The sequence below is a fragment of the Carcharhinus amblyrhynchos genome, chromosome 19 (genome assembly GCF_965287045.1).
Source record: "Carcharhinus amblyrhynchos chromosome 19, sCarAmb.v2.hapA, whole genome shotgun sequence".
Lineage (NCBI taxonomy): Eukaryota > Metazoa > Chordata > Chondrichthyes > Carcharhiniformes > Carcharhinidae > Carcharhinus > Carcharhinus amblyrhynchos.
In genome coordinates this window covers 9267848-9410903 of record NC_137342.1, presented here as the reverse complement: position 1 = coordinate 9410903, position 143056 = coordinate 9267848, and the positions used below count along the sequence as shown (strand labels likewise).

Genomic DNA, 143056 nt, shown 5'->3' with positions numbered 1-143056 from the left:
TTACATTTTGTTCACAGTTCGACTTGTTCTACCAGTGCTGCTCTCCGTTAAACACACCCGAAGCACTCCAATCATCTGGCCTTAATTTGAAACAGTTCAATTAACAAGAGAGAAGCAAATACTGCCCAACTTACAGATGCAGTAGCATGGCTGATGTTTGTATTTAACCGTTGATTTTCTGTCTTTGTTCTCCCTTAAGGATGCCTTGACAACTGAGAGAATGTTTCGGAAAGTTGAGTGGCACTGCAGAAATTATGATGGGGGATCTTGGGCCAGAGATGTTAAAGAAATATTTTCTATCTGTCTTCACATGAAAAAATACTAAGAACATACAGGAAATAGTGGAGAAACAATGATTTACTAAGATTGACAAATTCAAAATAATTAATATTGGGAAAGAAAAAAACTAGTGGAGAAGTTAATGGCATCAAAATCTAACAAAGATGGCCTACATCTTAAAGGTTTTAAAAGAGGTGGCTGCTGAGATGGCAGCTGCATTGGGTTTGATCTACTGGAGTATCCCTGGATTTTAGAATAGTTTCCCCATTACAAGGTGATCAGGCAAAGCCACGAGTGTTTTAGAAAAGGGAAATTTGAGTTTGGCAAATCTATTAAATTGTTTTTGAGGGTGTAACTGGCAGAGTAAATAAGAACTGAACAAGGGGATTGAGCATATTTGTATTTTTCAGAAGGCATCCTAAAAATGTCGGGGGGAATAGATTAGCATAGACTGAGAATTGGGTCGGCCAGTTAACTCAGGCAAATGCAACAAGGAACTATTGTCCACCATACTTTTCTTTATTCAAAAAGGGTGCAATGTCTGGACATATACTTTGTGCCTGCAGAGGACAGGTTCCTGTATTTGGACTTGCCAATCAGCACCCTTTATCTATTGCTGCATAAATTTGGCATTCTTGCTCTGTCCTGCTGAGTGCAACTTGAAAAGCTTTGACACATTGTCTCTTTTCAGAAATACTTAAGTTTTGTACAATCACACAACTATAGGTATAAAATTCTTAAAAGGTTTGATAGGGTAGATGCTGAAAGTCTGGTTTCTTGTAGCTGAAGAGTGTAGAACTGTGATCATATTGTAAGTGTAAGAGATCACATTTGTAGTGGAAGGGTGAGTAATGATGAATGAGTTTTTGCTCTTTTTATTGCTTCTCTTTGAATGGGTGCAGTTGTGTACCAATAGCATGTTAATAATGCCATCAGAAGATCGTGTTTCTCTGGAACTGGGAATCGTCCAATGTATTGAGTCATGTATCAATAGCATATATGCAGCGGCGATTCCATATGAGACATAAGTTACACAATGTATCAAGCCAATATTGCCCATAATTGTACCACAACGGTCTGTTCCTCATCAAGGTTCAACTTATTAAGAGTGCTATAGTAATACAATCTGTGTAGCACGAGATCAGTAAGATGCGGATCATTTATGAATTAAAAGCCCACTGGCATGCACGTTCCTGCGGTTGGCCAAAAGTCAAATCTGGCCAACAGTAGCAAGACTGGCCTTAATAGGGGCCATCGATGGTGTCCACAACTCTTCAGTTCAGTACAAGCGAAGCTTGAGGTATACGTGAACGCATTTTGAGATCCCACCATCTATTTTGTGCCGGAAACAGACACACATTGAATTTCTTTCCCTTACTGTCCAAGTCAGTTCAACATCTTTCCATTTTTAATGTCAAATTTCACTGATTCAAGAGGAGTTGCAATAGGAAGTACTTTAAAACTCAAAACACATTTTTAAAAATTAATTCATGGGACATGGGGGCGTCGCTGGCTGGCCAACATTTATTGCCCATTTCTTGGAGGGCGCTTGAGAGTCAACCACATTACTGTGGCTCTAGAGTCACATTTCGGCCACGTTTAGGCGAGGTAAGGATGGCATATTTCCTTCCCTAAAGGACATGAGTGAAACAGTTGGGTTTTTCCAACAATCAACAATGGTTTCGTGGTCATCGGTTGATTCTTAATTCCATTTTTTTTGTTGAATTCAAATTCCAGCATCTGCCGTGGCAGGACTCGAACACTGGTCCCCAGAATATTAGCTGAGTTTCTGGATTAATAGTCTAACGATAATACCACGATGCCATTGCCTCCCCATTATGTGTGTGTGTGAAGTAGTTTGCCGTACCAACAAGCTGTGGTTATAATGTAAATTAAACTTCAAGTCAAAGTATAGGCCCCAACATGGGGAGAAATTTTTATTTGCTTTGTTTTAGACACAGTTCAAGCTTGACATCTGATTCATACCATTTAGAATAAGTTGTAAAGCCAGAATTGATTTTCACTGATGCTAAGGTTGTGTAAACAGACCATGTCTATGTTGTCTCCTTCTGTAGTGCCATATCTTTAATTATCTGCAGTAGGAAGCTTAATGCTTTTCAAAACTTCCCGTAGAAATCAGAAACATTTCACCTTCAGAATGTCATGAGTAATTTAAGACCTTAACTGCAGGCACCAACAGATGCTCCATGATTTTATGCTTTGGGGCCTTAATTAATTAAAATTTAGTTACACAGCAGTTTGATCGTTCCACTATGATTGCAGTGAAAGGTCACTGACCTGCAATGTTAACTCTGTTTCTGGCTCTACAGATGCCACCTGAACTGTTGAGTATTTGCAGCATTTTCTGCTTTTATTTCACGGTGACTAATCTTAATATGATTACCCAGAATATTCCAAACGTATCTTTTACAGTTTGAGTCATTTCTTTATCACGTACCGGCAGCATTACTTTCCATGAGATTTGTCAATTAATTGTTAAACAGTTTTTAAAGAAGTATTCCAAGTATTCTTTAGAAATTGTTTATTTCTATCAAAATAAGAAACACTGTCAAAAAACTGAATTCACTGAAAATCTGATAACATCATCGAAATTAACCAATCACTTTCTGAATTAAGCAACGGATTATTGTAACATATCTTGTGCGACAGTAAGGGCAAACACAGATATGCAACAAGCAAGTCTGCTCATGAGCAGAATACCCTTAAGGTATTGTCATCAAAGGGATTCTGAGGGGTTCATCCAAGTGGATCTGAAACGGATGCATCAAGTGAAGGGCAATCACTAAACATGCTAACTAATTGGGATTTATTCATTACTCTATCATACTGCATTTGCTTCAGTTGAAAGCTAATCATACATTTACTGATTATATCAATTTTATTTATTAATGTAACATCCATTGCACATACGCATACATACATTTAGAATTCATCAGAGAAGTTCTGAGTGATCTGAATCATAATTTACACAGATATACAGATACCCAAGTGATTGTTTCAGAAAAACAGTATTTGCTTTTAAGATGTACTGCTATACAGTGGCATCCTGATCATTGGATCTTTCTGACAATATTGCTGCATTTTTTTTAAATGAATTTCTCCTGCATTTTTCTGGGGGCAAAGCAAGGCTCAAAGGGGACTGAGATTAAGAATTTTTTTCTCTTCATGTCACGAGAAAGATTTGTCATTTCAGAAAGAACACTGTTTGTGGTTTAAGTCACTGCAGGAGCTCCTCAGCGGGGATCTTATAGAGACGTATAAGATAATGAAAGGGATGGATAGGGTAGAGGTAGAGAGATTTTTCCCGCTTAGGATAGCAGGACTAGAGGGCACAGCCTCAAGATAAGGGGGGAGCAGTTTAGATAGGAGTTGAGGAGGAACTTTTTCACTCAAAGGGTGGTGAATCTCTGGAATTCTCTGCCCACTGAAGCGGTGGAGGCTACCTCACTGAATATATTTAAGCCACAGGTAGTTAGGTTTTTGACAGACAAGGGAATTAAGGGTTATGGGGAGAAAGCGGGAAAGTGGAACTGATCCACTGCAGATCAGCTGTGATCTTATTGAATGGCGGGGCAGGCTCAAAGGGCTAGATGGCCTACTCCTGCTCCTATTTCTTATGTTCTTATGTACTTCGTGTCCTAAGTCCAACCATCTTCAACTGCTTCATGAACAACCTCTCTTCCATCATAAGTGGGGATGTTCGTGAATAACTGCACAATGTTCACCATTCATGACTCCTCAGGTACTAAAGCAGTCCATGTCCAAATGCAGCAAGGCTTGGGCTTACAAGTAATATTTGTGCCTCACAAGTGCCAGGCAGTGACCATCTCAACCAAGACAGAATCCAACCATCACCCATGACGTTGCCATTGCAAAATCCCTCACTGTCAACATTCTTGGTAGGGGGGGTAACTTTCTACCAGAAACTGAACTGGCCTAGCCAGTGGTTACCAGAGCAGAATTTTGGTGTGAGAAATTCAATTCTGGCTTTTCCAAAACCATGTCCACCCCACACAAGGCACAAGTGTGGAGTATGATGGAATAGTCTCCATTATTTGCCTGGATGCAGCTCCAACAGCACTAAAGAAGCTCAACACCATACATGACAAAGCAGCTTGCATGTTTGGTACCCCTTCCATAAGTGTTCAATCCCTCCACCACTGACGAACAATAACAGCAGTGTGTATCATCCACAAGATACACTGCAAGACCTCATCAAGGCTCTTTAGGCAGAACCTTCCAAACTCTCAAACACTACTATCTAGAAGGACAAAAGAAACCCAGGAACACCACCACCTGTAAGTTCCCCTCCAAGCCACTCACCATCCTGCACTGAAAATATATCGCAATTCCTTCAATGTTGCTCGGTCAAAATCCTTGAACTTCCTCCCTAACAGTACTGTGGGTGTACCTACACCAAATGGACTGCAGCAGTTGAGGAAGGCAGCTCACTACCACATTCTGAAGGGCAACTTGGGATGGGCAATAAATGCTGGCCTAGCCAAAGATGCCCACATCCCATAAATGTATTTTTAAAAATGTGAGTTCTGAATGTACTGGCTTTGGCCTGCTTCTTTCTCCTCTCCTAACTCTCCTTCAGCATGAAGTAGCGAACAATGTTTACAGTGGGCATGTCCTTTACATCATTTGTATAGGCTTATATTTTTTCTTGTTTATTCGCAAGATCAAGTTAAGCAAAAAGAATTTTTTTTTTGTTAACAGTAGCACAGGCTTGACCAACAGTGAAGTAGTATTGGTTTAGATTCCAGATTCAATAGACATTGCCTACCAATTCCAATAGATGGAGCACTGAACTTGTGAACAATGTGCCAATTTACAAATTGAGACTGAGTTGTAAAGTTGAATTGGTTTGAGCGAGAGAAATAACTTTCCCATGAGCAGAGTTGTGGAAGATTAATAACAGATCTTGAAACATCTGCCCTGAGAGAAGTAACCGTGGAGGTAAAACGGAGCATGTTACATCGCAGGATTATGTTGTGTTATTATCAGATAGGATACTTTACGTTTCATTGCAAAGAAAATACAAAATCTAACTTCATATGTTGTGCAAAGTTGATTGACAGTGGATATGCTATAATTGGTGACAGATTGAGTTGGAAGATAAAGTAATTCAATGAAGATATTAAGAAAATTACACAAACAGAAACTACATTGCAATGTGCAGAAAGCTCCTGCAACCAAGAATGGGAAAAATCCAAATCACCACAGTCCAGGTAACACAAGCATTTACTGTGGAACTTACTAGAGAACAAATCTAATTAGAAACTGAATGGGGAGCTGCTCTTATGAACTCTGACAACATCTCCGTTGTGTGTGTGTGTGAATAGACGCACGTACGTGTAGGGGACAATTTCCTCCCAAAAGAACTAAGTGTCCAATAGGCAGGAAAATGGGATTTTCCCACCATTTCTTGCGTGCACTTAGTTGAATTTCCGGCATGCTGCGTTTCACAGGGTTGGTGAGGTGGGGGAGGGAGAAGCCGGTATCAGCACACTGCAGATTACTGGGCATGTGTCGATCCCCAATAGGGAGATTGGAGCACACACACTGCCCCCAACTCAACCTCCCAATCGCCGGCATCCCAAAAAAATCTCCCACCACACCCCGATCAGCCACTCTGCAGTTTTTTTCCCCTCTTCTCATGAGGTTGCTTTTCTCTATTATTGGTTCGCTCCCAGTTTGTTGCCTCCCTCTCTTCAGCACCACATCTCCTCTGCTATCTCCCTACCTTAAGTTAACAAGCCCCAACCAGACTCCAGTCAGGGTAGCTGGCATAACAATTACTGACCAGGTTCACATGAGAAGAATATGAGTTGTTAGAGTAGGTGATAACCACTCTGATTCAGTGGCTCCAATTTTCCTGCCTTGAGAATGAAAATAAGTTGCTGTAGCCTACCTCTGCCTTTATGTCTTTTGCCCAGAGTCTAACACGCTTGCCACATGCAAATTAAAATCCAGATACAGGATCTAAATCCTTACCCAGGGTAGTGGAGTGTGAGGATAGGAGGGGAGGGGGGAAGGGGAGGGATGGATGGTCAAGGAATTTGGGACCTGAATGTATAGGAAATAGGGAGACTAAGGAATGACTGATCAGGGAGAGAGGGAGACTGGAGGCAGGAGATTGGGGCTTGTGTGTGTTGGAGAGATGGAGAATAGGGGATGTGATGGGGGGTTCTTGAGTTAAGGGTGAGCTGAGTGAGAGGTACTTCACCATAAAGCATCTGCTGAAAGAAATATTTGAAGAGAAGGAATATAAAATGATCTGGTGAGAAAAGGGCCTACAGGAAAAAAGAAGCACGTGGGTCTGATAATCTTCCTGTGTTGTAATTCCAATTATTTAATAATAACTACAATTTATTGAGCTGGAGCTCCATTAAAGGTTGTGAAACATTGCTGAGCAAAGTTTAGGATGGTATTCCCAATGATGGTGTCCCACATAGTAAGCCAGTTGTCCTTATGCGATCTCTTGCTTTTATTCAGTTTCATCTGGGTTCAATGGTGTGAAATCCAACCACAGGTTGCCTCTAACCAAGCACCCCTTCCCCTCCGCCACCCCCCCCAACACCCCACACTGCTATGCAGAAACATGACCTTCACACACAACCTAAGTGTAACCAGAGTCCAAGGAAGTGGGGAGAGATATTGAGCCAATTAAAAGGAGCATTACCTTTGGAAGCTGACTGCACCTGGTGGAATGCGGGGACTCTGATGGGTAGGATATCAAGTGTTATACTAATTACTTTCAGTAAGTTATTATAGAGTCACAGTTCAGCATGATGTTTACTGCCATACTGAATGATGCCTTCCAGGACAGTGTTTGCTGGAATCAGCCTCAAGTACAGACTGGATGGGAAGCTCTTCAACCCGACGAGACTTCAAGCTAGTACCAAAATGAAGGAGACTGTTCTGAGAGACTTCCTTTTTGCCGATGACTGCGCCCTGTATACTAGCTTACAGCCAGAGATGCAAGTCTATATGGACAAATTTTCCACGGCTTGTGACAACTTTGGACTCACCATCAACATTAAAAAGACCGAAGTCATGCACTAGCCTGCTCCTCGTGCACCGTACACACAACCCATAATCACAATCAAAGGGCAGAAACTACAGGCATTGGACCAGTTTACTTATCTTGGCAGCACCCTCTCCCAAGCAGTGACTATTGATGCTGAAGTTAACTGCAGAATAGCAAAGGCAAGTTGTGCTTTCGGTAGACTGTGCTCCACTGTATGGGAACGTCGAGGAATCAGCCCAGCAATAAAACTGAAGGTCTACAGCACCGCGGTACTCACTACCCTCCTGTTTGCCTGTGAAATGGTGACTGTGTATTGAAGGCATGCAAGACAGCTCAATCATTTCCATATGACTCATCTTTACAGAGTATTTCACATCAGATGGCAAGACAAAGTACCAGACACTGAAGTTCTCTCCAGAGCAAATCTACCATCAGTCCACACACTGCTGATGAGAGCACAGACCCAGTGGGCAGGTCATGTCATCCATATGCCAAACGAGCACAGAGCCAAGCAGCTCCTTTTTGGGGAGCTCTCTGCTGGAAGACGCTCACATGGAGAGCAGAAGAAACGTTTCAAAGACACACAAGGCCTTCCTGAAGTTGCTTGACATTGACACGACCACCTGGGAAACGCTGGCACAAAACCGCCCTACCTGGCGCTGCCTTACCCAGAAAGGCTGCCAAGCTTACAAAACAAGATGTATTGCCGAAGCACAACTTAAGCGCGAGCTGCGGAAGTCCAGAACCACCAGCGCAACAATTGCAGTGCCTACACAAGTCTGTCCAATATGTGCCAAGACATTCCGTGCCTGAAGATGACTAATCAGTCATCTTCGGACACACCACAACCAGCCTCAAAATGACTAATGGTGTCGAGGTTCTCATTGATGACGATGGACGAACAATAATAGAGTCATAAAATCCTCCAGTCCAGCAGGAGGCCATTCATCCCATCGTGTCTACTTCGAACACAATCCCACCCAGGTCCTATCCCCCATAACCACATGCATTTACCCTAGCTAGTCTCTGATACTAAGGGGCAATTTAGCATGGTCAATCCACCTAACCCGCACATCTTTGGACTGTGGGACGAAACCAGAGCAGACACGGGGAGAATGTGCAAACTCAGCATAGACAGTGACCCAAACCAGGGATTGAATCCGGGTCCCTAGTGCTGTGAGGCAACAGTGTTAATCACTGTGCCACTGTGCACCCTTAACATTATTGCATTACTCCTGAGTGGATTCTGAGTGTTACCACGTTTACCAGTAGTCATTTGTGGAAATTCAGCCACTCAGTCATTGGTGGAATCAAGGTCCCTCCCCTGAGCCTCTGTACCAGCAAATTGCTCCCCAAGGTTCAGTTTCCCCCTCTTTTTTGACCTTGGTTTTCTAACTTGGCTTGCTCACATCTGACTTTGTGGTTCTTAGAACTTGCTCTGTAACGACTGGTGTGAAACTCTGAGCAAAGATGCTCAACTACTGAAGACCCAATCTTTATAATGTAAATGTGCTCTCGCCAGCAGATGTCATGTTGATCAGAATATTCATGACCAAGCCCCCAGAAAGACCAAATAGAGTTACTACTGTGGAAAAGTACAATGTGAAAGCCAAGTGCTTCCCTATTTAAAAAGAGAAAGGTTAAAAGGGAAATGATCTTGAGATGCTACCTCATATTTCCAAACAACTGGAATCTTTGCTTCATATCTGTGATCAGCTGGAGCGGCACTTCTGCAATTTTCTCCTTATTTGTCTCCCTACACTCCCAATCCATAAACTAGAGCAATCGATTGAACATTGTGACCTTTATCCTCATATTATGGCCTTCAAACTCTATCTTTGCTATCCCCATCAGTCCCTTCAGGCATTCAGAATTACAAACATAAAAATTAGGAGCAGGAGTAGGCCATTCGGCTTCTTGGGCCTGTACTGCCATTTGATAAGGTGAGAGGGGAGAGATACAAAAAGGTCCAGAGGGGCAATATTTCACACAGAGGGTGGTGAGGTCTGGAACAAGCTGCCCGGAGGTCATGATGTGATTGTGATCTCAAATCTACTTTCTTGTCTATCCTTTGATGCCTTGCCAATTAAGAATCTATCTACTGGAGTATTAAAATGCTTGATGACCCTGCCTCAAGTGAAGTGTGGGGAAGAGAATTCCACATTTTACTGGCCCTCTAAGAGAAAAAATTCTCTTCATCTTAAATGGGAGAGCCCCTTATTTTTAAATGGTACCCCCCTGTCTCTCCCAAAATAGACACAGGTTTACAGCATGGAAACAAACCCTTCAGCCCAACTTGTTCATGCTGTCCCTTTTTTAACCACCAAGTTAGTCCCAGTTGCCTGTGTTTGGCCCATATCTCTCTATATGCATCTCCCATGTAACTGTCTGAATACTTTTTAAAAGACAAAATTGTACATGACTACTACTACTTCTGGGCAGCTTGTTCCAGACCTCACCACCCTCTGTGTGAAATATTGCCCCTCTGGACCTTTTTCTATCTCTCCCCTCTCACCTTAAACCTATGCCCTCTAGTTTTAAACTCCCCCGCCTTTGGGAAAAGATATTGACTATCTAGATGATTTATACCTCTCTATTTTATAGACCTCTATAAGATCACCCCGAAGCCTCCAATGCTCCAGTGAAAAAAGTCCAGTCTATCCAGCCTCTCTTAGTAAATCTTTTCTGCACTCTTTCTAGTTTATTAATATCCTTTCAATAAAAGGGTGACCAGAACTGTATGTAGCATTCCAAGTGTGGCCTTATCAAGTTCTTGGACAGCTTCAACAAGACGTCCCAAATCCTGTATTCAATGTTCTGACCAATGAAACCAAGCATGCTGAATGCCTTCTTCACCACTCTGTCCACCTGCGACTCCACTTTCAATGAGCTATGAACTTGTACCCCAGATCTCTTTGTTTTATAACTCTCCCCAACACCCTACCATTAACTACGTAAGTTGTGCCCTGGTTCGATCTACCAAAATGCAGCACCTTGCATTTATCTAAATTAAATCCATCTGCCATTTGTCAGCCTACTGGCCCAATTGATCAATTCCTGTTGCAATCCTAGATAACCTTCTTCCACTGTCCACTATGCCACCAATCCTGGTATCATCTGCAAACTTACTAACCATGCTTCCTAAATTCTCATCCGAATCATGAATGTAAGTGACAAATAACAGCGTGCTCAGCACCAATCCCTGAGGCACACCGCTGGTCACAGGCCTCCAGTTTGAAAAACAACCCTCTGCAATCACTCTCTATATCAAACCAATTTTGTATCTTTTTGGCTACCTCACCCTGGATGCCATGAGATTTAACCTTATGCAACAACCTACCACATGACACGTTATCAAATGAATTGCTGAAGTCTATTAGACAACATCAACTGCACTGCCCTCATCTATCTTCTTTGTTACGCCTTCAAAGAAAAATCAGATTTGTGAGACATAATTTTCCATTCACAAAGCCACGCTGACTGTCCCTAATCAGTCCTTGTGTCTCTAAATGCCTGTAGATCCAATCTCTCAGAATACCTCCAAACAACTTACCCACAACAGATGTGGAGCTCACCAGCCTGTAGTTCTCAGGCTGTTCCCTGCAGCCCTTTTTAAACAAAAGCACAACATTTGCCACCTTCCAATCTTCAGGCACCTCAGCTGTGACTTTCGATGATTCAAATACCTCTGCTAGGGGACCTGCAATTTCCTCCCTAGCCTCCCACAATGTCCTGGGATACACTTCATCAGGTCCTAGGGATGCACTTTGTCTTCCAGCACCACCACCTCTGTTATATGTACACTCCTCAAGACATCACTATTTATTTCCCCAAGTTCCCTAACATCCATGCTTTTCTCAACAATAAATACTGATGAGAAATATTCACTTAGGATCTCACCCTCCTTTTAGTCTGCACATAAATGAATTTGTTGATCTTTAAGAGGCCCTAATCTCTCCCTAGTTACTCTTTTGCCCTTTATGTATTGGTAGAAGCTCTTTGGATTCTCCTTTGCCTTATCTGCCAAAACAATCTCATATCCCCTTTTTGCCTTCCTGATTTCTCTCTCAACTCAACTCCTACACCCTCTATACTCTTCAAGAGATCCACTCGATCCCAGCTGCCTATGCATGTCATGTGCTGTCTTTTTCTTCTTGACCAGGGCCTCAATATCCCTAGTTATCCAGGGTTCCCTACTTCTACCAGCTTTGCCCATCACTCTAAGAGGAATGTGCTTACCCTGAACCCTGGTTAACACACTTTTGAAAGTCTCCCACTTACCAGACGTCCCTTTGCCTGCCAACAAACTTCCCCAATTAATTTTTGAAAGTTCCTGCCTGATCATCAAAATTGGCCTTGCCCCAATTTAGAATTTTAACTTTTGAGCCAGACTTATCATTCTCCATAGCTATCTTAAAACTAATGGAATTATGGAATTCCCGCTGACTATTTGGGGGCCTTTGGAACAATCCTATCAAAGTGATTTCCTCCTTATTTTCAGATCTACGCATATAGACTCAGTGGCCGAACCCTCGGATATATCCTCCCTCCATACTGCCCTGAGGTTTTCCCTAATCAAAAGTGCAACTTCCCCTTCTCTCTTACTACTTGTTCTATCTTTCATATAGCATCTGTACCCTGGAACATTGAGCTGTCAATCCTGTCCCTCCCTTAGCCATGTTTCAATAATTGCTATAATATCCCAGTCCCACGTACCCATCCATGCCCTGAGTTCATCTCTTGCCCATCAGGCCTCTTGCATTGAAATAAATGCAGTTTAATCTGGACTTCCCTTGTTATCTATCTTGCTTTTGCCTGATCTGTCTGGTACTAGGATTACTGACACTGCCTTTACTATTTAATGTGCTCTCTTTAACTTCAGTGTTGTCCTCAACCTTCTTTTCTATCTCCCTACTGCTTTGGGTCCCACTGCCCTGCCAAACTAATTTGAACCCTCCCAAGTGGCTCTCGCAAATCTCCTTGTCAGGATGTTAGTCCCCCTCCAGTTCTGATGTAACCCATCCCATCCAGCTAATGTTACGCCGTTGTTTAAGAAGGGTGGCAGGCAAAAGGCAGGGAGTTATAGGCTGGTTAGTTTAACGTCTGTTATAGGTAAAATGTTAGAATCCGTCATCAAGGAGGAAATAGCGAGGCATCTTGAGAGGAATTGCTTGATAGAGCAGACGCAGCACGGTTTCGTTCAAGGGAAGTCGTGTCTGACAAATTTACTGGAGTTCTATGAGGATGTGTCTAGGGCGGTGGGTAGAGGAGAGCCAGTGGATGTGGTCTTTCTTGATTTTCAGAAGGCGTTTGACAAGGTACCTCACAGGAGGTTATTGCAGAAGGTCAGGGGACATGGAGTTGGGGGTAGGGTGTTAGCGTGGATAGAGGATTGGTTGTCAAATAGGAGGCAGAGAGTGGGGGTCAATGGGTGCTATTCGGATTGGTGGATGGTGACTAGTGGAGTGCCCCAGGGGTCAGTGCTGGGGCCTCAGCTATTTACCATTTATATAGATGATCTGGAGGAGGGAACTGAGTGTAGGGTGTCGAAATTTGCTGATGACACCAAGATTGGTGGAACGGCAAATTATGCGGAGGGTGTGGAGAGTCTACAGAAGGATCTAGATAGGCTGGGCGAATGGGCCAGGAAATGGCAAATGGAATTTAATGTTGGCAAGTGCGAGGTGGTCCACTTTGGTAGGAATAATGGTAGGAAGGATTATTACTTATGTGGAGAAAAACTGCAGCAGGCGACGGTGCAGAGGGACCTTGGGGTCCTTGTGCATGAGTCGCAAAAACCCAGCTTGCAGGTGCAGCAGGTGGTCAGGAAGGCGAATGGGATGCTGGCCTTCATAGCGAGGGGGATTGAATATAAAAGTAGGGAGGTCTTGCTGTGGCTGTATAGGGCATTGGTGAGGCCGCAGCTGGAGCACTGTGTGCAGTTTTGGGTGCCGTACTTACACAAGGATATTTTGGCCTTGGAGGGAGTGCAGAGGAGGTTTACTAGGCTGATGCCGGAGTTGAGGGGGTTGAGCTATGAGGAGAGGCTGAATAAACTAGGCTTGTACTCGTTAGAGTTTAGAAGAATGAGGGGAGATCTCATTGAGACGTATAAGATGATGAATGGGATGGATAGGATAGAGGTGGAGAGACTCTTCCTGCTCAGAAAGGATAGTAGGACTAGGGGGCACAGCCTCAAGATAAAGGGGGGGTGGTTTAGAACGGAGTTGAGGAGGAACTTCTTCACTCAAAGGGTGGTGAATCTCTGGAATTCTCTGCCTGTTGAAGTGGTGGAGGCTACCTCGCTAAATATTTTTAAGACGCGGGTTGATGGGTTTTTGATAAGAGAGGGGATTACGGGTTATGGGGAGAGGGCGGGAATGTGGAACTGAGCCATGACAGATCAGCCATGATCTTATTGAATGGCGGGGCAGGCTCGAAGGGCTAGATGGCCTACTCCTGCTCCTATTTCTTATGTTCTTATGTTCTTGGACAGATCAGCCTTTCCCCAGAAGAGATCCCAATGAACCACAAATCTTACCTGCCCCTTGCACCAGCTCTCAAGCCACGCATTCATCTGCCTAATCTTCCTATTTCTACTCTCATTAGCATGTGGCACCGGCAGTAGTCCAGAAGTTATTACCTTTGAGGTCCTGCCTAACACTCTATAGTCACACTTCAGGACCTCATCCCTTTTCCTACTTATGTCATTGGTACCAATATATACAATGACCTCTGGCTGCTTACTCTCCCTCTTAAGAATGTCCTGCAACTGCTCAGGACGTCCTTGACCCTGGTTCCAGGGAGACAACACACCATTCTGGAGTCTTGATCACGGCCACAGAAACGCTTGTCTGTGTCTCTAACTAGTGAGTCCCTATTACTACTGCTCACTTGCTCTTTGCCTGACCCTGCTCTACAGCAGAACCAGGTGTAGTGTCACAGGCCTGGCTCCTGCTGGTATCTTCCCCTGACAGGCTACCCCCCTCAACAGTATCCAAAATGGTATGCCTGTTTGAAAGGGGAATAGCCACAGTAATTTTGCACTACCTGCCTGACTGAACCTGTGGTACGACAACCTCCCTGTAACTAGTGTCTTTCACACTCTCTATCCCCCGTACGCTCCGCAGTGTGTCCATCTGCTTGCTCCAACTGAACAATAAGGTCTGTGAGGAGCTGCAGTTGGGCATACTTCATGCAGACAAAATTGTCAGGGAGGCTAGATTGCTCCCTAATTTCCCACATCTGGCAGGAGGAGCATGCCACTGCCCTAACTGCCATACTGCTGTTATAGATGTAAAAGAATAAAAGAATCTCAACTCACCATTCTCTTGTTTGTGGTTGCCCCTTTTCTTTTGGTTGGAGGAGATAGGGAAGGAAATACTGAAATAAGGGGAAACGTACTTTCAGCATCCACCCTGTCAAGTCCCCTCAGTATCTCATATTTCAACAGGATCACCTCTCATTCTTCTAAACTTTAACAGATACACACCCAACCTGTCTAAATGTTCATCTTAAGACAATAAGTAGTCTCACAACACCAGGTTAAAGTCCAACAGGTTTATACTACTTACTGTGTTTACCCCAGTCCAATGTCGGCTTCTCCATATCATCTGAAGACAACCCATTCATCCGAGGAATGAGTTAAGTGTACCTTCTCTGAACGATGTCTAATGAAATTATATTTTTTACTTATTAAAGAAACCAAAACTGTACAAAAGTTCTCCAGATTTGGTCTCACCAACACCCTATGCATTGTAGTAAAACTTCCCTACATTTATTGCAAGGGGACTCGACTATGTACAACACTGTATTTTAGGGAAGGAAATCTTTCATATTTACCTGGTCTGGCCTACATGCGAATCCAGACAGAGTAATCTGGTTGTCTCTTAACTGTCCTCTGAAATGGTCGAGCAAGCTATTTGGTTTCAAAGCAATTAAGGAAAGGCGATAAATGCCAGTGTTTCCAGTGACTCCCATATCTCATAAAAAACATATAATCTCGAGGACAAATGCCCACTTTAGTTACTCTTTTCCTTTTTAAGTACCTGTAGAAATTGTTACAATCTGATTTTATATTTTTAGCTAGCTTTCTCTCATAATCTAGTTTCTCCCTTTTCATTTTTTGTCACTCTGTTAGTTTTTATATTCTGTCTAATATTCTGACCTATCACTAATATTCACAGAATTGTGTGCTTTTTATTTCAAGTTAATACTATCTTTAACTTGGTTAGTTAGCCGTGCATGAAGCATCTTTCCTTCTGGAATGTATCTTTGCTGAACATTAAGAAACACCTCCTTAAAAATCTGCAACCTGCATCTTTACTCACATACCCTTAACTTAAATTTCCAGTTCGCTTTAGCCTATCCTAAAACCTTTGCAATTGTGTTTTTATTAATTTAAACAACACTCGGCTTAGACCAACTCTTCTCTCCTTCAAACTGAATGCAAAATTCAATCATGATATAGTTGCTTCTACCTCGGGTCTCATTTACTATGAGGTCATTAATTAACTAGTTCATCACACATTACCCATTCTAGAATAGCCTGCTCTCTGTTTGGCTCTGCCATGTGCCACTAGAACAAATTGTCCTCAAAATAGTTTGAATTAATCTTTTAGGCTACCTTTGATTCATCTAATCAAAACACAGATTAAAATAACCCTGATTATTGCTATCCCTTGCTCACAAATCCCCATTATTTCTTCCTGGATACTCTATCCTAGTGTAGTTACTGTGTGGGTATTTATTAGCTACTCCCTCAAGTTGACTTGTTACTTTGCTATTTTTCATCTCTACTGTCACAAGGATGTGACATTAATCTTTGATTTCACATGATGATCAAATATATATTGAACTGCTTTAAAAGGATTTGTAAAATGCAAGCAAAGACACTGACATAAGATGGTTGCCACTAGTCCACTGATGTCTGACATTAAAAGTTGACCAGTTTTTGAAACGTTCCAGTGTGAATTACAATTAAAACAACCTCCTGTGGAATTTCACACTTGCTGATTTAAAGAACCACTTCAAAGGATGAACTAAAACTATAGGTTTCTTGGAATTTTCGTATCTATAAAGCTACTGTTCAAGCAGAACATCTACCAGTACTATAGCTATATGGTAGGTGTTCTTATTGTGCCAAGATGGAGGATACATCATTCAGGGGTGAAAGGCTGGAATTGCCTGATGTCATACACCCTGCTACTAATACCTGTACGAATGGAGAACTTGGCACTCAGTCAAACCTCCATTCCCAACAGCAGGACCAAAGAATCTCAGCTATGGATGAGGTTGAAGAATCCTGGCTGATGGCTGGGGCATTGCACAATTTCACCACTTGGGAAATGAAACAACATCTGCAATCTGTCCAGAATTAAGCTAAACACAAAGGGCCTGATTCTCCCAAAAAAACTTGAAATGCTGAATTGGGGAGAAAAATGATGTAATTCATGATTGTTTTTTCAGACTCGAATCTCCCCACTCTGTGCAATGTAGAGGTCACAATCATGAATATCATTAAAAGATTGGGGGGTGGGGTCTATTCATCCTAAAGCCTGACAATTCTGGAATTCTGCGCAGTTGGCTAGCCAGCGGTGGGACCTTCGTACTGCTGCATCTACACCCCCCTCCACTGCCTGATCGCAGCCCTCACGACATTCCCAAGCCAGCCCCAAATCCCTCCCCCCACCCCCCCTACCCACAGCATGGAGTACTGCAATCTTCAGCCTCCCCCCCACAAATCCCTGCCGCCTGGAGGCCAACCTCCCTCACCCTGCCAGCAGACCACCCCGATTGCTGGTCTCCTCCAGCCCCAACCGATCTTATCTGCAGAGTGGCAGCAGGGCCCCCCCCACCCCTATCGATCACCCCAGGCCCTGCCCACAATAGGCCCCATCCCCTTGACACTGCTCGATGCCTGGTGGGCATGGCCAACATGCCTCCTGTCCCTTGGGCAGTGCTAAGGGGTACAGATTAGCAGTGCCAGGCTGCCCATGCAAAGGTGGCACCACCCCCAGCCACCCAACCCCCTCTGGGATGCCCCAGTTTCCCCCCTTCACTCCAGCAGGGTCCCCTGCTAGTTCCCCACATGGGGAGCTACTCTAATCCCTGCTGGACTGAAATACTCCTGGCGGGGTGGGAGAGCTATCGGGCCTGGAGAATTCAGTCCCGGGCTGGATAAGGACATTTAAATAAGATTAAAATCAAATATACATCACTGAGCTGTCTTCCCACCAGTTTCCAGCACAGTCCTAACTGTGTCTGTGTGGGAGACACATATGGATCGGGAACACATGTGTGAATCCCATAAAATGGCCATATGCATCTCCCAAACTGACGTGCCAAAAAATGTACTCGTTAGGATGGGAGAATCGGGCCCTAAATCTCTATGTGGCGAGAGGCCATGTGACTAGAACAACAATGTTTGAGATGTCTTTCTTTAAAACATTCAAAAGTGGAAATCTGCCAATGGAGCAGTAACCATTTCTCTCTTCCTTATCTCTCCCAACTTCAAGACCCTATCTCTATTATAGTGTGAAATCCTGCAGAGATAGAGAATTTTCAAACAGAAAAGAAAGTGCAAAGGTCAATGACTTTTGAAAAAGACAGATTAAAAAGACTACTGCCAGAAATTGCAATGTACATAGGCTTCAACACCACTGAAATTTCAAGACCATCGTGGAAACATTCATTTGAGCTTTGGATGTCAGCAAAGGACTCGTGAATTTTTTAAAATACCTTTTATCGATAAATTTTAATGTGGCCACATAGTAACTTCCAACAGTATAACTTGTAGTTTTGCATGCTTGTGTGTATATGTGTATGTGTGTTGTGAAGGTAATGACATGGGTTTAACTTGATGGGTTTTTAGCTCAATAAAAACTAACACCTGTGTGTTTTAAACTCAGGATTGCCTGTTAGACTGGTTTCATTGCATTCTGTATGTGAATGGTGAAGCACAGACTTGGAGTTAAAACCTTCATCCTTATAGGGTTACAAGAAAAACCTACTGCAGTCAGACCTGGAGTGGTCTCCCACCATGCAGTCAGAGCACTACCAAAACTGATTCTACATCTTAATTTTTTGATAGGTCATCTCTCACTATTGTACTAATGTCATCCTTAATTAACAGTTAGTCCACTGCCTTTTCCAATATCCTAGCCTTCTGAAATGTCTTGTACCCTTGAATACTCAGGTCTCAGCCTTTGTCATTTTGCAGCCATGTCTCTGTCAGGGCTTTCAGGTCACACATATTTATTTCTATTTGAGCTGGCAATTCATCAGTTTTGTTAGGAATGCTATGTACATTCAGATGCAGAATCTTTAGTTCTGTTGTTTTATTATTTTATTACATATTGGCATTCCAAAAGCATCGTGAATGAAGCCAAGTCCACCACGCAAACAAGCCACCCATCCATTAACTCCATCTCCACTTCCTGCTGCCTCAGAAAAGCAGCCAGCGCATTCAACAACCACGCACACACCCCTGACAACCTCTTTTCCATCTTTTTCCGTTGGGAACAAGATATAAAAAGTCTGAGGGGACATACCGACCGACTCAAGAACAGCTTCTTCTCTGCTTCCCTGGCTTTTGAATAGACCTACCTTGTATTATGTTGATCTTTCTCTGCACCCTAGCTATCGCTAACACTACATTCTGCACCCTCGCCTTTCCTTTTCTACGTACGGTGTGCTTTGTCTGTATAGTGCACAAGAAACAATACTTCTCACTGTATGCTAATACATGTGATAAAATAAATCAAACCCAATCAAATTATCTGTTGGTATACTCTTCAGTGTACGTTCTGTCCTCTCCTACCATGCTCTGATTATCATTACCATTGCAACCTTGCTATCTTGACTTGTCCTTTCCTTTTCAATTGTCACATCTTCCCTCATGTGGTCCCGAGTCCCCACTATTTAGTTTAAAGCCCTCTCTACCACTCTAGTTACACAACTCGTTAGAATACTGGCACCAATACTGGGAAAAGTGGGAGCTGCACGGTTGGGACAGTTTTCAGCTGAACCTTACTAAGACCAGTGTTCTGGTGAGTCACGCAATTAGAATGATAGTTATGGAGTGGCCTGTTATGAATATATACTACTTAATTGTAGAGGAAATGTCCCTGCATTTGATTGTGAAGCTTCTAGCAATCAAATAGCATATATGTTTTTATTTGTTCAAGAAGATGTGATTTCTGGACAAAGCTTAAAAGTAAAGTTTTTTTATTAGTCACATGTAAGGCTTACATTAACACTGCAATAAAGTTACTATGAAATTTCTCTTGCTGGTATACTTACCATGACAACATCTCGACTAATCAACCAATATGCCAAACATCAGCAACCCCTTTCTCGTGCACTATAAATAGTTGTGCTTTGAAATCTGGCATTCCTGTATCTGTCCTAATGAGTGTAAGATGAAAAGCTTCATTACCATGTCTCCCTTTTCAATAAAATATTAATTAGTCCATAGAATAGATCCAACTTACTTCACCTTTCTTCAGACCAGATACATAGGATATCTGGTGAAATGTCACAGAACTGAAATTTTAACTCTTGTTTTTTTCCTGCATAGATGCTGCTTGATCTGCTGAGAACATTACAGAGCTGAAATATTGGGTAGAGATTTCTAAATATTGCAGAGTACTGGAACAGTCGACTCGTTGGTTTCGCAGCTTCCTTTTCTAGCCTGTGCAATTTCAAAGTACTGGCATGGATTACACACAGTAAGAAGTCTGACAACACCAGTTTAAGTCCAACCAATTTATAAATTGTTTGGACTCAAACCTGGTGTTGTCAAACTTCTTACTGTGTTTACCCCAGTCCAACGCCGGCATCTCCACATCAAGGATTACACAGCCAGCTGGGGTGGGGAGATGGGGGCCCCTAAACTCACCAGCGGAGCAGGGATTTGGAGAGCAGGGACCATTTTTAAAGAGCGCTCAGAATGCAAAGTCAAGTTAAAACTCCCGGGACAAGAATGTCTCCCGTTGCACTTGGAGTACACACCCAACCTTCATGTTTACGTAGCCCCACCCCAACACTTAAAAATCAGGCATCTCCCTCACACATGAGGCAATCTCCTCACCCCCTCCCTCCAATGGGGAAACACAGAAAGCCTGTCCCTAGCAGCACCAACTGGGTTGCAACTGCATGTCACTCACCACCCTGGGGGCTATACTTACCTCCGCATCTCTGGTGTGGTCATCAAGACCGAATCATGTGATTCCCACCAGAGTGCTGTTACACCGATGGGGAGGCAGGGTAGTCATTCATCAACGCTGTTGGAAGGAATGGTGTGAGGCCATTTAATGATATTTAGAGGCAGTCAGTTCCATGGAAATCAGGTTCATGTCACTTCTGGGCATAATGCTGGTAGGGGGAAGATCTCATACTGAGATCTCGTTGCTATAAATCCCTCTGTGGCCCTCTCGTGAGAGTTAGATTTTGATTTTGCAATCTCAGCTAAGTCTTTGAATGTAGCATAGTGCTTCTATTTTTAACTAGGTAAACTATTACATTGTGCTGTCCACAGTAAGTACAGAATTTATGTGATCAAAGTTTTGTATGCACAAGTTGAAATACTGCCTCATATGTGCGCAACACTGTTCACTCTTAGCTGAAAAAACATGCAAAATAAATTGCTAAATATAAAGGAAATCCTGTAAAAGAAAACTAAATTGGAGAACACTTGCCAACATCTTTCTCCTTAGACAGTTCTTCTAGTTAAGGGATTACTTGCTTGTACTTGGCTCTATGGGTTGGAGAGGTATTTTACCTCTTCAGGGATGTTTTGAGGACATCTCTGAAGTATTTCAGTGGAAGTGGCTTTCAGTGATTTAGGACTTTGTTGCTGGACATGCTGGCCTGGGGCAAGAACTAGTTGTTGCACCATAGGGGATAGCTCAGCACTCTAGGAATATCAATTGCAAGTCAGACCACAAGGCTGTGCTCCTGCTCCCAGCTTGCAAGTAAAAGCTGAAGCGGGAGAATCTATCAAAACAATGTTGTTCTGAGGAATCGGATGATCTCCTCCGCGACTGCTTAGAGTCAGTGCACTGGTCAGTATTTTAAAAATCTGCAACCAGCCTGAACGAGTACGCCACTACAGAACTGGCTTCATCAGTAAGTGTGTAGAAGACTGGGTGCCAAAGAAGCAAATCCGCTTGTTTCACAACCGGAAACATGGATGAATAGGGACATCCACTGCTTGCTCAAATCTAGGTCTCAGGCATTCGAGATACGTGACCCTGACCTATACAAGAAAGCCAGATATGATCTAAGGAGATCCATCAAAGATGCCAAAACACAATAGCAGACCAAGCTAGAGTCCCAGGCTAGCCACACAGACCCCCGCTGACTATGGCAAGGTCTGCAATTCATAACAGGTTACAAGATGAAGGCAAGTAAAATCGCCAGAACCAATGCACCCTTCCCCAATGAGCTCAATGCATTCAATGCACGTTTTGAGCAAGAGGTCAGCAAGAGCACATCCTCTACCCCGGAAGCCTTGGGTGAACCTGTATCTGAAGTCACCACTGCAGATGTCAGAGCAGCCTTTTCAAAGGCCAACCCATGGAAAGCAATTGGCCTGGATGAGGTACCAGATGAGCACTCAGTTCCTGTGTGAACAAGCTGGTGAGGGTATTCGCAGACATCTTCAATCTCTTTTTACAACAATCTGAGGTCCCTATCTGCTTCAAGAAGACAACCTTTAGCCTGGTACCAAAGAAAACCTAAGCAGTGTGCCTTAATAACTATTGTCTGGTGGCTCTGACATCCATCATTATGAAGTACTTTGAAAGGTTAGGTATGGCACGAATCAATTCCAGCCTCCTGACTGCCTGCTGCTCCAACAGTTCCACAGCAGACACCATCTCCCTGGCCCTGCATGCAACCCTGGAACACCTGGATATCGACACCGATGTCAGACTCCTATTTATTGACTATTGCTCAGCCTTCAACACCATTGTTCCTACAAAACAAATCTCCAAACTCCGTAACTTGGGCTTGAGCTTGGCTCCTCTGCAACTGCATCCACAGACCACAATCAGTAAGCATAGACAATAACACCTCTTCCACGATCAGTTTCAACGCTGGTGTCCCACAAGGCTGTGGCCTCAGCCCCTTACTATATTCCTATCATCTATGACTGTGTGGCCAAATTCCCTTCTAACTCAATTTTCAAGTTTGCTGGTAACTCCACCATAGTGGGGTGGATCTCAAACTATGACGAGACAGAATACAGTAATGAGATAGATAATCTGGCGAATTGGTGCGACAACAACAATCTCTCCCTCAATGTCAATAAAACAAAGGAGATGGTCATCGACTTCAGGAAACGTAGTGGAGAACATGCCTCTGTACATCATTGAGGGCAAAGTAGAAATGGTCAAGAGCTTCAAGTTTTTAGGTGTCCAAATCACCAACAATCTGTCCTGGTTCCCCGCACTAACCCCCCCCAACCCATGCCAGCATATTGTTAAAAAAAAGCCCACAACCAATGCCTCTACTTTCTCAGAAGACTAAGGAAATTTGGCATGCCTGCTATGACTCTCACCAACTTTTGCAGATGCACCATAGAAAGCATCCTTTCCAGATGTATCACAGCTTGGTAGCTCCTGCTCTGACCAAGACTGCAAGAAACAACAAAGAGTTGTGAATGAAGCCCAGCCCATCATGCAAACTAGCCTCCCATCCATTGACTGTCTATACTTCCCCCTGTTCAGAAAAGCAGCTAGAATAATCAAGGAACCCACACACACTGGACATGCACTCTTCCACCTTCTTCTATTGGGAAAATGATACAAGAGTCTGAGAACACTGACTCAAGAACAGCTTCTTCCCTGCTGCCATCAGACTTTTGACGACCTTCTTTTCAGTTGATCTTTCTCTTCACCCTATCTGTAACTGCAACACTATATTCTGCACCCTCTCCTTTTCTTCTTCCCTACTTACTCTATCACTGGTATGCTTTGGCTATAGAAATAGCATGCAAGAAACAATGTATTCCACTGTATCCCAAAACATGTGACAATAATAAATCAAATCAAAATCATACCCCTCTCCCTGACTGAACTCTTTCTTTTTCCCTGACTGAACTCTCTCTCCCTCCCTAACTGAACACTCTCCTTGACTGAACTCGCTCCCTCTCTGAACTCTCGGTCTCTCCCTGACTGAACTCTCCCTCCTCTGTCTCTCTCTCTCCCTCCCTCCATTTGTGTGTGACTCACTCTGTCCCACTCCTTTTGTCTCTCTCTTTCATGTTATCATTCACTTTCTGTCTCTCTCACACTCTCTCCTTCTGTCACTATTACTCTCTATCTCTGAGTGTCTCACTCTCACTGTCACCCTCTCACTATCTCTCCCTCTCACAATCTCATTATGTATGGACACAGAGCGGGAGGGAGAGATGGACGCAGAGAGCAGGAGGGAGAGGGGGACACTGTGTCCATCTCTCTCTCCCGCTGTGTCCATCTCTCTCTCCCGCTGTGTCCATCTCTCTCTCCTGCTCTCTATGTCCCTCTCTCTGTGTCCATCTCTCCGTCCTGCTCTCAGTGTCCATCTCTCTCTCCCGCTCTCAGTGTCCATCTCTCTCTCCTGCTCTCTGAGAGCGGAGAGAGAGATGGACACAGAGATGGACACAGAGAGATGGACACTAAGAGAGAGGGAGAGATGGACACAGAAAGAGGGACATAGAGAGCGGGAGAGAGAGATGGACACAGAGAGATGGACACAGCGGGAGAGAGAGATGGACAGAGAGCGGGAGAAAGAGATGGACACTAAGAAAGAGGGAGAGATGGACACAGAGGGGGACACAGCAGGAGAGAGAGATGGACACAGATGGACACAGAGAGCGGGAGAGAGAGATGGACACAGAGATGGACACTAAGAAAGAGGGAGAGATGGACACAGAGAGAGGGACTCAGAGCGGGACAGAGAGATGGACACAGCGAGATGGACACAGAGAGCGGGAGAAAGAGATGGACACAGAGCGGGAGGGAGAGACGGACACAGAGAGAGGGACACAGCGGGAGAGAGAGATGGACACAACGCGGGAGGGAAAGATGGACACAGATAGCAGGAAAAAGAGATGGACACAGAGAGCGGGAGGGAGAGATGGACACAGAGAGCAGGAAAAAGAGATGGACACAGAGCGGGAGAGAGAGATGGACACAGATGGACACAGAGCAGGAGGGAGAGATGGACACAAAGAGAGAGGGACACAAAGAGAGAGGGAGAGATGGACACAGAGAGCGGGAGAGAGAGATGGACACAGAGATAGGGACACAGAGCAGGAGAGAGATGGATACAGACAGAGGGACAACATAGAGAGGGAGAGATGGACACAGAGAGGGAGAGATGGACATTGAGAGAGAGACACTGAGAGTGACACTGAGAGAGAGCCATACACGCGCACATATACAGAGAGGCATAGAGAGAGTGAGGGGATGCATGAGAAGGGCAAAGACAGAGAGAGTGATAGATAGTGAGAGAAATAATGGTAATTTGTGAGACAGATAGATAGAGGGACAAACAGTGAGAGATTGATGGAGGGACAAACAGAGAGAGAAAGGAATAGTGACGGAGTGACAGTGTCAGAGAGAGAGATACACACACACACACAGATTGAGAGGGGCAGTGTGATAGTGAGATAGAGGGATGGAGAGAAAGGGGGGAGAGAGATACACATACTTACAGAGTAAGGGATAGGAGATAGGTAGTGAGGGACAGAGTCAGAGAGATTGAGAGGGAGGTGTGAGAGATCAAGAGGGAGGGCAGGGGGATCACGAGTGAGGGCAGATAGAACTGGTGAGATAGAAAGATGGGGAGATAGAGGAAAAAAGAGATACACAGATTTAGAAAGAGAAAGTGAGGGACAGAGTCACACAGATAGACGGAGTGAGGGAAAGAGGAAGTCAGATACAGAGAGATAATGAGGGAGACTGGGAGATGAGTGAGAGAGACAAGGAAAGATAGATAGGTGGATAGACAGGCAGGCACAGTGTCCATCTCTCTCTCCCTCTCTGTGTCCATCTCTCTCTCCCTCTCTGTGTCCATCTCTCTCTCTCCCACTCAGTGTCCATCTCTCTCTCTCCCACTCAGTGTCCATCTCTCTCTCTCCCTCTCAGTGTCCATCTCTCTCTCCCTCTCAGTGTCCACCTCTCTCTCTCCCACTCAGTGTCCACCTCTCTCTCTCCCACTCAGTGTCCACCTCTCTCTCTCCCACTCAGTGTCCACCTCTCTCTCTCCCTCTCTGTGTCCATCTCACTCTCTCCCTCTGTGTCCATCTCTCTCTCTCCCTCTCTGTGTCCATCTCTCTCTCTCCCTCTCTGTGTCCATCTCACTCTCTCCCTCTCTGTGTCCATCTCACTCTCTGCCTCTCTGTGTCCATCTCTCTCTCAGTGTCCATCTCACTCTCTCCATCTCAGTGTCCATCTCTCTCTCAGTGTCCATCTCACTCTCTCCATCTCAGTGTCCACCTCTCTCTCTCCCACTCAGTGTCCACCTCTCTCTCTCCCACTCAGTGTCCACCTCTCTCTCTCCCACTCAGTGTCCACCTCTCTCTCTCCCACTCAGTGTCCACCTCTCTCTCTCCCACTCAGTGTCCACCTCTCTCTCTCCCACTCAGTGTCCACCTCTCTCTCTCCCACTCAGTGTCCACCTCTCTCTCTCCCACTCAGTGTCCACCTCTCTCTCTCCCACTCAGTGTCCACCTCTCTCTCTCCCACTCAGTGTCCACCTCTCTCTCTCCCACTCAGTGTCCACCTCTCTCTCTCCCTCTCAGTGTCCACCTCTCTCTCTCCCTCTCAGTGTCCATCTCTCTCTCTCCCTCTCTGTGTCCATCTCACTCTCTCCCTCTCTGTGTCCACCTCTCTCTCTCCCACTCAATGTCCATCTCTCTCTCTCCCTCTCAGTGTCCATCTCTCTCTCCCTCTCAGTGTCCATCTCTCTCTCTCCCTCTCAGTGTCCATCTCTCTCTCCCTCTCAGTGTCCATCTCTCTCCCACTCAGTGTCCATCTCTCTCTCTCAGTGTCCATCTCTCTCTCTCCCTCTCTGTGTCCATCTCACTCTCTCCCTCTCTGTGTCCATCTCTCTCTCTCCCACTCAATGTCCATCTCTCTCTCTCCCTCTCAGTGTCCATCTCTCTCTCCCTCTCAGTGTCCATCTCTCTCTCTCCCTCTCAGTGTCCATCTCTCTCCCACTCAGTGTCCATCTCTCTCTCTCCCTCTCAGTGTCCATCTCTCTCTCCCTCTCAGTGTCCATCTCTCTCTCCCTCTCAGTGTCCATCTCTCTCCCACTCAGTGTCCATCTCTCTCTCCCTCTCAGTGTCCATCTCTCTCTCTCCCTCTCAGTGTCCATCTCTCTCTCCCTCTCAGTGTCCATCTCTCTCCCACTCAGTGTCCATCTCTCTCTCCCTCTCAGTGTCCATCTCTCTCCCACTCAGTGTCCATCTCTCTCTCTCTCTCCGTGTGACGGTTGAGCGGTCTCGCGCGGCCGGCCGGTGGGCGTGTTGGCGCAGGCGCGCTCTGGAGTCGGGCACGTGACGGGCCGGGTGAAGCCGCGCGGGGGAAATGGCCGCAGCCGCCGCTCCCTCGCTCAGCGCCGTGGCCAACGACAGCCCGAGCCCGCCGGCCGCCAAGAGTTGCCGCTCGGAAGCCAAGTGCGGCGGGGGTCGTTCGCAGACCGGCAGGCAGCAACAGCAGCAGCTCCGGCGGCGGGAGGAGGAGGAGAGCGAGCCCGTGGCCGGCAGCGGCCCGCAAGCCTCAGCCGTCCTCCCGAGCGGCGGCGGCGGCCGGGCCCCGGCCGCACAGGGCTCTGGAGGGGCCCGCGGCCTCCAGCAGCAACAGGCGGCCAGGAGCGGCCTAAGGGGCAGCCAGCAGCAGCGCGACCGGGAGGAGGTGGCGGCTCCGGCCGCTGGCAACAGGAGGCAGAGTTTGGAGAACTCGTCAGACGGGGAACCGCTGAGCCGCATGGACTCAGAAGACAGGTGAGGGGGAGGGGGTGGAGCGAGGGGCCGAGTGATGTGGCGGTAGGGAGTGAGAGTTAGGAGTGGATAGGGGCTGAGGGAGGGAGGGAGGGAAAGGGGCGTGTGGGGCTGAGGAGGGGAGGGAAGGTGGGGGCGTGTGGGGCTGGTTGAGGGGGGGAGAGGGAAGGGGGGGCGTGTGGGGCTGGTTGTGGGGGGAGAGGGAAGGGGGGGCGTGTGGGGCTGGTTGTGGGGGGAGAAGGAAGGGGGGGGCGTGTGGGGCTGGTTGTGGGGGGAGAGGGAAGGGGGGGCGTGTGGGGCTGGTTGTGGGGGGAGAAGGAAGGGGGGGGCGTGTGGGGCTGGTTGTGGGGGGAGAGGGAAGGGGGGGCGTGTGGGGCTGGTTGTGGGGGGAGAGGGAAGGGGGGGCGTGTGGGGCTGGTTGTGGGGGGAGAGGGAAGGGGGGGCGTGTGGGGCTGGTTGTGGGGGGAGAGGGAAGGGGGGGCGTGTGGGGCTGGTTGTGGGGGGAGAAGGAAGGGGGGGGCGTGTGGGGCTGGTTGGGGGGGAGAAGGAAGGGGGGGGGCGTGTGGGGCTGGTTGGGGGGGAGAAGGAAGGGGGGGGCGTGTGGGGCTGGTTGGGGGGGAGAAGGAGGGGGGGGGGCGTGTGGGGCTGGTTGGGGGGGAGAAGGAGGGGGGGGGGCGTGTGGGGCTGGTTGGGGGGGAGAAGGAAGGGGGGGGCGTGTGGGGCTGGTTGGGGGGGAGAAGGAAGGGGGGGCGTGTGGGGCTGGTTTTTGGTGGGGGAGAAGGAAGGGGGGGCGTGTGGGGCTGGTTTTTGGGGGGGGAGAGGGAAGGGGGGCGTGTGGGGCTACTGAGGGGGGAGGGAAGGGGGGGCATGTGGGGCTACTGGGGGGGGAGGGAAGGGGGGCGTGTGGGGCTACTGGGGGGGGAGGGAAGGGGGGCGTGTGGGGCTACTGGGGGGGAGGGAAGGGGGGCGTGTGGGGCTGCTGAGGGGGTGCGTGTGGGGCAAGAGTGGCAGAGTGTGGGGCAGCTGAGGGGGGGGCGTGTGGGGCAAGAGTGGCAGAGTGTGGGGCAACTGAGGGGGGGGCGTGTGGGGCAAGAGTGGCAGAGTGGGGCTGCTGAGGGGGGGGCAAGAGTGGCAGAGTGGGGCTGCTGAGGGGGGGGCAAGAGTGGCAGAGTGGGGCTGCTGAGGGGGGGGCAAGAGTGGCAGAGTGGGGCTGCTGAGGGGGGGCAAGAGTGGCAGAGTGGGGCTGCTGAGGGGGGGCAAGAGTGGCAGAGTGGGGCTGCTGAGGGGGGGCAAGAGTGGCAGAGTGGGGCTGCTGAGGGGGGGCAAGAGTGGCAGAGTGGGGCTGCTGAGGGGGGCAAGAGTGGCAGAGTGGGGCTGCTGAGGGGGGCAAGAGTGGCAGAGTGGGGCTGCTGAGGGGGGCAAGAGTGGCAGAGTGTGGGGCTGCTGGGGGGGCGTGTGGGGCAAGAGTGGCAGAGTGTGGGGCTGCTGGGGGGGCGTGTGGGGCAAGAGTGGCAGAGTGTGGGGCTGCTGAGGGGGGGGCGTGTGGGGCAAGAGTGGCAGAGTGTGGGGCTGCTGAGGGGGGGCGTGTGGGGAAAGTGGCAGAGTGTGGGGCTGCTGAGGGGGGGGCGTGTGGGGCAAGAGTGGCAGAGTGTGGGGCTGCTGAGGGGGGGCGTGTGGGGCGATTGTGGGGCTGCTGAGGGGGGGCGTGTGGGGCAAGAGTGGCAGAGTGTGGGGCTGCTGAGGGGGGGCGTGTGGGGCAAGAGTGGCAGAGTGTGGGGCTGCTGAGGGTAACTAATGAGAGGTTTGGTGTAACAGACTGAGGGCATTCAATGGGGATGGATGTGAGGGGGCGTGATAGAAGTGGTGTGTATGGATAAGGAGTGGGGGGTGAAAGTATGTGGAACTAAGGGACAGAGGCCTGGTGTTTTGGGGGATGGATGGGAGTTTGGGCACTCTCCCTGTTTGATACAGGGTGGTTTTTGTGCTAGTTCTGAGTCTTCAATTCTCTGCCTTGCTTAACTGTTGTTTCTGTGTTCAGATGAAGCTGAATTGTGTATACTTTATTTTAAAACCCCAACTCCATCCTCACAGTGAGAGAGGGAGCTAATTCTCCCCGTGCTTCTATATTGTTTCTGTGACCTCTTCCCGTCTGTGGGGTGAAAAAAATCAAAACTTCCCCCGTGGTTCTCTAGTCTTCTGTGATAAATGGCAAATCTTTAGATCTGGTAGTTTTAGGTTTTGTAACAAATGCACAGATTGCTCAGTCCTGTTTTTGGATAGTGTACTGTGAAAGTTACATGCACTTCGAAGTTTTGAGATGTTCTCATGTTTGTTATGAGATGGCAGTTTCAGGGTATTTGATGGAAAAATCACCTGGAAAAGTCCAAATTTGTGTAATCGTACCCTCAGTTGTATTGGTCATAGCAGTGACTTTTTGGTGTCAGAAATCCAGTAAGCAAAAGATTACTCATGGCCATGTATAGATCATACCCTCATTCGTTTTGTTTAGAATGGGCATGTGGGTGTGTTTTTTTTGTGCCAGCTTTTGAACTCAACGTAACATTGTATTGCAATCCAAGTATTGCAAAACAATGGTCATTGGTTTGTTTGTCCTTTTAAATGAGCAAATCTATACTTTAAAATAGTGTTTAATACAGTGTACCCAGTTTGGATCTCAGTGACTGATTCTGTTTTGCATTTTGAATGTGAAAGGCCAGGTATGTGTCAGCTTGGCTCAGTTGGTAGGACTTGCATCTGACTCAAAGTCGTGGGCTGAAACCCCACACCAATGCGTAAGCATATAACCTGAAATGACATCAGTGCAGTGTAGAGGCAATGCTGCATTGTCAAAATTGCTGTCTTTCGGATGAGATATTGAATCAAGACATAAAATATCTTGGCTCTATTTGAAGAGGAATAGGGGCTTCATCAAGCTATGAGCTCAGATTCCTCCTTTAGCTGAAACCACACAATCAGATTAACTTCATGCAGTAAACCAAGTTTGTTCCTCTATATATGTGGACATGTTTCAAAATTAATGTGTTGGATGTGAAGTGGCTGGGGATACCCTGACGTGGTGCGTACTGTCCAGCGGAAGGTTCAAAGTAGCTAGATAAGATCTAATTTTGGAGGAAAGTTACAGATTATATCAACACAATGTAAATAATGCATAATTGTAGATTGCCTTATTAATGCTGTGGGTAAAATTAGGAAGTTGAGGTGTATGTTTTAACCATCTCATGATTAATAATGGACTATTTTGAAAGGAAGCCGAATGATTAATGGTAAATAGATTCAGGCTGGCAATGATTGACTTGTAGCTTGCATTTTGAAATGTATATTTAACCAAATTATTAATTTTTGTATAATGAATATTGTTTCTATAATTTCCAGATGTCAGAAATAATGAAAATAATTATTTGGTTTGCATCTTAAAGGCTGATTTCAAGAACAAAATTAAGCTATTGAAAATTTCCAGTAGTGTGATTATTTCAACAGCGCAGCTTGATTTTTGATTGCTACCATTTGTTTTAACAGTTCATGTTAGTAAAAAAAGTTAATACATTAAAACTTGTATTTATGTTTAAGCATAAGAATGTTGCAAAAATGGGCGTGAGAAAACATTGTGATATTGCATGTGTTTAGCAGCATTGTTCACTCTAGGCAAACTGTATAATGAAAGGCACTTAATTAAATTATACTTCATGTTACTCATGTTGAATGTGTTTGTATGTTATCTACTGCTTCAACAACTGTTTGAATTAGCCATTTGCAACCATTTTTTAATACCAATGCCGAAAGGTGTTGGTGCTATTTTATCTGGTTGTAAAAAGTATCGTCTTGTGCATTCTCATTCAGATGGTGTTTGGGTGTTGCATGTGATAGTGGCAGCTTGTTAGTAAATGTTATATTTCCAAAGCCAGTTTCTATCTCAGTATATTGGCAACAGGTCAAAATACTAGTTATAAGTTTTAATATCTTGACATAATCTAGACATTTGACGTTTACTTTGAAAAATATGATCGGAAACTTGCTGAAGTTGGGCATTTTTTAAAAAAATTCTGTTTAATGTTCAAGGATATTCTTGAAATTGGTATTATACTACAAGACTTCCAGTTGCAGATGTCTGCAGAATTGAAGAATACTCCTTGTATGTAAACTTATCATTGAATTCAGTTTAGTTATGTCCTTGTTTATACTGTTGACATGGTTCCTCCCTTTATCAGTCAGTGCTTTGTGGCTGGAACTTGTCACCAAGCTTTCATTAGGTGAAGGTGAGATAATGTTGATTAGTTACAGCAACATGATTAATAGTGGCCAATCACATTTCCGTTGAGCACAATTGATGGAAAATTTCCAAATGGTAACATTTGTGAAATGAAATTTCTGATTTCTGGAACTGTATTACCATGGTAAGCCTAGAGTCTCCAGTCTTTCCTGTTCCTTGCTCATTCTTTGAGGAAAAGCTGAAATGTTCATCGTCTGTGGTGTTTATTAGGATCCTGCTGGGTATGGAGGTGACTGCTAAGGCCAGTCTGAACCCAGAAGGTACTATTGTAAATTGGACAGGTTACTGCAGACAGTTGAGTTTTGGACAAATTGCTGGCTTGGGGTTTCGACTGTGTCTCGTACGTAAAACTTTAGAAAATGTAATTCTGAAGATTCATGGTGTTTTGAGCACTTGTTCATTTTTGATTGCTATGAGTCCTGAGAGCAGTACAGAGATGAGGCATAAGCGAACATCAGAAAACAGTGGGAAAAAACTGAATATACTTGACCTATTCAGCTAAAAAGGAAGCAGGAAAGGTTTACTAAGGGAGATCTGCAAGAAAGCAAATGTAAACTTTGCAACATTGACATCAACTTTTTACTGTGACTAAATTATACTAGGGTGTTTGCTTTTCAAATAATTAAAAACAAATTTCGGATGACTGAGCAAATTTCATCCAATGCTGAACAAGCCAAGTAGACTTTAAAGAGTGGGGGAAGCAAAAATTCTGATGGAAAGGCAATAGTTTTTCACAGTGAGTCAAATAAACCTTTCACATCTATCTTGAGTCTGATGCTTGTCTTTTTAATAACTGTTCCATTCATCCTGCAAAGTCTTCAAGTTGAATTTGTCCACCAGGAAAAAATTAGTATGGGTAATTGATTCTATATGTTGGTGTTATCATTTTAAGGTAATGATGTATACACTCTGCACACGCAACCCATTTTGATTTTATGTGCATCTGTTTCTGAATGGTCATGTTTTATTGCAGCAAGTTTACGTCATCTGACAATATAGTCAACTGTTTGAAAACTGCTTGTTTGAAAATGCAAGGTAATTTGAGTTTGAGTGGATAAAAATGATTGTGATTTCAAGGCTGTACTTTCTACCAGATTGGAATGAGTGATCCAATTGGCTACCTATAGTTAGTGGTAATCACTGTAAGACTGGATTTACGAGAGGGCTGTACATCGCTAAATCTTGTGAAGACATTGCATACTAGAATTTATACAGCTAATTTTTTAGGGTTTTTTTTCTCTGAAATCAGTGTGTTTGTTTCTTGGGAAATATGTTTTAGACATTATGAAAGTTTTTTTTCTTCTGAGAATTGGCTACTTGCAATAACACTTTATTACATTGCAAACTGTAAATGTGACCTGAATTACCTAGAACTTGAAGTAAGCATATTTCTCTCTTTTCCCCAGCAGCGTCTTACCCAGCACTTTGAGCGCTAGCTGCTACTAGTCCTTAATAGCTAATATGAAAAATATGAAAGTTGGCAAGTTGTCTCATCAGTCATGCAGTTACGTGACGTTAAAAATTATGTACGGGTTTACACTTGTGCTTTGGAATGTTTTAGTCAGGGAATAATCCCCAGTGTGGGGTGTTCTCCCTGACCAGTGTTTATTCCTCAAATCAGTATCACGTAAAACAGATTATCTGGCTGCTGTTACGTAGCTGTTTATGGGAGTTTGTGCACATATTGGCTGTCGTGTTTCCTACGTTACAACAGTGACTACAACTCACATATTTAATTGGCTGTAAAATGGTTTGATATCCAGTGATCATGGCAAGTACTATGTCATTCAAATCTTTTTGTTCATAAAGGTGCCAAGTATACAGTGTAATCTGGTTCCATAAAATATTTGTTTCATTTCACAAATGTCTTCACTTGGGAATTTGTTACAAAGAATGCTTGTCTGAATGCATTTCAAATAGAACTTGTACAAGTTAAAAACATTGTTGCTTAAAGATCTGCTTTCTAATAAGTTGAGGCTTTTTATATCTACTTCAATGAAACAAAATTAAGTTTGTTAAACCTTGCAAAGAAAGGATTGATATAGTTCCCCCTCATCAAAAGTAACTATCAGCATTTCATTTAACTTGGTTCAAGATCAAGGACTAATTCACCTTTTTGGATTTGAGAAGGAATGTGAACTGTAGCCTGATAGTTCTGGTATGTGTTAGATGCACAAGGACAGGATCAATGTATTGCTATAAATTCTATGTTTTAGAAATAAAGCTCCTTAGACACCACCTTTCAAACCCACAACCATTATCATCTTGTAGAACAAGGGCAGCACCACCTGGCAGTTCTGCCCCCTAGTCACTCATCCTGACTTGGAAATATACTGCTGTTCCTTCACTGTCTTTAAGTCAAAATACTGGAACTCCCTGCAAGGTGGCACAGTGGTTAACACTGCTGCCTCACAGTGCCAGGGAACCGGTTCGATTCTCAGCTTGGGTCACTGTGTGGAGTTTGCACGTTCTCCCCGTTTCTGGGTTACCACTGGGTGGTTTGGTTTCCTCCCACAATCTGAAAGATGTACTGGTTGGGTGCATTGGCCATGCTAAATTTTTCCTCAGTGTACCTGAACAGATGCTGGAGTGTGGCACCTAGGGGAATTTCACAGTAATATTGCAGTGTTAATGTAAGCCTTACTTGTGACTAATAAACTGGGTGTGCCTACATCATGTAGACTGCAGTAGTTCAAGAAGACAGCTCACCCCCACCTTTTTGAGGGCAATTAGGAATGGGCTTGTGCCCAGTGAAGCCTGTATATCTTGAAGAATATTTTAAAAAATAATTAAGGGAGGGGGTGATAAGGAATCCTGTGTGCATATGTTACATTTGAATCTTTGGCTAGTTTGAAACTATGCAGGATTATAGAGTGAAAGGATTGTGAAGAATTTACCATGTTTTTTGAGTGTAAGAAGACTAAGATTTTCTTGAGAATAGCCAATCTTTGACTAAATCTTGAAACTGAAGATTGAATCATCAGTATTAAACTTTAAATTTTGGCTTTTCGGGGAAGTGGTGAGATCACAAATAGTGACTGACTTCCTACAACCCTAATCCTAACTTCAGAATATATAGTTGTGCTCTGGATACCTGTTAGTGTAGAACACCCATAATTTGCTACTAGGTCAACAATATAGAGAAGCTTTGTACAGCAGGAACCTAGTTTGAAAGCCTGTAGTTTAAATGTATACTGAGAGAGGCATTATGCAGATTCCACAAGTAGTTTTTGGAATTTGCATTGTAGGACTCTGTGTGCATCTTGTTTCATTTAGACAGTTGGAATTTACTAATGCTTTCGAAGCTTTAATATGTTAGCATCCAAATATAGGAACTGATGGTTAACCTCACTCCTATTGTGTTCTGTTTTTAAAATAATTGAATTTCAGGGAAAGTTCAGCCTTCGTAGGAAATAGTGGTGGGAATCAGCTCAATTTTCACCTGCATCATTTCCTCTTGCTGGTTGTTTGCAATTGGAACTGGTATAGCTGACAAAACCTAGTGTTGACCCGGTGTTGAGATTTCTAGCTGACAAAACACAGCCGGTATAAAACCACTGTATTGCCTAGCTTTCCTAAACAAATGATAACTAGTTAATCAATATCAAAGATTAAAGCAAAGTATTTAAATTTGGTTTAAGCAGTTGTTCGATGGTTTTGTTTGCTTTCTTTGTTTTAATCTATGATCACCTGTCAGTTAGTTTCAAGCAGTTGCATTTTACCTTTTGTAACAGCCTGTCTTCTGATGCTTTGATTTGAAGCCAAACATGATGAATAGATTATATCGGGTCAGGAGGTCACAGTTAACATTGCATATGACATTGCCAGCAGAAATATTGGAACAAAGCAAATACATTCACTTTGCAAATTATCCCATGTATTTCCAGGGCAGTCATTGATCTGTGGCACGTTATATCGTGTGCTCTACGTTTTTTGTGGACATTTTTGTTACTTTTTACTCTTCATGCTTAATATTCCAGGATATTTGGCTTAATATTCCATGATACTTGCCAACCAGCACTTGAATACTTAATTTTTTATAATTGTAGTGGAGTGTGTATAATCCTTTAAGACTAGAATTTACTATTTACGTTAAAAATTGTGAAGTTGAAAGAGCCTATTTAAAATGTTTACTGAAGATTATTAGAGGTGTGCATTGGAGCTTAATACGCTGGATTCCTAAGTCAGTTAGCAACCTACGTGCAAAAGATTGAACATGTTTGAAACTATCATCAGAATGGATATTCATTGTGCTGACACTTGCTTATGCTGAAGCTAGTTTGAATGAAACGTGAGTTAATTTGCATTGCCAGAGACTGCGGTAACTATGACGTGAAATTGAGTAGTCACTTTCCCAATCAATTAGTTTTCCCAGCCTATTTGAATTCATTTTTAGATTTCTTCTTGTCAGGCTTTATTTCTCATTTTTAATTGTCTTTCCTGTTGCATCTTAGTTGTTTTAATGCAAAGGATTTCCTACACTGAGAGTATAAATCACTTTAATGACAATTGTGAATAGAATGACTTCGCTCACTGGGCTGTACACTTCCATTGTTGAACTTTCACCTATCCCGGTCAGCAGAGAATTACATGAATGACAGGGCAAGAAGGGATAGAAATTCAGGTCGTTTACAAATATGATTGGACATGGTAGAGACCACCTTTTCTTTGTACAACCAAATCTCCAGACGGAGTTTGGGTGACGTTCGTTCGGCCCAGCTAGAAGAAAGCACCTTAACAGGGCATGTTGTTAAATCATTGCAGATTTTTGTTTCCATCTCTGCGCTCTTTCAGGAAGTGACTTGTTGCTCATTTCATTTTGGACCTGAGAACCCTACAAGAGGAGGAAAGCACAAACTTAGATATTTACCAATATTTGTCATTTATATTTTGCATGTTGAGGGTTAGTCGTGATTGGCTTGCAGAGTCTGGGAGATGTGCTGTCAGGCAGTGTTAAGTTGAGGAGCGGGATCAGTAATGGTGGCAATGGAAACTTCAGGCATTTAGTTGAATTTGGAATAATGTAACAACAGTCGTGTTATAGATTGTGGCAGACTGAGATTGGTGACAATCAGAAATATATATTCATCCTTATATAGAAAAATTACAAGGGAAAAATAGGCATTAGTGTGATCCTTGTGCTTCTAGAAGAAATCATTAGACAATGAAAGCAAAAGTTCCAAATTTTGGTCATAGGTTGCTGGGACATTGAATACAAGTTGTTGCTTTCCCTGCACTGGAAAAAGATGCAGTGTCTAATTTTGTTGTAGTGTATTGGACAGGCCTAGCATGTGAACAGTGCTGTAAATATTAATTTCAAGAAGGGACTGGTACTTGTAGGAATTTTTTTCAGCTGTTTTAATGGTCCAGCTTGGATAAATTTCCAGTGGTTTAGTGCTCCTATTTCATGCCAACCTGAGTAGAGGATTAGCAACAACAAATCCAACTAGTATGAAAAGAAAGTTAATGAGAATCAAATTGTAAAAGGTGAAAAAACATAAAGTACGCTTTTCATTTTTGGACGGGGAAAGGACTTTATAATGGCTCTTTCCCACCCAGCTCTGCCTCTCAGAATAAGCCCTGGCATCCACAGCACGAAGGCATAAGTGATAAATATCCGCATCTTAACTTTCCTTTATTACAATCAGATCAGTTTTGTTTTGTGAACAATAAATTTTGCTACTTCCACCTCCAGTAATTATTCAAAGTCATCATCTCCACCATCCACAGTTAACTTCCTTCGTGTCCTTTAAATCAATTATTTTGCTTTTATTCTCAGTTGCTTTTCTTTTTATAATTCTTCTTTGGTTTGCCATTGTAAATTTTCTATTTTGTTTGGCTTGAAGTGGAATGTGATAGAGGATTGAATCCACTTTACTTTCAGCTGTTAAATGAAAAAAATTGGCGGTGGTTCCAGTTTTGATTGTGCCTGCCAATTATGTCATTAATAGAGATTAAAGTTGATTCTAAATGATATTTAACAGCATTGTATATATAATTCTTCAGTAGAATATAGTTGTGGCAGTAATAATAACATTTTCAGTTTATTTCTGTTTCTTCGTTGTTTAAGCATGGTGTTAATTTTCACGTACCCTGATGGCACCTGCTCTATCACCACTTTGTTTGACTCTTCCAGCACTGAATGAGCAGGAATTGCCCTGAATGAAATTTTGGGAAGATCAAACTTGTTTTTGGTCCTTCTCCGAATTCTGTTCTCTAGCTACTGACTCCTTTCCTTGCCCTGGCAAAAGCTTGAGATGAAAGAAACCTATTTTGCAGCCTTGATGTTTTATCTAACCCGGAGATAAACTTCTGTGCACGTAAAACTGCTTATTCCAACTCTGTAACACACCTGACGTAACTCCTGCCTCTGCTCACCTGCTAAAATTCTTCATTGGTGCCATAGTTACTTTTGGACTTGACAATTCTTATGCTCTCTTTACTGTCTCCCACATTCTATGCTCCATAAATTTGTGATCATTCAGAACTCTGCCTATTTTCTTGCTTATACCAAATAGGCACTCACTGACCTACAGTTGGTTTCCAGTCAAGCAACGTCTTGGAATCAGAAAATGTGTACGACATACAAGTAGACCATTTGGCCTGTTATGCCCTTGCCAAGTCACAAGCAAGAGCAACTCATTTAGCGCTGCTCCCCTTTTAACATATCCCTGTATTTCTGTCGTTATATAATTATGAAAGTCACGATTGTGCTTCCACTACATTCAGGTGGTACATTCCAGATTTGAATCACTCAACTGTGTAAAAACATTTTTCTCCTGTTACTTTTGTTGCTCTGCCATGTACCTTAAATTGACATCCTTTGATTCCTGGACCCTTCTGTCAATTTTTAAAAATCTTCTAATCTGACGTGTGGGGCTCCAGCTAGGCCAAATCTTTAAAAAATGGTGGAGTGTTCTTGCTTTGAACCATTTCATATGGTGTTTTGTTCTAAAAGGGGCAATCACACCCACCCCTAGTGCTGTTGGGGTAGGAGTTCCAGGCTTTTGATGCAGTGACGGTGAAGGAATAGCGATATAGTTCCAGGTCAGAATGGTGAGTGACTTGGAGATGAATTTGTAAGTGCTGGTGTTCCCATGTTTCAGCTGTCCTTGTACTTCTAGTTTGTAGAGGTCACAGATCATCAAGTGAGAACAGTTTCTTGCTCAATTTATTTTGTCTAGACCTCTGATTTTGACCACTTACTGAACCTGCTCTCAACATTCTCAAAGGAAGCCAACCATATCTTCTCCAGTCTATCCAAGTAACTGAAATTTCTCATTCATGGAACCATTCTGATAATTTCTGCACTCTCTCATTCCAAAAGTGTGGTGCCTGCAATTGGACACACTACTCCAGTTGAGCCTAAACCAGTGAAATCTAAAGGTTCGCCGTAGCTTTCTTGCCTTTGTACTCTCCGTTCTCTACTTTGTCCAACATTCTGTATGCCTTATTAACCACTTTTCAGTATGCCCTGCCAGCTTCGGGTCTCTCTGCTCTTGTACCCCCTTTATGTTCAATTTAAAAAGAATATTATAAAGTAAGAATGTTATGCTGCCATTCGACATGGCATTGGTGAGACCATTGATTACTACGTGCAGTTTTGGTTGTCTCACTTAAGGAAAGATGTGGATGTATTGGCAGTGTTTAGAGGAGAGTTGCTAGAGTGAGACCTGGAATGAGTAGGTTTCGTTATGAGAAAAGGTTGGAGAGGCTGGGCTTTGTTCCGCTGATGTTTAGAAGAGTGAGGGGTGACTTGATATTTTTAATGTGGATGTGGGTGAATTCAAAACTAAAGTGTAGTGTTTTAAAATTAGGGATCACCCTTTTACGAGCAAGATGAGAAGAAGATGGAGGCACAGTTATTGAATATTTTTCAGGTGGAGTAGATAAATTCTTGTTAGATAAGGGAATCGTAGATGGGAATGTGGAATTCGAAACTCAAACTGATCAGTCATGATCTTATTGAATGGCAGAGCAGGCTGAAGAGGCTGAGGGCCTACTTCTATTTTGCATTTGTATGTTTAAATTAACTCCTTGTTCTTCCTACCAAAATATATCTTTCACACTTCTCTGCATCAGATTTCATCTGCCAATTCCACCAGCCTATGCCCCCCGCCCCCATAGTTTTGATTCATCAGATTTTTGAAATTGTGCCCTGTGTACCTAAGCCTAGATCATGAATGTAAATCCAGAAAAGCAATGGTACTGAACTGACCCCTGGAGAACCCCACCTTCCTCCAGTATGAAAAACAGCTATTTATTACTTAGCCTGTTTTCTGTCACTCAACTAAATTTGAATCTCATGCTTAAACTGTTCTTTTTATTCCACAGTTTTCAACTTTGCTGATAAGCCTGTTATTTGGCTCTTTATCAAATGCCATTTGGAAACCCTTGTAAATCACATCAACTGCATTGCCCTCAACAATCCTCTGTTACCCCTCTCTGAAGTTATTGAAACTGAATTTTTTCTTAACTCCATCGTGGCCTTCTTTAATTATTCCATAGTTAACCAAATGATTGCCAATTTTGCCACAAGTTATTGTTTCTAAATCTTTTTCCACCATCAAGGTTAAAATGGCTGACCTGATATTGCCTGGGCTTATCCTTGCATCCTTTATTTGAACAAGGCGTAACATTTTCAATTTTCCAGTTCTATGGCAGAATTCATGTATCTAAAAAGGGTTGTGAGGTTATGGCCAGTGCCTTCACCGTTTCCACCCTTCTCACCCTGGTACATCTCTTCTGGACCAGTTGACTTACTGATTTTATTTTCAGTCAGCCTTTCCAATAGCACCACTTCTGTTAATTTTTAACTCACCGTGTTTCAAAAACTTCCTGTTTCTTTATGACTCCTGAGTGAAAATATACAAAGTACACATTTAGTACCTGAGCCTTGACCTCTGCCGTAATCTGTATACCCTGTTTCTTGTCCTTTAATCAACCTCACTCCTGTATTATCCATCTATTTATATGCATGTAAAAGACTTGGATTCCCTTTACATTGGCTGCCAGTTTCTTTTCATACTTGCTTTGTTTCTCTAATTTCCTCATTTACCCCCCCCCCTCCCCACTTGTATTATCAACCTGACGCTGTCCCATGCATCCTTTTTTTTGCTTCATCTTACTCTTTCATCTTGGTTTTAGAATTCTAGTAGTTGTTTGAAATATATCTATGTGGCCTGCCCTATTTCGGTAAGCACCTGGAGCCCCACAACCCTCAAATATCTAAACTAATCTAATTCTGGTCTCTTAAACTTTCCCGATTTCAATCCCTTCACATTGCTTGCTGCGGCAAAATTCTGGAATTTCCTCCCTGCACCTCACCGCCTCTACACCTCTCTGAAGTCACTTCTTAAAATCTACGCTTTGACCAAGATTTTGCTTGTCTGATTTAATCTTTTTTGGGTTGGTATTATGTTTTATTATGCTCCTGTGAAGCACCTTGGCTGGTTCCATTATGTTAAATGCTCTGTATAAACATAAGTTGTCTTATTTTGCACAGAATTGCTGATCAGGAGGATGCAGTGGTGAATTTCCCCCAATTTTTTTTCAGGGCTAATGTTCCACCGACCAAAGTACTGTTTTGCGTTAGTGTATGAAATGTCTTGGGAAAATAATTGGTGTAACTCAATCTCACCTTTCGGGTCAGCAATACAATATCAGTATTTGGCCTCACATGTGCCTTAAGCTGACACCAAAATGTTCTTTGATCTATGTTTCTTTAGACAACGCAGAATGATAAGATCATTTTAACACATTGGTGCCTGCATGGGTCCATTTATGTTTCGGCCATAGTTTCTGGTTAGTTAATTATATAGAGAAATGGATTGCAGCCTTTAGTGTTTTCTAATGTGCAAGTGCCATGAGCTGAGTTGTCTGCCCACTAGACCATGTTTGTTGTTTCTACAAAAACCTTGTGAATTGTATGCTTGCTTCAGACTACATAATGGTTTGTTTTACATTGCACGTCTGCAAGAGCACTTAATGGTGCACGAACTGAATTGAACGCCACCATTGTTCTTTAAGATGTGAGAACAATAATAAAGCCTAAAGCTTGCAATGTCGTGGTCTTGTTAAGTCACATACATGCTCTCTACCATTCTAAGCTTGGCTTGTGCAAAGCAAATAGAATGTTTTATTACTCTAATTCATTTGACTGTTGTAGTCATAAAATCCTGATTTTAGAGCTGTAATTCTCTTGACATGAACAGTGCATGGTGTGCCTGTACCTTTACAGTTGGCAACTTTTATACAGTTAAATCCATCTCTTTTTTTATCTCATTGGAAATATTTATATGTGATATCAAATGTTAAGTAGTTGAAAAATTGTTACTTCACATTGACAGAAATAAATAGTACGACAGAATAGTTTGAATGTGCTGTCAAGGTGAAAAACCCTTGGCTGGACACCATTCAAAAAATGACAGCTGGTCAGGAAATAGAACAAATCTAATTGCATGAAGAGTAACCTCTGAATTCAGAGCATTGGCACTGCAGAAAAAAGCACATTCTAAAGCTTCCTTGGTTTTACTGTCTTTGTTTTCTGTGGCAATATAATATCCTCCCTGTGCGCACATCCTTCTTGCAGAGTTTTAAAAAAAAGATAGAGTACTCTTCACTAGCTTAAACTTACTTCTAATAGTGATCATTAGTGCTAATAAGGTAGTCCATCACCCCATTAAGAACAGCTGGTAACAAAGTAGGAGAAGCCAACTGTTGATTAAAAGTTTACAAAAGCTCAAGCTGACTGAGAGGAAATATAATATTGGCACTGTGATATAAAATCTCCCACAATTATTAATAGCCAATGTGCAGTTTTTGAAAGCTCATATTTGAAATGCATATATCAGATAAATTCAAATCTGTAGGGGAAAAAGAACTTCAGTGAGTTTATAGGTTTTATTTGTTAATTTGACTCATTTGGCAGAGTGTTATAGATTTAAGCTTTAATCCAACACTAAGCTGATACTTGAGCGTCATATGTACGGAGGGAGTGCTGCATTTTCAGAGGTTCTGTCATTCAGATGAAGTCCCATTTGCTTGCTTGGGTAGTTCTGTAAAAGACCCCTTGGTACTTTTGAAGAGTGAGGCATTTTGCCAACATCCTGACAAACCTTGGGTTTTTCCTCAGGCAATACTGAAAGCAAGTTTATTCACAGCTGTGTTCTGATGGGATCTTGTTGCATAAAACCAGTGACTGCACTTTTCTTGCCCAAGTGCAATTCGAAAAATAATTTGGATATTAGGCTCTTTTGGATTATCGATTAATGAGATGCTGTGTGGAAATTCCTTTTGGTTGAGTGGGAAAGCATTCGGATTAAATACTAGTAGTTTTAATGGTATCACTTGTACAAGCAGTTTGGTGTCTAAATTCGGTAAAATGTCAGTCATGTTAGTGCATCGCAAGCTATTGATTTCAATTTCGTTCTCTTGCACCTTAACGTAAGTATGTGACTAAAGCTGACTGGAAAACAAATGAACCTTCAGAGCCAGCTTGAATGATCAGTTTGAATCGTCCCCTTGATTCTTGAATGGTAGGTCATGTCTAACTAAAATTCTTAAAGTCACCAGCACATTGGATAACTACATCTTAGGATATTGTCCATAGACTTGCAGAAAGTATTTAATAAGGATCTGGACAAGAGATTATTAACAAAGTGGTATAGAACCTTGGTGAGAGCCTAATCTGGGGATATTCAGTTTTGGGTGTGGTGGCTCAAAGATGTATTTGCATTGGTCAGGATACAGCAGAGATTGTTTAGAATTATTATGCTTCAGTTTAAAGGGGCAGATTGCTTTGCATGGCTGGTTTACTTGACTCTAGAAGATTAAGGGCAATCCTCTCATGGTATTTAAATGATTAAGGGGGATAATTTAAAGTTAGAGCTAAGCTGTTTAGGAATGAAATTGGGAAGCACTTTTTCCACATAGGAATGGAAATATGGAATTTATTCCCTAAAAGTTCTGTGAATGTTAGATCTGTTACCTTTCAAGGCTGAGTGGTAAATTTTTTGGGTTTACGGAATTGAGGCACAAACTTGCCGTGAGCTAATTAGATGGCAGACAAAAGAGTAGGTGACTATCCTGTCCTGTTGCTGAGATTTGTTAAAGTCACTGTACCAGTGCTTGAATTTTGACATCAGTGGAGAACAAACAAGGGTCAGTAATTGATTATATTAACATTTACTCAGACATTCTTTGGAATTTTGCACCAGAAGCTGATTAGGGAGGTCAAACAGTGCAGCATTTCCTACAAGAGATCTTGGAGAATGTGAGAACGGTCAAGCAACTGTGTGTTTCATAAACCAATCAGATTGAAGAACCCGCACCAAGGTACATAGTCTGAATTCAAGTGTAGGTGCACAATCTGAACCCTGAACTAACCAATCTAACTCATGTATCAAGTAATACAAAGCAAAATAGAAGAGGTAATGACAAGGTTAAAAAATAGAAATGGAGAATACATTTTTAAAATATTTAAATTTTATTTTGGTAAATCTCCGACATTAATCTGTCACTACGTTTTGGCACTGAAAATCAACTGCACGAGAGATTATTTGGTAGTAACTGATATTTACAACCCTGTTAATTTTTTTATACTTGAACAGATCGGTCTAACTTCTGATAAATTTAGTTAGCACCACGTAAGTGCAAAAACTTCATGCTCTTTCAACATGTTTCACTGCTGGGACTTGCATATTGCTATTACAAAACCCTTAGAGGAGCAAGGCAACTGAGAGCAACTTAACTGCTTTCTATATTTAACATATATATGCTGTTCTCACACAACATGTTAAATATTTCTGCATGTCATTTTGAATTTGAATAATGAGCGAGATGAATAGAAAGATGTCTGAAAAGTAGGTGGAGCAAGTCCCATTTCTAGTGTTTTTTGATGTAGAAGATTATCATGATTACTGGAGGAGACAAGATATTTCTCAAACCTGTAATATTAAAGTTTGACCAAAGTAGTGATTATACTTTTATAATTAATGACTTTCAGCTAATTAATTTGGCTGAAATTTGGATTTAAATTAAAAAGTGCAAACCAAATCCAGTGGCCTTTAATAGTGTCACTTATGAAAGTACTACACTAAGAAGAATAAGGAAATAGAAAATGGTTTGATTTGTTAACTTCTACCTCAGTTAAGCAGTGTTGTGACTTTGACGTTTTATATTTAATATAAATGTACAATTCATACAGAACAATTTGAGAAATGAAATAGTTTAGCCATCTGTAGATTCTATATCCTCGGCCAAGGGCCGAATCTGCACGTCAAGTTTTAGATACCTTTCAGCTGGCATCATAAAATTCCAGTAGTTCACTTTACACCATTGATCAAATTTGCTTCTTGATTTGTGATGCATAACTATTTTGCTTACAGATTCAAGTATCAATGAATGGGGAGAACCAAATCACATTTGTTCTGCTTCAGTGCTTTTATTAGTTGGTGACTGTATACTTGGTGGAAAACATCTTAAGACAGAGGTACTGAAAGTTTGAATAATTTTGAGTCAGTTTTATTATAGAACCTCATCATTGCTTTAAGTGCAACAAATGAACCATTAAGTTTGTTGGGAACCAGACTAAAGTTTAAAATAAATTTTCCAGTCCACAAGGCTCTGAATGTCTGCGCTGTCTTGCACTATTTGCTTTTATTTACTGTGTATGCATGTAGATGTTAATGACATTTTCAAAGGAGTCAGAGGTTAAGTTACTGACGTGCAAGGGCTTCCTAACCCTGCTGAGTGGATTCATTTCGTGGCCATAAAACAGTGGCCCCAATAACCGGCTTCCAAAATTTTTTTTCACCAGTCAAAAATGCCAGGCAGGCATTCTTGCCATGACATTTTAATACAGTCAGAAACTGAAAAAAGATGCTGCAAGCCATATGTTAAAAAGAGCCAGAATTTGCAACAACAGGAGCCCACAACACACAAGAATTTGCTTTCTTGCCAGCCTGTTAAGTCCTGCTTTGTTTGACTTGCAGCAAGAATGATGCTGAAGCAACCAGGCAGTGTTAGTTTTTTTTCTCTAGAGGATGTAAAAATGCCCTGCTTTGTCATCACCCTGCAGAAACAGTCAAGTGGGCAAGTTTTAACTTTTAAAAATTGTTTTGATTATTTTTAATGCTACGAGGTGAAGAAGTAGACTATCCAATCAAGCTTACCTTGCTGTCTGACTGATCTATACACCAATTCAGCAATTTCATTTGTACTGATTTTCACTTTTTTTCAACGTGTATTATTGAACAGATATAGTTCAGAAACAACTACTGTTTGAGTTAGTGATGCGCAATTTTGTTAATTTTGCTCAGTTGGCAAAATATTTATCCCACATCTGCAAGATTGTCAGAAGCCTTTCCAATTGAAGAAATCAAGACCATTTATCACTTTTCCAGTGCCAAACACATTTTTCAAATTTCATGAGTTCTTCTTGCCCACATTAAAGTGGTTTGAAACTGTTTAAAATGTTGGATGTTTCAACTGTAGCATCCTCTTTATTATTGAATTGATTGTGGCAGCTGTTGAGATAAGTTGCTTGTAAAACCACTTCACTTGTGATATTTAATTTGAGACATCAATTGAAACTCCTCTGTCATTCTGTTTTTGGTCCAATAGGCTACATAGTTGTGAGCTGTCCATCTGGTATCCTGTTATGTTTTTTATCACCAACAAAAAAGCACAGTAAAGCAATTATGGAGAGCTGTTCATTAGTCTTTGCCCACTGTCGTGGTTATGTGGTCACCACCAACTTTGTTCTCGAACACAAAACTATGAGCTGCCATTGTTCCCTGTCAAGCACACCAGACATGACTCTTGGCATGACTTACTTTTACATGCTGTGCTGGATCCCAAACACTTAATTTGTTCCCATTTCTGTTTTTGTAGCTTGCTGACTTGAGTTCCAGAGCTGAGAGATGCTTTTAAGCTCTTGCACAGTCTTTCTGAGAGTACAGATCATTTGTGTTTCCAACTGTTGACTGTACTGCCTAAATAAAGCTGAAAAGCAGAATCATTGGCATTCCCTGATCTACCAGACTCCAAATTATCTAAGCCGCCCTGTATTTCATAAAGCTTCCTTGCCTCATTTATCAATACTAACTCTGCAATCAATACAGTGGGAAGTTATGTGAGATTAAGTAGAAACTCTAGCTACTAGCCCATGGCGGAGTATTGAGATTAATGACTTTTTGTGCCGTTATGCTTTTATGAAGTAGCCATTAATACTGATGGATAACAGAGCACTTGCTTGTTGCTGCTTTTGTTGGTGGTGTTTTGATTCAAACAAAGATCTTCTAAGTGGTGTGGTTTGTTAGTGTTCTTACGTACTTGTATCTGTTTTACCGCAAGGTATTTGGAGAAAAGTCTCAATGAATGTGCTGAATATATGTGTCGAGACTATTTATAGCTCTATTCTGCTCTTTACAATAGTTTTAACAGTGTATGTGAAGCATTTGAATAGAATTTTAAAATTGAAGAACACAGCTGCTATATCGCAGGTGCATTGAGAATTGTAGAGCTGTGTTACATTCAATATTATGAAGGTCTTGTTACAACTTTTTTGATTAGCATTCAGCGCAGAGTAGACTTAAAGAATCCAATTGAAAGCAGATGGACAGGAGTCAAATTCTGCAGTCCAAAGATTTATTTGGCAGCTTATGATTAAATGTAGAGGTAAGTGTGTAGTCCTGAAAAAACTGAATAGTTTTGAATCGACCAAGCTATTTGGATTGGATAAATAGTCTGCCCAGGTCTTACGATATAATAGTTCTTATTGAAAATGGACTTAGAATATCATGATTTATATTTTACCTTCTAGAGATCAGAATATTTCTCGTCTTCAGGTGAGGAGGAAAAAATGGACGTTACTTCAATACACGTTGTTCTTTTGTACTTACCTAGAAAGTAGTGTTTATAACTTTGGGACAAATGCCTCTGAACTATGCTATCAACTCCAGTAATGGAGGGAAAGTTCATTTGGGAGAAACTGTAAGTGGGAGGAGGCTTAATAGATTCTTGAAGAAATTCCAAGTGATCCCTTTATTTTTTCTGGTTTTTGGCTCCTATTGTTTGCACTTTGAAATTGTCCAGGGACCTTGTTTTACATCAGAACTGTATATGATGTGTAGTTGGGAACTTTATTTCATGGCTGGAGCATTGTTGAAATACAAATTAAAAAATAGGAATGTCAAATGAAAAAAGTGCTTCTCCACTGTCGAGTGGAAAATCTAAACAAGACATGTTGTATTAAGTAGCAGATCATGTTAAATAAATTCAGAATTGTGTTCTTTATTTCAATAGCTCAGACAAGCTTGGATCTAGGCCAGAGTAAAAACAGTAAAGAAAATAATTTCTGGATCAGAATGATCAGTTAATCATGGTAGTCCGAAGAAAAGGCACTAAAAGTCATGATCAAATGATTTCCTGAGAGTGTAACTTTTAATAAGGAACCAATGCTGGTTTAACTCTTTCTCTCAAATAACATTGGGGCTACAGTCTCTACTCTCGTCCATTTCTCAAATTAAGATTGCAAAACTGAAATTTGTCATTTGATTATGGACCCAGTATTAAACCCACTTTGCTGAGTAGATTAATTATTCACTGCATCCATACTATCTCTTGACTTGCATTTATTCCACCTCGAATACGTGACGTTTAACAATGCATGGTGCAGAAGTCCATGAAATGTAGGATCAGTGGCAGTGTGATATGTGAAACTACTTAACACTTCAACTTCAATTTTGAGAAACTGTTGTGCAATGTGGAGCAAAGGAAGCAGTAAGTAAACTTCACATCAATGGTTAATCTTTTGGAGGATCCTCTGCAAATAATCTGAGGACTGCAACCCCCTACCATCCCTAATTTCTCAACAATTATCAAATGCCCAGTGAAAGGCTTTTGGTACTACGTGCCGCATTAATTAACGACACCACTGTAGTTAGTGGTCAGCATGTACGATATCCCGGATCTAAAGAATATATAGAGTTTATCACTTTATTGCAAAATGTTTTTATAAAAGTCCTTTGAACAATCCCTTTAGAAAATAAATGTAATGATGCATTTATAAATTTGTTTCCGGTATGAAACCAGTAACTGCTGCGTAGTGTTCAATTAGGCCCTGATTTAAAGTGATTTTGATGTTTAAAATGCTGGTGAGACTTTCAAGATTGTTGCTATAAATATTTACATAATGTTTTGAAAGATGCTAGCCAGTCCAAATGATGCCCGGATATATTTTTTATGATGCCACACAGTAATTCAAGGCTGGAGTTGAACCTGGGTGCCTGTAGTTGTGAAGCAGCAGTGTTAACCACTGTGCCATCATGCCACCCATCCCTAATTAATAGCATTTTCCATATGCAACCTTGATCACCTTAACTACTTGTCCTGATACCTGAAGGGACCTGCAGACATGCAGTTAAATATCCCTTTACACTCTAGAATTCATCCATTGCCTCAAACTTCTGGATTGAATTCAATTTGTTACTTTTCTACTCACCTGACCAGGTCCTTGATATCTTTTTGCACCCTACAGCTTTCTTCCTCCTAACAGCCAAATGACAAATTTTGCTATTTGCAAACTGTCAGTATACCCCTTTTTTAAAAAAAATTGATAAGGTGCCATATAAAAGATGAGTTCAGCATTTTGAGATTGTTATGTTAGCATAAAGGATTGGCTAGCTAATAAGAAACAGGAAGTTGGGATGAATTTTCAGATCAGCAAACTAACTATGGAATGCCACAGGGATCAATGCAGGACCTCAATTATTTGCAATCTTTATTAATGACTTGGATGAAGGGACCAACTGTATTGTAACCACATTTGCTGCTGATACAAAGATAGGAAAGCAAGTTGTGAGAAGTTGATGAGAGTCGTAGTGAACATGCTGAATTCCCTTCATCTTCTGAGAAGGTAGAGGGATTGATGGTTTTTCTTAATAGCGTTGGCATGGGGGTACAGAACAAGTTGTTGATCTGGACACCTAAAAATTTGAAGCTCTCAACTATTTCTACTTCGTCCTCATTGATATATACAGACATCTCCTCCGCTACGCTTCCTCAAGTCGATGATTATCTCCTTTGTTTAATTGACATTGAGGGAGAGATTATTTTCGCACCAGTTCACCAGATTCTCATACTTCTTTCTGGTACTCTGTCTGATCATTGTTTGAGATCCAACCCACTAAGGTGGTGTCATCAGCAAACTTGAGAATTGAATTGGTGGGGAATTTGGCCACACAGTCATAGGTGTATAATGAGTGTAGTAAGTGGCTGAGGGCACAGCCTTGTGGAGCGCTGGTATTGAGGCTGATCATGGAGGTGCCTTACTGCTTGCTGTCTGTGGGTAAGGAAGTTCAGGATCCAGTTGCAGAGAGAGGAGCTGTGCCCAGGCCCCGGAGTTTGGAGATGTTTTTTCAGAATGGTATTGAAGGCTGAGTTGTAGTTGATAAATTGGAGTCTGATGTAAGTGTCTTTGTTATCTAGGTGTTCCAGGGTTGAGTGCATGGTCAGTGAGATGGGGTTTGCTGTGGACCTGTTGCAGTGGTAGACAAACTGTAGAGGATCCAGCCAAGCTGGGAGGCCAGAATTGATTTGCGCCATAACTAGCCTTTTGAAACACTTCATAATGATTGATGTCAGAGCCATGAAGTCATGCTGCTTGGCTTCTCTTTGTTATGGGACGATGGAACCTACCTCTGCCAGCTTGCCCGTGCACAGTGCTCGTCCAGATACCCCATCTGGGCCAGATGCTTTCCAAGGGTTGACCCTTGAGAAGGCTGCTCTGACATCTGCAGTAGTGACCTCGGATACAGGTTCATTCCAGAGTGGAGGGCGTGCTCTTTCTTACGTCATGTTCAAAATGGGAATAGATTGCATGAGCTCACCAGGGAGGGGTGCATTGCTGCCGGTGATTTTTAAGTATTTTCATCTTGTAGCTTATGTCCTGCAGACCTTGTCATAGTCAGTGGGTCCTGTGTTGCTGATCTAGGACTCTGTGGTCCAGTACTGTCTTTTGGCATCTTTGACCTTCTCAGATCATATCTGGTTTTCTCAAATAGATCAGGCTCACCTGACTTAATTGCCTCACTCCCAGACTTCAGCAAGCAGTGGGTGTCCCTTTTCAACATGAGGCGCTTGAGTGTTACAAGTTAACCAGGAAGGACCTAAAGAGAGAGCTAAGAAGAGCCAGGAGGGGACATGAGAAGTCTTTGGCAGGTAGGATCAAGGAAAACCCTAAAGCTTTCTATAGGTATGTCAGGAATAAAAGAACGACTAGGGCCAGTAGTGGAAAGTTGTGTGTGGAGTTCGAAGATTAGGAGAGGCACTAAATGAATATTTTCGTCAGTATTCACACAGGAAAAAGACAGTGTTGTCGAAGAGAATACTGAGATACAGGCTTAGACTAGACGGAATTGAGGTTCATGAGGAGGTGTTAGCAATTCCGGAACCTGTGAAAAGAGGTAAGTCCCCTGGACCGGATGGGATTTATCCGAGGACTCTTTGGGAAGCTAGGGAGGAGATTGCACAACCTTTGGCTTTGATCTTTGTCGTCATTGTTTACAGGAATAGTGCCAGAAGACTGGAGGACAGCAAATGTTTTCCCCTTGTTCAAGAAGGGGAGTAGAGACAACCCTAATAATTATAGACCAGTGAGCCTGCCTTCTGCTGTGGGCAAAGTTTTGGAAGGGATTATAAGAGAGAGGATTTATAATTATCCAGAAAGGAGCAATTTGATTAGGGATAGTCAATATGGTTTTGTGAAGGGTAGGTCGTGCCTCAGTCCTTATTGAGGCCTTTGAGAAGGTGACCAAAGAGGTGGATGAGGGTAAAGCAGTTGGTGTGGTGTATGTGGATTTCAGTAAAGCATTTGATAAGGTTCCCCACGGTAGGCTATTGCAGAAAGTACGGAGGCATGGGATCGAGGGTGATTTTGCGGGTTGGATCAGAAATTGGCTAGCTGAAAGAAGACAGAAGGTGGTGGTTGGGAAATGTTCCTTTTGGAGTTCAGTTACTAGTGGTATATCGCAAGGATCTGTTTTGGGGCCACTTCTATTTGATATTTTTAAAAATGACCTGGATGAGGGCATAGAAGGATGGGTTAGTAAATTTGCGGATGACACTAAAGTCGAGTTGTGGACAGTGTGGAAGGATGTTGCAGGTTACACAGGGACATAGATAAGCTGGGCTAATGGTAAGATGCTTGGTAACGTAGATGAGCAGAGAGATCTTGGTATCCATGTGCATAGATCCTTGAAAGTTGGCACCCAGGTTGATAGGGTTGTTAAGAAGGCGTACAGTGTGTTAGCTTTCTCTGATAAAGGGATTGAGTTTTGGAGCCGTGATGTCATGTTGCAGCTGTATAAAACTCTGGTGCGGCTGCACTTGGGGTATTGCATACAGTTCTGGTTGCCACATTATAGGAAGGATGTGGAAACATTGGAAAGGGTACAGAGGAGATTTACCAGGATGTTGTCTGGTATGGTGGGAAGGTCTTGGGCGCAAAGGCTGAGTGACTTAAGGCTGTTTTCGTTAGAAGGTGGTTAAGAGGTGATGGAGGTTAATAGGGGCATACAAGATTATCAGAGGATTAGATAGGGTGGACAGTGAGAGCCTTTTTCCTTGGATAGTGATGGCTAGTACGAGGGGGCATAGCTTTAAATTGAGTGATAGATATAGGACAGATGTAAGAGGTAGGTTCTTTACTCAGAGTAGTAAGGGCATGGAATTCCCTTCCTGCAATAGTAGTGGACTCGTCAACGTTAAGGGCATTTAAAGGGTCATTGGATAAGCATATGGATGATGTTGGAATAGTGTAGGTTAGATGGGCTTTAGATTCGTTTCTCAGGTCGGCGTAACGTTGAGGGCCAAAGGGCCTGTACTGTGCTGTAATGTTCTGTGTTCTACGTTCTATGATCTGAGCCCATCCCTCCTCATAGGCTGGTCCCACCAACCTCGGTATCAGCCTAGTGAACCTCCACTGTACTCCCTGTATGAGAAGTATAACTTAGGTAGGGAGACTAAAGCTGCTTGCAATACACTAGGTGTGGTCTCACCAAGGGCCTGTGTAACTGCAGTAAGGCATTTCTATTCCTGAACTCAAATCCTCTTGGAATGAAGACCAGCATATAATTTGTCTTTCTAATTGCTTGCTGTACCTGCCTCTCCACTTTCAATGACTGGTGTGCAAGGATACCCAGATTTCTTTGTACATCTACACTTCTGAATATATCATCATAGAAATAATACTCTTCTTTCTATTTTTGCACCAAAGTGATGCCTCAAGCCACGTTGTACTGCATCTGCCATGTGTTTACCCATTTGCTTAACTTGTCTAAATCACCTTGAAGCCTCCTTGCATCCCCCCCTCAATTCTGCCTACAGAGTCAAAGATTATCAAGGTTAGGGGAGTATGGAATTGAGGTCCCAATCATGGTTTTATTGAATGGCGGAGGAGGGTTGAGGGGCTGAATGGCCTACTCATTCATTTTTTTAATATGGTTAGGGAGGATCTTCTACTTCTGATTCTGTTGTCTACTATTTATTGTAAATATCACAGGTGGTTCACACATTTACTCCTGATTATTTGCATTGATAATTCAGTGCAGTATAGATGTTGTATTAATAATACATTGATTACTACCCCTCTTTCAACCATGATGTTATTTCTACTATGTTGTAATTCCCTCCTACAGGAATCCTTGCAGATTAACTTGCAACTTGTTCCCTGGTGTCTGGTTTCTTATAAATTTAGTGTGTAGTTGAAGATTATCTAACTGATTCACACTCCTCTTGACCTATACTGCAAGCATTGCCAATCTAGTCATCGTGCAATCCAACATATTTTTAAACTGCACTACTGCAGCAGTTGAAGACAGGAGTTACACCTCCTGGCAACATTAACATTTTCATTTGAACTATTTTGAGGCAATTAAATATGCAGACCTATACTTTATGCTGTACAGAGTCTGGATTGATTTTTATCTGCACTGTCCCAGATCTTTCTGTCTCCAGATTGGCAGAAACTGTGGTTGCAAACCAAGGTGTACATCTGGACCCTGCAGAAATCCTGATGCATTGACTCTGTGGAAATTGCTTGGGAAATTTGAACTTTGGGCAATTCCCCTGCTTCTCGGGTCCCTCCAAAATTGACTTTGACTCTTGAATTGGGGTCGGCGACTTCATACAGTTTAACTGAATAGTTAACCCAGGAAATGGTAGGCAGAAATATCCTAGTCAAACTTGTGGGTGTCTGTATCACTGACTTTGTTCTTGCTTAGGCAGGATTGTAGTTGTAGTGTTGTTCTGGATTAAATTTTCAAGGAAAGAAAAAGTACTTTTGAAGTCAGAAATTCTAAAACCATTAGAAATGTGCACGTTATCAAAGTAAGCTTTTTTAAGAAATCTTGTTTTCTGTATCTTAAATATAAGTAAGCCTGATTGAAACTTGAGAGCCTGATCTTTATATAATAGTACATTTCAGTCAATTATAATTTACAATCTAAAATACGGAGGAATAAGTGCTCATTCAGTTAACTGATAATGTAACTAGTTGCAGAAATGAGAAGAGGAATTGAGTCAATTTTCATGCTTTCAGATCTGTACTTATGAAAGTAATTTTTTTGTTATTCTGAAGTGTATGCCAACTGTGATTCTGAACTCATCCATGCCCAGTTAAATATAGCATTTTCTAAGGCAAGGTTTGATCTCTATTTAAATAAAATAAGATGACTTGTGTGCACTACTAGCCCGTTGATGTCGCCCTGAGTACAATTTTGATTTTTTTCTACTTGAGTAAATTGGACAAAATGATGTATGCAAGTTTTCAGCCAACTTGGTGCGATTATTCCCTTTTCAGGATATGTCGGAAACAGAACAATAACTTATGTAAGGTTACCATTCTAACAAATTGAGCATATGTTTGAAAAATAAGCCATATGTTAAATTCATTTAATACACTGAAGTTCAACATTAATGCTCAGCTCTGGTCTATCTGTGGAGCGATGCAGCAATCCTGATTTGATGTGCCGATGGTAGATGAAATCAGTGAAAGAGTTTAGAAACTGTAGCTTTTGCTTCTACGTATGCCGCAGTAAAAGTAGCTGTTGTTCTGTGGCTGACTGAAGGATTTGGAGTCAGTGACCAAATCTGTGACCAGATAGAAAATGCTTCAAGCCATATAGCTGCCAGAAATGTGTCAAACGTATTGACGCAAGAATGAGATAACAGAATTGTTGACTGGTCAGTGGATATTCTGATGTCTCTGGTTATTTGTGTGCTGTGCTAAGATTACTTGTGAAAGAGAATGATATCTGTGGGCAACTAGATTTAAGCACACAAGTATTGTGCCACCAAGTTTTTTTGTCATGGCTACTTCATAATGCAGAGATGTGGTTGAGGACGTACCAGATGAGCCACGTGCAGACTAATTGAAAAAAACATGCTAGACCTTTAATGATATAAAAGAATGTCGGAAATACCCAGCAGCATCTGTTGGGAAACAGTTGACGTTTTGAGATAGTAACGTTTTTACTCAAGTAGAGGTGGTGGGGAGAGACTTGGAGGGAAAGTCTGTGGGCTGGAAGGCAGAAGCAGTTGAAAGGCGGAAGAGGTGATGGTTCTAGGTAAATGAAGATGATCATGGGACAGGAAATAAAAGATCTGTCTGAAGGTGTAAATGGCAACACAACTCACTGTAACACCTGCTGTCTTGAAAACTGGGAGCAGTAATTATGATCTGAAATTGTTAAACTGAGTTTGGAAGATGAAGTGTCAAATCAAAAGAGAAATTACTACTCTTGAGATTCATTGGATAGGAGACAGTGAGAGTGGGACAGAAATTTAAAATTGCAAGCGATGACAGGAAGTTCAGGATCATGCTGACAGAATGGAGGAGTTCTTTAAAATGATCACCTAGAGTACGTATGGTGTCCTCATTACAGGAGAACTGAATTGTGTACACCAAATATGGTGTATTAAATTTAAAGTATAAGCAATTCGAGGTTTCCTTGGAAGGAGTGTTTGGGGCCATTTCTATTGTCAGTGTGGCAAAGAAGACTGGATTTGAATCTAGCTAAAATAATTGTTGCGAAGAGATTTGCAATCTTAAGCATCCAAGGAACTGTTCAAAGGAGTATTGAGAGAAAATAAAATACCCCAAAAGAGTGACTTTCTAGTTTCTTGGCCAAAGGTGATTCTTTATATTTATAGAGTAAATATTAATTTAATTAATTTATTTAATATAAAATTAGGGGGAATTGATATTTATTAATATTAAAGATTAGTGCTGGTGAGTTGCAATATTTAGCCAGTGTAAGATATTATCTCTGTTCTGAGAAGCTCAAGTACAGCACTTCTGAAAGGATATCAAGTTTTCTATACAAATCCTACATTAATGCTTCGTGTTTCCCATATGCATCCTCAACTTTTTTATAAAGCTTGTATGGTGTAGAGTTGGGCAAAAGATGGATACTGCGCATTTTTCTAGAATGTTTTCATTTTTGAGCAAATGTATTATATATTTCATTAGAGCCTTGGATAGTGGGGTATGCAGCAAACTCCTGTTTTATATCTATTCATGTGTAATATTGAGCCAGTTAGTCATTTCTTGTGTCTTCTAACTACCTGCTTACCAACTACATTGGTTAAGGCTTTCAGCAATGGGAGTTGCAGTTCATGCTATAAATCTGGTTTGAGTGACTGTAATTACAGCCAAAATAGTGAAATGGCTAACAGAAAGCAAGTCTTCAACCTTATGTCTACCAGTAAAAACTCAGATATTAGTGTTGAGATGCAGTGGTATTTTAAACAATTAGTAATGGTAAAAGTATCAGCAAATAATTTAAATAATGTCGCAAGTCTAATAGCATGAATTGGATACTGCAACATGTCAGACTAGTTAAATTAGTTGGAATTAAATATCTCACTATTTTAACTTACAACATTGTAGCATTGGCATTGTGTTCTAAAACTCCTCATAACAGAAATTAGAACACAACAACAGATTTTTGTTCCAACTGGCCTGCATTGGTATTTGTTTTTCCGCACTCAATAGTCCTAATCCCATTTCCTAGCTCTGATCCCATATCCCTTTGCTTGGCCCCCCACTTACCCTGCCTTTCCCACAACCATTTAGCCAGTCTTAAAACTTTACATTGTTTGCTACAATTATAAATTTCAATATTACAACCTGTATGAAAAAGAAAATTCACTGGTTCTTTGTCCTAAATCTTATTTTTTAAAATATCTATGGTGTCTTGTTCCAGGCACTTTAATCACCTGGAAACAGTTGATTTATTCTGTCCCATTCTTTTGTAACTTCTGAGTACTCTGGTCAAAATCACCCTTGACCTTCAGTAATCTATTAAAAACAGCTCCAGTTTTTCAGGGATTCATATTTGCACTTACATATCAGGCAGCGTCCTGCTGAGTCTGCGGTGTTCTCTCAATACCCTCCAAACATAATCCCCATAATGTGGCGATTTCGCGATTCCCTTATTTTTTGAATTTTATATTCTATATTTGCCGTGAAACCCATTTTCCAAATGTTTTTTTGTGACCGTGTCCACTGGAGACTACTTTGGCAAGTCTGCTGTAAGAGTACCGAGAGATTCCAGTGAAGGGTGAATATCTTTATTCGTACAATATTTCATTATGTATTCTAGGTGGATGTTGCCTTGCACTCTATTAAAAATACTGCTTTTTCTTCAAAGTATCAGCAGCACCTTAATGGATATGGACAGTACCATCTCCAGTGGACGCTCTACTCCTGCGCTGATAAATGGTCATGGAAGTACTGCTTCATCAGGAAAGAATATCACTTACAACTGCTGCTGGGACCAGTGCCATACCAGTTTCAGCTCCAGTCCAGATTTGGCAGATCACATCCGTTCAATACATGTGGATGGGCAACGTGGAGGGGTCTGTTTTTTTTTCTCTTTATTTCTTTAGATAGCTAAGTACCAAGGTAAAATATAATCATTAATGAGGTTTAATATTTTTTACTTGAGAATACATTGGTTAGAAATTTGGTACTTGCCAACCAAAATTGTGATTTTTGAGTAGAATTGCTTTATTCTTGTTTCACTGTAACTTAAAATTACATGTGTTACTTACTGGACTGTATATTGCTCGTTGGTTTTTGATTTAATCTTTCATATTTGTGCTGCATGAAGTCTTGCTACACTTGCTTGGTGCTTGGGTAGTAGATAATCCAGTGAGGCACAGACCTTTTCTATATGCTCTGTCTCTTTCTTCCCTCCCTCCCTCCAATTGCATTTTTCTTTTATATGGGGTAACAAAGACACGTGTGTTTGTGGACTTGGTGTACAACATGCTCTGGCAGCTTTCACTTCTGCTCTGAGATGGCTGTTGGGTGGTGTGATGTAACGTACCTAAGAAAATATCAAAGCATTAATCACATTGGATGATTGAACTTGTTTTTCGCACATTGTATTTGTAACCTGTTTGCTTCCTTCATACCACCCATTCCAAATTTTTCTCCTTTTTGGTTCCAGTTGTCCTGCATCAGTGTACATGTTGATCTACCCATAGCTAATGGGAGGATTTGTGCACATTGGTTTGCTTCTAATTGCCATTCTCCCAATTGGTGAAGTGCAAAGTCAGAACTTGACTCTTTTTCTCACTCTGCGTTTCTTAATGCACAGATATGATTTTTTAAAAATACAAATAGTAAGAATCTGAATTTTTTAAAAACACTGAATTGCTGGACATAAATTCCAATGTAGGATATCATATTGACTTTTTTTGCACAAGATAGAAATCAGAAGAGGCTGTACTTTTTGATTAAAACTAGATGGACTTGCTACTGGTTTTAAGAAAAGGGTTTTGTTGAAGATAGTTGAAATACTAAATTCTTGGTTATGTTTTAATAAATCGTAATGAAAGAATTGATTCATGCAATATCACTTCCTGATGAAATGGTGCAGTAGTTCTGTTTGGTTTGCTGCCTGTATCACTTGTCAGTGTATAGCAGCATTTATATTCAGTTAACTGGAATTATGTTGGAATTTGACATTTGTGCAACTAACACTTTTACTTACATAATCTAATCTGTTATCCTCTGGTGCTGTAACTTTTTTGTAATCTTTGTAATGTTCTTGTCTTGTCCCCAAAATCTATTTCTTGAAATAACTCTTGTTTTTCTGACTCTTGGCTGGTTTCTGTCTAGCTGCATGCCCAGTTTGTGTCTCATCTCCTCTCGTACCTGCCCACACAGAGTAGAATAACAGACCAATGTTTCATGAAGGTTCAGTTACTCAAACTACAAGAAGTATTAAGCTGCCCACCATTCAGCATAATTTTAAAGTAGTTTACTTTGACTTGAAATTTATGAAAATACGGCAGGTTTACACATTAGCAGATCTCTAATGATGCTGCTCATGAATAGTCTGGAACCTGGATAACCTAATTAGAGTTGTGACACATTTTATTATTAGTGTCACAAGTAGGCTTGCATTAACCCTGCACTGAAGTTACTGTGAAAATCCCCTAGTTACCATACTCCGGCGCATGTTTCACATTGTGCAATGTAAAAAAATTACTTAAGATATATAATTCGAGAGTCTTAAAGATGTTTTGCACTTCATTGATTCTGAAAAGGTATGGACAATACATAAGATATAAAAACCTTAGAAAATTGTTGAATCTGCAAGGAACTTTTCTCGTCAAACCACCTTACCCTAACAGTGCTTTCCTTTTTGCTATATTTCATCATGCTGGATTTTTTCCCAATTTTTACTCTAAATAGTTTTATATTCATTGTTGCAGCCCTGCACTAAGTGGGACAAAAGTGAAAAAGGGAGGGGGTTTAAATCTCCAGAGACAAACATCTGAACTTTTGCTAGTCAGGTCTGGTTAATGATGTCTGCAATGTCTGGTTCAGATCACCACCATAGCTATTCTCCTGGTTTACGTTTGGTCAATTGAATGTGTTTGGCAATTATTTCAGCCAGTGGTTGATTTGTGCCCTGCAGGTATTTGAGTGACCCCATAAACCTCTTTTGAGCTTGAAAATTGACAAAAAACCCAAAATATGATTGTTTCCATGTAAAATTGCTGCTACACCACCATATTAACCTTTTAGCCTTGAGTTTCCTCTTCCTTTTGAGTGAAATTTAAAAGATATAAGTGATAAATGTTTTAAAATGCAAATTGCATAGGTTCATGGCAGATTATACATTTGGCAAGGTGTATATGAATTTGAAAGAGAAACAATATACTTTTAACATTTAAAATTAAAGTTTATTTATTAGTTACAAGTAAGGCTTACATTAACACTGCAATGAAGTTACCGTGAACTTCCCCTGGTCACCACGGTCCGGCACCTGTTCGAGTCAGTCCATCTAATCGGCACACCTTTCAGAATGTAGGAGGAAACTGGAGCATCTGGAGGAAACCCATGCAGACATGGGGAGAATGTGCAAACTCCACACAGTGACCCAAGTTGGGAATTGAATCTGGGTCTCTGGCGCTGTGAAGCGGCATTGGTAACCACTGTGCCCAAAGTGGAAGGCTATCTCACATTTTTTGTTGTTTTTGCGTGGATTAGTCCACGTTTTTCCTTTCATTTACTAGCAAGGACATTGATGAGAAACATCAGGCTTAAGGTTCTATCAGAATACCAACTTGTGGAAATCTTTTCTGAAACATAATGAGAATGATACAAATATGTGACATTAAATTGAATTCAAATCTACTTCCACATGGAAAAGGTCAGTATACAAATTTGTCAGCCTTTACCATTTTCCAGGAGCTGGCTCGCAAATTCTATGAAAATAAATGTTGATACTAAGGTTCGGAGTTGGGCTTTTCTACCCTGTCTAAAAACAGAGATTGTGTTCGTTGTGTTGAATGGTTGGACTCTGCATTAATTCTGCACCTGAATTTGACTTTTGTTTTGATGCCACCCCCTACCGTCTGCTGCTCAATGTATGTAATCTTTCCTTATTTTGTGGTTTTTGGAAATATTGTAAGTGATTAGAGAGCTGCAGAGGAATTGATTGACTTAAATTTCTCTCTTCTCTCACCAGAATTACAATATTGCTGCCACGTCAAGCATGTTTTAAACATTACAGCTAGAAATGTAATTATCTGTGATTTGACTTATAATTTTAAATATATCATTCTGGCATGTGGTCGGTTTGCATTAAGAATCCAAGTGAAAATATATACAACGAAACCGCATTACTGTTGAATATTGAGTTATTGCAACTTCAATCAATGGGATGTTTTCTGTTGGAGGTTGTCATATTGATTTCATTTAATGAATTTCATTGAAGTGTACTAGTAGTAAAATTTCATTTATTTTAATTTGAAAGTACTAGTTTTACAATTATTAAATCTCCTGGATTTGGTTATTTCGTATGTATCTGGAGAGAACACTAGGAGTTACGTAGTGTAAGATGAAGCATTGGTGAAAAGGATCTATCACCAGTGACTGTTATATTAAAAGCAATCTCAGATAATTTAAACTCAATGTTTTGACCTGTTTTTTCCCTTTTCCTCTGTGCCTAAAATACTGATGTGGAGATGCCAGCGTTGGACTGGGGTAAACACATTCAGAAGTGTCTCAACACCAGGTTAAAGTCCAACAGGTTTATTTGGCAGTAAATGCCACTAGCTTTCAGAACGCTGTTCCTTTGTCAGGTGAGTCACTCACTCCCCACTCACCTGATGAACAGCGTTTCGAAAGCTAGTGGTGTTGACTACCAAATAAACCTGTTGGACTTAAACCTGGTGTTGTGAGACTTCCTAGAATACTTAACCAGCAAATTGAAGCTATTAGCAATACTGAAACCATATTTACAGACTGGTTGAGTAATTTACTTTAATGTTGTTTATAACTCAGGAGCCTCTTTTGGACATTGTGTGTAAGTTTAAAGAAGTTGCACACTATTTTGTAGGAGAAAGAAAGCAAGCAAAAAAGTGATGCTTTTTAAAAATTGAAAGAATGTGAAGCATGTAATTTTAAGCCCAAGGTCAAATTGGGCACATTGTTTACTGTCGAGTATTGAACTGTCAGGATCGGGTGGTGTTTTAACATTGATTGTATTTAGGTAATCAAATTACGCTTTTTGTTTCAAATTGATTTGCAATTATCCATGACTTTTTAAGCTATATACTTATGTATCAATTTTTCACTGCTGTCAATGCTTGGGGACAAAATCACTTCCATGTTGGATAAAGTAGGAAGTGATGCAGAGTGAACTTAATTTTATTATGCTCAACAAATACTTAATCCCAATCCAGAAAAGGAATTCCTCAATATCCTGAGTGCCCAGTTTAGTTCCCAAATTAAACATGCCTGCAGCCTCTCTGATACTTGTTCAGTCTGGACCACTGTAAAACTATGGGCAGTTTTGTGCTCTGGGTTGAGACTGTCTTAATTTATCATAAGACCATTGTGACTGACAGTGTCTGGCCTAAATTTAAACTCTGGCCTGGAGGATAAAAGGTCAGATTGTAATCCAACTGGTCATTCAATTCCAATAACATGTCATAGATTGAGGGTTTTCTGACAAACCATGTTTTTCTTGTGTTTGCAAAGCTTAGATATGACTGATCAGTAAAAGGATCTCTGTTATCACGTCTATTCAGAATGAGGAAGCCACTGATGTACTAATGTGCCCTTGCCATGGAGTGGTAAGACAGTGGTTATGATGCGGAGATGCCAGCATTGGACTGGGGTAAACATAGTAAGAAGTCTCTCAACACCAGGTTAAAGTCCAACAGGTCAATTTGGTAAAAACAAATATACGTGACATTCGGCCTCTGATCTTTGGGTAAGCGTTCTCCAAGGCAGCCTTCACGACACTTGACAACGCAGAGTTGCTGAGCAGAGACTGATAGCTAAGTTCTGCACACGTGAGGATGGCCTCAACCGGGATCTTAGGTTCATGTCACATAAGAACATAAGAAATAGGAGCAGGAGTAGGCCTTCGAGCCTGCCCCGCCATTCAATAAGATCATGGCTGATCTGAAGTGGATCAGTTCCACTTTCCCGCTTTCTCCCCATAACCCTAATTCCCCTGTCTATCAAAAACCTATCCACCCGTGACTTAAATATATTTAGCGAGGTAGCCTCCACCACTCCAATGGGCAGAGAATTCCAGAGATTCACCACCCTTTGAGTGAAGAAGTTCCTCCACAACTCTGTTCTAAATTGGACACCCCCCCCCCCCCAACCCAGGCTGTGCCCTCTAGTCCTGTTATCCTTTCTAAGCGGGATGAATCTCTCTACCTCTACCCTATCCATCCCCTTTGTTATCTTATACGTCTCTATAAGATCCCCCCTCATCCTTCTAAACTCCAATGAGTACAGACCTAGTCTGTCTGGACTCTCTTCATAGTCCAACCCCCTCATCTCCGGTATCAGCCTACTGAACCTTCTCTGCACTCCCTCCAAGGCCAATATATCCTTCCTCGAGTGCGCTGACCAAAACTGCACACAGTATTCCAGCTGCGGCCTCACCAGTACCCTGTACAGTTGCAGCAAGACCTCCCTACTTTTATATTCTATCCCCCTCGCTATAAAGGCCAACATTCCATTCACCTTTTTGATCACCTGCTGCACCTGCAGACTGGGTTTTTGCGACTCTTGCACAAGGACGCCCAGGTCCCTCTGCACCGTAGCATGCTTCAGCTTTTCGCCTTTTAAATAATCCCTCCTACTATTATTTCTGCCAAAGTAGATAACTTCACGCTTGCTAACATTATACTCCATCTGCCAGGTCCTCGCCCACTCGCTCAGCCTATCCAGATCTCTCTCCAGACTTCCCACGCCCTCCACGCTATTTGCTTTACCGCTCATCTTCGTGTCATCAGCAAACTACGTCACCCTACACTGAGCCCCCTCCTCTAGATCATCTATATAAATGGTAAATAGTTGAGGCCCCAGCACTGATCCCTGGGGCACTCCACTAGTCACCAACCGCCGACCAGAATAGCACCCATTGATACCAACTCTCTGCTTCCTATTAGACAGCCAATCCTCTATCCATGCTAACACCTTACCCCCAACTGTGTGCACCCTAACCTTCTGTAGCAATCTTTTATGAGGCATCTTATCTATCTGTAATCCCCACGACTTGCCTAGACTTACAGACTTTCACTCCTTGTCCTGTCTGGAGACAATACACTTTTCTTTAACCTGTGCTTAACACTCTCTCCACTCATGTTGCCTGTACCTTTTTAAGACTTGATTAGCAATAAAGATTCACATTCCAATCGTTATTCTGTAAATTGAGTTTGGGTCTTTATACACCCTGTTTATAATTAGAACACTCACTCGACGAAGGGGCAGCCAGTACTCTGAAAGCTGGTGCCTTTTGCTACCACATAAACTTGTTGGACTTTAACCTGGTATTGTAAGACAGTGGTTCACGTGGAATGCTCCGTATATGGCAAGTTCCTGACCTCTGCTAGTTACTAGAGAGGCAATCTTTATAGAAGGAACAAAAGACTTGGTGATTTACACCTGACCAGATGGTCAGATTATTGATTACCACACAGCTTCCTTTCATTGTATAAACTTTGGCACCATTCCACTTGTGCAAATTTCATAAATCCATTTCTCCCTTTTTTTTTTGCCCCAGTTCTTCAGGCACAAAATTGAATTGCTGATGAAGTTCTGTTCTTCCAAAGAAGAACTGGAAAGAAATGAATTTGAGATGATTGCAAGATAACATTGGCTGCAATTTGATCTTCTAGAACATGAGCCTTGACGCAGCATCTATTTGGTTCATTAACAAATGCAGTGTTTTGACAATCGCTCGTTTTGTCAATTATTCCATCATGCTTTACGCAAAGAATTCTTTGGCAACTGTTGAATCTTGTCCTCTGCCATGTGCTTTTGACTCATTTTTCATCAGCCATATTTGAAAGCCTTGTCAAAGTTTTGTTTTATCTCTTTAGGCAGTTTGTATGACAAGGTTAGGCCCTCCACCACCAAGTAATTTTTTTGAGTTGATGTGCCAGTTTATCTTGCTCCAAGTTCATTCTTTGAAACTTGGGTCATCCTCATTATTGATATCTGCAAGATCTCTGAGCTGAATGCTTCCCTTTCTGTACTTTTAAATGCAGCCTGACTAGGTCACAGTTTCAGCATATTGATTTGATACTGTAACCTGTCTTTTGGTTAATATCTCCAGATTCGTCAGAGTGCCTCCTATCTTTCTTCCTAATGCTTTATACTTGCATTTGTCCTTCATGTGCTGCTGACCAACCCAGGTTAATATCCCATTGAGCTGTCTTTGTAAGATCTTCACTGCCTCTGTAAGATCTTCACTGCCTCTAAATCTGCAACTTTTTCTTTGTTACTCATCTATGTCAGCACAGTGAACTTTATTCTGAGCTTATAAAAGACGTTCCAAGCGTAACCTGAAACTTGGATGCACTTAAAAAATCTAATTTGTGCATAATAGATTTCTCCTGTATTTCCTTAATATAGAGCATGTTAAGTAAAAGTTCTGTTGTTGTGCACTCTGAAACATGATGTGTTTTTATGACTTGAATTTAAAGAGTTTGTAATGTCTTTGTGGCTTGAATCTGAAGTTTTGCATGACTCTCAAATAGTCCCATATAAAAAAAGAATCAGCATTATAAAGATCAAACTGAAAAGCAATCCCAGACTGATAGGATAAAAGCCCTCCTACAGCTGTGAAGGCCCTGTGTGAAATTATTAGGAAGTCTTCAGATTTTAGTGGATGAGTCCTTGGCACAGATTGTGCAAAGGCCAGTCATCTGATGACCGATTATGTGAAAGATGTCAAACTGGTACAGTATGAATGCTTATCTGCCTTTGAACAAATAAGGACAATGCAGATGGAATGATAATTTGTATATGACTGTGTGATAAGTTGCATGTTGGAGTGCCATGGTAATGGGAGTCCAAAAGAAACATGCCCAGTTATCAAGCTCCGGCATCCCTTATACTTTTCTGTTTCACCAAAAGTATTTAATTTTTGTTAAAGGGGGAGAAATTTCTGAAATTTTGAACGGCATTTCCTTTTAGTCGCATTTCAAACATTCGCCAAATTTGTGTTTCCAGGTATATGTCTGCCTATGGAAAGGGTGCAAAGTATACAACACACCATCTACTAGTCAAAGCTGGCTGCAGAGACACATGCTTACACACAGTGGAGACAAGCCCTTTAAGGTATTTGTGAAAATATCTATTGCACATTTTATCAAAACATGGCTTTAGAATGCTTGTAACTTTGCACAAAATGCCTATCACGTAATGTAGAAATGCAGAACTGTTTTGTTTGGCATAAATGATAGACTGTAATTGGGTTGAAATGTGCCTTTGGAAAAGAGGTGTTACAGGTAATGGTTGAATTTAGTGTTGCCTTTGGGCTCTGGCCAGTATATCTGCAGCATGATGTGTAACTGGCAGATTGATGCTGCCCATTACACATCTGTCCAGGTTGCAATTGAGTGACCCACAAAGGAGTTTTGCGCCTGAGCACTTGAGTGTGCATAGGAAACAGAGCTATTTTTATAATTCAATCAGAACAGAACTCTGAGATCATTTTCAAAACACACTTTATACCAACCTGGAGTTGTACTGTTGATTTGATTTTTAAAGGTTTATTTTATTAGCATCACAAGTAAGCTTACATTAACACTACAGTGAAGTTACTGTGCAAATTCCGTAGTTGCCACACTCCGGCATCTGTTCAAATACCCAGAGAATTTAGCCTGGCCAGTGCGCCTAACCAGCACATCTTTTGGACTGTGGGAGGAAGCCGGAGCACCCAGAGGAGACAATGCAGACATTGGAAGAACTCAGAGTCTCAGCAGTGCATCCCTGCTTTTGTATTCTCGTCCTCTTGAAATGAATGCTAACATTGCATTTGCCTTAATTTCCAAGCCAACCTGTAAGTTAACCTTAAGAGAATCCTGAACTAGGACTCCCAAGTCCCTTTGTACTTGAGATTTCTGAATCCTTTCCCTATTTCAAAAATAGTCTATGCCTCTATTCTTCCTGTCAAAATGCATAACCTTACACTTGCCCATGTTATATTCCATCTGCCATTTTTACCCACTTTCCTAACCTGTCCCAGTCCTCCTGCAGCTTCTTCAATACTACTTGTCCCATCACCTGTCATTGTTTCATCTAAAAATGTGTGAAAATATTTCTTGATTTGATTCTTGAATGATCTCCCTTGAATTTAGATTCTGGATTCCCTTGTCTGAGGAAATAATGTCTGTATTTACACACTATGGAATATACCTTTTATCATTTTGACCAGGAAACAATCACCCTGAATTTTCTAATCTGTGCTCAGCAAGAAAGCAAAAGCATGTCTCCATTATAACTACTACACACAAGCCTCCCAAATTTGATTATTTTAATTCTCCAGTTTTATGAAGTATTGATGCAAAGCAACTACCAAATTTCAATCCTCACTGTTTTGCTTTAAAGAATCGTGTTTTTAAAGCATTTTTTTCATGATCACCAATTATCTCCAAGTCCTTTTATAGTAATTAAGTAGTTTATGAAGTGTATTTCTTGTTGTAACGTAGGAAATGTAGCCAGTTTGCACTTGGCCAGCTCTCACAAAGAGCCATGTGATGATGCTTTTGTGACATCGATTGAGGGATAGGTATTGGCCCGGATATGGGGACAGGCTCCCCTGCTCTTCTTTGAAGTAGTGCCTTGGAATCTTTACATCCACCCTAGCAGGTAGATGTGGCCTCAGTCTGATCCAAAAGAGAGCACTTCTGTCAGTGTAATTTTGTGCTCAAGCCCTGGAGTGGGTCTTGAACCTGGAACCTTATATTCAAGAAGTGAGTCTGCTACCAACTGAACTGGGTTTTTGGGAGCATTCATTTTGTCTTATATAGGTAGCTGATTTAGTAGATAATTTCATGAAAATGAATTGGCACCCTGACAGTATCTGGCATCTGCAAAACCAATACCCTCGTGCAGTTAATTTACATCAGAAATGTGTTTCTTCAAAGATTTAAAATTTAGTTGGGATAGGGTATCATATTTCCCAGCTATTCAGGCTATTTATGCAACAGCAGCAATTACATTTGCTCCACATTCAGCTTGTTATAAAAATGATTTTTCCAATGATTAGCTCTTGATATGAAATATGACCTTTGCTGCTGTATTTCCTTTCAGTGTGTTGTTGGTGGATGTACTGCTAGCTTTGCGTCGCAAGGTGGCCTTGCTCGTCATGTCCCTACACACTTCAGCCAACAGAACTCTGCAAAAGTTACTAGTCAACCGAAGGTTAAGGAGGAGTCACCTTCTAAAGCAGTTATGAACAAGCGAAGGAGGCTAAAGAATAAACGACGGCGCTCACTACGTAAGTTGTCATATTTCTAATTCTTAAATCAATTTCTCTGCATCCAGTAACTTGTGGTCATGAATTATCTTGTTTGTGCAATTTTTTTCTCAAAGGCCATTGCATTTTTTTAAGGCTGAGTTAGATCCCTAACTGATAAGGGAGTCAAAAGTTATGGACGTGGAGAGGGAATTAGAGGGCATAGTCAGTTAATGGAGCAGACTGTTACTGTATGTTTCTCTATGAATGTATAATTCTGACAATTTTTGTATTCGATAGTTGGTAATTGATCTAATTCGAAATTTAGGATGCATATAGATAAATGTGTCTTGGGCCCACCTTCCACAATTGACTTTGATTTTGATTTTGTCCATGGGAATGATCTTTACTTCCGTTGTAGCTGTACATGATGGGACTTGGGTGGTATGTAATTTCAGCCTAATTACTTTTGGACGTAGCATTTCCTGCAGTTTGGCCAGTGTAGGAAATGAAAATATCCTGAGCGGCAGACGTGCAGAGTTGAAGACAGGTGAAGCAAAAGGAGATTTAGTGTGGATGTGAATTTTCTTGGCCTGATAATTCCATTCTGTCTCTCTCAATCCACCCTTCTTATTGGTAGACGCTCTACAAGTCTTGTTACAACCAGGTAAGGGATTGAATGGCTCCCCCCTTTTTCCCTCCACTTTGGCCACTATAGGTTTTTCTGATTGCACAATGTTGCACTTGCCATCTCAAATCTCGTGAACATCCGCTGTGACCTGACCCCAATCAATTTTCATGAACCAAAGTAGGATTGGAAAGAGACCTGGTACTTGAAAATCCAACGGATCTTTGCATTTGTGTCTCGTAATTAAAGTACTTTCAGCAATAGTTATGAAGATGTTTGCATCAAATATTAATTTTTAATTTGTCAGCTGGAAACATGATGATCATAAAAAAACAGGCAGGTATGTTTTCTTGAATTTAACAAGCAAGTTTCATAAGGCCGTAACTTCGTTGGAGTGACCAGTATCGAGAGGGATTCCCTAGTGCGTCTTTGGGGTCCCCCTCAAATCCAGCAGTAGGAAACCAGGAAGTTACAGAACATTGTATTTATACCAATTTGGGTTAAATAATAAAGTACACACCTGACTTCTCCATGTGCATGTATGCATGATCTGGGAGTTCACACCACCTATAGACTACAGAATAGGGGAGAATAGATTGGCCAAATTAGATCTTATAAACAATGAAAGAAGTTTGCAGTTCACGGCTTGGCTGTTGACACTTAAGGTTTAAAGATGTGGATGCCAGAGTTGATTCTTCTCCTGGAGAGACAGCTGTGGAGTTGTTCTTTTCTTGAAAAAAATGTCTTTGGGGATTTGAGATCAAGCCAAATTAGCAGACAGGGTCCAAAGACAGAGAGAGAGAAGCACAATCTCCACTTAACTGCTACTAAAGTTCTGTTTTGCTGAGAAACCCACATGCTAAAACCACACAAAAGGCTTGGCTGGTCATGTGATCTCTCTCCAATTGTCCATAATCCAAACATAATTGCAGATTCTAATTATAACATGATTAGATCACTTGGAGTGCTATCTTAAAATCAAGATGTTTTGTCCAAACAATTAGCCTTTGATTAATTTCCAATTAAGTTTTTAGGTGATTTCTGTAAATATCTTGTCAAATGGCAGTAAAGTCTTTTATTGCCCCCAAGTTAATTTTATATTGGTGAGTTTTGCAGACTTGCCATCTCCTCTCCATAAGATTGAAATGGGAAATGCATAATGGTGTAAATTAGACATGCCATTATGATGCATGTTAAATTCACTTTAGTCTGTGTCACAAAAGGCCACTTTTTAAAAGTCTAGTACCTGTTTCCAACTGATAAATTAATAAATTTGATTTAAGCACATCTTCAAAACAATTGTTGGAAATAATTTAACTTACGAAGCACAGATCACAGACCCAACACAGTGGCTACCTAAAACAAACTTTCCAATGATCATTTAATTGGGATACTGGTGTTGCAACAGAACACTTGGAAAAAAGTAAAAGACAATGAACACAATGCAAGGAAGATTTGTTAGAATCATAATGTGAATGAAGGACTTCGATTAAGTGGAGAGGCTGGACTTGTTGAGCTTGTTTACTTAGAACAGGGAGGGTTAAAGCATGGTTAAATCAAATTTTTAAAATTGTTTTGTTTAGACTTCACAAATAGGAGAAGCTATTTACGTCGGCAGTGCTGGCAACAACGGCACAAATGTAAGGTAACGGTGTTTTGTGAATTGTGTGGAAGTTTTAAGACATGCCCGCATGGAGCAGATTCCACGTGGCAAATGACAAATATAGCAACCATCACACCCATCCCTGGCAACATTTTTTTTGCTTGGCACATAAATGGCCCCTGTTTTTGGAGGGATTTTAAGGCTTTGTGTGGACTTGTATGCCAACAACTATAGTAACTTTCCATTTGAAATTTCTATATTGAAAAAGAGAGAACCTGGGAAAGACCAGGAAAGTCCGGTAGTTGAGTAGTTCAATTTGAAAAAAGGCATAGGAACAATAGTCCAATGGAAACACCAATGCTATATAATTAATACACATCAGACGTGATACGAATACAGTGCCTGAAACGTTCTTGTTAAGATTCCAGGTTAATACTTGACTGTAACCTAGAAAACCACGTCATATCCCCGATTTCCCCCCCACCCCGATCCATATATAATTTCTTGAAAACGTAGCGAGCGAGATTCTCCCAAACAAAATCAAGTGTCGAATTTGCGGGAAAACAACTGACTCACGTTAGTTTTTTTTAGTGGGAGTTCACAATAGAATCTCCCATGCTCTGTACAATGCACAGGCCAAATATCAATGGGTTTCAGGGGTTGCGTGTATTCCCACCCAGATAGCTGAAAGTGGTCCCGGACTGTCAGCCTCCCTTTTGCTGGGCACAGAGTGCCCCAATCTCCAGAGCCCAGCCCGATCGCTGGCCTCCTCCCTGCCCCGGCTGATCCCAATGGTGGAGTCGCAGTGGGACCCCTCCGTTCCCACCTATAACCCCCTAGGCTCCGCCCTTTTGTCATTGCCCTATGCCTGATAGGCAGTGCTGGGGGCACAGGCTGGTACTGCCAGGGTGCCAGTGCTCAGGAGGGCCCTGATTGCTCCCCCCTTCACATCAGTGGAATCTTCTCGATAGTTCCCCAAAAGTAGGGGCCTACTGTAAATCCCACTGGAGTGAAATACTCCTGGCTGGATCTGGCAGCACGGTGTCCTCTGACTTGAAAAATGTGCACAAAATGAGCTGCTTTATTGGAAGTAAATTTCCAAGTTGATTGTCCATATAGTCATGGTTCACTAACAGTGTCCACAGGGAGCAACTTCTGGTCTGAACTATTTGCAATGTAATAAAGAAACTATTGTCCATTGAAGTAACTACTTAAAATTTGAAAACAGCTTTGGTAACTCCTACATGTCTGATATACGTGAATAACTTTCTGGCCTTGGGGAGGGTTTCCATATTTTATACTGATTAATTGGCTACAAAAGCTTTACGTTTCTAAGGCTGAAAACCACATCCTGCCCCTTTGCTGGATATTGCTTTGTAATTGCAACACCTTTAGAATCAAGCACCTGTTGGTGACAGATGGTGTGGAGATACATTACAGGTTTTATAACAGATGAGTTCCAGTGTGTTGCGGAGCTGTTAGAAAATCCAGGTGTCATGTTTAGGCTGAGGTAGCAAGTTTATGTAATTGTTAGAAATTGGAGATAAGAGTTACAGGCAGTAATTTATTGTAACCAAATATTATTTTTGGTTTGTATGTATAAGAGAATGAATCTGTTCTATTATAACTGGCTTTGGAGCTGAGGAAACCTTTTCTGTGGGGAGGAGAATGGAGTTTACATATTGAACTTTTTCAAGAACTGCTTCAGTTCTTCTGTCACAAAGCATGTAGCATATAACGTGAGCGTATAAAATACTCAATAGTATTGTCTCTGGATACATTACTAGCCTGTAAAAATATAACCACTTACCACTCCTCAGCCAATTAGAGATTAAATGCATAGCTTGTTCACTAGACTTTGCTTCAGTAGATTTATACAGTGTATGTTTGCCCAAAATACTGAAATGTCATTCAGGTTGGAATTTATAGAATCATACAGTGCAGAAGAGACCCTTCAGCCCATCAAGTCAGCTCTGACACGTGAGAAACACCTGACCTCCAACCTAATCATATTTACCGGCCCTGAATGTTATGGTATGCCAAGTGCTTATCCAGATACTTTTCAAAGATGTGAGGCAACTTGCCTCTGACACCCTCCCAGCTGATGTATACCAGAGTGTCACCATCCTCTGGGTTTAAAAAAAAAGGGGTTTTCCCTCACATCTTCCCACCCTCCCCTGTCATACCTCCTGTCCCGCATCTTGAATCTGTCTCCTCATGAATGATCCTTTTAAGGGGAACAGTTCTCCTTATTCACTCTGTTCATGTCCCTCAGTCTCGTACACCTCAATCAGGCTCTCCTCAGTCTTCTCTGCTCCAAACAACCCAAGCCTATCCAACCTCTCTTCATAATTTAAATGTTCCATCCCAGGCAGCTTCTTGCCAAATCTCCTCTGCACCTTCTCCAGTGCAATCACGTCCTTCCTATAATGTGGCGAGCAGAACTGCACACAGTAGCTGTAGCCTCACCAAAGTTCTATACAACTCCAACATGACTTCCCTGCTTTACCTACATCTAAATGCCTGGTCATCTCAAAATTCTATCAGATTTGTCAGGCAGGAGTTCCCTCTGATGAAGCCTTTTGTACTGTGATCATTTTGCTAATTACAGTACCATTAACACTGTTTCTGCTTTTTCATTTTTCGAGCAGGTAAACAGAATATTTTTAATTTTTCTATTTTTTTCTCCTGTGAATTTGTGGTAGTTTTAAAAAATGTGGTAATGTAAATGATGATGTACCCATTGGTGGCCTGCTCCCTTTTGATATTTTATTCTTGTCTTTTCATAGCAAGACCGCATGACTTTTTTGATGCCCAAACAATGGATGCCATTAGACACCGTGCCATCTGCTTTAATCTGTCGACCCATATTGAAAGTCATGGAAATGGACATAGTGTTGTGTTCCATAGCACAGTGAGTAAAATTTTGCCAATGGATTACTCTTCCAGTCATGAACTTTCAGGCATGAAAATAAACTCATCCTCATTTTATCCTTCCATCTGAATACACTTCAGGCTATAGTAAAAATGGATTGGAAATACGTAGGATGAAAAATTGAAACAGGCATTTCAGGTGGTAACATATAGGTCATTTCTTAGTAAACTAAACGTGTAGCTCCTGTGTGCTAGTCATATGTGTGTATTTACACACAAGGCAACCACATTCGCAACACCATTACATTTACACTAGCCACATTCCTGTCCCTACACATTGTGACATTCTGATTTGTGCTAGTTGGTGAATGGCTGCTTTGTACTGAAGACCTTGTACAGTGACTGCACACTTGAATGAACTGAACCTATGCAGCTCATGTTGTCTGAACGTACAGATGAAATATATTTAATTCTCAGTGAGGTCTCCCAATTGATTTAGTAGGTTAGGCAATGCTCAGCCTATTGTCTATCCATAAAAGCCTGAATTATTAACAAATGTTAGGTTGGTTGACCTTGGCTAAGTAGTAGTTGGTATTCCACAATGGGCCTCTGCACCCTAAACTGGAGTGGTAAAATCAACCACCATTGATCATGGCATATAAGTCAACTTTTGAAGCTTCAAAAAAATCCTCCCACAAATGTGGGATTACTTACTCTGTATAAAATGTGTTAAATCAAGCAACAGAAAAGGAATCTAAGAACTTGGACTCACTTCCATTAGGGGGCACTGAAAAACTGTACACCCCTTGCCTACTCTTTTGGTTAAGGTGACTGTTTTAAGTATTTTTGATGAATCTAGTTTGCTTTATTGCAGTTAACAAATGAAAGGTAAACTGAAAACACTATGTTCCCTGGCAAAATTCAAGTCTTTTCCTCCATAGATTATAATCTACCAATAGGAAAATGATCTGCAATTGACTAATTGCGCATGAAACTCCATTAAAAATTCAGGCTGCGGCGTTCAAGTCAATCAAAATTACACATGTTGAGCTAACATAAGATCTATTCATTGAGCACATCCCAAGGATTCTTTTTAGATGCAAACCCTACTCTAATCGCCTGTTTTACTGTTCATCAGCATCCCTCTTCAAGTTTCAGTGAGGAACAAGATCCCCACAATACTACTCCAGGCATGGGTAATCCCCAGAACGGATATGGTGAAACGTACACACACCACCCGTGGAACTTTGTTCTCTGGATAATTTTACAGGTCATGTAAAATGATAAAAATATTAATAGGGTGAAAAACATCACTAATTGTAAATTCTCAAAATATTTTCAATAAATGATTTATAATTTTAAGTCATAATTTTTCATATAACTATAAAGTTCTTTGATGTTCCCCATAGTATAATGAATTCATTGTCATCGTGAATTTCAAAACGTAAAAAATTCAAAACTGATATAATCCAGGTAGACTGAGGAAATTTATTAACAGATGCCACGTATAGGCAGAAAGACAAAGCCAAAATATTATGGTTATCTTGTATGACGGATCAACATATATGCCAGGATCTGCAGTCCTTATTATTGTCATTTCCCTGTTAGTTCCTTTGGAATCTCACTGGGTGAGAATTGGGCCATAAAATTGCTGTGAATCGTGGAACTCCCTGTTCAAGATAGGTATGAATGCCCACGTGGACATGGCACAGCAGCTCACGAGAGCTGAGCAAGGACAATAAAGAAACAAGGGAGTAAATCATGTGTAAAAAGGAATGCTGCTTTTTTTATTCATTTAAGCGTTGTGGACTTCACTGGCTAGGCCAGCATTTATTGTTGGAGCTGCACTCGTCCAGACAAGCAGAGAGTATTCTCATTACCCTGAAATTTGTGTTGTGGATTGGTAACAGGTTTTAGGAAATCAGGAGGCGAGTTCATTGCTGTAAGATTTCTAGCCCCTAACCTGCTCTTGTCGCCATGCTATTTATGTGGTTAGCCCAATTAAGTATCTGGTCAGTGGTAACTTCTAAGATGTTGATCCTGGCTGTTCCAAGAGCTTGGATCTGCTCTGAGCAGAGTAATTCAATTTTTTTGATGTCAGATACTGCAGGATTGTTGACACCAGCTAAGCTTGTGTTCCCTTTGAGCTGGATGTTCATGTTTGTCTCATGCAGATGGCGCAACGTAAGTGCAAGTGATAGTCAACTTGTTCGGATTGTCTGGTAACCCTGTGATGTTTCATTTAAAAAAAACTTCTTCACAAGACCCCCAAAAATTCAATAATTTGTTTGGAGACATAGTGTCCTGGGGGATGCTTTTCCATTCAATTTTTATATTGCTGACTTCTACAGTCTATCTCACAGTATCTGAGAAGGTCATGATATAGTACCAGAGTTTTAGCTCAATGTTGTTCATGTGCTGCTATTCAGAAGTTGCCAATGTTAATTTGAGCTATGCTGTTGGTTGTCCTGATCCTATTCTGTAATTTTCCATTTGCCGTCAGTCTTCCTCTTGGACCATGTTTTTTGTCATTTCTCCTTGCTACTCGCATGATGTGGTTTCAAGTTAGTTAAAATCAGTAATCTTGCTTTGACAAGATTGCTGGTGGCAGCAAAGCAGAAATATAAATAAAACACACTTTCTGAAATGATGCTTGCTGAAATAGAATCTTGACACACGTTTCTGACCCAGTGACCAGCAGCAAGTGCATTTACAGTATTCTGGTCCGCTGTTTTCTATCAGGGTAGATGCTGGGTGACTTGTTACTTTAAACCTTGTAGTCAGCAGTTTACTTTTCCTTATTTATTATGGTGTCAAGTTTACCCCATACTTGGGAAAATGTCTATTTCTCATGGAAAGCCCAGAGTCATGTAAAAGATTTCCCACACAGCTGCTGCTTACTTGCCCAGTCAATTTAAAATATAAACTGGATAGCCTCTGTGTTAGTGTGTATCAGCTGTAGCTTAATTGATAGCACTCTAGCCTCTGAGGCAGAAATTTGAGTTCAGGTCCCATGCTAGGAAATTGAGTGCTGACGCTCTAATTCATTAAAGTTTGTTTATTGTCCCAAATAGGCTTACATTAACACTAGTGAAGTTGCTGTGAAAATCCCCTAGTTGCCACACTTTGGTGCCTGTTCGGATAATCTGAGGAAGAATTTAGCATGGCCAGTGCACCTAACCAGCATATCTTTTGGACTGTGGAAGGAAACTGGAACACCTGGAGGAAACTCACGTAGACGTGCGGAGAACGTGCAAACTCTGCACAGACAGTGACCCAAGCCAGGAATCATACCTGGGTACCTGGTGTTGAGGTAGCAGTGCTAACCACTATGCCAATCACTTGGGGCATGCTGGACTATCGGAGTATTTTGGCTGACACATTAAACCAGAACCTCATTTGTTTCCTCAGGTTAATGTAGAAGAACTGATGGTGCTATTTCAATGAAGAGTGTTACGCCCTGGCCAATATTTACCCCTCATTCAAAATTACATAAAACTGGCCAGTATCACATTGCTGTTGCTCAGTTTCCTAGGCACAAATTAGCTGCCACATTTCTTACATTGTAACAGCTTTTCAGGAAGTATTTTGTTGACAGTAAAGCACCTTAGGGCTTTTGGTGGTTGTGAAAGGCACCATATAAATGCATGTTTTTCTTCATGCAAAAAAGTCATTAATCTTCTGCTATGAATCCTCCTCGCACAGTAGAATTCGGAACACCAGCATCCCAGGGCACGTTTCTAACTGCTGAAAGAAATTTCATAATATAAAGTTGCTCAAGCATTGTGTTCAGTACATTTGGTGAGAGTGTGGTATGTTAATTGACAACCAGGTCCTTCTCAAACCTCAAATCATAAACTTGCTCATTGACCATTTAAGAAAAAATTGGGCCCTTGAGAACAAAAAGGCCTGTTTTCTTGTTGACATTCAATCCATTAAAGTTTATATATTAGTCACAAGTAGGGAGAGCACATTTTAAACTGACAAACATTGAGAACGAGAGAAAAAAATTATCGGTGATAAAAAAACCTCATTTCTAGAGTTTGTGGTTCCAGGTTATAGATTTGCTTATCTGCAGCTTTACATTGTGTGTACATTTTTATTTTATAGGCAGCTTTTAATTTATTTAATAAAGGCAAATGGTTTCTTCTGATCTTAATTTCAAAAGTTTTAAAAGGAAAAATTTGGATAATTACCAATGTAATGGTAATGTGTGATTAGTTCATAATGTAATGGTGGTGATCCCAAGAGCATGTATGTAACTTGTTCTGGGGATTTTCTTTTCCCAAAGTATTTGGCTTTAATTAACTGAAGACTTAACTCTGGTCTATTTGTAAGCAAATTATAAAATTCTGTACAATAATTTAGACTTTCTGGGTGGTGTTTTTGCATTATCAATAAAATTAAAACTTGGGTTAGGTAAGAAAGTTGTTCTTTTATAACCTGAACTAGTTTTTATTAGGGCTTATCAAGGGTGAGCTGTGACAGACAGAGGAACTGATGAAGAAAAGCACATGCAAATACTTGAAAGCTGCTGGGTTTTTTTGTGGTTAAATGCACGAATGCCTCAGCGTAAGTCAGACAAGTTGGTGAGCAAAATGATTTAACTCTACAGTAAATTGCCATACTCACATTTTATGGGGCTGTATTTCCAGGTGTTTATTTATACCTTAATTCTGGTCATTGTGCTCCATAATAGCCTTGATATTCTACAGCTATTGGAACACATGACTTTTTTGATCACCACCTCTGGGTTCTGTATTGGATCAAAGAAACAACTGGGAGCCATCTAGTGGTGGCACTCAAGTGTGGATCTGTTTTATCTTTTGTGGAATAATCAGAAATTCTGTAGTGGGGTCAGGAACACACTAAATGCTTTATAGCTTGGGTATTACATGGGTGAGTGTTTCAACAAAAGTAAATGGCCTGTTTTAGTTCTCATTTTTGTAATTAAATCCCTGTGTTTGATGTTTTATTTCTATTTCTCACCTCTAGTAATGTGCAGCATTTCAGACCATTTACCAAGGTATTGCATATTGCTGTTCTTTCTCTCTCTGAATAATTTGTTGCAAAATGACACTAAATTGGCAATCTTTCCCATACGAAAAGAGATGGCTAGTTGAGGAAATGAAAAATGTCAGGCAGTATGGATGGGAGTGAATGTTATGTGGGTGGGAGTGAGCATTGATTGGTCTATGTTGTGTATTTGACATAACTCTGCTTCACCGACTAGCATTTAACTTTGAGTGCTCTGCATTAAGTATTCTATTGTCTGGCATAAAACTCAGCGAAAATATTTAAATACCCGATTGCTGAAAAGTTTAATGCTACACTTGCAGAACTGTAGGCTCAGTTGCTGTATCACTGCTAGTATGGAGATTTTTGGGTAAAGGGAAGTACAAAACTGCAGCCTGACAACTTGGGTGAATTTGTGAGCATTTGGTAATTTTTTTCCTCAAACCAGCTCCGATTTCAAAATCTCTTAGAATTTGAACCTCTTAGCATTTGTGGTTTGCCAGGATTCTCCATTCCAATCGTGCAGTTGGACCCTCCACGTCAGTGAAAGTGTGTGGAATGGGATCCTGAAACCAGTACTGCCATTGATCAGAGTGAGAGACGAGTTTCTTTTGAGCTGGCATCTTCTATGTCCATCCCACGAGTGCTCGTCACAGTGAGTACCTCAGGAGATAATGCAATGCTGAATGCAGTGTGTGGAAAGTTTCCTTCTCGTCCACAGTATGTTAACTGTCTGCAGCTGTATTTACTTCGCCCTTGATGTGCATTGATAATAAAACTGATACCTGCTACGTAAAGTAGCCCTTGAGGTGAACGGTGGGGGGAGGGGGTGAGTATTGGGGAAGCTTCCTTCAATGCTAATATTCTGTTAATCCGAGCAGAAGGAAAGAGGCCTCTTGGAAAAATGCTTTTTAGCCGAGGAGCTTCTTTGTTTAGGAGTAAAGCTGTAATCATTCCGTTCCAACACTGGAGACAGCTTTAAAGAGTGAGAGGAGGAAATTGCACCTTTGTTTCCCTTTGGAAAGATATAAACCTCTGCTAACTGAGAATATAGAAATAAACTCATTTGGCCATTTGTTCCATTGTCTCAAAAAACGGGGATGATTCTGTACCACATTTGATCCAATGCACCTAAACTTGTTTAAAAGGAAAATCCCCAACTTGTTAGTTGTTTCATAGACCATACAAGTGAAGTTCAGTGGATTTCCCTACATCATTAGCATGATAAATCTGCAGAGGAAATACCCAAGTTTTAATAGAGAGGAGCAATCACACGTGCAAAATAATCCTGTTTGTTTTCATATTAGCTCCCAATCTGTTTTTAATAGCAGGCAGACACACCATACCTTGCTATCAAATTTTTGTTTTGGACTAGGTTCAGTAGAACTCGAGCTAGTTAGATTATAAATTGAAAAGATCAAAAGTTGCACCCTGTGCAGAATCTTATTCTACAGTAGCACATAGCCGATGGTGAGATGAATCAAATTGTCACCAAGCTTTAATGTGTGTGTGCGTGCATGTCAATAGATAGTCAATATCTTTTCCCAAAGGTAGGGTATCTACAATTATAGGGCATAGGGTTAAGGTAAGAGGGGAGATATACAGAAGGATATAAAGGGGCTACTTATTTCAGTGAGGCTGGTGAGTATCTGGAACGAGTTGCCAGAAGCAGGTACAATTTTGTCTTTTAATAAGCATTTAGACAGTTACTTGGATAAGATGGGAACAGAGGGATATGGGCCTAATGCGGGCATTTGGGATTAGCTTAGTTGTAAAAATTGGGCTGCATGGACAACTTGGGTTGTAGGGTCTATTTCCATCTTATAAACCTCTGACTCACATTGGTATGTTTGGAGTAGTACTGTGCTCTCTTTACAAGCCTTTTAGTTGGACTACACAACTTTTTGCCATACAATATTGATTCACTTTAACTAAAACTTGAAATGTTAAGCTTGTGGTAAATTTACTACAATAGATTTTTGTAAAAATTCTTGACAGTACTTGTGTAAAAAAAGTACAGTTAAGGAAAATAATTTTTTCAATATGATGGGGAACTGTCTTGTATGTTTTGATATTTGCCCACAAGAGGGCAGCCCCCACTCACTTTAAAGACATTTTGCCATTGCTTTTCAGTCAGAGTTGTGGCAAATTGACCTCAGTTGTTTTTCCTATTGTATCTGAAGATTGGATGCAAAATGAGAGCTAATTATGTAGCATCTTTGTAATATTAGAGTAATTGAAATCAAAGTACTTTTTGAAATGTTGTCATGGTTGCAATTTAAGGAGACACACCTGTATACAGTCCTATTAGAGGCAGAGAGGTAAATGACCTCAATCTCGATTCCATCCAGTTCCATTCTTCAAATGGTCCCATGGAATTATTTGATTACACAAGAGGACAAGGTGAGGAATGTCCCATCTTAAAGGTAGTACCTTTTGATACAGGAGTGTCAGCCTAGTCCAAGCCTCAGAAGTTAGGCTTGAACCTCCACAACCTTCTGACTCGAGGCAAGAGTGCTGTCAATTGAGTACAGTCACCACTTTACTTGAGTTGAGGGCTAATTGCATCCTGTGTAAAAATGCTTCATTATACAGTGTGGCTACAAAACTGGGAGTGATATTTTTGTTCTGAGTGATTAAGAAACTAGAGTAGGGTAAAGTTTCCATAGAACCAGTGACCTTAAGTTTGAGGGGGAGAGCTAACCAGTGGTGATTTAACTTGAGAATCATCTCTCCGTAGGTGAGTGGCAAGGTTATGTACAATTTTGGTCTCCTTAAGGAGGGATGTAGTTGCATTGGAGGCGTTTTAGAGGAGGTTCACTCGATTGATTCCAGAGATGAGGGGTTTGTCTTACGAAGACAGTTTGGGCAGGTTAGACCTATACTCCCTGGAATTTGGAAGGATGAGAGGCGATCTAATTGAACTATACAAGATGATGGGGGAACTGACAAAGTAGATATGGAGGCGATGTCTCCTCTTGTAGGGCAATCTAGAACGTGAGGTCATAGTTTTGGGATAAGGATTGGCAAATCTAAAACAGATGAGGAGAAACTACTTCTCAAAGGGTTGAGAGTCTGTGGAATTCACTATCCCAGAGCATGGTGGATTCTGGGACATTGAGTAAATTTAAGGAAGCGGCCGACAAGTTTTTAATTAATGGTTTGAAGGGCAATAGTGAGGCCATGATGAGATCGGTTATGATATTAAATTATATTCTGATCCTAGTTCTTATCGCTGAGAAGCCAAGCCTTCAAAGAGACCCTCAGCTCTACAGAAATTGAACCCACGCCATTGGTGTCGCTGTGCATCACGAACCAGCTGTCCAGCCAGCAGTTGCACCTAAAGACACTTTGTTAAAACTACAGGATGTTTGAACTCTGTAAAGAGCTTGAGGCTACCTCTCGAATATTGTATACAAATTTGAACACTCCTTTGGAAAGGCATTCAAGATTGATGTACCAGTGGAGTGATTCTGGCTGGCTCTCGTGCAGCTCCCCATACCTTAGCTGCTATTCTGTGGCTTATGTGGGGCTGAAAAGTGGTTTACTGTGCTGATTCATGATGAATCGTTGGACATTGATATGATTTATATTTGCATGTAATTACATATATTAAAAAAAGTAAACATTGAAAACTGAACTTTGAAAATAGTTATGCTTTAAAAGTAAAGGCTTATGCCTGTAGCTTCTATTTTAAGGGAGCTCTGTGTGTAACTCAGCTTTATTTGGCAGAAAGCACCAGTTATAATTGAAGCGTGATTTGTATGCCACTCAGTGGCTTTTTCTAAAAAAAAGCATATCTACATTTAAAAGTGTGGGAGAGGTTGAGTAGCCTGTCTTCTAAACTGTGCGTACATCTTGTTTGCTGGACAAAGTACTGTAATGAATAGGAACCGAGATGTGTCATGAAATCTGACATGGTCACAAACCTTTTACGGAAAATGTCCGTAAGGAATAAGATTGGATTAGCCTCGATGTTTTATTAGCAATGTTTCAACAAATAGGACACGTTACTCAGTATGGTGCAACTTGAATCGTACAGATGTTAAATTAGGAATAGTGCATCTTATGATGCTCCCCCATATTTCATTGACATAACCCAATTCTGCAGGTGCAGCTTTGTGAATGGGTTTTCTGGTTACTGCGGTTACACTTCCAGTCTTTTGAGAAAATTGAGGCAGTAAATGACCTATTTACCTATTGGGCAATTGCTTTTTGTGCATTGGGGAATACAATTTTGTTAGTTTCTTGTATAATTTCAAGGAGATTTTCTCTCATTGTAAAATTTCTATTTTCGCTTAGTCTGAATTTTTTTTAATCGTTAGGTAATAGCACGAAGGAGGGAAGATTCTGGGAAGGTGAAAGTGCTGCTTCACTGGACTCCAGAAGACATGTAAGTCATTGAATCTAGTGCATCACCTCTCATCTCCAGGTTGAAAATTGATTGATTCATGTTCAGATGTCATCAAGATTTACACCAGGGAGCTGTGAGGTTGTGCATGAAACTTGGGTGCAAGTACATTTAGTTGATCTGGATGAGAATTTCAGATATCTTTAATCTATTTGAAATTGGGTTATAGAGCTAGCATTGAACCTGTAGCAACACTCATGCGTGAGTCAAAAGATTTGAGAGTTCAAGCCCGATAGAACATAACGTAAGAAATAGGAGCAGGAGTAGGCCATCCAGCCCTTCTAGCCTGCCCCGCCATTCAATAAGATCATGGCTGATCTGAAGTGGATCAGCTCCACTTTCCCGCTTTCTTCCCATAACCCTTAATTCCCCTGTCTATCAGAAACCTATCTACCTATGACTTAAATATATTCAGTGAGGTAGCCTCCACCACTTCAACGGGCAGAGAATTCCAGAGATTCACCACCCTTTGAGTGAAGAAGTTCCTCCTCCACTCTGATCTAAACTGCCCCCCCCACCCCCCCACCTTATCTTGAGGCTGTGCCCTCTAGTCCCGCTATCCTTTCTAAGCGGGAAGAATCTCTCTACCTCTACCCTATCCATCCCCTTCGTTATCTTATGTCTCTATAACATCCCCCCTCAGCCTTCTAAACTCCGAGTGCAGACCCAGTCTATTCAGTCTCTCTTCGTGGGCTAGCCCCCTCATCTCCGGTATTAGCCTAGTGAACCTTCTCTGCACTCCCTCCAAGGCCAGTATATCCTTCCGCAAGTGCGGTGGCGACCAAAACCGCACACACTACTCCAGCTGCGGCCTCACCAGTACCCTGTACAGTTGCAGCAAGACCTCCCTGCTTTTATATTCTATCCCCCTCACTATAAAGGCCAACATTCCATTCGCCTTCTTGATCACCTACTGCACCTGCAGACTGGGTTTTTGCAATTTGTGCACAAGAACCCCCCAGGTCCCTCTGCACCATAGTATGCTTCAGCTTTTCGCCTTATAAATAATAATCCCTCCTACTATTATTTGACCCTTGGCAGTGTGACATTTTGCAACAGCCTGAGGCAGTGTTGAAAGGTGCATTGTAAAGGTGTGCTCTTTCCTTCCATGGAATATTGAAGTCCTGAAATGAATTATTTGGTCGATTTTGGGTGGCACGGTGACACAATGTTTAGTAAAGTTTATTTATATTTAACACAAGTAAGCTTACAGCAACACTGCAGAAGTTACTGTGACAATCCCTTAATCACCACACTCTGGCATTTGTTTGGGTACGTTGAGGGAGAATTTATCATGGCCAATACACCTACCCAGCACATCTTTGGACTGCGGAAAGAAACCGGAGCACCCGGAGGAAATCCACGCAAGCACGGAGAGAATGTGAAAACTCCATGCAGACAGTCACTGAAACCAGGAATCAAATGATATTCATGGTGGACTTTGCAGTGCACACTGTGTGGAAGATTCTTCTCTGAATTTCCACAGAGGAAAAAGCATGAATTACTCCAATTTTCATGCAAATTCGACACTTGGAATTTTTTACGGAGAATTCCGCCCATAACACCTGGAATGCAAGGGTTAAATTTCAAGGAGAGCTGACATAAATTAGGGTTGTGTGTGGGGAGGGGAGGCAGAGGTCACCGATTGGAGAGGCAGCAGCAGCATAGGAAAGTGTGTGGAATTTTGGAACTCCCTTCTACAATACTTGATCAGTTCATTTTAAAACTGAGGTTGGTTATTTTCTTAGCCAGAGGTATGAAAGGATATGGGAAAATTCAGGTACATATGGAGTTGGTTGGCAGACAAGCAATGATCTCATTGAAAGGAGGAACAAGCTGGAGATGCTAAACAGCCTGTGCCTATGTTGCTAACTGCTTCAATAGATTGACCACAGAAATATTCTAATCTTTGCCAAGACTTTTGTTGACCTTCTTGATGTTGTCTTACCATTGTGTCTACCAGCTTGTCAACTGTCAGTGAATGCTCAAAACCCGTGTGTCTGGAGCTATTGCATTTCTGAACAACATAATGCATGATCTGTACTTAAAGTTGCCTCTCTGCCTTTCTTCCATCATTTCAGTGTGTTTGGGAGCAAAAAACTCATTGTTAGACTTTTTACTCCCCATCCCCAGGAGATTTGCACTGCTGTGTTTGAATTACCATATCTTAATCTGATTGCACATTGAAAGACACAATTTGTTCCAACTCTTTGAAGACCCAGTTTGCTTCTCACAGGCCTCCAACTGTGCACCCCAGTCTGAGATAGCATATTTTAGTTAGATAGTAGCAGCCTGCATTATGTGTTTATATCCTGGATTCCTTTGACTGAGAACAATGACAAATCTTATCTTGGGTTAAAATTACAAATAACAACATTAGGAATAGTAGGAGCAGGTGTAGACTATGCAACCCTTGGAGCTTACTCACAATTTAATGTCGTAGCTGATCATCTTGCTCAGCTCCACTTTCCTGCCTTTTCCCTGTTGACCTTTGATTCGTTTAGTCCATAAAAAGTATTGATCTCAATCTGAAACACACTGACTGAGGATTTACAACTCCAATGCTTCCACTCTTTCCAAACTCTCTTTATGACCATTCCTCTCCTCTCCAATAGATTTGTACTCAATTCCCTGTTGCCAAAGTGCCACTTTTTTAAAAAAGCACATTTAATCAAGATCCTTGAAAGCTATGCTTTTTTTTGGGTGGGGGGGGGGGGAGGGGTGGGGTGTGAAAACAAGCCATCCAGTATCATGCTTTTTGAGAATTCAAATTTGGGATTTCCAATCTCCAGTGTTTTCGGTACCAACAGAATGGATTCTTAAATCACAAGATCAAAGTTTATTGTTTTTTGCAGAATTTTAGTTTTCCTTAAATGTATATGTACGAAACATAAAGTCCAATAGTAAACTAACAAAAAGTGCAACTGCATGCATGCACGCACGTGGCATTTAGCAATTCGGAGGAGACAGCGATGACACATTATAGGTTGTATTTGCCAGTGTGTTGTTGGCCTCCAACTCATTTCGGAGAGAACTAAATTTTGGACCATGTAGCTTGAAAAAGGTGCAATTTTATTGCTTTGGAGAGAGAGGTCTCGAATGGCATTTTAGCACATGCTGTAAGGTTTTGACAACTTCTCAATACATTTGCATTGAACAAACAGTTTGATACATGAGCTAATAAAAAGTGATTTGAAGTGAGATTTAATTGACATAAATCCATTGACCGTGAACTATATCATTAATGCATTTGAATACTTCTTCAGCTGTAATATTTGCATTAGTGAATAGGCTCTGAAATAGAATTTTTTATTTTTCCCAACTACGAAATGTAGCCAGATCTGATTAGAGTTTCGGAGGAACACTAGTTGAGTTTTGTTGTTTGCTGCAAGTACTCTTGCCTGATGCCTGAGAAATAATACACTTCTTGGATTTTGGGGACTGAGGAGGGGGAGAGAGATTCTGGCCTTCATGCCAGTCTTCAAAGCCTAAAACCAAACTGTGAACTCCCTTTTTAAACTTAAGCATTCTCATTGTCTTGATTGTTCTGCAATGATTGGACACAGTTGCTATTTCCACCTCAGCTAAGACCAGATCATAAAAATTAAAAACAGTGCTGGAAATGCCCTGTTCAGGTAGCAGCTGTGGAGAGGGAAGTAAGGTTAATTTTTTTTTTAGGTGAATTGCATTTCTTTACAACTGGCAAAGTAAGTTTTGTGAACCTTCTATTACATCGTTTTTGAGAGACTGGCTGAAATTGATTAATGCAATATACTGGAAATTGTTTATGCTTTCTAACATAGTGAGAGTGAGTCCACTTTTAAAGCCAGTTTGGGCAAAATGTAAATTTTTGAAGTAATGTCTTGATATTTTCTTTTACAGTCTGCCTGATGTGTGGGTGAATGAAAATGACAGATCTCAACTGAGGACGAAAGCAGTTCATTTGTCTAAATTACCGCAAGATGCCGCTTTGCTTCTTGACCCAAACATATACCGGTACGGTTGTGATTTAGTTTCTGGACTTGTTTTATTTTTATAGGACTGTGACAGTTCCTACCTATGTATTTTCATGTGCTAACCTACTTCTTTGCTGAAGGGATCAGTGGCTATATGTTACAGCACCCCTCTATGCTGTTTTAAAAAAAATTGAGGCACACTTTTTTTTTCTGACCGGTTTCCAGAAAAGTACTTTTTTGGGGCGATTTTCAGCCTGTTTGTTTTCAGAGAATGGTGATGCAGGCAGAAAATCTAGAGGGAATTGGGAAATGCAGGTTTCCATGTTTTACTGTTCATGTGTAAATACAAAAAATCTGATTTCCACCATAATAATGCTGAGCACTAGCTTCAGTTCTGCTATCACAAAACCTGGGCCATTGACTTGCAGAAATGTAAACAATGCAAGATAAATGTTAACTGTATAAAGGGAGCCTTGATTTCCTTAACACAGTTCACAATTTATCTAGCTCATACAAGATTTAATATTTTGAAATGGTCATCAACATGAATGTTGACTTTTTCTCCACAGATGCTGGCTGATTGTCGAGTTTTTCCAGGTTTTTTTTCTTGTCAGATTTCCAGCACCTGCAGTAGTTTGCTTTAGTGTTAATATTTTGAGCACTATTACCTCAGGTGGAAAAATGGTAACTAAGAAGGGCAGAAAGCTGAAGTGCATGACAGAAATCTTGGCGTAATTCTTACTACTTATCTAGGCATTAGCTTAACAAAATTATAGGTACAAGTTATTGGCATGGTTTGAAAATTGAGATTTTCAGAATATATGGCATTATTATTTTCACCTTTGTTGCCATAGCTTTCTCTCTCTCTCTCTCTCGCTTCTCCCAGGATTTTGCATCCTTTTTTGGGGTTTTTAATTTTTGTGTGGGGGCTTTGTCTTCAGCTCCAAGTCTCATTGGTTTAATGCATGGTTCTGACCAATCTAAACCACGTGCGGGTCTTGGAGATGTCAATCACACTTAAAGACACAGACTATTTTTGGTTTAATTACACGAATTTTTAATTATTTTCCATCTTCTTTCGTGGCACCCTTGGGGAGTCTTCACAGAATGTTGGGAACCATAAATGTGCTTGTGTTGCTTTAACAATGCCATGCAGCTTTTTCCCCCCTTGGTCAATTATGTGGTTTTAATTCTGTCTTAATACTTTTTTCTCTTGGCCGTACTTGGTTCCATTAAAACTATGATGTCTGGGTAAAATGTGGGAGGGCGTAAGCCTTTAACCTGTTGCATTTAGTTGTTTAAGCGTATGTATCATTAAAAATAAAGGTTTTTTTTCCATTTTCATGATGGACAAAAGATATGTAAAGATCCTGGTCTTGGTGAAGACAGAAGTAATGAAAATCAATGTAAGCGCTACAGATCTTCACCACACTTTGTTGGATGACCCTCCAGATGGATGTGCTACTGTTTGAAAATGCGATTGTGGTCAGAACATAAGTTGTTGTATTGTGGGGTATTGCCATCTAAATTAAGCTGTACATTTGTGGTTTAGCACTTTAAATATTGGAAGGTTAACTACTTGAGTTGAGGTATTTTTGTTTGGTTTGGAGCCCAGATGAGGAAAGTTGCTATGATTTCAGAAGTGAAGAGCACTTTGGTATTTGTCATTGCGGTTGTCATCTTGTGTCTCATCATCCAGAAAGCAATACAAGCAGCAAAGGAAAGAAACTTCTTGACTGAAGCTCCTTGCTCCCGTAATTGATAACGCTTGGTTATGTATTCAGCCACCCAAAGCACACTTGATCAACTTTGATCATTTTCTAAGTGCAGTGACCCAGTGCGTCACTTTCCCTTGACACTGCTCTTGTCCCTCAAGAGCCATTGTATCTGCCCGTACACTATCAAAACGTGCACTCGTTCTCTGCAGAGCTTTATGTTCCCTGCCATTGTGTCTGCCTCAGCCCCATCTCAGTGTCACCCAAACCCTCAGCTATTGTTGTAATTGCCAAATTAGCAGTCCGGACAAATGAGCTAGTGCGTTTTGGAAGGTCTAATACAGATAGGAAAATATACAGTAAATGGCAGAACCCTTAGGAGTATTGATAGGCAAAGGGATCTGGGTGTACAGGTACACAGTTACTGAAAGTGGCAATACAGGTGGAGAAGGTAGCCAAGAAGGCATACGGCGTGCTTGCCTTCATCGACCAGGGTATTGAGTTTAAAAATTGGCAAGTCATGTTGCCGCTTTATAGAACCTTAGGGAGGTCATGCTTGGAATATAGTGTTCAATTCTGGCCACCACACTGCTAGAAGGAAATAGAGGCTTTGGAGAGGTTACAGAAAAGATCTACCAGGATGTTGCTTGGTATAGAGAGCATTAGCTACGAGGAGAGGTTGGAGAAACTTGATTTGTTCTCACTGGAGCAACAGAGGTCGAGGGGAGACTTGATAGAAGTCTACAAAATTCTGAGAGGCATGAACAGATAGGATAGTCAGAAGCTTTTTCTTAGGATGGAAGAGTCAGTTACTGGGAGGCATAGGTTTAAGGTGCGAGGGGCAAGTTTTAAGAGAGGTGTATGAGGCAGATCTTTTACAGAGTGGTGGGTGCCTGGAAGTCGTTGCCAGGGGAGATAGTGGAAGCAGATACGGTAGTGACTTTTAAGGGGTGTCTTGACAAGTACATGAATGAAATGGGAAGAGAGGAATGTAGTCCCGGGAAGCATAGGGGGTTTTAGTTAAGTCAGTCAGCATGGTCGGTGCAGGCTTGGAGGGTAGAGGGACATATTTTTCGTTTGCTGCTAGTTGTTTTGTGCATCTACGTTTCATGGCTATTTAAAAGAAGTGTTGCTGCTAGCTGAAATTAAGTTTGAGCTGATTTTGGTCCATTTTCAAGCAGGTTCGTTTGAGTTGAAATGTTTCGTGACATGCTGACTTTTCAACGTGCACAAAAGAAGTGGATAGTTGAAGAAATTGCCCAATACATATTTCTTTCAGTAGTTTGGTTAGCTGGAAATGTTAGGGATTCAGTTTATAAAGATGAAAGTAATGACTTGATCTCACATCACTACTGTTCTGTGTTTGAAGCCTACTGTGTGAAATTAGTGTTACAGAATTTTGTTTTTGTTGAGGAAATAGCGGAAGTGCATCAGGAGTTGTATTGAAATACATCTGGGCTAGGAGTGAAAATTTTTGATACCTTTAATGATGTGGCTTTAGTTGTTTGATCTCTTTTTTTATGTATTGAATTTCAGTTTTTTTAAACCATCTTTATGCTGAGGTAAAGGGTTGCTGAGCAAAGGGTTGACAACATAGCAAAGTAACATTCTTCGTTCAATGTGTTTATTGATTCAAGATGCTACCACATGGCTCTATCCTTCTCAAACTTGCATTATGATTATGGGTTATTTCAGTTCCAACTTCAAGAAGTGTCTAGAACAATTTGACATTTCAATTTTTCAAGTTTGCATCTTTGATTCTTAATTTTGACATTTCAAAGTGGCTTCCTGCCCTCTGCAAACAAGATTAATGCTGCTCAAGGCCATCAGTTAGGACAAACAACAAGCTATCTGAGAGTAGAAGCTTTTATTCCCAATTACTTGTGTGCAGATTTAAACTAAGATTCTAGTGTGAAAGGCAATTACAACAGCATGCTCTGTGTAGTTCCACCACCTGCGTACAGTTGAAAGTAGTGCATTGGCAGCAACTATGTACAGCTGGGGTGAAAACTCAGAGGGAAGAAGCGCATATGAACGTGCAGCCGTGGCAGATTTCAGTTTCTCACTGCAGCAGAAGATTCCTTGTAAATAGTCAGTGTTTTATAGGTTGTTTTCAAATGGTTAGAACTACATCAGTAATGTTTTGATATGGAGAGTATCAACATTACAAGATCTTAAAATATTACAAATTGTATTTCCATTGCACTCGTCACTGCAAGTCTAGTCTTCCCACTGCTGAAGTCATGAACCTCTGATGGTTTATGGATAAAAACTTGCTTTCTGCATATTCTGGTCCCAGAATCATACTTTCTAATGACCTTTTGAAAATGACTTTTGAAGAATCAAATTTTTTTCTTATGATATTCTCATTAATCATTGAATGAAAGCTCCCAGTCATGTAAATTTAGCAAAATGCGGCTCTGGCTGAGAGAAGGCAGTGTTTCCCCAGGCACGCTTGCAATTTTAGTGTGTATTTTTGTGATAGTACATGGGGGCACTGACATGTAGTACCACAAAGAATGCAGTTCAACCACACTGTATTGGGAGGCAACAAGCAGAAGGCTGATTTGATGTTTGTTTGTGTTCACTGGCTGTGAGGTTCAACTTGAGAAATAGATGTGTAGTACAACAAATCGCTCCTTGATTCTAGGAATGTTCCTAATAGATTCCAAGCTAAGAAGTGTTTGGCTCATGCGCTGTCACTTTTATGGTCATAATACAAGGAAGGTGGACTAGTGTGGATATTTAAGCTATATATTTATAGTATGTGAACATGTTCCTGGAAAATTATACAGGAAGCAGAAGGGGATGTCAGAATAAATATTGACTAGTTTTGCTGTGGCTTAGCATTTTGGATTAAGGATAATTAGTGAGATGTGGAACAACGTGTATGAGACTGGTAACCCGTGACATTTTGATAGAGTACTGAAGGCTGCTTTATGGATGAATGTGTTGGAAACATTGTGCAAGGAAGTTGTTGGTTATCAGTGGGAGAGAAGAGTCAGCGCTGGGCCTACGTGCATTAATCTGGCGTATTTAGTGACATGGATATGTTTGCTTGACAGCTGATGGTTAGGGTGAATATTGCCATGGCAAAGCATGAAGGTGGAATGAGAGATTGAAAAGTGTCAAGAGAGCAGAAAACTGTCGGTGTTGGTTGACATGTAGTGTTCGTGGCTGGAGTGTTTGTGGTTATTTAATCGGTTTGTCAGTTTAAGAAAAGGCAGTAGAAAGAATAGTGCAGAACTCAACGCATTCATCGTCGGAGATTAGACTGAAAAATTATTGACGCAAACGTGGAACTATTTGATCAAAAACAAGATCACGTACAAAGCCCATTGTTTTCCTTGGCATATCAATCATTTGTATGCCATCTCAGCTTGGGTCCTGGTCTAGAGTAGTCTCGTTCTGGCAATACTCAATTTAGAATTGTTAGACTTTAGGAAAAAATGTCACGCTGGATCAGTGTTGTTGACTCCTGATTGCCACTGTTTTGCACGCATATTTGGTTTGAAGTTTACTTTTTGTAAACTTAACTGCAATCTATTGTGATAAGAGGGTCTGTGCCTACTATCTGTATACGTAGAATTTTATTTTGGGGAAGTAGCATTGTGGTTGTTAGTGAAGTAATGACCCACAGGCTTGAGTTCAAATTGTGCTGCAGCCACTGAGGAATTAAAATTAGATAAAATAAATAAAGTGGAACAAAAAGTTGCTATCAGTACTGTGGACCGTGAAACTTCCGAAGTGTTATTGTAAAAACTCATCTGGTTTATCAAAGTCCTTTAGGGAAGGAAATCTGCTACTCTTAACCCAGCCTGGCCTTCATGTGCGCTCAGGCCCACAAAAATGTGGATGGCTTGTAACTTCCCTCTGAGGTGGTCTATTACGTCATTCAGTTGTATTCACAAAGGCAGTCGGGACCCCAAATGCTAACCTTGCCGGTGACACTCAGTTCCTGTGAATGAATAAAAATGGAAAAACTGAGTTTCAATTTTGGTGTCTGCACAATCTTTGGAAAACAAAAGGTTGACATTGCAAAATTTGTAAATATTCTAAACACTTACCCAATCTGTGTAATATTATAGACAGAATGCTGCTGGAGATGCCTCAATTTTTCCATGTACAGGATTATGCTAGCAGCAAAACATTTTTGCACTTTGAAAGTTATCTTTCATCAGACATTATGCATGGCTACAAAATGTGGACTGGAGGAATATCCATTCTTAATGGATTTTCACTGTGTCTCTCCCAATCCTCAACATTTCACATGAAATTGAATAAAAACGACCATTCTTCTAATTTTTCAGTTAAAGTAGGTGTGTTTTGGTTACAAGAAACAGATTTGTTAGAAGTGCTCATTTTTTAACTGTTTGGGCAGCGTACCTTTTATAAAGATTCCATATCGTCAGCCCAGACAATCTGGTGGTCATCTATGCATCTTTTTTTTTTAAAAGAAAACTCATCAGGTTCTACATATCATTCAGGTTTTCTACAGAATCTTACACCCCTTGGCAGCAAGTTCCTTGTGGTTCCTTTGCCAGACTTTGTTATAAATTCTATGATCAGTAAGGTTGTTCTTGTACTGCAATGTAACTAGTAATGGTGCTGCAGTTTCTCTTATTCTCCCAGCTCCTAGCTTCTCCATTTGACTAGACAATAAATTCTAGACTCCGACTGGCTGGGCTCCCCAAATTGTGATGTCTCCTAGTTAGCTAACTGTAATGTAGAAATATTTATAAAAATGACAGCATATTATTTAAAATAGGGACTTGATATGTATGTATATTGTATATCTGTCATATTTCATTGCACAACATGGCTTAAACCCCATTTTGTCTGAAAACTGCACTTGATCTTGATATGGAGGGAAATGCTGAGAGGGATGGTGTCGCACTTAAATAAAATTCATTGCCCAGACTGCTAACCAGTATGGGAAGTGTTTAAGTGCACATTACTGTGGATGCTGGAATCTGAAACCAAAAGAGAAAATGCTGGAAAATCTCAGCAGGTTTGGCAGCATCTGTCAGGAGAGAAGAGCTGACATTTCAAACCTAAATGACCTATGACAAATCTTTGTCAAAGCTGATATTTCGAGTCCAGATGACCCTTTATCAAGACTTTGTCAAAGGGCCATCTGGACTCAACATCAGCTCTTCCCTCTCTTTACAGATGCTGCCAGATCTGCTGAAATTTTCCAGAATTTTCTCTTTTGGTTATGGGGGTGTATTTGTTTTCTAATATAGACTGTTAACCCATTTAGTAATGCTGAAACTATAATAAATTGAGCGATTTTGAAGATTATAATTTGTCTAGAACTCCAAAAGCTTCACCATAAATATTTGATGCCTTCCCTTTTTCTGTTCCCTACTGTGCTTCTCATTCTCTTTGCATTTTATCTCTAGTTGCTATGTTGTATTTTGCTGTTTCTAACAATTACGAAATCCTTCCACCTCTCTTGTTCTGCTTCCAGTTTAAAAACCTTTTTTGATTGGTTCATAGAATATGGGTGTTACTGGTTAGGCTAGCATTTATTGCCCTCTAGAAGGTAGTGATGAGGTGCCACCTTGAATCACTGCAATCCAAGTGCTGCTAGGGAGCGAGTTGTAGGATTTTGATCCAGCGACAGTAATGAAGTAGTTCCAAGCAATATAGTGTGCGACTTGGCAAGGAACTTGCAGGTTGTGATGTTCCCATGCATTTTCTACCCACGTCCTTCTAAGTTATTGAAATCACAGATTTCAAAGGTGCTGTCACAGGAGCCTTGATGAGTTGCTGCAGTGCACTTGTGGGTGATACACATCACTGCCATTGCGCATTGGTGGTGGATGGGGTGCCAATCAAGTGGGCTGTTTCGTCATGGTATTGAGCTTTTTGAGTGTTGCTGGAGCTGCACTCATCCAGGCAAGTAGAAAGTGTTCCATCTCACTTCTGACTTGTTCCTTGTAGATGGTGGCCAGGCTTTCGGGGAGTCAGGAGGTTGCTCAGAGTTCCCAGCAGCTGACCTGCTCTTGTAGTCACGGTATTTACATACCTGATTCAGTTTCTGTTCAGCGATAATATTCAGGGTACTGACAGTGGGGTGATTCAGTGACGATAATGCCACTGAAATCAAGGGGAAGTGATTAGATGCTCTCTTGTTGGAGACGGTCATTGCCTGGCACTATAGTGGCCTGAATGTTACTTGCCACTTTGCAATTGGATTCATGACACTAACCAGTTTAATGTGGAGAATACTGCAAAGTCACATTCTGGTGGATGATGACCCTAATTTTCATCATTGGGTTAACCTGTGATTGTATTCATTGCAGGTCCTCATAATGAATGGGGCAAATTTCTTTAGACCTTTACAAAGGTAATAACCATTTCATGGTCGAACCATGCGGTGAATCGGGAGATTCGTTGTATTCCGAATTGTGGTTTCTGGGCTTAAATTCCCGTATTTGGGCAGCAGAAATCAGGTGTTGTTATAATTGAAATGCTGCATTTCTTTGCTTGATAGAAAATACTTTTTTTCTCAAAATCTTATACCAGCACATTCGTGTTCAGTAAATCTGATGAATCAAGTCTTTAAGACATGAGTTAGGTGGTTATAGATCCTTATTTAATAAGGAATTGTGCCCTTCAGACCGGTACACACTTCAGTTTGAGTCAGTTCTTTTGGCTTGGTTAAAAATAGGAATAAAGGTCTTAATTACACACCAATAGTACAATTTTGTGCTGCAGCAGTGTAATGTACTTCAGAATAATTCAGCTTTGAGCTGTTTTTACTTGTACTGACAGGCCGACTGGCTCCATACAACATTATGAACATGGCTCCATGGTTGACACATGACAGCTAAACTTCACTTAAGTCTAGAAGAATCAGCACAGGTAGGGATAAAAATAAAACTCAATCTGCATTCTGCTAGTATTGTTGCAAGTGTACCTTCAAGGCAGGTCACATTTTTATACAAATAGAGATTTTGTTTGTAATCTTTTTAATGAGAAATAATTCATTCAGTGCAACTCACCCCATGTGCCAGTGAAAACAACATTGTTCTAGCCTAACCAGCCTTTCATTTGTTTGCATCTTCTACTTAACTGATCTCTCCCCAGTAAGTCGAGAGAATCCATAAACTCATGGTAATCACTGAACTAAATTCCGAAGTATAGAGGAAAACGCAAATCAAAGAATCATGCAGCACAGAAGGAGGCCATTCAGCTCACTGAATCTGCATGGGCTCTTTCAAAGAGCAGTGCAATTAGTTTCAATTCTCCTGTCCTTTCCTCTATTACTGTAATTTTTGCCCCTCTCAATTATTTATCCATTTCACTTTTGAAAGATATTATTGAATCTCTCCATGACCCAATCAAGTAACACATTCCAAATCCTAGCAACTCATTGTGTGATGTAGGTTTCCCCCCATGTCACCTTTGGTTCTTCTGCCCGTTACTTTAAATGTGTGCCGTCTGGTTATCGGCCCTCAGGCATGGGAAACTAACTTACTCTTTCTAAACCCTTCTATCAAAACACCTCTCACCAGTGTTTCGAGGAAATTAATTCTGGATTCTGAAGAGCTGTTAGCCCAAGCAACAGCAATGGTGAAGTTTGGGTTCATTTATAAAGTATGCAGATTTTACCTTTATGGTTTCACGGAAGTAAAATTCATAGCTAGGTAATTTGTAAAGCAAGCCACCTGATAATAGTACAGTTCATTTTTAAAACATACCGCTAAATGTTATGTGCAAGCAATACGTGGTTCCTATTGATAGAAGGAAACAAATGTTGACGGTGTAAAAATAAATGCAGGGGCCAGTTTTCAAAACTGTTGAGCTTTAAAAACCGTTAACCTGTCAATGAGGATCCCACAATTAGCTGCCTTAAATGACATTCTTTTGCTGAGTTAATTAAAGATAGCAATACTATTGTTTCATTATATGAGGAAAAGCATTATCTTTATCGTATCATCTGTCATCTTCACTTTGTGTATATAAGGCTGGTTCTGCACTGTATCCTTTCCTCCTCCTCCTTGACAGAATTCTAACTTGTTAGGAATACTAGAAAGAGCTTATGTCATTTGGCACGCTGTGCTGTTGGTGTTGCTGGCCCTGGTTCTTTTCTGTCACCTTTGCCAGCTTCAAGTAGCATGACCTTGGTTTTGCCATTATTAGATTTGCTGTTCTGTGCCCATCTCCTCTTCAGAGGCCCAAATGTTCATTAAAATGTGGTATTTGGGTCCTTGGAATCATCACAAAGGCAATGGAATTTTGGCCTTTATTTATTTTCCATCCCTCTTTTTAGAAAGGATTGGAATAAAGATGGGGTGAATGTTTTGCCACTGCCTTGCAAAGCCCCAGATAAAAGCAAATAACTGTGGATGCTGGAATCTGAAACCAAAAGAGAAAATGCTTGAAAATCTCAGCAGGTCTGACAGCACCTGTAAGGAGACAAAAGAGCTGATGTTTCGAATCCAGATGACCCTTTAACAAAGGGTCATCTGGATTCGAAACATCAGCTCTTTTGTCTCCTTACAGGTGCTGGCAAACCTGCTGAGATTTTCAAGCATTTTCTCTTTTGCTTGCAAAGCCCCAGTTAGATTATATCTGGAGTAATGTGCACAATTCTAGAAACCACAACTTGGAATGGATATACTGGCCTTTAAAGGAATCCAGGACAAATTCATCAGATTGTTCCCAAGGGTTAGATTACAAGGAGAAACTGCTTAAACTAGGTTTGTAGTATAGTGGGGCATAAATATAAAATTGACTTAGTAACAGGTTGCAAAGTGAGGTTGTGTATGATGTTTTACAGACTGGGAGGTGGCTTGCAAAGTGTTGTCCAAGAGTCAGTTTCAGGTCCATTGTTAATTTTTGTAAAGCAATTTATATTGAGGGTATAAAATGCAGCATTAGAAAGCTTGTCAGTTATGTAAAGCTTGGCAAAGCCACAGATCGTGATGAGGATAGTTATAGGCTTCAGGTTGGTGCAAAATGGTGAAACGGGAAGATATATATTAATGGCACAATTTTGAAAAGTGTAATGAACAGAGAGAATTTGGTGTCTGTGTACACACTTGTAAAGGTGGAAGAATAAGTTGATTTTTAAAAAAAACTGTGGGTTACTTGAATTTGTAAATGGAGAGTAGAGCAGAAAAGCCAAGGGATCATGCTAGCTTAATTATTTCAAATCTAAGATCAATATTCTTTTGCTGGAAAAAGAGTACGAAAGGATGTAAAGTCAAACGCGGCATGTGGATGAAGTTGAGATCCAGGCCAGTCATGATACGATTGGATCGTGGAGTAGCCTTACTTTCGGGAGGGGGTTGGGATGAATGATCAATTCCAGCTTTTATATACCTGTCAGTTAATAGCATGCTTGGTCAGCAGCTGAAAGGTAGGCAAATCAAAGTTTCTGGGATAGAAAAACCATGCAGGTAGAGGAATATGAAACTATTGCTCCTGAGACTTCATATTTGTAAAAGAATTGAAAATCAAAGCAGCCTTATCAATGCTGAGCTCAAACACCCTAAAGGAACATTTTAAAGGCAGTCACTTTTCCAGGGAACGTTCTTTTAGCTGTCGATCTCAAGGGTACCTAGTTCTACCTTGAAGCCAGCTTGAGTTTGATGGGGGTTCATGGTTATTGTAGGATGTGGCCTGACACTTGCATCCCTTCCACCTAAAACTAGTCAAATGAAAGCAATTCAGAGTTGTTTTTATGTTTCAGCAAATCTCCATTCCTCTGATTAGTTTTGGCTAAAAGTGTCCCGCATGACACATTTTGCCGTTTCTGTTCTATTTTAGGTTCACTATTAATTCAAGACTGTTGAATCTGACTGGGCAAACCGATACAAATTTGACAATTTGATGGACCGCAAAATGCAATTTGAACAATTCTGAAGTCCCTTCTGCAGCAGAAAATGGACCTTCGTGCTTCCTGACCAAGCAGGCATGTGTCCCTGTTAAAAGTCCAGAATTGGTTGCAAGCACTCCTTGGAATCAGTTGGAGAAATACCAGGCACCGAATCAGTGTCAACTAATTGCAGTACTGTCCTGTGCCTATGCAAAATATTCATTTTAATGCATTTCTTTGATCAGCCATCTGAGGATAGTGTCAAAAACTCTTCTGCAAATAGTGCTTTGCCCTTCAGGTTGTAGCTCAGACAATTCAGTGTATAATTAATTGAAGACTTCACCTGGGTCGTAGCACCATAACCAAAGGACAGGAATATCCACTTTGTCTAAATTTCATTTCGAGACTGTCTTTACTAAATGCTACTTTTAGAATGGGAAAACACCCACAAGTGGACTGATTCTCCTGTTCTGGCTAACAAAGTGCAATGAGAAAACTCTGAAAAGTATGCCTGAGAATGTTCTGTTGTGATTGAAAATGTTCATTGCACTGTGACAGGGATTTTGAGCAGTTTGTGTCTGAATAAAAGGGCAGATTTTTTCAAATTCAATAAAGTAGTACTCTTATCCTGGAGTTCCAGTTTTACAAAAAATAGTTATCCCCAACAATCTTCCACATCATAGAATCATAGAAACCCTACAATGCAGAAAGAGGCCATTTGGCCCATTGAATCTGTACCAACCACAATCCCATCCAGGCCCTACCAGCATATTTACCTGCTAATCCCTTTAACCTGCGCGTCTCAGGACCTTAGGCCAATGTTATCATGACCAATCAACATAACCCGCACATCTTTGGACTATGGGAGGAAACCGGAGCACCTGGAGAAACCCATGCAGACACGAGGAAAATGTGCAAACTCCCCACAGACGGTGACCCGAGCCGGGAATCGAACTCTGGAGCTGTGAAGCAGCAGTGCTAACCACTGTGCTACCGTGCCACCCGAAAGGGGCGTCCTAAAGATGAGGCATCATTGAAACAAAATGAGAGAGTTAAAAATTAAACTGGTCTTTTCTAAAACAAGCAGACGATGTGGGCCTGGGTAAGATGCTGTTTGGAAAGTTGGTGCATACTCAGTGGGCTGAATGGCTCCTTCTGCATTGTAGGGATTCTATGGCAGTTAATAATTTAGAGGAATTAACTGGAAAGCCAAATGAAACTTCAATTAAGGCTTTTCATTCCCTTAGATAACTTTACATTTAATTTTTCTGGATATGCAATTGGAAGGATTTGAAATGGTGGGGTGGTGAGTGCATTGAGTGCAGGAGTAATTACTTTGTGTATTAGCATATTTGTCAGTTTTTCTCAGTTAATTTGGTCCCTTTGACAGCTACATTGAGAACAGTTGTCACCCTTTAATTCAGTAGATGTGCTTGCACATGTATATATGGGGAAGGGATAGGAAGCCATGCAATTTATTTAACAACATTTTTGATGTGTGTTATGGATGGGCAGGAAAGCATAGTTTATTTATTCGTCACAAGTAAGGTTTGCATGAACATTGCAATGAAGTTGCTGTGAAATTCCCCTAGTGGCCACAGTCTGGCCCCTGTTCGGGTCAGTGCACCCAACTGGCATGTCTTTGAGAATATGGGAGGAAACCAGAGCACCTGGAGGAAATCCACGCAGACATTGACCCAAGCTTGGAATCAAACCCGGGTCCCTGGTGCTGTGAAGCAGTAGTGCTAACCACTGTGCTACCCCAAAATCTGGCTGAGTTTATTTATTCCCCTCAAGCTATTTTGCAGGTCTTCTTGTTCCAGAGATTTCTGAACAGTGCTTTTGATTAAAAATCCAGCCTGTAGATAAAATGTGTTTTTTTTAGTTGAAGAATGGATGTTTACCAATGAGCATTTAGTTTATTCATGTTGCTACTGACTCCTGAACAGTCCAAACTAAATCAGTGTCTTACTTTGTGCTCTCCTGAGGACCTCCAATTCTTCAAATGTTTGTTCCGTCTTTCCTGTAAAAGATCTGCCTCGACTGCTCTTTGTGGCTGAGCGTTCCATACACTATGAAGTAAGCTTACTTCAGCAAAATCTTTATTAAAAATAATAAATATTTGGCGCTGTGACATGCTAAACTTTGAGGAGCTACAAAGAGCAAGGGCTGTATAATCATAATTAGTCACTTAGCTTCTGTTGATGAGTTTTATTGAAATATTTTGAGTATTTTGCAACTCACTTTAGATGCAAGTTTATACATTTTAAATAACTTCTGGATTTCTTCCCCCTACAGGACAATGCCACAGAAAAGGCTGAAAAGGAGGTAAGGCCGAATCTGGGAACCAGGAAGTTGTCGAATTTAGCCGCCATGTCTGAAATAGAATATTGCACATTAGAATCACTTTTTTTTCCTCCCAGTCCTAGCTGATTATTTGTACTAAAAGCAAACTTTGGGAGAATGGATCTGAAGCTCTAGTTGGACTCGCACTCCACCTCTTCGACATGAGACGGTACAATGGGAAAAGCTCTACAGGGAATGTTTGGCATCTAACGGGGGGAAAGTGCAATGAGAAACTTCCTCCTTGGGACTTGTTCGCTTGCTGCTTCAGGCTGTGCCCCTTTCTAATCTAAATCAAGATTTCAAATTTCATGAAAGGTTTTAAAAGGAAACAAAAACCTAAAACTGTCTAACTTCTGATTGGAGTGGAGACACTTTATTATTTTCTCTTGGTTGCTGCATATGGCGTAACAACCTCAGTTTAACTAGGTACATTGTAATGGGTTTTCTTTAATCTGTATTTTTCTTTCCAATTATCTTTACAGTAAGGATTCATGAATTAATGTTTCTGAACTGTACTGTATGACTTCAGCATTCAATATAAAATTGATCTCGGATGTTGAACGTTGAATAATTTCTGCTGCCACTGTAGGATGTTGATCTTTTTGGGGTATAAAAGCTGGAAAGTTTTATTTTGTTGCACCAAAGCTTGCTGCATAGAAGATCTTAGAGACAAGATTAACCAAGTGATCGCATTGTTGATAATCTTCATGCTTGCGTGTATACCACGTGAAAGAGAGCCTGTATTTTTACTTGTACGAAGATGGGAAAAATTCTAGATTATTCTGTAACATCCTAGTCTTAGTTTCAGAAGGTATAAAGAGTTGCATATAGATAATAGTAAATTGCTTGTAAATATTTCTGCAGATTTGTAATATATTTTTATACTTGTACTGTAGAATTCAATTTTGGTTTACCTTTTAGAAGCATGGAAGCAAATTTTGAAATGTATATATTATGGTAGAACAAAATGTTGAAGGATAATGTAATTTTCTTGAATGCCAGAATAACTGTTAACAAAAAACCCCTCAAAAAGCACCTTTCCTAATAATAAATATAAAGTGGCATTTGTTGTTTTCTGCAACTGCCAATTACTACTGCTAATGTCTTAATGTATTGTGCAGGATGTAAACAGCATGACTTGGATTGTGTCTTTAAATTTATTAGATTTCCTGGTCAGTGGCAGGCTTTTTAAAAAAGCCTGTAGTACCCTTGTTTCGCACAGTTGTAAACCCTTCATGCAATGTGTCCTTACTTAAGCACTTCATCTGTATCCTTTGCTTCGTTCTGCATCTAAATGGACTTGCTACTGCTTTCTTGGCTACTTTTTTATAATAAAGTATAAAATGAAATATTTGGTATTTTGTCTCTTGTCAGTTGTGCTATATATCAAAATTATGATGGTGCAGTTGGTTGTATTGCTGGTCTTATGCATACAAACCAAACAGTGAATGTGTGTTAAGTGTATGAAAAAAAACCCTTCCATAGAGTTAAACTGAATTAGCAGGACAAAATGATCTATGTTTATGTTCCACCCGATGCTCCCCTTCAGCATAACCTTTCTTCCTCATGCTTATCTAACTTCACCTTTAAATGAATCAGTGACTTACCATTGATAAATTTGAGATCAATTTGTTCTGGTTATTACAAAATATAAGGACCCTTCAAAGCAAAACCAGGCTGATGTTTACCTTTGCAGGAGTATTTGGCTGCCTGACTATAAAAACAAAGTCCTAATGAAGCAGAAGGATTTGCGAGCCGCCACAACACCAAATAAAAATGTTGGAGAAATGAGCATTGAGCTCTGACTGTAAAGAGAAATAACTTTAACATTTTAACCGCTGTGATTTTTAAAGGTGGTTCCTGAAGATTCCAAGTGAACGTTTTTAATTTTTTCAGAAGAATCCCTTGCGCTGAATTTGCTCACTTAGGTTGAGATGCTGAATTATTCTTCTCGCATAGGGATTTTTTTGAGATGAATGCCAGAGAGGTGCTAAAGGAAGAGGAGTGTGTGAAAATTGTTTGGGCCAGTCTAATGCTGTTTATTGGAAGCCAGGACTGTCTGCTTCAACAATAGAGCTAGTCTGTAAAGTAGAAGTGATGCCAGCCAGCCACGCAAAGGAAATTATTTAATTCCTGTGGGATAATATTTTATTCATGGGTATTTTTGGTCACTCAAACTTTCATCTAATTTAAAGTGGTTGGCAGTGCAGCCAATTTTTAAAATATTGATTCATGGGATTTGGGTGTGACTGACGAGGCGAGCATTCATTGCCCATCCCTAATTGCCCGAGACGCTGCTGGTGAACTGTATCGTTTTGAATACAATTGATTGGTTTGCGAGTCAATCGCAGAGGCCAGTTGAGAGTCAATCACGTTTACAGTGGGTCTGGAGTCACATACTTACCAGACAGATCATGGACAGCAATTTTCCTTCCCTGAAGCACTTTCATGAACCAGCTGCGTAAGACAATTCAGTAGATTTATGACTACAATTACTGATGCTACATTTTTATTAGTTGAGTTTATTAATGTTGAGTTTTGCATGTTCTCACCATTTCATAAGAGTCCCTATTCTACAGAAGGAGGCCATTCAGCTGATCTGGTCTGCGCTGAGTGTTTTACCCAAGCCCTATCCCTGCCATCTTATGTATTTATCTCATTAATCCACCTAATTTACACATCTTGGGACACTAACGGGCAAATTAGCATGGCTAGTCCACCTAACCCACACATCTTTGGAGTGTGAAGGGGATCTGGAGCACCTTGAGGAAATCCATGCAGACGTGGGGAGAATGTGCAAACTCCACACAGACAGTTGCCCAGGGCCAGAATTGAACCAGGTTTCTGGCGCTGTGAGGTAGTAGTACTCTGCCACAGGGCCACCCAAAAGTCAACTTCAGCCTGCACCTGAGCACAGGTCTGATCCACGTAAGAGCTGTTTAGCCAGCTGAACTATCTAGCTGCCACCCCTGAAGATGCCTAGATGTCAGGTATCCACTCAAGATCCCTCGTTCTAGTTTAAAGTAGCACAGAAACCTGCTGTCATGGCAGTATTGGTGCGACTCAGTCGTAGCACTCTATCCAGCTTGAGATGCTTAAGCAAAAATGTGCAGTACTATGGAAGTTATCTTTTGGGTGAGATGTTGTGTAAAGCTCTATCTGCCCCTGGATATAAAAGGTTACATGCCACTAATTTGCAGTGAGACTTTCATGGATTGGGGGGGGGGGGGGCGTGGTCATTGTTTTTCTCTATCATTGATAGCACTTTCCTCATCGTTTGCTGCTTATGGACCTTCCTCTGTTACCATTGTTGTGGGTCTTAGATGGGGTTGCCTATGGTTTGGCTTTACTGATACTGCTGAGGCAAGGTTAGTAAATTTTATTGAATATTCTACTAATTGTGTACAGTACAGGCTTAGCACAAGGCTTGACATAGAACTGTCTCTCAGCATATTCTGTTATGTTATCTTACATCACTGATGCAAACTGTCTATTTACATAATTAAAATTAATCTTTTATACGACGTTTCCAGTGTGTAAATTGGCAAGCCACATTTCCTGCATTAAATCAGTAACCACACCTCAAAAATGCGCAATTGGCTGTAAAATGTTTTGAGGCATCCGTATATGAGTACAAGTTCTTTCTATTCATTTTAACAGTTGTCTTGATCTTATTCTGACCCAAATGTGTGGTATATTATTATATCTTTTCATTCTTACAGTCTTGAATTGTACTTGATGGTTACATTAGATGTTGGAGTGTGAAATGATGCCATGTATAAATGCAAGTTCTTATTGAATGATTGTCACAGTACATCTTGGTTGATTAGCGATCTATATTTACCTATCCACATAGCAAGATGTCTTTTTAAAAAAAACTGGGCTATTGGCAGTATGAATTATAGAATGCTTACAGTACTGGAAGACAGGATGTGTTTTTCTGCTGAGTTTCTCTGCATGAACAACTTGCACAGTCCCGCACTCCCTGCCTTTTCCCTGTAGCCCTGCAATTTTCTCTTAGGATAATTAAATTTCTTTTGAATGCCACGATTAAATCTGTCTCTACCACGCTCGGGCAGTAGAATGTAGATCCTAACCTTTCTGCATTTAAAATCCTCATGCCATCTTCAGTGTATTTGTCTAAAATCAATGTCTTCTGGTTCACTGGAACAGACCACTTTCTACCAATCCTCTGTCCAAACCCCTCACGATTATTTGCATCAGATTTTGTTGGATTTTATGTATTTGCTTCAGATACAAGTTATTTTTCTTGTTCCGTCAGGCTCCTAAACCTTTCCAGTTAGTTGAGATTTATCTGCCTGCAATGAAGCTGTCACTAGAATAGCAATGGGCTAATAGGTTATTTTCCTATGGTCCAATCAACCAGGATTTGAACCATTGAATAAAATCTCAACAGTGCAGAACGGGGCTATTAGGCCCATTGAGTCTGCACTGTTTCTCCAACAGCATCTTACCCAGGGTCATCTTATCCCTGTAATTTACCCTACTAATCCACCTAACCTGCATATCCACCATGGGAAGGAACTGGAGCACCAGAAAGAAATTCACACTGACATGGGGAGAATATGCAAACTCCACACAGTCACCCAAGACTGGAATTGTACCTGGCTCCCTGGAGCAGTGATGGAGTAACTCTAGCCACTGTGTCACCATGGGGTAATTATGGTCCAGCCCTGGCTGGCTAAATAACCGACTGGAACCTTGGTTCATATTCATGATGCCTGACACCAAATAACCAAGCATGAAATGTTATTGAACAGCTGAAAGCTATAAATTGTAATGGGGGGCGGGGGGTGGGAGAAGAGAGAAGGCCACCCACCACAACTGTCCCCAACACAATGGAGAAAATGAGGGAAGTTGTCACAATTTCATGATGGTCTCCCCCCCCATGAAATGAGCCTGTTCTAAAAAGGTGGAGGTGCAAGTTACCATTAATAGTCAATAAATTGGGTGCTGCCATTTGCTCTGAGAATATGCCTGGTGGTGGGAACACATCAGTCTTTCCTCCCAAAGGCCACTGTCACTATTTCATCAGGTCATTTCCTGCCTCCTAGCTCATTTCCAGAAGGCTAGTAAAATCCAACCTGTACCCCTCCACGTGCACACTATTTACAGGAACTAGAAATCCTGCTTACAATGTATTAAATCTGGGGATTGAAATGGAGCTGATTAATTTACTTCTATGATAATGTATAGAGTGCCAACATTGAGGTACAACTATGTCCAAATTATTGGGCAGGTTGCAGTTAGGGTGGTGTGTCCAGTTCTGGATATTTACTTCAGGAAGGTTGCTAAGGGTTTGTGCTGGGTGCGGGTAGATTCGCTGAGAGAGGTTTTAGATTTGAGGAGAAGCCAAAGCATCTGGGCTGTGTTCATTAGAGCAAAGGAGGTTAAAAGGAAATTTGATGAGATTGAAATTGAGAAGCTTTGATCAATTGAGGGGAAAAATCTATTCCACTAGCTGAGTCAGAAAAAGAGGTTTGGGAATGTTATTTTGTAAAGGGCTATTTGGAGCTGGAATTGCCTAGCAGAAACAATCTAAAAGCAGAATCTGCATTAGCTTTAAAAGGTAGGTGGATAAATATTTGGAAATATGGTCAGAGGCAGAGGAACAGGATCTAGTTTTTTTTTAGATTTCAGACGGTCAGCATAGCTAAAATAGGCTAAGTGTCCACCCTCTGTACTCTTGGTAGCACAGTGATTAGCACTACTGCCTCTCGGTGCCAGGGACCTGGGTTCAATTCCAATCATGGATGACTGTGCAGAGTCTGCATGCTTTCCCTCTGCATGCTCCAGTTTCCACCCACACTTCAGATGTGTGGATTATGTTGATTGGCATGCCAAATTGCCTCTTACTGTCAGGGGAATTGGCAGGGTAAATACATGGGGTTGCAGAGATAGGACCTAGGTGGGGTTGTTGTCGTGCAGACTCTCAATAGCCACTTTCTGCACTGTGGGGATTCTCTGAAGACTGCAAATTCAGTGTTGTCCTTTTGGACAATGAACTGCTTTCTTTTTCAGCACAACTGAATGGCTTGATGGGTTCTTTCAATGGAAATTAAAAGTCAACTTCTCTGCTGTGGATCTGGAGTGACATGTAGGTCCAGGCTGGGCAAGGAAGAATCTAGGATGGATATGAACCCAGGTCCTTGGTGCTGTGAGGCAGCAAGTGCTAACCATTGTGCCACCATGCCACCCAAGACAGATATCCTTCCTCAAAGGATATGGGTGATGCTGATTTGTTTTGACACTTACACTGCTCATGTTTTAAACTCTCAACTTTTAATTCCAAACTTATTTAATTAACTAAATTTGAATTTCCCAGTCACAAAGTCATCATTATTCATACAAAGAATGGGAGAGAAGGAGGAAGCTCTTGAGTCTTCACCATTCAATAAGATCATGGCTGATTTGTTTGTGTTTCGAATTTTGCATTCCCAGCTGCCCACAATAACATTTGACTCTCTGCCCCAACAAGAATGTACCTCTGCTATAGAATATTTTATGACCCCACCTCCACCCCCTTCTGAGGCAGAGTTTCAAAGGAGCACAACCGTCCAAGAAAGGATTTCTCCTCATCCCTATCCAAAAAGGGTGATCCCTAATTTTAAGAGTGTCCCCCAAGTTCTGGACTCACCCACAAACTTAGAAACATAGAAACTAGAAGCAGGAGTAGGCCATTCATTTTGACCTTGGCTGATCATCCAATTCAAGAAACTGATTTCCTCCTCCTGCTTCCTCTAATATCCATTGATCCCTTAACTCCTAGAGTTATATGTAATTTAGTTTTGAAATCAGACAAATGTTTTGGCCCCAACTACATTCTGTGGTAGCGAATTCCACACTTCCACCACCCCTGGGTAAATAAATTTTCTCCTCAGCTCAGTTCTAAAAGGTGTACCCTTTATCCTCAATCTATGACCCTAGTTCTGGACTCCACCACCATTGGGAACAGTCTTTCTGAATCTACCATGTCTACAACATTCTTTGCATGTCCACTTTCTCAAGACAATTGTATGCTTCAATCAAGTCACCCTTCACTCTTTTAAACTCCAGTGGCCCAGTTTAATATTTCCCCAGAAGACAACCTGCTCATTCCAGGCATGGATCTAGTCAACCTCTCCTCGTCAACCTCAAACAAATTAACATCCATCCTAAAATAAGGAGACCAAAGTTGTGCACAAAATGTGGTCATATCAGTGTCCTTTATAACTGAAGCAAAATGTCCTTACTTAGAATCAACCACATTGTTGTGGGTCTGGAGTGACATATAGGTTAGACTGGATAAGAAAGAATTGTAGAACCTTGACCGTATAGTAGGGGCCATTCGGCCCACTTACTCTTCTTCGACTCTGATAGAGCATTCCTACCCAGGCCCTATCCTCGTAACCCCATGTATTTACTCCACTAATCCCCTTATGTAGCAAGGAATACAGAAATCTCTGCTTTTGAGACTTAAACAAGTAGACTAGTTTAAAATAGGGACCACAGTGTGCCATATATATTATTTATATGTAATATAGAAAATAAGTATCTCAATGGGCCTCACTATATCATATGAAGATATTGTCTGTACAGGCACATAATCATTTTTGAACAATATTCTAGCGTTAAACTGTATTTTTGTATTTTCTTGTGAGTTTTGGCCAACAAGCAATTTACTCCTTAGCATAATTGGAAATAAGTTTAATTAGGCAGGCTGCATTCTTTTGGAATGAAGCACAAAGCATATACCCTATTGTTAGGGGCAGACTCGGCAGTTACAAGCTACCAAGGTTTTTGAAAATGAACAGAAGGATTCAGCTTCTAGCTGTAATCAATAGCTGCAATTCAACGTCCCAAGTAAAGGGATGGAAAACGGACTAGAGAAGGTGATTCCCTTCTCGTTCCCAGGATTGCAGGTGTTAGGGATGAACCTTGAGCCTATTGGATTTACATTGGTAATGTTACAAAGCAAAGGGTTGGCGGGGGGGGGGGGGAGACTTCTGGTTTCGGTTGACCAATGAATTCCTAATTCTGCTGACAGGTAGAATGCTATTGGCCAAAGTAAATAAAGTGTATTAGTGTAATTGGACCAGGTTGGATGTGACTATCAAATCTTCAGACATGTATAATTGTTGTATCCATGTGATGTAAGGGCAGAAGGGAAGTTGGAACCCTGTGACTACCTCTCCCAATGCATTGGTCAAATAAAGAGTATCTTCAACTGCTTATTGTGTTTCTCAAGTCTTTCTGTTTGCTGAGATCAGCTGAATACAACGCCCCCCACCCAGTGGGATGCCCCAAGAAATTCCCCTTACACCTTAACGAACACATCTTTAGACACTAAGGAGCAATTTAGCATGTCTAATCCAGCTAACCTATTCATCTTTGGACTGAGAGGGAAAATCCACAGAGACACAGGGAGAATGTGCAAACTCCACACTGTCATCCAAAGCTGGAATTGAACCTGGGTCTAGCTGTGAGGCAGCCATTCTAACCACTGTGCCACCCTCACTTCCGTTGTCCTCCTATGTTCAATTCCTCTTAGTAAAGGCTTGTACTCAATTAAAGTTAAAGTTTATATTTTAGTCACAAGTAAGGTTTACATTCACACTGCAATGAAGTTACTGTGAAATTCCCCTAGTCGCTGCACTATGATGCCTGTTTGGTTCACTACACCTGATCAGCACATCTTTCAGACCGTGGGAGGAAACTGGAGCACGCGGGGGAAACCTGTGCAGATGTGGGGAGAACGTGCAGGCTCTGTACAGAGTGACCCAAACCGGGAATCAAACCCGAGCCTATGACGCTGTGAGGCAGCAGTGCTAGCCACTGTGCTGCCCCAAGTTGCCTTACTGACGTGTTGTTGTTCAATCCTCTGGGTCACTAGGCCAGTAACCTAACCTTGTTGCTTAAAACCTCATATAGTTCTGTAAAATTTTGCGTTCCTATCAGGTTCCAGGGAAGCAGGATGGCGTATTGTGCAACTGATCTTTTGGGGAGCAGTTGAGCAACAACCTGATTTTATAAACTTATGACCTCATTTACAAATTCCTCTGTGGCCCCCCACTCCCTTCTGAACCTCCTTCATCAACCAAGTTTTTGGCATTCTGCCCTGATGTCTCCTTGTGTGGCACAAAAACAAATTCAGCTTGATATTGCTCTGCTGAAACCCCTCAGCATTTTAAAGGTAGCAGAAAAAGACAAGTTGTAATCGAATTTTTACACTGATTAATCTTTTGAACATGAATTGATTAATTAATTTTTTGATGTATGGTATTCTCTAAACATTAATACATCTTCATATACAACCAGGAGAAATATACACTGTGCGTGGAATCATTTTAAAGCAAAAACTGAGCAATGTGATAGGCACCTATCTGAGAGTTTGAGTTGGTTGTTTTCCTTTGGGATTTTCCTTTTCCAGATTTGTATTTTAATGAATCAGTGCATTCCAGACTTGAGTCACTCGGTTTACATTTTGTCTATCAATAATCAGATTGATTTGACGTAATGTTCATTCACACATTGGGGAGAATTCAATTAAAGAAATAGGACGTGGGTTTTAAAATACTTGAAGGGATATTGAGTTCAAAGTTCATTAGTTTCGCAAGTAGGCTTACATTAACACTGCAATGAGGTTATTGTGCAAATTCCCTCGTTGCCACATTCTGGCACCGTTCGGGTACACTGAAGGAGAATTTAACTTGGCCAATACACCTAAGCAGCCCACCTTTCACACTGTGGGGAAACCAGAGCACCCCACACAGACACAGAGAGAATGTGCAGACTCTGCACAGACAATGACCCAAACTGGGAATCGAACCCAGGTCCCTGGCACTGTAAGGCAGTGATGCCAACCACTGTGCCACCTGCCTCCCAGGGGAAGGCATTCGAAGTACTTAAATATCTGGTAAAGAGGTGAGCTTTTAGATAATACTGTTTATTTGAGGAGTAAAGACTTGACCTTATTAATGTAATATTAATTCACATTTAATTTGAGCAGATTGAAAATAAATTGGTTGCAGTTATTATATCTTGGTGCAAATAAAGCAGTCCATTATTCAGTGATGTGGATTTCATGGTACCGCAGGAGCTTTATTTCATTTTAACGACAATAATTCAATAGTTTTGGTAAACTGAGCTGAAAGTTTAACAGGAAAATGCTCTGGGCCTTTTGTCAGTTTATGGATAATCCAAACAAAATATGAATGCAAAATAAACTATGACTGTTTGCCGCAAGGTAAGACATTATTTGCAGCAGCTGTTCAGTAGAAAACATACCTTCACATGGGACTCTGACTAACATTGAGTCATCTATTCAGCACTCCTTGGAAGGTGCAAGAATTGACACCATTTCCATGGAGAATAAAGCATGTTGATTGGTCAAGCCAATCAGAAAATACAACTGTGCATGTATATTACTATTGAAAAATACAATTCTTCAACATGCACAACCCAGCAGAATTGTAGAAATTTCAGCACGTGGTGTTCATTCGGCCTGGTTTGCCTGTGTTAGTGCTCAAATATTTTGCCAGTTCCCTTCAAGAAAGCTTTACCACGAGTGCTTTTTTAATGTGATTTTAAAAAACAAGGTCCCATGATCAGTAATAAAATCAATGACTCGATTTGCTTGAAGGGTAATTATTGGGCACACTTGGAAGAATTCCCCTGATTTCCTTCCAATAATGTCAAGGGATCTTGTGTGTCCACCAAAAGAGAATGTACCCCAATGAACAGAGGTTTATTTCACAATCAATGGAAGTCCATTTGGGCCTAAAGTCAATCCGGTTTAAAAGATTGTTGAATTAAGGCACCTTACCAGGGATAGTATTCTGGAAATAGATATGTTTTCCATCTGATCTGCAGATATAGTTTACCATGGGCTTAGACTGCAAGTTTGAAGTAACGGGGCATTTAACATCGCACAAGTTTCAGCAGACCACAGTCCTATATTATCATATAGAATCCAGCTTTTGTTGTGCTTTTAATTGTATAGAATCCAAGTCACTTTATCCCAAATAACCACTATATTTCTTCAAAAAGCTTTTATTTACCTCAAAATTCATAGAATCATAAAATCCCAACAGTGTAGGAGGATGCCATTCAGCCCATCAAGTCTGTACCAACAACAACAACCCCATACAAGCCCTTATGCCATAACCCCACGTATTTACCTGGACACTAAAAGGCAATCTACCTCACCAGCACATGTTTGGAGTGTGGGAGGAAACTGGAGCACCCGGAGGAAACGCACACAGACATGGGGAGAACATCCAAACCCCACACAACCATCCTAGGCCAGAATTGAACCTGGGTCCCTGGCACTGTGAGACAGCAGTGATAACCATTGTGCCGCTGTGCCACCCATTGTTTATCTTAAATCCCCTTCAAGGAAATAACCTTCCAATCAGTTAATGTTTGTCCAGCTTTCACTCACAGCTTCATCCTCGATGGAAGGATATCAGAAGCGATTAGGAGTTATCCTTTATTTTTGTGCTTAGATTCTGCTCTATTTTAATCTAACGAAGCATTTTGTTTCCATTTGACTATGGAAGGTTCCAGAGTTGAATTTTAAACACCTAATTATACAGTACAGTTACATACAACAATGGCAACTTGGCCTTATCTTTTGATACAGACCCATAAATGACATATACTTTATGTTTACATAGGACCCTGAGAATCATGCCTGTATGATTACGTGGAACCATGTGAATTGGGTCCCATATGGTTTATATAGGATATAGGGAGTTGGACCCTGCATGATTGAATATGACAACAAGCAAGAGGCAGAGGAACAGGATTTAATTGTTAGATTTCAGAAAGCCAGCATAGAAACGATGGGCTAAATGCCCACCCTCTGCGCTCTTCATTCATTCAGTGGCACAGTGGATAGCATTGCTGCTTCACAGCGCCAGGGGCCAGCGTTTGATTCCCGGCTTGGGTCACTGTCTGTGTGGAGTCTACACGTTCTCCCCACGTCTGCGTGTGTTTCCTCCGGGTGGTCCAGTTTCCTCCCACAGTCCGAAAGACTGGTTGGATGCATCGGCCATGCTAAATTCTCCCTTGGTCTACACGAGCAGGCGCCTGAGTGTGGCGACCAGGGGATTTTCGCAGTAACTTCATTGCTGTGTTCAACCTACTTGTGATCCTAATTAATAAAACCTAAACTGCATCCTACACGTTTCTATCGGACAATAAGCAGATCCCATCTATTTAGATAAGACAATTGGATCTGCATTCCACGTGGTTATTTGGGATAAAGTGACTTGGAACATATACGATTAAAAGGACAATGAGAGCTGGGATCCTGTAGGATAACACAGGAGTGTGTCTTGCTGAAACTTGTGTGATGTTGCTTCAGTGGCAGTTTAAGCCTGTGGTATATGTCTGCAGATTGGGCAGAAAATACAATCTGTTTCGAGAATTTTATTATCTCGAGTAAGGTGCTATAATTCAACAATATTTCATTGTTTTTTAACTGATCTAAAGTTCTTGTGCTGACTGCATTTGCAATGTTATTTTTGCAGAACCAATGTGCTGAAGAATGTGAAATTTGAAGCAGAGATGCGCGGTTGGTTTTTCCATCGCTTCTGTAATGCTGTCAAATCACCCACAAGCCAGTCATTTAGTTTTGCAGCAAAACAACCTTGACAGCATTTTTCAGTAGCTTTATTCCGAACTTGAAAGACCCCGGGTTGCCCTTTTCCACCTTTCTCGGCGCTATGACAATGAGGACTGAAAGCCTCGTTCCCTTTATTTGCTCTCTGTCACGCATAGGCTGATGTGCATCGCTCAAGACAGCCATAAATGTTTAATTGTTGCAAAACCCATCGCACAGAAGATGTCTCCCTCCATCCAGCCCAAAAGCCTGAGGAGAAAACGCCTTCACCCTGGCAGGTCACTCACATTACAGACTAAGAGATAGGAGCATCTGTTATAGAAGCAAGTGCTGTGAACAGCATGAAAACCCCAGTCTGTATTTTTTTTAAAAAAACAAAACTCGGTTCCAAATGTGGCTGTCAAGGGTGTCTCATCAATTCAGCGAGGTATTTGTTCCAAAATTGCAATTGTGGAATTTACCCGGGCTAAACGTGAAAAGAGCTTTTTTTGTTTGGCAAATCCATGATTAAGCCAACCTACATCTATCCCATAGACAAAGAGGGCAAGTTATATTGAGAAAAGATTCATGTGACTGGTTGCTTAAGAGCATCTGTACCACATCCTGCACGCAATTTTTATACAGTTGAAAAGACAGGTTTCTGATTGACATTTCGAAGGTTGTGACCCTTTCATTCTAAATAATTGAGAACTCCTTGGCAACCAACAGAGGCTTTGGCAGCGTGTTATTTGTTTGTTAAAAGCACCATTGCCTCATTTTAAACTTTGGTTTTGTTCTTTAAAAATGTTTTTTTCCATGCATGCATGTTCCAATTGCTAGTGAGATTATTAAGTACCCTTTGCAACCATTCAAAACTAGACAATAGCATGAACAAAAACAGATGTGCTTTATGTCATTAACCCACTTCTTTTGACTGCTGTGGTTGGCGGAGATCTGCATCTTCATCTGTATCTTACCTAGTTTGTATCTGTGTCAATCTTACCTGTATCTGTATGAAACGCCACACTGTGTAGAGTCTGCACATTCTCCCCGTGTCTGCGTGGGTTTCTTCCAGTTTCCTCCCACACTCCAATGATGTGCAGGTTAGGTGGATTGGCCGTGCTAAATTAGCCCTAGTATCAGGGGATCAGTAGGGTGAATATGTGAGGTTACAGGAATAGGGCCTGGGTGGGATTGTAGTCGGTGCAGACTCGATGGGCTGAATGGCCTCCTGCACTGTAAGGATTTTATGATTCTATGATTAGAGAACCATCGGTTAAAAAGAAAAGGGCTTAGGCTGCCCATGTTTGATGACACTTTGCTTTCTGAAAGTCAGATTGTTTATATTGTTGCACAAGGTGGTATTGAAATATCCTGATCAACCTTGACAGCATTTTTCAGTAGCTTTATTCTGAACTTGAAAGACCCCGGGTTGCCCTTTTCCACCTTTCTTTTGTTAGGAATATATAATGTAACAATTAATTGTACATCAGAAATAATCAAAAAGGGATGTTAGCCTTTAGATCTAGAAGATTAAAATACAAAGGAGTAGTTTCAGCTATACAAAGCCCTGGTTAGACCACACCTGGAATGTACTGAGTAGTTCTGGGTATCCCACCTAAGGAAAGACGGCCTCGGATTTACTAGTATCATGCCTCGACTCCAGGGGTTAAATTATGAGGCAAAATGGCACAAACTAAGATTCCATTCCCTGGAATGTGAAGGGTTAGAGGGTGATTTGCTGGAAATTTTCAAGATATTAAGAGGAATAGTAAGGTAGATGGATAGAAAAATACTCACATTAGTCGTGCAGGCTGGAACTCAGGAAAGGGTCTAAAAATTAGACTCAGATGACCTTCAAGGATGGCTTTGGTTTGGGACTCTCTTCTGCTACTGGCTGTCAATTGTTAATTTTAAAACTGGAGTTGATAGATTCTCATTAACTGAAGGGATTAAGGGACGTTAGATAAAGGCAGGTATATATGGAGTTAGGTTGTAAATCAGCCTTGATCTCACTGCATGTTAGGGTAGGCTCGAGGGGCTAAATGCCTGCTCCTGTTCCCATGTTCTTGCTTGTTTCACCCTATTTTTGTAACACAAACTGTTGAGGTTACAAAACATGTAGTTGCAGAATGAACTATAATCAAAAATTGAAACTTGTTCTTCAAGTATAAATTTAATGAGGCTGGATATAGATTCAGTAATACAGAAGAGAAATTTCCATGAGTTTTATATCCATATATTTATATTCCTTGCATGCAGTATAATTGATACCTGCTGTATGGTTGTCACGGAATGAGTTGTTTCATTGATGTCACAAACTGAAAGAGCAAGATTGAAGAAATTTGTTACCATCCTGAGAGAAGTCTACAAGATTATGAGAGGCAAGGAGAGAATGGATAGTCGGAAGCTTTTTCCCCAGGGTGGATGAATCAATTATGAGGGGGCATAGGTTTAAGGTGTGTGCAGCAATGTTTAAAGGAGAGGCAAGCTTTTCTACACAGAGGATGGTGGGAGCCTGGAACTCACTGCCGGGGGAGGTAGTGGAATCAGTTACGATAGTGACTTCTAAGCGGTACTTGGACAAATACGTGAACAGGATGGGAGTAGAGGGATATGGTCCCCGGAAGGGTAGGGGGTTTTAGTTCAGTGGGGCGGCATGGTCAGTGCAGGCTTGGAGGGCCGAGGGGCCTGTCCCTGTGCTGTAATTATCTTGGTTCTTTGTTATCTCTATTAGGTAACAGCCCTGAGATCACAGCCGATATTTAATGACCTTGCTCGGGAGAGGGTCATCAAATCCCGCTCGAGAACTCCGTCCTACGAGCTGCGTCCGCCCCGATTCCAGGGTGGGTGAGGTGGTGATGTTCTGTCCCATGTCTTCCTGTTGGATTTTGTTGTGTTATTTGGAACGTCAATGTGTTTTTGTTTTTGTGTCTGGAAGAGTGAAAGGTGTTCCACAAATCTCCATGCCTGCAGTCGTTTTGAGTCTGTGTGTATTTTTTTTTTGCCCTGTTGTTGGGAATAAATCATTAAGCTCGGGATTGTCCTGTAACCACTTAGGATACCAGCCTTCCTCATGGCTGGTTGATTTCGGTGGTGTATCATAGCGTGATATGAAGTGTGATAGGCTGGTCCAGGTGTAACCAAAGACCAATTGTGACCCACTTTCTAATAAATCTGGTGCAAACTTCCTGTTCGCTCCCTTTCACTTTTCACTTGGGGCTGAAGTTTATGTAGCGCCAGTGTTTTCTGAATGGAAAAGTAATTAGCTGGCAACTGGATAATGGACCAGTATATTGTGGTTTCTAATAGGCACTGGGCGATCGGAAGCCAAACTGCAGCACGGCCGTTGTTTAGTCTTATTTTATTGCAAAGCGAAGGAAAGGGAGGGGAATTTACGAAAAAGGGTGGAAAAGGTCCATGATCATCCATGTCGGGTTGGTGCAATGTGATTTTAAATTGGGAGTGGCGTTTAAGTACTTTCACTCAACTAGTAATCCAACACCCCAGGGGGATCCTCTGGCGACAAGGGTTCGAATCCCACCACAGCGGATGGTGAAATTTGAACTCAATTTTAAAAAAACTTTGGGTATTAAGAGCCTAATGATGAGCATGAAACAGTTGTTGATTGCCTGGCCTGCAAGTGAATTGAGATCTGCGGCAATGAAGCTGACCCTTAAATGCCATCTGAGATGGTCAAGCAAGCCACTCAGTTCAAGGGCACATCAGGCCCAGCCAGCGACACCCACGTCCCATCAATTTTAGATGCTGTAACTGTGGCAACCCGTATGCAAATACATCCGCTTCAGTAGGACCCATACCTTCTATGGTGGCACAGTGGTTAGCACTGCTGCCTCACAGCACCAGGGACCCGGGTTCAATTCCCAGCTTGGGTCACTGTCTGTGTGGAGTTTGCACGTTCTCCCCATGTCTGCGTGGGTTTCCTCCGGGTGCTCCGGTTTCCTCCCACAGTTCCCAAGTGTGCAGGTTAGGTGGATTGGCCCTGCTAAATTGCCCCTTAGTGTCCCGAGATGTGTAAATTAGTGGGGTAAATATTTGGGGTTATGTGGGCAGGGCCTGGATAGGATGCTGTGTCGGAGAGTTACTGCAGACTTGATGGGCCGAATGGTTTCCTTCTGCACTGTAAGGATTCTATACTTTGATGAGTGTTGACTACTTGAGAAAGATCTATGACTCCGAGGTGGTGCCAGTTCCCCAATATTTAAATCTGTGGAAGTAGTTCAGTGGCTTAGTTTTGGAATGTGTTGCCACATGGGATGTGGCGATTTCTGGAGACGATTACTCTGCAATCCGTTCCCAATCTCAGCCAGACAGACTGGGGGGACACTGATTGGGCAGGAGTGGGTAGGGGTGGTGGAAAGGCACTCAAAATGATCTGAGTCTAAAACTCTGGGGTTGAAGTGGAGCAGTGCCACAGTTTATAAGGAAGGCTGAATGCAGTGTCACTGGAAGGTGTTCTCATTAAAGTTTTAAAGTTTATAATTTATTTTTCAAGTAGGCTTACAGTAACACTGTGTTACAGTGAAAATCCCCGAGTCACCACAGTCCGGCGCCCGTTCGGGTATACCGAGGGAGAATTTAGCACGGCCAATGCACCTAACCAGCACACCTTTCGGAGTGTGGGAGGAAATTGGAGCACCCGGAGGAAACCCACACAGACATGGGGAGAATGTGCAAACTCCACACTGACAGCAACCCAAGCCGGGAATCGAACCTGTGTCCCTGATGCTGTGAGGCAGTCGTGCTAACCACTGCGCCGCCAAAACGAGTCATCTTTGATTTTCTGATTTAAACATTAGCGAGGAGCTGTTTTCACTTTGAAATCACTGTATTTATAACCTGCAAGTATAAGCACTCGGAATGTGTTGCCTCGTGGGGTGTGTTGATTTCTGGAGATGATTACTCTGCAGGTTACACTTACAGGTTATAAATACATTGATTTCAAATAGAGATTTGCTAAAGCATTGAGAATAACAACCCCGTGCACCCCTGTTCACAAACTGAATAATGGGAAGAGCTTCTTTTGGTTTATGGTGAACTAGCAGAATTATTTCGTTTTCTCTACGCATCCTTTATGCTCACTTCACCCCGTCTGTCACTTTTCAAGATAAATTTGTAGAATTTTGCACATATTAAGTGTCTCCTGAGGGGGGTTTGGTGAGGATCTCTTCAGAATACTTCCTTCCCTTAAAGGCCCTGGGTTTGTTGTCACTCAGTTGAGATGAGCTACACAGTGATATCAAGTGGCAGGGAGGTGGGTGAGAAGGATTGACTCATTACGCATCAGTCTTCACGAGTGTGGGGAAGGCTTGATAGGCCAGCTGGTCTTTTGCTGCCCATCATCTTTTGGATTAATGATAACTTTGACTTCATTTTTTAAATGGCTTTCTACACCAAGATATCACAAAATAGGCATCAAGGTCTTTTTTCAGTTGCGGATCACTTCACCCCCCCCCCCCCCCCCCCCCCGAAACCACCCCTGCAAAGCCTGTTCACCATCTTCAAAACACAAGCCAGGAGTGTGATGGAACACTCTCCACTTGCTTGGATGATTTCAGCTCCAACAAGACTCGAAGCTGGACATCATCCAGGACAAAGCAGGCCATTTGGTTGGCACATCTTCCACAAACATTCAATCCCTCCAACCCTGACAAACAGTGGCAGCCGTGTCTACCGTCTGGAAGATGCACTGCAACAACTCAGCAAACCCATGACTACTACCAGCTCGAAGAGGAAGAGCGGGTACGTGCGAATACCAAGCCACTCATCATCCTGCCTTGGAAATATACCTTCACTGTCAAAATCCTAGAACTCCCTCCCTAACGGCACTGTGGATGTACCTACACCTCAGGGGCTGCAGCGGTTCAAGAAGGAAGCTCCCCACCACCTTCCTAAGGGCAACTAAGGATGAGCAATAAATGCTGGCCAGCCAGTGACACTCACAACCCAGGAATGAATTTTTAAAAATATTACACTGCAAGTTTAGAATTGATACAAAATAGTTCTGATTTTGCGCAGATACTGAACAGATTTGGCTTTGTTCAGATATCGGGGCCTGACTTGCCTCTGAAATGATAAAAGAGTGAGGCCACTCTTGGAAAGAGAGTCTTCCCGAGACCCTCATCCCAGTGTCTGTTTACACCCTGAATTGGAACTCAGGCTACAACTTGATCACAACTGCTGTTTAAATATGAAGTCAACGATCATTCTTAACGTTTGGCACATTGGAAGCCACAATTGTGTTTACAATATTTATGCAAACAAAGCAACCGATTTACAATGGATGGAAGTTACTGGCCTCAGTTAGGGACCGGGCATTGGGAAGGAGTCCCTGTTGAGGACAATCCCCAGTCCAAGGCAACTTGCCCAATCGCTCAAAACCAATCCCACCGTGCAGGACATGTCATCTGTGTCCCTGACACCAGACTCATGAGGCAACGATTTCACTCAGACCCCAGTTGCAGCAGGGATCTCCCAGTGCAAAACACATTTATCCTCCATGCATCCCCAAAGGTGTCAAGCATCCCCATCAACTCACGGGAATCTTTGACTTGTGACGGACCAGATTGAGATGGCTCATTCTGGCGCATGCTGAGCACATTGAGAGACTTTGTCAGGAATGTGTAGAGGCATCGGAGGGAGAACACAAACCTCCAAACAACCCCGTCTACCGAACCCTTCAAACACAACCTGCCCTGTGTGTGTCAGAACCTGCAGAGCACACATGGGACTTCTCAGCCAACTCAGGGCCCATTGGACTGGAAGGACTGTCTGTAAGATGAGCAGCGCTAGGCTGGACACACAATACAGGCAGTAAGAGGATGTCCAAGGTTCTTTTGTCCTATTATTGATGTATTGCTGTGTAAGGTTTTTGATTGAAGGCTTTTGTTGCTGACCTTTATTCAGTGAAGAGAGTTTTGTGGTGGGGAGTCTGAAATGGACGTTCTGTAAAAGTAGTTGGGCCCATGATGGTTGTGTAATCTGGTTATAGAATCCTTGGAGTGCAGAAGGAGGCCATTGGGCCCATCAAGTCTACACTGACCACAATCCCATCCAGACCCTATCCCCATATTTATCCTGCTGGCCTTCCTGACACTAAGGGTTAATTTATCATGGCCAATCCACCTGACCCACACATCCGTGGACAGTGGGAAGAAACCTTAGCACTCGGAGGAAAGCCACGCAGACATGGGGAGAATGTGCAAACCTCAAACAGTGACCCGAGGTGGGAATTGAACCCGGGTCCCCGGTGCTGTGAGGCAGCGTGCTAACCACTATGCCACAAGGTGTCTCTCTCATTCCGCCGAGTTCCACCTGATGTGGCCTCTGGGTCCCAGCAGATGGTGGCTGGATCCTCATAATTGTGAGGTTGTGGAAAATGCTGCACACATCACAAAGGTGGAGACCCTCCCTCAGGCACGGACTCCCTGAGTGACCAAAGTAATTCATTACTTCTTCAAGAACTGAGTGACTTGCTGCACAGAGTGGGTGCGGTCCCATACCAAAGGCCCTCAGAGCTTGCTTGATGAGATGGCAGAAGGGGGTCATGAGCTGCGTATAGAATCGATAACCTTTGCCACCCTGTGCCAGCCTGTGGTGTGACATGGAGATGGTGAGAGTAGCTGACTGGCAGGACTGAAGCACTGTTGCTGCTGTCAGGAATACAGACTTTCGCCGAGCTTCACTAACTGCACTGTGAGAATGGTGGCCCTTTGCAGTCACGCTATTGCTACCCTTTGAGGTAGTGGACCTGCCAGCTACGTGCATGTCACCGATGGTGGTCTGCACCATGAGGTACTCCACTATCCTGGCAGACATACAAGTATGGGGATAGGGTGGGATTGTGGTAGGGGCAGACTCGATGGGCTGAATGGCCTCCTTCTGCACTGTAGGGATTCTATAATTTATGTATCCTGGTCTTCCCAACTCAGTAACCTGATGAAATGCCATTGATCTGAAGTATTAACTCTGTTTCTCTCTCTCCCTGTAGATGCTTCTCAACCTCAAGAGAATTTCCAGCCATTTCTGTTTTTATTTTTTATTATTCACGTGTTGCATCAGCCTGTATGCTAAAACCTGACTATTCTTTAAATTCTTTGGGTTCATGCAGGGGGAATCACTCCAACTTACCACATGGGCATTGCAGCAAGTGTCCATAATGTCTCCAGTCCTTTAACTCTGCAGTTATCTCTGTGTAGCGCCATTAGGATAGAATATATACATATATGTTTGATTTCCTTTTGTGTGTGTTATTTCTCAATGATTTCCACAATGTTCTGCAGGACTATTTTCACTGACTTTTTGTGAACTCTGTTTACACTTCTTGCATCGATTTTATTGCATGATCTGAGAGTTCCCGCTGTCCTCTTGCACTCCCCCTCAGGGAGAAAAAGCCTGAGTTAAGCACCAGGTGAAATCTTATCCTGTCACGGAAGGTTTCAGTGTCCCGGCAAAGATCTTACTGTCTGACCAAAGCCAGAGTTGTATTTGTGCTAAGCTCCATTCCGGTGTTTGAAACTTGTGGAGAATCCAGTTGGAAGGAGTGTTGGTGAGGGTGAGTGTAAAGAGTTACAAACAAACAAGGTGATGGTCAGGAAGAGGCTAGTTCATCAAGCCTGCCTCACACAGCGAGGGCTGGGTGAAACACTTCTTCATTCCTTCACTTCCCAGCTCCAGAAGCTTGGCACCATCCAGGACAAAGCAGCCCACTTAATTGGCAGCACATTCACCACCTTAAACATTCACTCCCTCGACGCACAGTGTGCACCACCTCTGAGATGCACTACAGCAACTCACCAAACCACTTTCGGCAGCACCTTCTAAACCCTAGAAGGACAAGGGCAGCAGATACATGGGAACACCAGCGTATACAAGTTCCCCTTCAAGTCTCACATCGTTCTGACTTGGAACTGTATTACCATTCTTTCACCGTCCCTAGATTAAAACCCTGGAACTCCCTCACATGCTGATATAGATATACATTCTCTATTCTAATGGCGCCACACAGAGATAGCTGTAGACTTGAAGCACAAGAGACATCATTGGACATTTCCTGCGATGCCCATGTGGTAACTTCGAGTGTTGCCCCTACATGAACCCACAGAATTTAAAGGATAGTCGGGTTTTAGCCACCTGGACTGCAGCAGTTCAAGGAGGCAGCTTGTCACCACCTTCTCGAGGGCAATAAGGGATGGCGGTGATGTTCACATCCTCTGAACAAAAAGAACTTCTGTCTGTTTCTCACCCACAGCTACAACCCTATAATCTCCATGGAGAAAATACCCATGACTTAAGGGAGAAGGAACTGTGGAGTTTCTTAGCCGCCCCCTCGGGTGACTGAAACAGCCAATAGAATCACACAAATAAAATATTATCTACAACGATACTTTTATCTGCGATGGTTTCTGTCCCAATCAGAAACAAAATATTGAGTATTGTGCGCAGTTTTGGTCTCCTTTTCTCAGGAAGGGTGTTCTTGCTCTCGAGGGAGAGCAGCGAAGGTTTACTAGGCTGATTCCGGGGATGGTGGGACTGATGTCTGAGGAGAGATTAGGATTATTTTCACTGGAGTCAGACAAATGAGGGGGGGGGGATCTCATAGAGGCTTATAAAATTCGAACAGGACTAGACAGGGTAGATGCAGGGAGGGTGTTCCCAATGGTGAGAGTGTCCAGAACCGGGGGTAACAGTCTGAGGATTCAGGGTAGACGATTGAGGACAGAGATGAGGAGATATTTCTTCACCCAAAGAGCGGTGAGCCTTTGGAATTCATTACCACAGGAAGTAGTTGATGCCAAAACATTGAATGCGTTCGACAAGTGGCTGGATATAGCACCTGGGAGTGAACAGGGTCAAAGGTTATGGGGAAAAAGCAGGATTAAGTTATTGAGTTGAACAATCAGCTATGATTGTGATGAATGGCGGAGCAGGTTTGTCGGGCCGACTGGCCTCCTCCTGCCCCTATCTTCTACGTAAAAACAGAAAATCCTGGAAAATCTCAGCAGATCTGACAGCATCTGCGGAGAGAGAATAGAGTGAACACTTCAAGTCCAGATAACCCTTGGCGGAGCTCAAAACTGGTTCAGCTCCCTTTTCAAGGCGTCGCATTGTTTAAACTGAGTCCCTGGATCCCGTCCCCCTCTACCCTCCCCTTCTCCTCAATCTGTTAATCTATCATCTCGCTGTTTCAGAGAGTTCTGTCTATTTCAAGATTGAGTAACTTTTAAAAAAAGTGATGAAGCAAGGCTTTAGCCCTGAATCTAAAGCTGGTTTAAGATGCTCTCCGTTTCCCACTGGTCTGTGGGACGTCCACTATTTGTAACGGTGACAAAAGGGGATGGGAAAAAGGCTACTGGAGCAGCATTGCCCTCTGAATGGATTTGCAGGACCTATCAGAGTATCCTCCTGTCTTACTACACTCCACTCAAAGAGAACACACCGGTTCTGAACCCCACTCAACTTCATTTTAATAGGATGTTAAAGGAGCCCTTTCACACATGGGCGAGGTACACAGACTAATTGACTAAAAGTTACACTTATTACAATTCCTTCTGGGCCTGACTGGAATTTTCACTATCAGAGAACAAGTCGAGCCCTGTGAAAGCTGCAGTGACGATAGGCTCCTCTGCCAATTTAGAGCACTTCATAATAACAACGCCTCATATTTCTTTAGCGCCTTCAACACAGTAACATTTCCCAGGGGGACGTAAAAGCAAACTTTGGCACAGAGCCACGTAGAGATACGGGGATGTACGCAGCTTAGTCAGAGGCAGGCTTTGTGAAGAAATCGAAGAAAAGATTAACGAAGCGAAGAGCCTGAGGTCTAACCACTGAAGGCGGCTGGTGAAGTGACTAAAGTCGGGGAATTCACAAGAGGGCAGAATTGGGGGAGATCTTGGGTGATTTCAGAACTGGAGAAAGTTGACTGTAGGCTTCTTCTGGAAGAGACTCGATGTGATAAGATGCCAAAAATACTGAGATAATCTTAATCTCCAGAGATTAGAAATATGCTTCTGTAAACATAGAAACTAGAAGCAGGAGTTGGCCATTTAGCCTTTCGAGCCTGCTCTGCCATTCATTTTGATCATGGCTGATCATCAAATTCAATATCCTAATCCCACCTTCCCCCCATATCCCTTGATCCCTTTAGCCCCAAGAGCGATACCTAATTTCTTCTTGAAATCAGACAACATTTTGGCCTCAACTATTTTCTGTGGTAGTGAATTCCACAGAATCACCATTCTCTGGGTGAAGAAATTTCTCCGCACCTCAGTCTTAAAAGATTTACTCCTTATCCTCAAACTATGAGCCCTAGTTCTGGACTTCCCCACCATTTGGGACACTCTTTCTGAATTTACCCTGTCTAACCCTTTGGGAAATTTAAACATTTCTATGAGATTCACCTCTCACTCTCCTAAACTTTCAGTGAATAATCCTAACCAATTTAATCTCTCCTGACATGACTGACCCGCCATCCCAGGAATCAGCCTGGCAAACCTTCGCTGTACTCCCTTTATAGCAAGGACATCCTTCCGCAGATAAGGACGCCAAAACTGTGCGCAGTACTCCAGGTGTATTGTGCCCTATACAATTGCGGCAAAACATCCCTATCTATACTCAAATCCTCTCGCTATGAAGGCCAACATATTATTTGCTTCTTTATGCTTGCTGTACTTGCACGCTTATTTTCAGCTACTGATGTACGAGGACACCCAGGTCTTGCTGAGTATCCACCTCTCTCAATTTATACTTATTCAAGTAATTTCTTCCTATTATTGCTACCAAAGTAGATAACCTCACATTTATCCACATTATAATGCATCTGCCATACATATATGCCCACACACTCCGTAAAGTTCTGTAACATTTGAAATGAGTCTAAAGACTGCTGTTCCCATAAATAAATCTCTTGCGTATAAATCTCAGGTAAAGGCAGATTATTACGTTCATGGAGATTTAACCTGGAATAAGAAACAAAGTGACATTTTTCATATTTTTGGCTTTGTAACTCAGTTTATACTGATAACTAAAACTCACAGAGGCTTAACTTTACTCCTGTGGATCACAAGGTGATTACTATCAGCCCAGGCCGTAAACACTGAGATGCCCATTGTTATTGAGGACTGAAAAAGCGCCACATGATTTACGCTCCGGTTTGGATTTGAAATGTGCCTTTTTAAACTCAAGGTGACTCCTAGGAACATGGAAATTAGGAGCAGAAATGGGCAAATTCAGCCCTTCGAGCCTGCTCCGCCATTCAGTCAGATCATAACTGATCTCTGCCTGGTCTCAAATCCACCTTCCTACCTGTTCCCCATATCCCATTAAACCATTTTAAAATCAGAAATATATCTATCTCCTTTCTTGAAACCATTCAATGATTCAGACTCCACCGCGCTATGGGGCAGCGATTTCCACAAACACCCCACCCTCTGTAGTTCCTCCACATCTCAGTTTTAAACCTACCGCCTCGCAACCTATACCCGTGACCTCTTGTTCCAGATTGCCCCCACGGGGGAGGGGGGAAACATTTGATCTACGCTTGCCCTATCAATCCCTTTCAGTATTTTATACACCTCGATCAGATCCCCTCTCGTCCTTCTAAACTTCAGTGCGTGTGAGCCCGAACTGTTTAACCTCTCCCTGGAATCAAAATAAAAATCGTCTGCGGATGTGCCTGCTGACATATCAACATGGGCTTAGTGCCCTACGTTTATCCCAGTTTTCACACTCTTATACTTACAGCTGCGCCTACCAGGCACAATACTTGCTGGGGAGCCCTTTATATCAGTGGGTGCGAAAGCCACCCCCATCACCGTTGGCTCTACTCAGTGTCCCCCTACGCTTGGTGGCGGGGTCTTGGGGGGGGACTGGAATTAAAACAATTTTAAGAAGAGTCAGAGAGAATCCAGTTATTGTGGTCCATGTGAAATGTCGGTAGGACCAGGAATGACATTGCGCTAAGAGAATTTGAAGATTTAGGGGCCAAATTAAAACACAGGACTTAAAAGATAATCATTTCTGATTGCTAGTTGAGCCACTTGCCAGTGGCATAGAGTCCAGCAGAGTAAAGGTTTAGATATGTGGCAGTAGGAGTATTTCGGGGAGCGATGTGTTTTGCTGGCTTAATGCAGGAGATTTGTCTTTACTAATACAGCTCAACATTTGGCAGCTCGGTGGCAAAGCGGTTAGCACTGCTGCCTCACAGTGCCAGGGACCCTGGTTCAGTTCCTGGCTTGGATCATTGTGGAGTTTGCATATTCTCCCCTGTCCGCGTCGGCTTCCTTTGGGTGCTCCGGTTTCCTCCCACAGCCCAAAGATATGCAGGTTAACTGGATTGGCCAGGCTAAATTGTCCCTTAGGACAGTCCCTCAGGGGGACTAGCAAGGGTAAATACATGGGGTGATGGGAATCGGGCCTGGGTGAGATTCGATGGGCCAAATGGCCTCCTTTTGCGCTGTAGGGATTCTATGAAATACAAAGAAATCACCAGAGACAGTAGTTTCTGATTGACAACATACTTTATTGACCCAGGCCTGGTTCCACCAAGTGAAGGAGACTGATTTAAGACAGCTCAAATTATTCTAACTAAATTATCAAGACATTCTGTAATTATGTCTCTTCAGAAATCATTTACCCGTCCACTCTATCCATCTTAATGGGATGGACCATTCATGTTAATATGGATGATTTACCTTGGCCAATTACATCCTACTCTGTGGCAACATGAGAATTGATTGGTCTGTAGAATCCGGAAGCTCCCACCCACTTGTCTCTTAGCAACCTCTATTATATAGGTATAAAAAGAGAAAATTGCGGGAAAATCTCAGCGGGTCTGACAGCATCTGTGGAGGGAGAGAATAGAGCCAACATTTCAAGTCTAGATGATCCTTCGTCAGCTCTGGCCTACACGTGACTCCAGACGCACAGTAATGTGGTTGACTTTTAAATACCCCCTCAAGGGCAATAAAAGCTGACCCAACCGGCAAGGCTGTGTCCCATTAAAAAAAAGAACGATATTAACAATCATTCACACCAGTTGACAGAGTGCAGATACAATGAATTACAGACTACATGATCTAAATTACTTTCAAAAGGCTGTGTAGAAAGCAAGAGTAGATCATTCTTACCTTTATTTATTAAAGAGCCGCATTATGTGACATTTGCTTTTTATTATCTAATTCCCAGTTGGGTATTTTTAATTAAATGACTGCCCTTTCAGAGCCGGACTTTGTAACGTTCACTTAAGGAGAAACAGTTGACAGAAATGTACCCGGTCAGAATTCTGGGGAGGCAGTCAACTTGGATTCTGAAATATGTGCCCCAAAATTCACTTGTTTCAAGGGACTAGCTGAGTAACACAATAAAAAAGCCTGGAGGCCTGGTTACTAGCTTTTGTGTGCAATTTGATCTTTGAATCCGTACAGTGCTCATCGGGTCTGTGTCGATTCTCTGTAATCCCAGTCATTTACCTCATAAATCCCCCGAACCCACACATCTTGGGACACTAAGGGGCAATTTAGCATGGCCAATCCACCTAACCTTGCACATCTTTGGACTTGTTATAATAAAGTTCAGTGTGAAGGCAGAGGAGGCTTAGAATTGTGAAGCTGTTCAGGGTATTATCCAGCTGAACGTTGTGACACGATGATTTTGATTTCATGCCACAAATCCCACCACCACCACCCCCCCCCCAACCCCCTCCACAAGTGTGGAGGCATTGACATGGTTTTCCGCTGTACTAAAACAGCGCTAGTAACATCTGCTAGATTGCTTAAGCAACCAATGGGATTTTCATCCCAGGACAATAAATGGTGGCAAACTGTTCACGTTGACGGTCAGGATTTCTCTCTCAGGACTCTCTGAAGCACGTCACGCAGAAAGCAATTAAATCCGGATCATTCACAGCTTGCATTTCCATGGATTATCATTTAGCAAGACTCAGTGAGCTCAATTCAGAATGCGGCTCCTGCTGCCTCTACCAGTAAACGTCGCTCCCCAGAGCCCAGAGACACATGCCTTTAAAACTCATTATTGATGCAGTCGGAGGGTTGAGGCATATCATCAATGATATGCAGTAGAGGGACCGTGGGTATGATTATTGGCTGCTTTCCAGCACACTTTAGATATGGTTGCAGTGAAATTATTGTTAGATTGCCAGCGTCTCTAAAGATATGTTGCACGTGTTTTTTTCTTTACTCTTTCACGGGATGTGGGCACCGCTGGCAAGGCCAGCGTTTGTTGTCCATCGCTAATTGAGCTGAGGGCAGTTCAGAGTCAACCACATTGCTGTGGCTCTGGAGTCATATGTAGACCAGACCTGGTTAGGACAGCAGATTTCCTTCCCTAAAGGACATTAATGATAATCAGTGGTAGTTATCATGGTCACCAGTACTGAGACTAGTTTTAGATTCCTGATTTAGTTGAATTTCAGTTCAATCAGTTACTCTGGTGAGTTTTGAAATCATGACCATTAGTCTGAATCTCTGGATGACACCATCAGTACCATGCCACCTTCTCCCCAGTAGGAGCTATATTGTTGCTTATGAGCTAGGTTAGTGCACATCAACTAAGTTACAATAACTTTGTACGATTCCCAGGCTCATATAGAACTCCTCACCATCACCCCTGTGCACGCACCCTGCCACAAATGTACAAACTCTCACATATATACAAAGACCTGCCCACATAAAGAAACATTTGTCCACAATCATAGAAACGCAAGCAAGTGAGCACTCACCCGCAAACATTCAGAAATAGGAACAGTAGACCACATAGCCCCTCAAGCATGATCAACCGTGGCTTCAACTCTATTTTCCCGCCCACTCTTCATCGCCTTAATTCCCCGAGAGATCAAAGTCCTGTCTGTGTCAGTCATAATGTATTCAGCGATGAAGCTTTGAAAACCCTTCAGGGTAAAGAATTCTTAAGATTCACAACCCTTTGAGTGAAGCAATTTCTCTTCATCTCGGTCTTAAATCATCACCCCCTTATCCTAAGACTGTACCCCATGTTTTAGATCCTCCAACCAGCGGAAACAAAGGTGGGGGGGCGGGGGGGGGGGAATTCTCCCATCGCGACACACAACTTTTCTGATGAGTCGTGTCATCGGTCTTGTTCTGGGATTTGCGCATGTGCCGGGAACACATACGCGTCTCCCAGAGCTAGGGAAGAGTTGGAGACCAGACCATGCTGGAAACCGGCAAGAAGACAGGTAAGTTATTTGAATCTTTTTCGAATGTATTTTAAACATGTTTTTCATTTCATTATCAGGAACTTGCCGGTCCCGATTGAGTCTCCCAACCTGCCAGGAGTACTTCATTCTGGCGGGGTTTACTGTAGCTCCCCACATTCAGGGAACTAGTGGGAGCCCCTGCTGGAATGAAAGGGGGGCAATCGATGCCCCTCAGGGTGTTGGGGGGGCAAGGGTGTGGTGCCCCTGGGCTCGGGCACCCTGGCAGTGCCAGCCTGTGCCCCCGGCACTGCCCAAGAGGCAATGTACCCGTGCCCAGGGGGTAGCTTGGCACTGCCCATTGGGCAGTGCTAAGGAGGTGGGATCTACTGTGGGTGGGGCCTCGGAGTAATCGGTGGGAATGGGGGTTCCTGCTGCCACTCTTCTTGGCAATCGGTCTGGGATGGAGGGAGGACAGCGATTGGGGCGGGCTGGGGGGAGGGGGGGTGGTCTGCTGGGGAGGTGGCTTGCGTCCCGGGGTGGGGGGGGGGGTGGTGGTCTGATCCTGGGAGGGGGTCAGAGGAGGGGTGGGGTGGGGGATCTTCCAGGGTGAGGTCGATGGGGTGATGGTGAATGCTGGGAGCATTGGGGTGCTTTGGGGTGGGGGGGGGGGCGTTGGTTCAGGACTGGCCTGGGAATTTTTGTGGGAGCTGCGATGGGGGTGGGGGGACTCGAGGGGCAGCACTGCTGGGGTCCCGGGCCGGCCAGCAAACGGGGAAACTGACAGATCAGGGCCAGAACTGTCCGGCACAAATAGCACCGCCCCCACTTCCGGGTTTTTAATAAGATTCACAATTGGGTCCTCTATTGCACAGAGCGTGGAGATTCGGGTCTGGATCTGCACTGAAAAAACAGTTGTGATCTATAACCATGTCCCACCGATTCAGCACTTTTGGGAGAATCACCCCCAATATCTCAGTGTCGCGCTATCGAGACACTCAGAACGTTATAGGTTTCAATGAGCATGGCGATCATCCCATCCACCTCACCCCTGGGCACTTTCCCTCTTGGGCAGTGCCAGGGGGCATAGGCTGGCTCTGGGAGACGTGTATGTGTTCCCAGCACATGCGCAAATCCCAGAACAAGACCGATGACACGACTCATCAGAAAAGTTGTGTGTCGCGATGGGGCATAGGCTGGCACTGCCAGGGTGCCCATGCCCAGGGGGAACCATACCCTTGCCGCACAACCCCCTGAGGAGCCCCGATTGCCCCCCCCCAACTTCACTCCAATAGGGTCTCCCACTAGTTCCCTGAATGTGGGGAGCTACAGTAAACCCCACCAGAATGAAGTACTCCTGGCAGGTTGGGAGATTCAAATGGGACTGGCAAGTTCCTGATAATGAAATGTAAGACATATTTAAAATACATTAAAAAAAGATTCAAATAACGTACCTGTGAGCGGAGAGAGGGTTGAGAACAGGTTGAAGAGATGTGTGTTGTCTCCAGCTGGGACAGTTAGTGAGATTTTGCAACCCCAGGCAAGTCGTGGGGATCACAGATAGTGTGACATGAACCCAAGATCCCGGTTGAGACCCTCTCTCCACTCACATTGTCTGTACCTTTAAGACTTGAATACCTGTAAAGACTCGCATTCCATTCTATTATTTTGTAAATTGAGTTTGTATCTTTCTATGCCCTGTTAGTGAACAGAACTCCCACTCACCTGATGAAGGGGCAGCACACTGAAAGCTTGTGGCTTGTGCTACCAAATTGGACTTTAACCTGGTGTTGTGAGACAGTTTACTGTTTTTATTTATTCGCAGGAATTTCACGAGAGTAAGGATGTCCTGTTAGAATCATTGTGAGATGACTAAGGCAAGGTTATTTTGAATTTTATAATTATAGAACAGTCCATGCCGTTTTCAGCAGTGTCTAAATACCGACTCTATCTGAGTAAGAACAATAGATTTTGATGTGGAGATGCCAGCATTGGACAGGGGTTGGCACAGTAAGAAGTCTCACAATACCAGGTTAAAGTCACTCAACTGAGGAAGGAGCAGTGAAAGCTCATGATTTAATTCAAATAAACCTGCTGGACTTTAACCTGGTGTTGTGAGACCTCTTACAATGGATTTTGAGGAAAGGACATAATTTGAAATGAAAAATGACATAATGACATTATGTGCATCACTGGAAGTTAGTTTAGCTTCCTTACAGACTCGCCAATGATTTGATTTAAAAAAGAGCTTCTGCATCACCACTTCTTTCCTTATTTGATTATAGTAAAAATGTGAGATTTAAATGGAATCAAATCCAGCTTCTGATCTAATTACCCCATGGGAAGTAAGAATTAAACTTTATGTGCTTGCTCTGTATAATCATTAACTTTTCTACAAATACAATCTTATAACATTTCTAAGCACTGTTCAGATATCAGCTGAGTGGATGAAAGGAAAAGATGAGGCTCACGTTATATATTAAAAGAATTCATGTACAAACTCCCTTTGGGCTCACTCTAGCATTGCAACTTCTTGGAGATGAAAGCCATCCTTAATCCAGCTTCTATTTCCCCAGTGTGTCACTGTCGTCACAGATAGAGAAGTGGGGTGGGGTGGGGGTGGGGGGGAAGGGAAACCATACTCCTTGGCATGTGAAAGTATCCAGTGTAAACTTTTCATACTTCCACTCCACTCTCCCACACTCCTCAAACTTCCAGCCTGACTTACGAAAATGCGTGTAATGTCAAAACATTGTTAAAAATATGAAAGTCTTATGAAAGTATAATGTTCAATGTCTTTATTTCTATTAAATACTGTTTAGAGTATTTTTAATTCAAAGTTGGTTCTTGAAGATCAACACTGTGGTTCAAACCTGTGCCACTGCCTGGCCATAATCCTCTGCCCTGGGGGCTATACCACTCTTGACACTCCTTAGAGGTTGCCCATGACAGGTTCATGCATAGGTCAACCTATTATAAATTGTACCAATGTGATGCCACATCCATGTGGTGGGAATATATTGCAGGGGGTGAGATCAATATCTGGCAGGGCATTTTAATTATATTAAAATCTATTATAATTAGCCTAAAAACTATTAAAATATTTAAATCAGGTTCACACTGGTGAGATCTGCAACTTACAGATTTTATCACATCCTGAGCAATGCCGGCAATCTTACGGAATGTGAGAGTGGACATAAGATCCCACCTTTTGTCTCCTCTATTTTCCCGATTGAGTTATTGGAGGAAATTTGATTTTTTTTATGTGTGGGAGAGGAAAGTGTTCAGATCAAGTGACTGATGACTGAGTGAGATAGACTGGCTAAACCACCATTCTTATCACCATTTCTCATCATTTGTTGGGGAGTTTTTCATTCTCTGCAGATTGTGATGCTAGTGAATCTTTAAGAAATTTTATTTTAAACTTATGTTCTCTGTAGATTGTTCGCAGCTTTTTTCATGGTGGCACCAGCTGTTAGCTGGAAGTCCTTTTATTGCTACTTCAATGGCTTAAATGGGGTTTTGTTTATTTTTACTCTGGGCTTTATTCAGTTCTGGGCTGCACTGTTGGGGAAGATTGACCGACAAGTCAAAGTCAGGTGGTTCTTCCACAGATGAATCAGTTTTGATTCAGTCACAAGCTGCCCTGGTTTTCAACATGAAGGCAGATTTTCTCTGTCCCTCTCCATGGTGTTGTAAATTCTGTTGGCTAGCTGGAAGCAGGTTCTCTTGCCTTCCTAGAGTGAAAATACTGCTGCTGATGGTTTGCTCGCCAGCAACTAGAGTGTCTCGGTCTCTCGAAGTGATTTATTGGGAAAAACTAAAGGCTAGTAGTGGTGATATGTCTACCCCAAGGTTTACGGAAGTTACAAGGCTGAGAAGTCAGGGTTTCCATTCCTCAACCAAAGGACTAAGTTCCAGCATCACGTGTGTTAAACCTGTGGCAGGGTTATGTTTTAAGGAGGTTTGTTTGGTTGGAACATTTCGTATAATTGTTAAAAGTTACATATCATGGTTGTTTGGTTTTCTTGTTTGTCATTGGTAAAAAACATATTGCTGTATGTTAACTGTATTCTTAAATAAACTTTGTTTGATAAAAACTCCCTAGTGGGTCATTTGAATCATACCTGAAGTGAAACATCTCCCAGTTGCTTGTCCCAGCCAAATTCAAATTGCAAAACTTATGACCAAGGTGGACTTCATAAAACACTTAGGAGTTTTTGACCTGAATTATAACAAGACCTTTGGTTTCTTTTTGTCTTGTCAAGCTTTGCCAAGGGGAGGTCATGTCTGACAAATCTGTTAGAGTTCATTGAGGAGGTAACAAGGAAGTTAGATAAAGGAGAGCCAGTGGACGTGATTTATTTAGGTTTCCAGGCGGTCTTTGATAAGGTGCTGCATAGGAGGCTATAAATAAGTTAAGTGTCCATGGTGTTAAGGGTAAGATCCTGGCATGGATAGAGGATTGGTTGACTGGCAGAAGGCAGAGAGTGGGGATAAAGGGGTCTTTCTCAGGATGCCAGTTGATGACTAGTGATGTGCCTCAGGGGTCAGTGCTGGGACCACAGCTTTTCACAATATACATTAACGATTTGGAGGATGGAACTGAAGGCACTGTTGCTAAGTTTGCAGATGATACAAAGATATGTAGAAGGACAAGTAGTATTGAGGAAGCAGGAGAGCTGCGGAAGGACTTGGAGATGTTAGGAGATTGGGCAAAGAAATGGCAGATGGAATACAATGTGGAACAGTGTGAGGTTATGCACTTTGGAAGGAAGAATGGAGGAATAGACTGTTTTCTAAATGGGAAAATGCTTAGGAAATCAGAAACACAAAGGGACTTGGGAGTCATTGTTTAAGATTCTCTTAAGGTTAATGTGCAGGTTCAGTCGGCAGTTAGGAAGGCAAATGCAATGTTAGCATTCATGTCGAGAGGGCTAGAATACAAGAGCAGGGATGTAGTTCTGAGGCTGTATAAGGCTCTGGTCAGACCACATTTGGCACATTGTGAGCATCTAAGGAGGGATATGCTGGCCTTGGAAAGAATCCAGAGGGAGTTCACAAGAATGATCCCTGGAATGAAGAGTTTGTTATATGAGGAACAGATGACTCTGTGTCTGTACTCATTGGAGTTTAGAAGGATGAGAGGGGGATCTTTTTGAAACTTACAGGATATTGCGAGACCTGCATAGAGTGGAGGTGGAGAGGATGTTTCCACTAGTAGCAAAAACTGGAACCAGAGGGCGCAACTTCAGGCTAAAGGGACGATCCTTTAAAACAGAGCTGAGGAAGAATTTCTTCAGCCAGAAAGTATGTGGCTGTAGAACTCTTTGCCACAGAAAGCTGAGGAGGCCAGGTCATTGAGTGTCTTTAAGGCAGAGATAAATAAATTCTCGTCTAAGAAGGAGATCAGGTGTTATGAGGAAAAGGCAGGAGAATGGGGATGAGAAAAAAATCACCCATGATAGAATGGCAGAGCAGACTCGATGGACTGAATGGCCTAATTCTGCTCCTATGTCTTGTGGTCTTATGGTCGTTTTATTCCTTGTGATTTGAAAACAATTTAAGCCATTTCAAATACCTCTTCCACCCATCTTTCCAAACTGTATCTCAGCCTGGTCCTGTACTCAGGGTCCTGATGTAAGAGGGACATTAACCAGCTAAATATTTAAATATTGGCAAAGCTTGTGCATCGTAATGAAAATGTGAATTATATATTGTGTGTTTTTTTACGTTGCAGGAGACTGCTTCAAAGTTCTGTTTTTTTTTCTACAGATAGCCAGGATGTCTGGAGGGAATGCAGCTCAGAAGCTGGGGAAGCAGGATAATTACTCATTTCAACCTAAGTAAAGTTAATGGATTTTTGTTTACTTAAGTTCCCCTGGGATTTCGAATTAGAGTGATTGGCAGAGTTTGTGATGTTATGGTTTATGTGCAGTCATGGATCTGTAGCAAAAAAGAAATCAACTTTTGCAGGAAGGAGTTGGGAGTTTGGCTGTTTTAATGGAACTTCTGAGAGTTTGGTAGGCTTGTGAAAGCTTTGTATCTGAAAACTCCAAGGCTGTCTATACTTGTTATATCAAATAGATTTGTGATTGCTAACTATATTTAAAGTGGCTTCTCAATTCGTAAGAAGAATGTTGATTCTTTGGAACTAAAATAATGATAAGTTAGAAATTAGAGTTGTTTCTTTCATGTTTAAAGTTTGTTCAATTGTTAAGAGTTAAGCTGCTTCATTTTGTTACAGTTATACTTCAACTGTGTTACAAATAAAGCTTGGTTCGATAAAAGATGATATGAAGATGCCAGTGTTGGACTGGGGTAAGCACAGTAAGAAGTAAGTACAGTGAAAGATCCCTGATTTGTCAGTAGGCTTACTCCTGGAGTGAAACATCACATATATGCCAAAAAAAAAGAAAAGTTGTTGGGGTCTAGCCTGGTTTCATAACATACTTTAAGGTTCTGGTCTGGGAGCCTAACGGCATTAACCTGGATTTGAACTCCAAAAACTTAACGCAAACCTTTCTGGACTTACAAACGTGAAAACCTGGTGGTTTAATTCACCCTTACGGAAAACAAGACTGATTAGAAATCACACTGGGGACAAATAAATGAAACCAGTCCAGTTGATTACCATTTACTTCATACCCTACAGCCTGACTAGTTTACTCAAAAGCGGTGTGCTGGTGTAACATATTGGTGCTAGTGAAATGAAAGGATTGCAATACACAGAACACAAAGGTTCCCTGAGAAACGGCATTCATTTTATTACAACAACTGGTCGCCTAATTCTCTCAGTTCAGGAACAGTCCCTTAGGATGAGAAAATTGCCAATGCTATGGCACTATTTAAAACAGAGATAAACTGCAATATTATGGACATATGAGCTGAACATCAGTTGTGGGCAAATTACTAGAACCTGTTGTTAAGGACAGCATGACATAGCACATTCAATTAATTGATGGTTGATCTGCATCATAACACCATCTATTCTGTATGTTTTTGTATCTTCCATTGTGCTTGTCTAATTAAAATCTATGATTCCAAGTTCTGAAATTTTCAATTGATCTCCAGCTTTTTTAGGGAAACGTGTCCTGGGTTTCGAGAGGAGGGCAGATTTTTGTATCTCTGTCTTCTTCAGCCTCCAGGAGACCAGGAGTCGAAAAGCTGCATTAGACGAGTGATTTTTTATGAAACACCCAAGAGTGTTTATCACAGTGGAACCAAACTCATCAAGTGGGAATCTGGAGCCAACAGGAGAGGCATGGTGACATTGTTGTGTAGGTCCTATTGAGTATCATTGCTGTCCAGTCTTTACAGTAAAAATTGGTCTTCAGTCTGGATGAAGTGGTAATCAAAGTATAAGAAGTAATGGCAGCAGTGCTAACCACTGTGCATGGTGGCACATGTTAGAATGTAACCAATAATGACTTTGTATTGGATGTAATGTGACCAATGGGAACAAAATGTAGGGGTCAGCTGACCCAGTAAACCATGGAACCAATTACAGAGTGGTATAATAGTCAGCTGACCAGCTGATTCACTATGAATAGGAACTATAGAGAATTGTGGTGAGTTTGGAATGGTCCAGGTGTGTTGTAATGGTGTTTCTTTATTTATGTCCCTTCCTTTGATTTATAAGCTGGAGTGAGTTTTGTTGTATTTTTCATTAGTTGCATTTTGAAGAGTTCCTTCTGAAGAAACAGTGCAGTTGTTAGCACTGCTGCCTCACAGTGCCAGGGACCTGGGTTCAATTCCCAGATTGGGTGACTGTCTATGTGGTGTTTGTGTATTCTCCCTGTGTCTGAGAGTTTCTGCTGGGAGATCTGGTTTCCTCCCACAATCCAAAAAAACTGTGCAGGTTAGGTTAATGGGCCATGCTAAATTGCTCCTCCAGTGTTAGAAGAATGTCAGGGTGATTAGTATGGTAAATATGTGGCCCTATGGGGATAGGGCTAGGATGGGATTGTTGTCTGTGCAGGTTCAATGGGCTGAGTGGCCTTCTGTAGTTAATATTCTTTAAACAGGAGGTAGTAAAAGTAAATGGAATAATTTAAGAGTGAGTCATGGCAGGGTAGCTTGGCCATGTGGAATGTGCTTCCTGTGCACTGTAGGAAGTCAGAGATACTTTGTATTTAGTGTAACCATTGTGTAGGAAGTCTCTAGCTGCAGCTATTCCAAATCTGTATTTCAGATCTGGAGCAGTAACTGAAAGCACTTTAGAGCATCCACAAGGCTGAGACCTTTGTGGATAGTATGTACAATGTACCTGAACTGTAGGGTCCAGTTCTGGGAAAGGTGGACAAGGCCATTACAAGCTGGTCATGTGAAACCCAAGGCCAGGATCAATGTCTTCCCTGGGATACTCTTGTGTACTGTGGGGTAGGGTCTAAACTAGAATGGCAGGGGGAATGGGAACCTGAGTGGAGATGCAGCAGAGAGAAACAAATGAAATGAAAGATCAAAAAACAAAAGTGGAAGGTGGAAGAAACCAGGGCTAGCAGCAAATAGGAGCTGAGTACAAGAAATTTGTAAAAAAAAAAGTTGAAAAAGCAAGTGTAGAAGCACTGTATCTGAATGCACAGAGCATTTGTAATAAGATTGATGAATTAACAGCATAGATTGGTATACATGGATATGTGATGCAGTTACGGATCAATACTGTAGCTAGACTTAGGCTGGGAACTGAATATCCAAGGGTACTTAATGTTTAGGCAGGGGAGGTGAGTGTTTTTTCTGGATAAAATCAGTGCACTAGTGAGAGAGGATATTGACTCTGAAAATTATTTTGGCTCCTGTATCATGGGGAATCTGTGTTGCATTGTGGCCTTAAAGGACCTTTTTGGCTTTTCTCTTCTCATCTGGCAAGCCCTGTAATCCTAGAAATGTGGTGCTCGTTCACCAAAAGTGGTGATCCATTGGAGGAAGGATAGCCCCTGAGGAATTGATTTGGGAAACATGTGAAAGCACTGATGGGAGTGAACCAATAGATACACACTGTTATAGGTGAAATCTAAAGGCAAAAGATCAAATTTCCACTGGAACAGAACACTACATATTCAAATGGCCTTTTTTTTGGCAATTGTGTTTGTAATGTCTCAATGGGATATAATTTGCTGTCCTTTCACTGTAACAAGATGAATCTAAGAACCTTTAAAGTCTGTAGAGTTTTTGTGAGCAGTTTTGAGTGGCTCCCTTCTGATCACAGCTCAAAATGGCTCATTACCTGGCATGTTTATCAATTTGGATCAATCCAATTTAATGTATAAATTTGTATGGTTAATGGATTGTGTGGAATAACTCTAGCAGCTGTGTGAGCACAGAAATAGAATCTTTTGTGTTGCTGACCCAGCGTGGAGCCATTTAATTGTATCTGTAATCTGCAAGATTGAGACATGTGTACCTGTTGACTGGGAGATGTCAGAATCTGACTGTTAATGAGGCTTTAAGATTAGATATTTCCTTTAACTTTTAATATTGGAGGCCAGTCCAAAGGGGAATGCTATTCTCAAAGAAAACTTTGATTTATCAGTGGCAATATTTCCAGGGATTAAAGAGAATTTTTCTACAGTTCATCACATTCCTTTAGAATAAACACTCCACTAGATTTAGTCTGTAGCTAACAACTTGATTGATTAAACAGTAAGTTATTAAATGAAAATTGAGCACTGCCAATGGAGATTTTACAGCAATTAAACTTGATTATCTTGACTAACCAAAAATAGCACATCAGGATTCCTGTGCTAGACTCAAAAATACACAGTGGTGTTTGGTGATGATTCTTTATGGTTCCCACACTAACCACAACTTGGATTATTCCTGGCCTTCTAGAGAAATCAGAACTGAACAAATTTAAACAACTGGTTGTCAACCAGCTTTGAGCTCGATAAACACATCAAGACCAATTGAATACGTTTGTATTTGAAATGAATGGGGTGACTTAAACCAAACAACTGATTCTGACAATCGCTGAGAGAAACCTGTTTTAACCAGCTCATCTACTGCAGTGTTTAAAAAACCTTTTAACAATTCTTTCATTTGATATGGCCTAGGCCAGCATCCCTAATCGCCCTTGAGAATGTGCCACCTTCTTGAACTACTGCAAACCATGTGCTGTAGTTACACCCACAGTGCTGTTAGGGAGGGAGTTCCAGGATTTTGACACAGCGAAAGTGAAGGAACAGCAATTTAGTTCTAGGTCAAGATGGTATGTAGCTTGGTGGGGAGCTTCCAGGTGGTGGTGTTCCCATTTACCTACTGCCCTTGAACTTCTAGATGGTAGAGGTTTGGAAGCTGCTGCAGAAGGAGCCTTGGTGAGTTGCAGCAGTGCAACTCGTAGATGGTACAGAAATACTATTTAAAATTTGACCAATTTTAATGTAGTAATTTCACTAAGTTCATTCAGGGAGTCTGTTTCTGTGGGCAACATGGATTTTCCCATGTATGTGATGGTAGAGGCACCAACATACACACTTTCCATCACCGAGCTGACCAGGAACCTCTCCCACTCTTACCTCCAGCCATTGACATGCTTTGGAAAGATTTACAAATCAATACCTGTTTGACCATGTTATGAACACACCTTCCTTGGGTCTCATGAAGGCATTAGAATCCAGAGCTTCTGGCTCAGAGGCAGAGACTTGTGAAAAGATTACTTCATGCAGCAGTAGAATAATGGTGTAAAATTTAAATAAGTTTTTATGACCTGAATAAACAAAAATTCTTTACTTACAAAGACCTCCTATTAATTTTTAGTGATGGAGGGGCTCTTCCATCAGTGGTGGAGAATGGTGAAAGAAATCGTGCTGATTATGAGTCCTTTGTGCTTGGCAAATTGCCAGTTTAGACCAAAGATTCCACCAATCATAAATTAGTTATGGGTTCTCACCCTCCTTTAGCAGTCCCACAGGCTTCAGTTTGTTATTTGACTCAAGACAGTCATGCTCACAGAATGTAGATCGGAAGTGAGATAATTGTAGTTACGGGAACTGTAGTCTGCTGCTTTTTTGAGATGATTTTAAGGTACCAGAGTAATCATTCTGGGAATTGCTCCATCTTAGTGAAAAACAAGCCTCCAATAAACATTTTGGATATCTACAACCAGCTTTAACTGAACTAATAGCTTTCTCCCCTTATTTACAATGGGAATTGAATTTAACATTCAAAGAAAATTCATTCCTATTGTGGAAAGAGGGAAAAGAGACTAGTTGGAGAGCTCTTTCAGATTGTTATGGCACAGAAGGAGGCCATTTAGCCCATGTCTGTACTGGCTCTCCAAACAAGCATCATGACTTAGTGCCATTCCCCTGCCTGTATGTATTAGTTCCATTGAAGTCAATGGAAGAATTTCACTTGAAGAATGTAGGGTAGGGTGGAGTGGTGTGGGTTTAAACCCACCCCTGGGAGACTCGAGGGTTGCCCCATGGTATTTTAGTGAAATCAGGAACTTAAGCAGGCAGAATTGGGCCACACACAGAATTAAATCCCCCAGTAGGGTGGTAATCCCACACTTGAGAGCTGCTGGTTAATCAGTGGTCATGATGTGGAGGTGCTGGTATTGGACTGGGGTAACACAGTAAGAAGTCTCGACACCAGGTTAAAGTCCAACAGGTTTATTTGGTAGTAAACACCACTAGCTTTTGGGGTTTGCCCCTTTGCCAAGGCTGTCACAGCTTGGTACGGCTCCTGCTCTGACTAAGACCACAAATACAAAAGGTTTGGAGTGTCGTCATTCCATCACGCAAATCAGCCTCCCATCTGTTGACTCTGTCTACATTCCCCATGCAAAACAGCCAGCATAATTAAGGACCCCATGCACCCTGGACATTTTCTCTTCCACCTTCTTCCACGTGGTGGTGGGGGTGGGTGGGTGGAGAAAAATCTGAGATCACGTATCAACCAACTTGAGAACAGCTTCCTTGCTGCCATCAGACTTTTACATGGACCCACCTTGTATTAAGCTGATCCTTCTCCACACCCTAGCTATAACTGTAGTGCTATATTAGGCACCCTCTCCTTTCCTTCTCCCCTTATACTCTATGAACGGTATGCTTTGTCTATATAGCATGCAGGATTAACTCCAATCTTTTGTATTTCTTGTAGTCTTAGTCAGAGCAGAAGCTATACCAAGCTGTGACATATCAGGAAAGGATACTTTCTGTGGTGCATCTGTAAAAATTGGTGAGAGTCATAGCAGACATATTGAATTTCCTTAGCTTCCTGAGAAAGTCGATGAACTTTCATAACCATGTGTAGGGACCAGGACAGGTTGGTGATTTGGACACCTAGAAACACCCTCGGTGAGGAGTGGTTTAAATAAGTTCTGTGGTCAACAAGAGGCTGGCTGCAGCATTTTCTTATTGACAGGTACCCCATCTCTTTGGTTTATTACCTCCACTTTCGGTTGTCTCATGGCCAGAAATAAAACAGCAACGTTCTCTTTTTAAGATTGTTTACTCCTTTGTTGGAATGCAAGCGATTCCCAGAAATATTATATGAAGAGATGAATGAGTGGCAGTGTCACCAAATTAAACAACCAGGTGTGCTGTAGACATAGAAAAGAAACCTTCACCTTCATATTCATCTCATCTATTTGGTTACAGTGAGGCTCCAGTAGTCTGCAGTTATCCCATAATTTCCTCTTCATGGCAAAGGCACAGCAGTGGATGGTGGCACAGTGGTTAGCACTGCTGCCTCACAGCACCAGGGACCCAGGTTCGATTCCTGGCTTAGGTCACTGTCTGTGCAGACATCCTCCCCATGTCTGTGTTGGTTTCCACCAGGTGCTCCAGTTTCCTCCCACAGTCCAAAAATGTGCAGTTTAGGGTGAATTGGCCAGGCTAAATTGCCCTTTAGGGTCCCAAAATGTATAGGTTAAATGGGGTGAGCCATGGTACGTGCATGAGATTGCAGGAATAGCGTGGGGGAGAGGGTGTGGGGACATATACTGACTCCCTGAGAGGCTAAACTCATTGGGCCAAATGGCCTCTACTACATTGTAGGAATTCTGATTGTCTATGGTACTGAAACATTAGTTCAGTTTTATTCCTTGTTTCATTCACTCTCGTAGTCCAAGATTAGTGACAAATACAGGGGAGAGGCATTACCTACCCATTAGGCACCAAAGAATTAAAATGGTTGACTCTGGAGATAAATCCAGATTGATCCAATGATAATTTAGTAAAGCTACTGGATTGTGACAGTAAAATTGATTTTGATTTGATTTATTATTGTCACATGTATTAGCATACAATGAAAAGTGTTTTCTTCTGTGCTATACAGACAAGTATACTGTTCATAGAGAAGGAAACAGTGCAGGATGTTGCGTTACAGTCATAACTAGGGTGTAGAGAAAGATTAAGTTAATGTGAAATAGATCCAGTCAAAAGTCTGACAGCAACAGGGAAGAAACTGTTTTTGAGTCAGTTGGTATCTGACCTCAGCCTTTTGGCATCTTTTTCCTGACAGAAGGTGCAAGAGAGAATGTCCTGGGGTGGGGGGTGGAGGGGGGGGGGTGGCTGCTGTGTGTGTGTGTGGTCCTTAATTGTGCTGGCTACTTTGCTGAGGCAGTGGGAAGTGTAGACAGAGTCAATGGATGGGAGGCTGGTTTGCTTGATGGATCGGGCTACATTCACGACCGTTTGTAGCTTCTTGCAATCTTGGGCAGAGCAGGAGCTCTGATATAGCCAGAAAGAATGCTTTTTATGATGCATCTGTAAAAGTTGGTGAGAGTCGTAGTGAACATGCCAAATTTCTTGAGTCTTCTGAGAAAGTAGTGGCATTGGCAGGCTTTCTTAACTATAGTGTCATCATGGTGGGGTGGGCAGGACAGTTGCTGTCAGACTTTTGAATGGACCTATTTCACAGTAAGGTTATCTTTCTCTACACTCTAGCTATGACTGTAACACTACATTCTGCACTCTCTCTTGTTTCCTTCTCTATGAATGGTCTA

The 143056-nt window shown here is 41.8% G+C and overlaps 1 protein-coding gene across 4 annotated transcripts; it reads left to right on the top strand.

The window, feature by feature from the left end:
- The first annotated feature begins 26893 nt into the window (after positions 1-26893).
- Positions 26894-103511, top strand: LOC145355300 (zinc finger protein AEBP2-like). Of its 4 annotated transcripts, XR_013888951.1 has the most exons (10): positions 26894-27332; positions 57336-57543; positions 65693-65800; positions 67778-67964; positions 72943-73067; positions 82369-82436; positions 86337-86450; positions 94909-94998; positions 100259-100288; positions 100384-100900. XR_013888951.1 is itself a non-coding variant. In XM_080207226.1 (9 exons), exons 1-9 carry the CDS (start codon positions 26917-26919, stop codon positions 101080-101082), a joined length of 1443 nt encoding a protein of 480 aa, XP_080063352.1. In that variant the 5' UTR covers positions 26894-26916; the 3' UTR covers positions 101083-103511. The 4 variants fall into 4 exon arrangements, 3 of the variants coding, with proteins under 3 accessions (XP_080063352.1, XP_080063351.1, XP_080063349.1); XM_080207226.1 differs by lacking the exon at positions 94909-94998 and having other exon boundaries at positions 100896-103511; XM_080207225.1 differs by lacking the exon at positions 94909-94998.
- The last annotated feature ends 39545 nt before the right edge of the window (positions 103512-143056 follow it).

Coding starts and splice junctions, on each gene's coding strand:
- LOC145355300 (XM_080207226.1), top strand. CDS start 26,917: ATGGCCGCAGCCGCCGCTCCCTCGCTCAGCGCCGTGGCCAACGACAGC. Junction 65,801..67,777: donor GTGGAGACAAGCCCTTTAAG/GTATTTGTGAAA, acceptor ATTTCCTTTCAG/TGTGTTGTTGGTGGATGTAC. Junction 82,437..86,336: donor CACTGGACTCCAGAAGACAT/GTAAGTCATTGA, acceptor TTTCTTTTACAG/TCTGCCTGATGTGTGGGTGA.